The 113958-nt window shown below is 31.8% G+C and overlaps 17 protein-coding genes across 29 annotated transcripts; 9 read left to right on the top strand and 8 right to left on the bottom strand.

Annotated features, from left to right (window-relative positions):
• The first annotated feature begins 972 nt into the window (after positions 1-972).
• LOC113861017 lies at positions 973-1572 on the top strand. The gene has a single exon (XM_027493608.1). The coding sequence runs from the start codon at positions 973-975 to the stop codon at positions 1570-1572; it is 600 nt and encodes a 199-aa protein (XP_027349409.1).
• A 4678-nt stretch (positions 1573-6250) lies between these two features.
• On the bottom strand, positions 6251-6763 carry LOC113861015 (zinc finger protein 6-like). Its single transcript, XM_027493606.1, has one exon. It carries the CDS (start codon positions 6761-6763, stop codon positions 6251-6253), a length of 513 nt encoding a protein of 170 aa, XP_027349407.1.
• A 10315-nt stretch (positions 6764-17078) lies between these two features.
• On the top strand, positions 17079-17924 carry LOC113861014. The gene is made up of 2 exons (XM_027493605.1): positions 17079-17252; positions 17412-17924. The coding sequence occupies exons 1-2, from the start codon at positions 17079-17081 to the stop codon at positions 17922-17924; spliced, it is 687 nt and encodes a 228-aa protein (XP_027349406.1).
• A 1641-nt stretch (positions 17925-19565) lies between these two features.
• On the bottom strand, positions 19566-22329 carry LOC113861012 (loricrin-like). Its single transcript, XM_027493604.1, has 2 exons — positions 22294-22329; positions 19566-19940 (listed from the first exon to the last, which is right to left on the bottom strand). Exons 1-2 carry the CDS (start codon positions 22327-22329, stop codon positions 19566-19568), a joined length of 411 nt encoding a protein of 136 aa, XP_027349405.1.
• Positions 22330-25678: 3349 nt separating this feature from the next.
• LOC113863685 lies at positions 25679-26289 on the top strand. Its single transcript, XM_027497341.1, has one exon. The coding sequence runs from the start codon at positions 25762-25764 to the stop codon at positions 26185-26187; it is 426 nt and encodes a 141-aa protein (XP_027353142.1). The 5' UTR covers positions 25679-25761; the 3' UTR covers positions 26188-26289.
• A 7827-nt stretch (positions 26290-34116) lies between these two features.
• LOC113861417 (cellulose synthase-like protein D5) lies at positions 34117-42224 on the bottom strand. The gene is made up of 4 exons (XM_027494219.1): positions 41273-42224; positions 40255-41059; positions 38382-40111; positions 34117-34354 (listed from the first exon to the last, which is right to left on the bottom strand). Exons 1-4 carry the CDS (start codon positions 42196-42198, stop codon positions 34261-34263), a joined length of 3555 nt encoding a protein of 1184 aa, XP_027350020.1. The 5' UTR covers positions 42199-42224; the 3' UTR covers positions 34117-34260.
• Positions 42225-44005: 1781 nt separating this feature from the next.
• LOC113862002 (syntaxin-43-like) lies at positions 44006-49239 on the bottom strand. Of its 5 annotated transcripts, none has more exons than XM_027495147.1 (9): positions 48947-49239; positions 48548-48824; positions 48090-48143; positions 47488-47577; positions 47112-47189; positions 45759-45836; positions 45612-45677; positions 45459-45539; positions 44006-45312 (listed from the first exon to the last, which is right to left on the bottom strand). In XM_027495147.1, exons 1-9 carry the CDS (start codon positions 49138-49140, stop codon positions 45205-45207), a joined length of 1026 nt encoding a protein of 341 aa, XP_027350948.1. In that variant the 5' UTR covers positions 49141-49239; the 3' UTR covers positions 44006-45204. The 5 variants fall into 5 exon arrangements, with proteins under 5 accessions (XP_027350948.1, XP_027350952.1, XP_027350949.1 ...); XM_027495151.1 differs by having other exon boundaries at positions 49027-49158; XM_027495148.1 differs by lacking the exon at positions 48090-48143.
• Positions 49240-49949: 710 nt separating this feature from the next.
• Positions 49950-53732, top strand: LOC113862754 (protein DEHYDRATION-INDUCED 19 homolog 6-like). Its single transcript, XM_027495926.1, has 5 exons — positions 49950-50299; positions 50410-50552; positions 52040-52117; positions 52277-52536; positions 53275-53732. Exons 1-5 carry the CDS (start codon positions 50224-50226, stop codon positions 53378-53380), a joined length of 663 nt encoding a protein of 220 aa, XP_027351727.1. The 5' UTR covers positions 49950-50223; the 3' UTR covers positions 53381-53732.
• A 725-nt stretch (positions 53733-54457) lies between these two features.
• LOC113863243 (L10-interacting MYB domain-containing protein) lies at positions 54458-57797 on the bottom strand. 5 transcript variants are annotated; one of them, XM_027496750.1, is made up of 5 exons: positions 57661-57797; positions 56910-57243; positions 56733-56829; positions 56139-56644; positions 54458-55188 (listed from the first exon to the last, which is right to left on the bottom strand). In XM_027496750.1, exons 2-5 carry the CDS (start codon positions 57237-57239, stop codon positions 54631-54633), a joined length of 1491 nt encoding a protein of 496 aa, XP_027352551.1. In that variant the 5' UTR covers positions 57240-57243; positions 57661-57797; the 3' UTR covers positions 54458-54630. The 5 variants fall into 5 exon arrangements, with proteins under 5 accessions (XP_027352551.1, XP_027352554.1, XP_027352550.1 ...); XM_027496753.1 differs by lacking the exon at positions 57661-57797 and having other exon boundaries at positions 54557-55188; positions 56910-57059; positions 57143-57272; XM_027496749.1 differs by lacking the exon at positions 57661-57797 and having other exon boundaries at positions 54557-55188; positions 56910-57305.
• A 3343-nt stretch (positions 57798-61140) lies between these two features.
• On the top strand, positions 61141-65614 carry LOC113861600 (nicotinamide adenine dinucleotide transporter 1, chloroplastic). The gene is made up of 9 exons (XM_027494529.1): positions 61141-61509; positions 61586-61681; positions 61858-61964; positions 63201-63249; positions 63427-63536; positions 64144-64238; positions 64336-64424; positions 64506-64600; positions 64955-65614. Exons 1-9 carry the CDS (start codon positions 61431-61433, stop codon positions 65192-65194), a joined length of 960 nt encoding a protein of 319 aa, XP_027350330.1. The 5' UTR covers positions 61141-61430; the 3' UTR covers positions 65195-65614.
• A 7057-nt stretch (positions 65615-72671) lies between these two features.
• On the top strand, positions 72672-78550 carry LOC113861365 (kinesin-like protein KIN-14I). 2 transcript variants are annotated; one of them, XM_027494144.1, is made up of 20 exons: positions 72672-72715; positions 72886-73104; positions 73346-73512; positions 73612-73755; positions 73919-74155; positions 74256-74327; positions 74505-74573; positions 74737-74811; positions 74899-75030; positions 75118-75199; positions 75306-75401; positions 75504-75677; positions 75755-75861; positions 75957-76135; positions 76279-76440; positions 76527-76780; positions 76879-77042; positions 77111-77296; positions 77654-78141; positions 78269-78550. In XM_027494144.1, exons 2-20 carry the CDS (start codon positions 72987-72989, stop codon positions 78393-78395), a joined length of 3033 nt encoding a protein of 1010 aa, XP_027349945.1. In that variant the 5' UTR covers positions 72672-72715; positions 72886-72986; the 3' UTR covers positions 78396-78550. The 2 variants fall into 2 exon arrangements, with proteins under 2 accessions (XP_027349945.1, XP_027349944.1); XM_027494143.1 differs by lacking the exon at positions 72672-72715 and having other exon boundaries at positions 72762-73104.
• A 724-nt stretch (positions 78551-79274) lies between these two features.
• Positions 79275-80216, top strand: LOC113863712 (chaperone protein DnaJ-like). 2 transcript variants are annotated; one of them, XM_027497388.1, is made up of 5 exons: positions 79275-79357; positions 79479-79566; positions 79664-79737; positions 79826-79882; positions 79992-80216. In XM_027497388.1, exons 1-5 carry the CDS (start codon positions 79349-79351, stop codon positions 80127-80129), a joined length of 366 nt encoding a protein of 121 aa, XP_027353189.1. In that variant the 5' UTR covers positions 79275-79348; the 3' UTR covers positions 80130-80216. The 2 variants fall into 2 exon arrangements, with proteins under 2 accessions (XP_027353189.1, XP_027353188.1); XM_027497387.1 differs by having other exon boundaries at positions 79277-79357; positions 79470-79566.
• A 2423-nt stretch (positions 80217-82639) lies between these two features.
• On the bottom strand, positions 82640-89066 carry LOC113861011 (probable polygalacturonase). Its single transcript, XM_027493603.1, has 6 exons — positions 88968-89066; positions 84636-84950; positions 84129-84249; positions 83856-84030; positions 83702-83772; positions 82640-83462 (listed from the first exon to the last, which is right to left on the bottom strand). Exons 1-6 carry the CDS (start codon positions 89064-89066, stop codon positions 82762-82764), a joined length of 1482 nt encoding a protein of 493 aa, XP_027349404.1. The 3' UTR covers positions 82640-82761.
• Positions 89067-96312: 7246 nt separating this feature from the next.
• LOC113861283 (ethylene response sensor 1-like) lies at positions 96313-101298 on the top strand. 2 transcript variants are annotated; one of them, XM_027493996.1, is made up of 6 exons: positions 96313-96706; positions 96866-98175; positions 99488-99856; positions 99957-100223; positions 100490-100617; positions 100751-101266. In XM_027493996.1, the coding sequence occupies exons 2-6, from the start codon at positions 97267-97269 to the stop codon at positions 100986-100988; spliced, it is 1911 nt and encodes a 636-aa protein (XP_027349797.1). In that variant the 5' UTR covers positions 96313-96706; positions 96866-97266; the 3' UTR covers positions 100989-101266. The 2 variants fall into 2 exon arrangements, with proteins under 2 accessions (XP_027349797.1, XP_027349796.1); XM_027493995.1 differs by having other exon boundaries at positions 96354-96706; positions 97243-98175; positions 100751-101298.
• A 1691-nt stretch (positions 101299-102989) lies between these two features.
• LOC113861783 (60S ribosomal protein L19-1) lies at positions 102990-104798 on the bottom strand. 2 transcript variants are annotated; one of them, XM_027494809.1, is made up of 5 exons: positions 104620-104798; positions 104059-104181; positions 103464-103777; positions 103244-103308; positions 102990-103155 (listed from the first exon to the last, which is right to left on the bottom strand). In XM_027494809.1, exons 1-5 carry the CDS (start codon positions 104729-104731, stop codon positions 103131-103133), a joined length of 639 nt encoding a protein of 212 aa, XP_027350610.1. In that variant the 5' UTR covers positions 104732-104798; the 3' UTR covers positions 102990-103130. The 2 variants fall into 2 exon arrangements, with proteins under 2 accessions (XP_027350610.1, XP_027350611.1); XM_027494810.1 differs by having other exon boundaries at positions 102990-103156; positions 103260-103308; positions 104620-104783.
• Positions 104799-107888: 3090 nt separating this feature from the next.
• On the bottom strand, positions 107889-108837 carry LOC113863354 (ethylene-responsive transcription factor ERF071-like). The gene is made up of 2 exons (XM_027496909.1): positions 108669-108837; positions 107889-108604 (listed from the first exon to the last, which is right to left on the bottom strand). The coding sequence occupies exons 1-2, from the start codon at positions 108787-108789 to the stop codon at positions 107940-107942; spliced, it is 786 nt and encodes a 261-aa protein (XP_027352710.1). The 5' UTR covers positions 108790-108837; the 3' UTR covers positions 107889-107939.
• Positions 108838-112144: 3307 nt separating this feature from the next.
• LOC113861009 (histone-lysine N-methyltransferase SETD1B-like) lies at positions 112145-113472 on the top strand. The gene is made up of 3 exons (XM_027493601.1): positions 112145-112470; positions 112640-112670; positions 112810-113472. Exons 1-3 carry the CDS (start codon positions 112145-112147, stop codon positions 113470-113472), a joined length of 1020 nt encoding a protein of 339 aa, XP_027349402.1.
• Positions 113473-113958: the final 486 nt, after the last annotated feature.

Genomic DNA, 113958 nt, shown 5'->3' with positions numbered 1-113958 from the left:
GTAATCATTTAAAGGAATGATTTGCGAGACGAAAGCTATATACGTTCCTTTGCATATTAATTGTCTATGACTAAAAATAAATAAATAAATAAATAATATTTAAATTCAATTTAAATTCACATTCTACGATTAATTAGATGGAGCTAACTTAATTAAGAAAAGACGAATAGATTCAATAAGCAAAATACATAATTAAATTGAGCTTAAATTTTCAAATATGAGCTTTATATTTCAAAACGAATTTGAAAAAGGTTACTACATATACCTTGAATTGGAGCAGTTAATAGAAAACGAGAAGACCTGTTCAAAGAAGTCTTGTCAAAGCATATTCCTTCGTTCTTGCTAGTTCTCATCCACATTCCACGCCTCCAATTCCGCCTCCACATTCTAATATTCTCTTTGCCCTCTCTAATTCTATAACCACCCCTTTATTTCAGTTTCACTCTATTTTTTACTTGTTTCTTGTATTGCCCCTCCATTTCAACGAAGAAGTGTGTTAAATAGAGTATATTCTAACATTTTTAATATATTTTTATTATTAGTTAAAATTAATTAAAAATATAAACTTAGAATTAAGAATAAGATTCATAATTTTTAATAAAAAATATCATCTTTAAAATAATGTATATGAGGAGCACGGGATGGTTTGGTCATTAAATTTGTCAAATAATGCGTGGCATGCAAACCCATGATAGACAACCCAAAAAATCTCTAAATAAAGATTGAACAACTCGAGACCTAAACCATGCACCAATGAACTGCTGAGAGGCACCCTCTCTCTCCCCATTTATATAAAATGGCAATAGTGATTGCAGCTTATTTCTGCTATATAAACTTGTTTGTGACCTATTATTTCCTTCAATAATTTCAACTGGTTAACCTCCCCTGCTTGTTGCAGGGGGTGAGAATATCACCTTAAATTCATCCTCTCCTCTCCTCGCTTTCATCATTCTCTTCACACTTCATTAATTTATGGAACAAACCCTTGAAAGCACTATCATTATCAATAACAATATTCCAAGCAATACCAACGCTCTTCATGATGATGGCCAACACAAACATGAAACCCGAAAGAGAAAGAAGGGTGCCATGCATGTTCTTAGGGTCGCACTCTTCATATTGAGAGGACGTTCCCGAAAATCAAAAGTGCTTCAAGTAAATGATGAGTCCAAAAGCATTTGGAAGAAACTTGTTGGATCCATGAGACCCTTGCACCTTCAAAGCGACCAATCCTCGAGCTCGTTTTCTCAACCTACTATCACCCTGCCGTCAACGGGCTCCGACGGCTATGTTTCCGATATTCCGGCGTCTGAGGAGGAGCCTTATTCACCTTCTCCGACTAGCAGTCGTTACGCTTCAGCGGTAGGTTTGAACGAACTGGTGCAGGGTGATGAGGAGAATGAAAAGAAAGAGGTGATTGTGGAGGAATGTGAAGAACATGATGACGGGGATGAGATGATTGATGCCAAGGCTGAGGAGTTCATTACACATTTCTATGAACAAATTAGGTTGCAGCGTTTGGAGTCCCTGGATCGTCGCTACATAGAGTGGAATCAGAGGTCATTAGGCTGATGATCGTTGTCGCCCAAAATTTCTGCATGCATGTGTACATGGATATCCAAGATTGAAATCACTTTTCGGCGTTTGGTGCCTTTGTCTCTGTTCCGTAATTAAAAAATAACACGAGGTTAAAAAAGATATTTTCTCACCTAAAGTTTGGGTTTTTTGCTGAAATGTCAGTTTTTAATTAAGGAACAAGGAAGGAGACACCAAACGAGAATAGGTAATTTGGTTTGGGATATTCATGTCCTCTCTTAATTTAGAGTACTATACTCTTTCCGTTAATTACACCCTTGTATACGTATTATTTTTTTCTTTCTTTCTTTCAATTTGTTATTGTTGATAGAGGAAATTTGAAGGCAAAAGAGATTGTGTTTGTGTGAAGATGGAGTTCTAGGGATTAATTGCATGGAATTGTTATGATATTAGGGAGAGAAATGAAGTTAGCATGATAACTCTTAATTTGTTTGTTTTAGGTGATTCTTGATTGAAATGAACTACTTCGCGGAAGGAAATGTCACGTGTTTGTGCGCCTTTCACTTTTTTGCTTGTTTTTATTTAGTGTGGTGTATTTTTAATTTAATCTAGGGATTTAATTTGATGATATCGGTGCTCAAATAATTTCAAATATTTATAGTAGCGTGTTGTGCGTAGACAAAATGAAATTGAGTGTTAGGTTGAGTGCAATCCACTTTTTTCAATATATTTTATGGAATTTTTGTTCAAGTTAAAATACTTATAAAATTAAATAATTATAAAAAAATACACTAAAAAAAAGTATTTCATTAAAAAATTCCATATCATGTTTCGCTCCATTCTCTTTAATTTCACATGTAGTTGTTATATTAAAAATTAATATAATAAGAAATTTTTTAGACTTAATTATAAAAATCATAAACTTATTTAAAGATGTATTAGTCAATAATTTTTGTATATTTTTATTTTATTACAATATTTGTATAGTGAGACGGTCGCGTATTTTTCATACAAATAAATATAACCATTTCAACCATTTAATATTATCAATAATTTTGAAATAAATATAAATTTATAACATGTAATTATTTTTTATAGTAATCCTCGTTAATGAATTAATTATTCTATCACATTCTAGATTAGTAAGAGAGACTAATGTCTATATATGATTTTTGTCACTGTTAGGACAATTTCGAATAATAGAGGTCCTACACTATATTGTTTTATTCAAAAATGATGAAAAGGTATAATTTCTGCTCTATATTTTTTCGCCTTATTTGCAAGAAACCGGGAATTCCTTCGCAAGGGCATAGATGAAATGGATCACACGTAATGATATGTATATCACAAAACGAAAAAAGGTTTCATGAACTCAAGGCCCAAAGTGTAAGGCCCAAAAAGGTCCATATCCTCATTGCAGTAGCCCGCAAAATTGCAAATGTTTTTTTTTCTTAAATTATGAATTTAAATATTTATTATTTAAAATTATGTAATCTCGTAATTGTTTCCTTTATTAACCTCAGTGCTATGACTGATTTTAAGTAAAATTTTGTTGAAATTTGTTTATTATATAAAAAAATATAAGAAATATTTTATTTTCTTATAAAATCTTATTGTTATATGTTAAGACCCAGCCTTAAGAATTTACATTTTCTTAATTTTTTAATTCAATCATTATCAATCATGTAATATTTTCCTCTTTTAGTCAAAATATACTTAAATATCTTAATCAAGGTTAAGTATAATGAAGTATTTGCATATCATCGTTAAAAGAATAATCTACCAATAAAAGTAGTTTGAAATTTTCTCGAAGTTAAACAATTATCATATTTATATTTGTAGTAAACTATTTTTCTTAAAATATTAATAAATTTATGTTTCCTATGTTTCGGATATATTTATAAATTAATGCAATGTAGTGATATTTACTTGTTGCTATTTTCAAATCTTGAATATTATTTTCCATCAAGTCATACAAATATTACCTTCAACATTGAATAGGCTTTTTTGTACACAATGTTCTCAACACAGGTAAATAAAATGAAGAGTGATTTTTAGTGCCAAACAAACAAGAGCTTAATTTGACCAAACAAGTTAGCCTAAATATTGGATCCTTTTTTATCATTTATGTTTTCTTCCTAACCTGATAGACTTTCACTTTGACGTTGACTGTGATATGTTGGATGATCATACTTACGGTCTTGGAAAATTTAGGCGAACATGACAGCAAGAGATAACGACAATATTCTTTTCTTTATATGAGCACAATAATTTGAGAAGTTTATTACTTCCTTCAGGTGATAGGACAAAAATATGACAATAAACATCAATCACGAGTGAGAAACTCTCAATCACGAGGTTTTATATATTCAAAATTTCTTATCAGGATGAAATGAGCAGGACGATATTCTTGTCACGGCTGGTCTGCTCGGATTTACCTTAGAACAGTGACCTTCATAATTAAGCAAAAACATTGTTCACAATTTTTCTATTTTTCGTTTTCATATTTCAGCACACGAATTGACCCAATATTTGGCCCTGTTTATATTAGACATTGGAAAAAATATATCATTCTTGAACTTTTTAATGTAAACATATGATTCAAATTATACTTGAAAAACAGGACATTAACCACACATCCGTACATTGCAAGATTTAGGAATACATTTATATTTAAAAAATGTAAATGGAACTTGGTATTTGACAAGGAGCAACCTTTTACATAAAAATTTCGATTTTTTTTATAACTCTACGACGGGGCTCTAATTTGATGGAGGCCCCATGATACAGCAGCAACAAGATAATCCTGCGTTCAAGCTTACTTTTCTTTCAATCCCGAACAATTGAAAGGGGTTTAAGTAAAAGGGCAAAAAACAAAAAAGGGGGAAACGAAAAATTGAAGAAGAAAAAAGGAAAAGAACCTCTGCTTGCGGTGTGAGGAGTGAAGTCTCGTCATCAAGACATTGCCACGTCATGACATGACGTGGCAGTTGTGATTCTGAGCAGTAGAACTAATAGCCATTAGCGACCTGAGAGCACTTTTTCTTGATCCATCGGAGGCCTTTCCGGAGCGTAGCTTTAACCTTCCCCTCTACGCCGTAAACATTGTATTTCGCTATCCTCTTCTTCCTCTTTGCTTCTGGATCGCTCAATCTCCAAGGTTTTTCACTCGCCTGAGTTGGATCTGGCGACCGTGTCCCGCTCGAACCGTAGCTTTTCCCGCTCACAACCTCCATCCTCCGGTCCCCGCCGAACGGACGGTAACCCGACCCGCACCCGTCCATGTGCTCCTGCTGGGAAAGGGAAGGGAGCGTAGGCGTAGGGGGTTTTATTTTAGTATTTGAGTATATTGAGTTAGGGTTTGGAAGTTTCGAGAAGGAATTGAGTTGAAGGGGTATATTGGGAAGAAGATATAAGGAAAGGAAGCGCCGAAACGTGTGGTGTGGCGAGGAATGTGAAATGTTTTGATCTTTGAAAATCTCTGCTCGGAATCTGGAACGGTTCTTTCCGTGATGAAAGAAACAATGAACTCTCTTTTTTAAGACTTTGTTTTGGTTTATTCAAATTTCAAGTAAACAAAATGGCCACTTATGTATGCGGCAGTGTTTGATACTCGGGTTGCAGTAAAACCAGCGACTTTGTCCATTTTTGTGGCGTTTTAGCACATCTTTTTAAAAGGAAAAGTTTTTCCTGTGCAGTGCTTCAAAATCCATGTGTGATGATTCATTTTGCATACGACGTCATTTCCGGAGTCCACCGAATTTGATGTGGTCCTCAAATCCCAATGGAATGACTATTTTCCGGAAAAGATCTCACGATACTCGCAAGTCGTAAGGCACCCAACAATGACTTGAAGGAGCTCAAGCATGGTGAATAATACCAAATTATTCGGTAAACACTTGATTCCTACTTTCTTCAATGTGTGAGCTTTTTTTGTTTTTTTGTTTTCCCTTTTGGATCAAGTATCTGTCTCTATATCTTTCAGATTGGTACAAGTTTGATTTTTGAGATGGCGCACAAGAGTCATTCACTGTTTAGGCCCAAGAGTACTGGGCCATGAATCCCGTAATGAATTGGGTCCTGATATATGAACCTTTTTTTTTTTAAACGAGGCATTTGTTTTTGGCGTATATCTTATCTCAATTCTATGAACAAAAGAGAAAACATTATTGTTTTAAAATGGGTAATGCTTTTCTCACACGATTTTTGCACCACAAATTCTTAAAATTTGAGAGAAAAAGAGAAAAATGGGAAACAAGCTGCGTGTTATAATAGAAAGAAATAAAGGAATAAAATGAATTATAAAACGTGTCGTGAGAATTTGTTAATAAATTTGAAGATTACTCTCTAATTACAAAATTAGTCTAATTCACAATAGACTACGACAACGGGAAATATTTTATCGTCCTTTGCCTTTTACAGAACTTCGATTCCAGCATACGCGTTAGTTAATAGTTACATTCCTCATGCAATAAAGCAATTACTTTGGTATAAGGATCCCCTTCAGTGAAAGAACTATATCGTAAACAAGTAACTTCTCATATTTATATGCAAGTTTAGGGTGTAGTAAAATGAAATATAAGGAGTGGGGGGAATTACCAATTAGCACTACGCCTTCCCCTACTACTGATTGGATCTCAATTGGTAAAGCAAACAGAAAAAGATACGATAAGAAAGTGATGCAACAAGAAACTAACACTAATGATAATAGTAATCAATCTGACAGGGATAATTTGAGATGTACATCAACATTAACACCAACATGCGAGTCTGGAGAAAAATGAGGGACAATAGGAGGAGACTGGAGTGCAGTGGGGGAGGCATAAAGCTGAAAAGGAAAGCAAGGAGTGGTAGAACGATAGGAGGAGGAAGGAAGGAAAATGGGGCGTGATGGAAAGTGGTGGAGAGTGATAGGAAGATGAGTGGTGGGGGGTGAAGGGGGTTGTTGTTGTTGTTGTTGTTGTTGTAAGTAAATGGAGGGTAGTGTGAGGAGAGGTGTGGATCGTCTATGAGTGTGGATTTGGAAACGCCTTGCTCTTTGACGCTCTTTCTTGTGAGCGTTTTGGTGGCCCCCTAAGGCCTGGGAGTTAGCGAATACTCGCCTGCAATAGTGGCATCTGAATTTTCTGTCCTCTCCAACATCGTATTTTGTATCTGCAAATTCTTCTTGCTCTGTTAGTGGGAAACCAAACAGTTTCGGTCCTGAGGTTTGAATCTCATCAGACATCCTTCTTTTGTTCATCTCACACTCTTCCTACCCTATGCTGCCATATATACACACACACACACGTTAACTGCCAATTCTATATTATTCAAGCAACCCAAAATTCAATAAATCTTTATTCAATTCCTCAATCCACTTACTCCCTCTATTTTTAAATGTTTTTCGCTTCAACCTTTTGTATACTAGTTAAGAAAATAATATATATATTTTTTAAAAAATTAGATAACAAATTAACCATGAAATTATATTATCTCTTCTTGAAATTAGTTTTTTTTAATATTTATCTCTTAAAAGGAAAATTTTTTTAGCTTTATTTTATAAAAATCAACTCTAAATGCTTTCAAGAATGTTTAGAAAGAAAGATGAATAATAATAATAGTTATATGCTTTTTTAGTGTTAAAACGATGGAAGTATTTTGTAATGACTCATTCGTACCCAATCTCGGAGCCTTGGGAAGATTAAAATTCCATTTGGCATTAATAATGCAAATTTTAAAATCCTTTACATTGTTAGTCTAGAGGATTAAGATTTCAAAGTTAAAACTGCATCCTTCCCCTGTTATACTTGTTTTGCTTCTAAATTTGCTGCATAAAAATTTAAGTGTGTGTGGGTAATTTTTTTTTTTGTAAAATAATACTCATTTTAAAGTTTTTTAATACATTTTTTTTAGAATAAGCTAAATCCAAGAACCACGAGAATTCAAGCAAAAATTCGTATATTTTAATTTGAATGGACTGTTAAAAAAATACTATCAACAAATGACGTGTAATAATCATATTATTGAATAATACAGCTTTTTTTCCCCTTTACATTATTATGGTATTCTAGTGAAACTCTTATCAGAATATTTTAAAAATAAAAATTGACATATTTTGAATAACAAAAAGAAATCGAGCATGGGATTTTAAATTTAATCTTGTCTGAATTTTGGGAAACTGGATATGTGCCATATCTATGTCATAATTAATTACACTTCAATAATTAAAGTTAGCATTTTAAAATTTTTTAATATAAATTTAAAGTTTATATCGATATTAAATTTCCTTTACAATTTACTGTTATTAAAATAGTTATTAAAAATCCACTCTAGTATATTAGCTCCACATGAACAAAGAATATATGTACTAATGTTTGGACATTCCTATCAAAATGACGTGTGACAAAAGGCTTCAACATACAGATAATGATTTTAATTGGTGATACGATTCATGTATCAAAATAAAAGGGACCAGGAGAGCGATTTATGCAATGCAGTACTACAGGCCACAGGTCACGCCCGGCCATTGAACGTGTGAAAGTGAAAAAAAAGTTACTAGCACGATAAACACACTGAACCTCTATATGCTCTCAAGTCTTTAATTTTTTCTTTGTCATTTTCCCATTTTCCTTTCCACTCATTATTTGTATCCACTTGTCCAGATCCTCCAGTTGCCGTTGTTAAACGTACTTCAATTCATACTCATAAATGATTCCATGAAGCACAGCCGCGACATGATCGAGGATGTGAAATATGACAGACAAAGACGTAATTGTCACAGCACAGGTATACATCTCCCTTCTTAGGACCTGTTTGGACGAGGAGAAGAAAAATAAAAATTAAAAATAATTCCATATTTTTTATTTAATTAAACAAAAGAATAGTAATTATTTTTTAAAACGATCATGAACGAATTGAGACATACATGTATGTGTATTTTCCCATCAAAATCCAATGGTTTATGGCAAAACTATGTAGTCTTACTCGTTTGCATTTATCTTTGCCATTTGCTCTTTATCCAAAAATCATGGCATTGATTAAAAGGACGCAATGTACTCACTCCCATTACATCACCGCACTAAATGGAATAGGCGTGGCTTCGTAATGGCAAAATGCTTCTATCTGCTACGTGGTAAACCCGCGCTTCTCTGAATAGTTCTTGTTGATAAAAGCACTTCATGTTTAAATTGCCGTGGTTCAATGTATGCGATTATGACATATATCTTCCCTACAAGAATCATTTTGAGGGATGTTTATGAGCTATGATAAGATATATATCCAAACATCCTTCCGTCGTTTTTATAGGTTTGTGTTTTATGTGAACCTATGAGACAATCCCGCTTGTGATGTGATGGCCCTTTTGGCCGATTCATAGGGGTGGAAATGGAAAGGCAAGATAAGGATAGCATAAATAGCTTCACTTTATAATATTTTTTGCTTTTAAACGAATTAATACATTCATTATAAACTTTTTTGAGTCTCCTTACTCCTAAACTTTAAGTTAAGTAACATGAATAACATGAGTCTCCCAAATGGAGTACAAGGGGATGACAAGAATTTTAAACAATCAACATAATTAAAGGAGATTAGAAAGTTAAAGGCCAACACATGTGAGTATGTGATATGACGCTCGACGAACTAATCTTATTTTTCAGCTATTTGAATGTAAATAAGTCTTCTTAACATGTTTTTAATATATTATAAACAGTTATTAAATAAAAATGTGATATATTTAATATTCCATACAGATAAAAAAAAATTAATACATAAGTTTTGAGTAAGTTAGTAGAGATTGTTAAAAAATAATAATGTAGGATGAATTAAATTTAGTTTTGTCAATCATTACCTTCAAATGGTTTTAAATTTAGGAAGTTTTCTTTTCTCAACTAAACTGTTTTCCTTAAAATAATTTTTAAAAAAAATTTAAAAAATAAATTATTATCATGACAAATATTACTCTTATCTATAAAATTGTAGAAAATTACTTATACGTATTTATAAATTATCATTATTCCAATATTTTTTATTCTAATTTTTTAAAATTTTCTTCTTATGATACTATTATTCACGTACTACTTTTACCAAAATATTAATACATTCTTTATAATTATACTAAACACAAACTTTTAAGTAATAAAAAGTTTAATTAAAAAATAATATTTAATGCTGTAAATATTTTTAATAAAAAGATTACTTAGTAATTTTTAACTATTATCCTCAGAACAATGAAAAGCAAAATCGATTATCATTATTCACAGTAAGTAAATCATTTATTGTACTTGGCGAATCCACGGTATCCCCGAACCTCGACACGTGTTGAAGCCTTACCATGTATATATCCGAAAGATGACGAGATTGATGTCGGCCACTTCAACGCGCGTCCTATGTTCACATTCTTCACTCCTCAATTAGGATTGATCAGTGTCTCCCGTAACCCTGGCTCGATCGATTGACCTTTGCTTTGTGAAGAATCTTCACAAGTTGTATGAGAAACCCTTCAAAGTGTCGTAGGGGATCTCTTTAACGATATACTTGTTCATGAGAAGTCTATACATAGTTTTGCACTTTTGCAGCAACTTTTAACACAGCTAGCTAACCAAAAAAATTGATTAAATGGTTTATGCAAAGGGCCCGATTTTCATCATCCCCTTATTTTGAATCATTTCAGTGGACATTGTTTGTATAAATCCATGTGCTGTTTCTGTTTCTTATATGTACTTGGCTACTTTTGCTATGGAATTTTAGAATTCAGATGCATTTGAAGAAGCTAGCTAGCTAGTTCAGTCCCCCCCACCACTCCGTAATGGTGTCAAATCTTGGCTTCCCTCCATGTTTTGGATTCCCGCAGTAGACCAAATCATTGAGAATTGAGTGATGGGTACCTAGCTTGCTATTAGAGGTTATATATCATTAGGTTCAAGCTCATAACCTTTTTTTTTTGTATTGTGTAGGAAATAGGAAATTCAGATAATGATTTTAGATCCCTCCCTATTTGTATGTAAATTTTCATATTTCATTTATAAGACTTGTTAATGTAGATAATAATTGCAAGTTGATTCTTTTACTCTTAAAAGTTTGTAAAATAATATTGAAAATATAGACAGCAACGAAAATGTTTTATAACAAAATAATTGTATAAATATACAACAATAATTCAAATAGGATACCTAATTTGTATTATATTAAAAACTCCTCCATATGTGTTGTTTAGAGTTATATTTTTTTATTAAAAAATATTAAATTTAAATGTTGTTATTTTTTTTTCTTGTGTGTGTGTGTATATATATACCCTCGTCAATTAACAAAACTTTTTCCTTGAATGTGTTCAGATCACTTTGCTTTACACAGGCAATGAAATACATAATGTACAGCATCAAGTACCGCAATTGGCCCACTCCTTTTATTCCCCTCTGGTTCAGTCTACTTGTCTTACATTTTACTTTTCGACAATTTTCACAAAATCTTCGTTGTTAATCATGGGTTGTCTTCTCGCTAAAATTTGAAACAAAACCCGATAATGAATGCATTTGAGACTGACAGATCTCTTTATGCCCACTTCTACTCAGAATTAACAATCCGTAGTCAATCATTTTCAACATAAATTTGCAATCGTGGCCAGTAGTTTTTAAATCAGTTTACAAATCATTCAAATGTATAACCTCAACGTAATATTGTTTGAATCATAATAAAAAAGGAAAATGAAAAAACTGGTAGAGTCTTTAAAATGTAAACAAATTTACGCATAAGAAAATGATATATACATTTCAAGAATTTTTTTAAAGAAAATTCAGTAACGTAAAAATAATTATAAACTTTACGCATTAAAAAATATTATCTGAATAACATCATCTTAAGCATAACCCAAATATCTTTTGTAGGCAGATTTATTTTCATATTATTATTTCCCACTCTTGTACCATCTCTTACATTTACAGCGCATTATGGTTATTCGGTGCCTTGTAATGATTATACGAAGGAACATGCTATTTCATAATGGTATGTCCAGAAAGTAGAAACTAACTCAGCTCGTTCAACCATTTAAAATGCATTTCTGAATATTTATTATGATGAGATATAATTTATACCAATATAAGTTATATTTATTCTTATATTGTATGTAAAATATGATATTTATGGATTTAATTATTGAATGATAATTAGACATTATATATATTTGAGTAAAAATTTATAAATATTAAATAAAAAATTAAATTTTTTATTGTTTTATGTTTCAAATATGTGTGTACGAAACATTAAGATTAATCTAAATTAAATTTTATAAATATAATTCATATAATATGAGTTTTTAATTTAATAGTAGTTTTGAGATAATTTTTTTTTTATAAAATACTATTAAATAATAAATAAACAGAGATTTCTCCTCATTTATATACGGTTAACATCAAAATTGTTCAAATGCCTAATTACTGTAATTAAAAGGTGAAATATCGAGTAAGTTCTGCTGTCCCAATGAAATTTTGCGGAAGAAATGGGCTGTGTGAGGATGGATTGAAATTTATCCAAATCAAGTTTTGAGAGACGTAGAAGTATTGAAAAGTAAATTTCATCTGGCCTTCTAGAAGACATTCATCACTTGTTCAAAGAAGAAAGATAATAAACTCCACTTCCAATATTTTTAATAATTCCTACAATGTGCAATCTTCTTAAGAGAAAAATTATTGATGCATCTAATCAGATTTTGTGCTGCTAATGTCAGCAGTATCAACAATTTTTGGTTCACTTGTTTTTAGCATCTAAACAACTAATTATCAATGGTTTAATATGCTTTCTATGCTTGGTTTGGTTTCAAAGTGGTGGATCTACTTTTCAAGAACATTCAACACGGTGATCGATCTACTGCGAGATTAAACGTGCTTGGCTGATGCTTCGGCGTTGAGCTTCATCTGTCAGGTTAGACTAATTATGTATTCTTTAAGGGTTGAGATATCTACCCATTATATTTTTATATTTTTTGGCTTAAAAATATTCTAAACAGTTCTTTGGTTCTACATCAAAGTCTGTTTCGAACAGAGAAATGCTAGCGTATATAAACATGTGGCTGCTAATGTAGTTGGATTTGAGTAGATCAAAATAAATTCGGATCACATCAATAAGAAAAAGTGTGATCAAATCAATATATGGGGAAAACTTGTGAAGACAACATCTTTTATTTTTTTTATTCTGGGGTTATTTCTGGATGTGTCCAAAACAGTACTGCTGCGTGATGTTGGGATCAAACACAAAATGGAATTATTTAATGGAGCACATGCATCATTAAGATTACAAAATCCTGAAGATGGCCCACAGCCCAAGTCACCCCAGTTCCTTTTTAAGTTCTAAGAAGGGAAGAAATGGCCGTCATGGACACAAAAATGATGAAGCAAGACGACCTTTTAATAAACAGATAAGATTTCAATTTTTAGGTCAACTGTGCATGCTATTGGCCACTTTATATACTTCCATCTAGTTGCATTGTTAGACACAGTGATATGTCCACATTTCTGCACTATAATGATTGGATGATGCATATATTCCAAGGCCTAGATCTAATTAATTAAATAATTCCACGTGAGGAAACAATATATATGCTATTAAAACGGTTAAAAACTAGAGGTGAACTCAATAGGGGTGAAAATGGAGCAAGTTAAAGAAACATATTATTAAATCTGACACATGCTCAAGTAATAATTATTTTGAGATAGCTTTTAGAAATAGTTCATCTCAAGTGGCTGCATGTGTGCTGGGAGGAGGGGCCGAAGGTTCACAAGTGACAAGCCCAAGACAAGATTAGCTTGGCAGTGGTTTACAGTTGGAAGTGGGAGCATGGTTGCTGTACCACTTGTAGTCAAACCCAAACCGCAATTCATGTGATTTGTATCGTATAACTTAAGAAACATAGGTCCCTTGTCTATCTCTGCCTTCAACTTTCAGATTAATAATTTTAGGATCAAAGCTTTGTGTTGAGCTGAGAAAGAAAAGTAAAAAGTTCGTGTCCTATTAGCTAGTTCCTTTCTGAAAGGTCAAGCAAAAGGGTTAGGAATTTAGATGGGTCTTAAGTCTGCCAATCTTCAATGGATCCACGCCATCCCCGACAATAGGGGACCTGCACTGCTACCACACCCATAAATCAACTTCATAACACTGCTTCTACTGGGGAAGAGGAAAGCTCGGAATTTTTTTTCCCATGGTATTTTTTAGTCTTTAGATTATGTATACATCCTTTGAGAGAAATAACAAGCAGGAAAAATAAAGACAATAACCAATGTGACAGAGAATGTTTTAAGAAATGACGTGGTATTTTTAGAAAAGGACATGCAATATAAGGAATACGTGCAAAAAAGTGGAAACCCCATTTATGTCGTCATGGTATATTTAGGCTCAAATATTTGTATAATTTTTTAATGAATATTTATAAGTGAAAAAAATATTATAATTTTATTATAAATTAAAATCAACTTATGCGAATCAACTTTTTTAAGATCTAAAACTTTTCTTCTTCTTCTCCAATAAGACTGGGAAGTGATCTAAACTTACCATTAGTCGAATATTAACTGATTAACTTAATCTTTTACCTAGATGAAGCAAAAAAAAAAGGTCAAATGAAGCAAATCTTAAGGTTTATTATTTTTTTCTTGACAGACTAGGCGTACATAAGGTTCCCTATTATGTCTTTATGTGTTTTTAGCAACGATGCTTAGTAATTCGTGTGTATTGCTATATTGGTCGGAGTTTGGGCTGCCTTTCTTATTTGCCTTCGGGCTTTGTTGCTTTTCCTTTGTGTAAGAAGACTTCAACCACAGTGCAGACTTGACCAAAAATTTCATTGTTACTTAAGCCACTGCCCAAACCAACTTGTTTTTTTTGCCCCAACAACAGTACTGTCAAAATTGTTTCATTCACTATCATGACAAGTCAATTATAGTACTTTTATTTGTTGAAAAATGATGATTTAACTTATGCTTTCAATTTTTTTTGTTTGGCTTAATGGTAATTAAGTTTTGTGCTAATTCAAAAGAAAAAAAATATGAGAAAAAAATAGAAGTGTTTTATACTAAATGGACTCTTTGTTAAGAAAATATGTGATTTTAGAATTTTATTTTATTTTTCTTTAGTTATGCTTCAAATTTCAAATTTGCTACATTTGTTTAAGTATCAGCCTTTCTTCATTTACTTATTGTGCAATGCTATAATACTCTTTTTTAACATTCTTTCCTTATAAGTGCTGTTGCATATTTTTCATCTATGAACCTTGAAAAAAAAAAACACGGTTCTCAAGTAAACAGGCATTTCATATTTTGGTGCAGCAGGAGAAAAGAGGAACAAAAGCTAATTTCACAGAAGCATGCACCATCATATATATCAACAGGGGGAAGAAACTACTTTGATCTCACGGCTTTGCGGGGTGGGGATAGTTGAAAAAGCCCATTTTAGTTAACATGTCCTTATTTTACATATTAATTCGAAACAAGATTCATTTGTCCCTATTTTCTAGCTATGAAAGATGTAAATCTTAAAAAATCAATAGTCAATCCAAGTATATATGAGGTTTTTTTTTTTACTTTATCATAAATGAGTGATTTCTACATGCATGCTATCGTTCAAGTTCCATTTTGTTTCTACAATATTTTTCTTGTATTTTTCATTTATGAATAAGTAATATTCTATATGTTTTCTTTTTCATCACGTAGAAGCAATCAGCTCAAACATGAAAACTGACTAAAGAAATAGAAAGACGACCTCAAGAGGTTCATAATATAAATTTTATTGATTGTTTCGTAGCACTCCTTTGTAAAAAAAAATAAGCACGCAAAATCTAATTTTTTGTGATGATTCAAGGCAAAGAGAAATCGCAAGACACCTTTGAGAAAGTTAAAGAAGCCATTTCTGATTCCAAGCATTAAAATTTTGAGAGCAACGTGTGTTGCTATAGTGATTGTGTTGTGACATGGATGGTCAAAGTAAATGCATACTTTAAACCAAAGCACACGAGATTGCTCGGTTACTCGAAAGTCGTTTCATCGTTAGATCCTTTTATATGTAAGCTATCGATATCTACATCATTATTTTATTTGGAATGCAATTTCAAACCACTAGTTTATATGTATGAGTTATGACCTTATAGATCAGAGCAATGCAATAAGGGTCTTTGATTGCTTCATCTCCTGTGACAGTATTTCATTTTCATCTTTTGTACTCGGTTTAATTCACTTGTCTAACTTGCCATCTGTTTAACCCACTACCCGCTCAACTTGAAACACTATTTAGACGAAAGCGGCTTAGATTAGTAAGGAATCAGATTGCTTTAGTTCTAAGTTTTTGAATTCAAACTCATTTAAACTTGACCGTTGCCCACTCCTAACAAGCCTTCTTTTGTTTACATGTTTTGTAATTTGCATTTTTCCATTGCACTTGAACAAACCTATAAAAAGAATTATTATGCTTTTTGTCATAAATCTAATCCACATAAACAAGATTGGGGTCGTTTATCCTCTGTTAGTTTCCATGTTTTTTCAAAAGGGAATATGGGAAGAAATGAAAGAGAGAAGAAAAATGCGAGAAAAGAGATAGATTTTACTTGTTTCGAAGAAGGGAGAATGTGAAGAAAATCGACACAAGTCTTTAAATGTCAAATTTATCCTGCGCAAATAAAGAATAAAACAATTTATTAATATTATATATAAATATATCTTTATATCAAAGATTTTTCTCACTGTTTTATCTAATCAAACAAGTAAAATCTATTTCTATCTCTTTTCTATTATTCTCAATTCAAATATCTTAAAACCTATCTTATTTCTATTTATGTCCCTATTTTTTCCTATATCCAAATTGTGAGAATATATTTCTAAACAATAAAGTATAATATAAACACTGATTAAAAATCAGTAATTAAATTTTAATTATTTTGTAATATATATATATATATATATATATAAACTTCGATTATTTAACTAATAATTGTTATTATATTTAAGTTTCAAAGTACATTCCAACCCTTCAAGAAAGAAAATCTCTAAAAGTTGTATGTTAGTATATTTCATCTCATGATTAAATTATTACTATGTTTTTCCAATTTATGAAAAATTAATGAAATTCGATTTCTGTTTTACATAACTCAAATTTCTAATAAATTATTTTTTTCATATCCGTGTTACGCTTCTTTTTCATGTATCATATTTGAAAATAGAAGAGAAATACTGTATATACTAAATTGGTTAAGATCAAGTGTAGGATGTCAGATGAATTATTGGGTAGACTAGTTCTTTTTCATTTCTGGAGCATTCGAGAAAGCAGTGTTTAGTTCTAGAGTGGCTTTTCTTTGTAGCAGAATATGTTAATGATCTTTCTAACACGCAATATCCACGTGGCGAAGGACCATATTGCCACGTCAAAAATAAACACGTGTCGAGGAAATTCGAGAATGCTCTTGTGGTTATTTTTCTGAGCATCAATCTTAGAGGAATTAAACTCATCTCATCTCGTGCCGAGTATTACTCTCTCAAATCCAACACAGACAAAACCCATAGAATTAGAATCAGAAAGCAACAACGTACGTAAAGATGCAAGCAAGAGCAGCAGACGCAGTGAGAAGGTCATTTTGGGGCTTATCTTCAGCCTGTCGCTTTTCCCACAAACGAAGGTTTTGCTCTGCCACTCGTAGCCGCACCGCAGATCCTGCCATCCATTCTGGAGAACTAGAAGCTGGTCCCGCCGTTCACAAAGGACAACCCCAAGTAAGTAATAAGTTAATAACTTGGAATAATTCATCCTCTCAACTTCAGAAATTATTAATTAATAAAAATATATTAGAACTTTGTTATTTATTATATAATTATATAATAATTAGTCACAAGATGTGTTATGCTAGAGCCTCATGTGTATGAATAATGCAGGGTACGAGTACAAATGATAGTGGCAAGTTTGACGAAACCGATCATGTACCCAGTAAAGAAAACGGGGTTTTTACGTCTTCAAAATCTGCATGTGACCCTTCCCTGAAACTGAAGAGCGCGGGGGTGAATCAGCGATTGGACCCAAGCATTCAGCAAAAGCGGAGAAATGGGTCAAAAGCTTTTGAAGCGGCGAGTTGTGCTGGTTTTGATGGAACTCCATTGCCAGAGGATAAACGGAGAGAAGACGATAGAGATTATTATAAACATCACAAAGCGTCGCCGTTGTCGGAGTTAGAGTTTGTGGATTCCCGAAAGCCCATTTCTCGAGCTTCGGATAAGACGGCGGATTCTGGAAGAGGTGGGGATGTCATTGGGTGGCTGCCGGAGCAACTCGAGACGGCGGAGGAAACTTTGTTGAGGGCTGCTGAGATGTGGCGGCAAAAAGCCATGCGTGGTGACCCTGATGCGCCTCATTCAAGGGTTCTCAGAGCTCTTCGTGGCGAAGACTTTTGAGAATCGTTGAATGAAAAAAATGTACCACTTGTGATTTTAATCGATAATGATTACAGTGTTTTATTAAAATAAATTGACTTTGTAAATATTCAGAAACCAAAATGTTGAACAATTCACACAGCTTGTACTCAGTAGCCTTCTTCGGGATCTCAAGTTTTGAATTATCAATGGATCCTAAACCTAATTAATTTGTGACTAATGTTGTTCTTGATATGTGAACATAGGATTTTGATTATACCATCTTAGAAAAAACAATTATGTTGAATATACACAAATTATTCAATTAAAGATTATAATTATTTTAAAAGGAGAGCAAAAATATTTTAAAAATAAATTGAATTGAACTTACGATAATTGTTCAATTAAAATGAATGAAGTTTTCTTTTGTTTAATATTTTTTAAAAATTAATAAATTCGATTTTGAAAAAATTAATTTTAAATTATTATATAAAATAAGTATTAGAATTATATATTTATCTTAAAATATATTTTTATTAAAAGCGTATAATATTATTTTTTAATATTAAAATAAACAGGATTAAGAAATACCCAGTGTATTTTGATTATTTTCAGCAGTCAACAATAAATTGGCGCAGTTAACTTTATTATATTAATTACATGCATAATATATTTTCAAAGTTAAACTCATACACAACAACGTATAAGCTCACCCAACCCCACTACTGGGTAGTAGCAGAAGTCCCATCTATCCCAGCCTCTGGGCTAAAATTGAAGATCCGCTACACGACAAATGAACAGAAAGGTAAAAATACTTCTAAAGTTCTTTGCGCTTTTTCTAAGGAATGTATTTAATTATGTAAATGTATCAGCGACATTTATGACACATAGTTAGAAAGGTAGCATTATTCATTCATATATTTCATTCTTATTTCGATTCTCTCGTCATTCACGTGACTAGGAAAGCGAAATATGTGAATGCAGCCAATATATCTATCGGCATATATGCTACGACTTGATAGAATCTGCCGCTTCAAATTTGTGTATCGTCTCAGTCCGCACTAGCATTTAGCATACGTAACGCAGACAGTAATAGGGGCTGCAGTGACAACAAAATATGAATAAATTAGTAATGCCACCAAATTTTACTACTTAGATTTTAATCCGTTTGAATACTATAGGAAAGAGATTGTAGAAATACAAAACACCAAAAAACATACTTTAAAAACTGAAGTTTATACGTAGTTTATATTCTATCAAATTAAATAACTAATGATTGATGAATGATAAAGTCTTACCGACTCTGTATCTGTGGAATTGTGTTTTTATATGCTTTGGTTGCAAGATTTGATGATAAGACGATGCCGTAGAAGATAAGATAAAACACCGACAATGGTGCGGTTACCAATACATTATCCACATGCATATGACTCTCGCTCATGTAATATTTAACCAAATAACTATGCATATTTTATAAGCACTTACAATATAAACAATTATTTAATATTGTTTATCATATTATATCACTTATTACATTTTTCATTTATTTATTTTTGTCTCCGGGTAGACACTTCCACAGGTATAAACGCCTTTCACATCTATTTCTTTCGTAGACTTGCTCTTTAGTTGCACCTTGCATTTTCTCTTGCTCAGATCAAACAGTTCCCGACTAAAAATCATGGTTTATTCATTGCCTTTGATGTCTTCCTCGTTGATTCTCTTGCTTGTATCAACACTATGCGCTACTGTTTCAGCCGTCACCCAAGCCACTTCAACGGTGGCAAAAGACATAGTTCCATGCACAATGTGCGTTGAGTGCGAGAACCCATGCCAACCGTTGCCACCTCCACCTCCGCCAGTGATAGACTGTCCACCACCGCCGTCGCCGTCGCCGTCACCGTCACCGCCACCACCGCAACCATCACCTCCACCGCCATCACCAGCTGTCGTTGAATGTCCACCACCACCAAAGACACCATGTACATATAACTGTGAAGTGCCACAAGGACCACCATCCTCACCAGCATCGTACTTTCCACCAGGAACGCCATATGCATTCTATGCACCGTATAACGTGAATAATAGCGGTGGAAAGATGAAGCCACTTCAGGCGCTGTTGTTCGCGAACCCGAGTTCTTACTCACTCCACTTCATTATGCGGTCCTTCATATATGTGGCCTTTCTCTGCCTTTCATATTACTTGTTTATTTAGGTGAATTTTTTTAGTGATTATTTGTCCCTGTCTAAGTGTTTTTATTGGATTAACTCTACTGAACTCAAAAGATTTGCATTGCGAAAATGAATGCTAAAAGATAAAAAGAAATGTACTCATCATGGTGTAGGTGAAGGCACAACACTTGAGCGGAAGAGAAGAAAGAAAAAATAAAACGTGGCTAGAGCACGGTACCTTCTGCTATCCGTATTATATATGTGTTAGAGGCTGTTTTTTGTTTTTGTCATTTATCAGTGTTGAAGGTTGAAATAATTATGAAACGTTGTTTATTGATCAACTTTAGTTTGTGCACGCCTACGTTATAATTATATCTTGCAAAAACATTAGCTGTTGCATTGCTTGCTTTCAGGACACGGTTTTGCTAACTATAATTTTAAAGGTAATCGTTCAGGTGATTTGTATTCTATTCGTTTCATATATATATATATACATATTGTATGTTTCTTTAGGTAATATATTAAAAAAAATTCCATTTAAAACTAAAAAAATACTTTTTTATATATCACATTTATTATTAATATATATTTAAATAAATTTCTAACTATATTTTAAATTTTTTTAATGAGATAAATTTATATTATAATAATTTTTATTGTTTCATCTTTTCTTAAAAAATATTCTTTTAAAGACAAATGATATAAAACAAAGGAAGCATAAAGTAATTTTTCACTAGACTACATTTTATTAAGTAATGAATTGTAGTATAATTGTGAATCAGAAAATAAAAGGATTAAAATTACTATAGATGGATTGATAGTATTACATATTATATTCTATATTCATTTTTTAACTTTTATTTTTAATTATTATTCTCAAGAATTAATAAATTATCTCAAAATAATATAACTGACAAAATCTTACCAATGTCTTAAGGTCATTAGATCGAGAAAAAAAAAATTATTAAAAAAATATTTCTTACCTTAAAAACAAGCCATTCAATACTAGACTTTTTAGGTGATGTGTGTGTCCATTCTTTTAAAGGAATGTACACGTCTTATGAAAATTATAAAAGACATAACTACGATGAATTTTTTTTGTTAAACTGTCATTTATTAATATGATTATGAATCTATAGAATTGGGAGGCTCAACAGTCAGGGAATCAAAGAAAAAACATTCTCATAAAATGTTAAAGTCCTTTAGGGAAAAGTTTCTCTAGAACGAAGATAATACAGTAGAAAATTTTCAGTGTTAGGTTTATGATTGAGGAAAAACACTTTTTAGCCTAAGGATTAGACTTTTTTTATGTACAATCAAAGTGAAGGAAAAATATAATAGGATTTAAAAATTTTAAAATTAGAAAAGTTGGGGTAAGAATTAAGAAGAATGCCGACCGACTTTCACGTGGCGTTTTGTTGTTCAAACAAGAACTAGGGGTTCTATTAATAAGAAAAATTGCATGAGAAACAACAAAGTTTTAAAATATTTTACTGATTTAAGATCACCTAGTCACATTAAAAATGTGTTGGTCCTTCATTTAAACTATATATCCCATTTTTGTTGTAGGTTTTCGACACTTTTTTTTATATATATAGATGATTCCCCTTTGCTTGTAGAGTTTTGTGAGAAAGAAATCTGGAACTATTCTTATGCATTTTAGTTTAGAGTTAATTAAGTTTCAATCGATGCCATGAATGAATAGATATGTTTTTGCTATTTCAAACATTTTTTTTTTTCGTGATATGCGTAGAGTAGTCAATAACTATGGTGAGACAACCAAGAACATATATATGTAACGAAAAAAAGAGGACACGTGTCGATGGAACAAGTTGAAAATCTCATGATTAATTTGATTTAGAATTACTCAATTGTTAAGGGAGTCTCTTATGTTTAGCAAGAGGGTAAACTTTACAATTGCTATCTTTATTTTAGAGAAAAATTAAGAAAATTATCTATGCATTACATGTAATTTTTTAAGAGACAAATATCCTACTCGACAATGTTAGGTCTAAATTAGCATGAAGCACAGAAAGTTCAGCTTTGACCTTAAATTGACCCAATCTTGTTTGAAGTACTGATGTTTTAAATAATAATAATAATAATAAAACAAAAAACAAAGTATCAAGAAGGTGAGCTTACATTGAAATGACTTGGAAGTTAAAGGAAAATTCAGGTGAAAAAAACAACTAGTCCAGGAACAATTTTTCTGAAAGTGCAAGGGTCCAAGGTCCTAAAATACATAAAGTTTCTCTTTGGTTCCGGTTGATCCAGTCATCTTTGAGGTGTTGATGTCCTAAATCACACACGAATTAACTAGAAGCGTGAATTTACATTGAAGTGACTTGGTAAGTTTTGTGGCAAATATAAAATTTTAAAGAAAAGTCAAACAAGAACAATATATCATTTAAGTACAAAAGAATTGAAGGATAAACAACGAGAAATTAAAAAGATTAAATCTTTATTATTGAGTGGTAAATAGAACTGGATGAATAAATTACATCATGCTAAAAGTATATGTTCAAGAGTCATCTAACTTTTAACCGATTTACTAACAAAAGCAGGGTAGGATAATATTTTTTTATTCTATTATATTTTTATTATTTATTTAACTAATATAATATGATAAATTTATTTTATCTTATTTTTTACTATAAATTTCATTATATAAAAGGTTTGAGTTAAAAAATAAATAAGCTAAGATAATATAATATAATTAATATATCATTTTAATATATATTATTGGTAGAATACAAAAATTATTCTCCTTTTATCTAATTCTCATATCCGACTATTTTTATTTTATTATATAAACACACCAAGTCTAGTCATAATCAAAGTCTACGTTAACAAAAATAAAACGACTGCGTCCTAGTACTTGGTTTTTTTTTTTTTTTTGGGTTAGTGTAGTATATTGCTATTAGTATGCTGAGGAGAGTCTCGATCAATCTCAATAAATGGCCGCTAATGCTGGAAGTGTGTCTAATAAATTTAGTAACATAAGCTAAAAACCCACATATCTTTGCAAAATTCGTTCGTAAAATAAATAAATGAGTAATAATAAGAATTGAAAAGTATTGCTTACTCTTTTAGGAAGTACTAAATTACTATATGTTCCATATAATGAATTTTACAAATATTAATTTTAAAAAATAGTAAAATTTCTGAACGAAAAAAATTACAAATCCGGAATTTAATGAGAAACAAAAATAAAATTGCTTCTAAACAAATAAGAGTTTGCCAGAAAGAAAAATCCCTTATACGCAGTTACCCATTTGAAACGCAACTTGGCTGTTTAATTGATCTCTCCGCATAAATGCCGACCTCATTTATGCAGTCATAACATATACCTACATATGGTGGCTGACATTAAATGATGGAGAGTTGGTTTGTGCTCTTTTTTTTTTTCAAGGTTTATTTAATATTAAATTATGACAATGGAACTTTTTTCCAAATAAAATTATTTAATTTTGCTAAATAAAGAAAGAATGGGGCTTTTTAAATGTAATATAAACTACATAAAAAAATTATTATAAACATTATTCTAAAAATTTGTGGAAATGGAAGTGCACCTTAACACAAGGTATATGGGGGAAAATATGCAATTGAGATCTCATCAACTACCAGCCGAAAGAGGGAGGACGCAACACTTCCTCGTTGACTTCATTGATGACAGCTTATATTACCCTTCAAAAAAGTCAATTTTAAGCTACCCCACCAGTGCTGGCCTCCATTGCAGGGTCGGTGTTTTTGGTTTCTTTTTATCAGGAAATGCATGAATGTTTGCAGTCAAGAATTTGCGAACGAACGAGAGTTTAACTATAAATAAAATATTTAATAAATGTGTTAAATGCTGATTACATAATTTCTATCCTCTTTAAAAGGACCTTTACTTTAGCTTAAAATTTTATTCCACTAAGTGAGGTAGGTTAAAGTTTAATAACTTTAATTATTACCTTTGTATTTTAATTCATTTCAAATACTTTATCATGTTTATTAAAAACTAAGATAATAATTTTTAAACTTATTTTAACACATTCTGATAAATTATCTAGTCTTTTATTTTTTTTCCTTTTATATTAATGCTTGGTTGAAACTATTTAATAAGAATAAGTCAAGCCTAATTCAAGACTGACTCTTACAAAAATATTTTGATAAGAATTAGAAATTTTGCTATATAAAACTTGTAAGATTGAACTTGGACATTTAAAGGAAGAGAATTGTTTAAATCTTATAAGGAATATTTTTTCTATATTTTTAATTGATGTATAATATCTAAATATTGTTATTTTTTAAAATAATACTTGGGATGTGTTTTGGTAAATAATATTTTTATATAAAAATTTATGTAATAAAATTGTGAATAAACTTATTAAAATAAATTAATAAATTATACTAAATATTTTATTAAAAAAATTATAAGAATACTACATTATTTTCCCATTAATTCTTCCAAACTATCCCAAAAAAACCAAGTATAGGTAAACTTCAAGAGACTAGTCTTGATCTGTCATTTTTTTGCGTGCTTATTCATTTCCACTTTCATTTAACTTGTTAATTGGCATGTGAATATTTAATGATAAACACATTTATTATGAAACTCACTTAATTTATATTTGGACAATGTGAATTGCTGACAAGAATAGGAAGAGGAAGAAATTATAATAAAAATAATAATACATTGTTACATGCCGTTAACATTTTATAGTACATTTGAGTGAAGTTTATAATCATAAGTTGAATGAAGTTTATTTATAAAATTAATTTTATTTAAAAATAAATTTAAAGTGGCGTGTTTGTTTAAAAATTTTCTCTTAAAAAATTTATGATAAAATTTAGCATGATTTTTTTTAATTGAACGCAAAATTTATAATTTATCACATTAATTTAAATATAAATAAAAAATAAAAAATAATTATATTATAAAATTGTCAAATATATTTTATACATAAGTTTAAAGCTTATTTACTTGAAGCATCCACTTGGTAGATAAGCTTTTCCCACGAAACAAAACTGATACTAAACTATAAACGGATGGATAGTTTGGCTGCAATATCACGGATTTATGATGCTAACCCCATAAAGGAAATATATTAATCCAGCGGAGTCCTTCTGTGGCTTAAGCCTACACTCTTTCGTTATGGAAAGTGGACATGCGTGACAAAAATTAAGTGTCAAGGAATACGGATACACTCAAACTTTTAATGGGAATTTCTCTATCACTATTTTGAAGTGAACAGGGATAAAAATTCCATTTTAATTAATTATGAAATAAAAACCAAATCTTAATCTATTTAATAAATCAACATGTTTATCATATAAGAATTTCAATTTTTTTCATGTTAGAAGTAACATAATTAACAATGTTATGTTAAGAAAAAAAATATATAAACTTAAAATCAGTCAATCCTAGATGAATAAGGACAAATTCTATTGTGGTTATTTTGCATCTTTCTCTTTGGTAATATGACCAAAAGTAACATTAAAAACATAAAACAAAACATCAGCATCCTACCGAATAACGTTAATTAGGCCTTCATAAAATGGAATATTGTTCAAAGAAGCATATATATTACACGTATATAAGAGACCATCAACGTGTACCAAACTCAATTGCGTCCCTTCTCACTTTCTTACCGACCCTACCTCCTCTTCTTGTGCTTGTGTTTTGCTCCCTTTCGTTTTCACTTTCTGTGTTTCAATCGGAGCAATGGAATTGAAAGGTATCTCGGGGAGTTTGAAGAAGTACTGGATGAGAAGAAGGGTTATGGGGTACCAAAGATTACATGGATCGGATCGAAGAAGGATGAAAAGGGTGGAGGTAGGAGGCAGCCAAAGTAAGAGGAGGTGGCGAATAAAGATAGGCAAAAAGATCAAGATCCCAAAAATCTCTTCCCCTAAGAAATTAGTGTTGTGGGTCAGAGACGCTTATATGAGAATGATGTTGGGCTTTGCTAACTCCATGAGTGTCTCTGCCACCGGCTACGGCGGGAACACCACTTCCATCGCCGTGAGTGGGTTCGGGAGGGCCCCACCACCGAAGGAGTACGACGAGAAGATGATCGTACATATTTATAAGTCATTGATTATGGCACGAGACCCCAACGGTGGCACCGCAATTGTTACCACGTTTTGAGTTAAGTAGATTTAGTACCTGCCCTATGCTGCCATTCCATGCAAACATTTGCTACCTCTTCCACCTATTAAGGCCAAACCTTTCTTCTCTACTTCTTCAAAAGTGGAAATCTTAGGCTATTTTTTTATTTTTACTTTTTTTTAATTATAAAAACATTATCTTATGTTTGTTTCAGTTTTTATTTTTTTTTAAATTATATAAAAACAGTGAAAATAATGTTTTCATTATCATTGTTTTTATATATTTTTTTCATAATAGAAATATGATTGTGTTTTTATAATTAAAATGAAAACTTAAAAAAACAAAAAAGAATTATTAAATGAAGCAATCCTTAACTTCTCCACCCCCAACCCTTCTGTCCGTTTCAATTATCTTATTATGCTCTTGGGTTTTGCTTGTAATGTTCTGGATAAGTTGCATCAACGAACTACAAAGTTCTTCGCTTCAGATTATATCTAATCTCTAATTAAAGACGTCGGCTTCATCGTGATGTTACCTGTTATACGCTGTGGCTTTTAATTACAGCAGACTCGATATCATAATTCAAAGTCCGATTAATTGTTGAATCATACTATTGTTTGGTGTAGTCTAATTAGGAATGTTGATGAGTCGGACAGAATCCGACTAAGCTTGACTTAATTCGAGACAAAATAAATATATTAGTTTAAGTCATGTTCGCAATTTTAAATTGTAAAGTTTTAAAAAATTTTAAAAAAACTTTTATACTTGTTTATTGCTTTTTAGTCTTAAAATTTAAATCCTAAAATTTAAATTATATAATTTTTTTTTATATTTCAATTTAATTTTATAATAAGGTAAAAGGATTAAAAGTAATAATAATGATAAAGACAATTTATACATGATAATAAAAATTAGTTGACAGTGATAATGAAAATTACAATAGTTGTGATAATAATAATAATAATAATAATAATAATAGTAGTAGTAGTAGTGATTATGTATCCTTTAAAAGATAAAGGGTTTAATAATTTATTTTTATATTAAAAAAAAGTAAAACTACTTTTTTGCTATAAGTATTTTAGGCTTATGACAATTCTCTTCAACAGAACATGCTATTGCACCTTGCTTGATATGGTTGGAATCAAGTCATCATCTTTCTGTTTACTTTCATTAACAAAAATATTAAATTTCCAATTTTGCTATAAAAAATTTAGACCACAGATGTCATAATATTTGAGTTATAAATATCATTTTTTTAAAATCCCCTTGTATTTAAATATTAATAAGAATAAAATTTAAAATAAATATTCATATTTTTAAGAATCAATAATATGTTTTCAAAATTTATCAAAAATATTTTTATTTATGTTTAAGTTATTGATTCACCAATCCCTTGAATAATAGGTTGATAACATGCATTATCTCTTAATTTAATTAATCAACTGATGTTAATTCAAGTAAAGATAGATGATCAAGAATTAAGAAATTTTTTTACCCTTTTAGGGAATTGACTAAACTCTCACTTTAGTCCTTGAGAGAGTTTAAGTCTAGCATTTTAGCTTCTAAAATATTTAAAATATCACGTTAGTTCCTAACTTTTTTCTTTGTTATTCATTTTAGTCATTTACGTCAGACTCCGTTAAAAAACTATGATAGAAAATTGAGTTGTCTATTTAAGTACTACGTCATAATCCTACTTGGCAGAAATAAAATTCATTTTTGAAAGTTAGAGTGGCATTTTTAAATGCAAAATGGTGTCTTTCTGGTCTAAGGACCCATTTGTCAAATATTGACCATACATTTGGATAACTACTACCACCACTACTACTAGAACTTCCCTATTCCTTAATACCTCATAAACTCTGAGGATTCATCGCCATGTGAAATGCTGCAACAGAAATCTGAGATATTAGAGCTACTTGCCTGCCTAATGAACTCCTTCCCAGCCTATACTTAGGCTTCACCTCAACACGAGAAGGTGAAGCATGAATGCTCTCATCACTGATTGTTCTCTATGGGACATACATATCATCAAGGGTCTAATACACATATCATAATCAGAACAATCTGAAGTCCTCACAGTCCTACGAAATATCCAAAATCAAAAAAAGTAAAACATTACTAGGGGCTGAGACACAAATTTATCAATAAAAAATCTTCATCAAACCAATAGAAAATAAAAATCATGCACAATTAAAAGTTACAGATCTAATTTCTTTATCTTATTCGTCCCTAAAATATTACTTAGGGTTCTTTATTCCCAAAACAAAAAAATGACTCAATGAATTAAAAAAAAAAAATTCACCGAATTCTCCATCTATTAGCCTTTTTTCTATTACAATAAACTTTTATCTTTAAATATTTTACCTCTAAACATAACTACGAACAAATAGAAAAGGAACAATTAAATGTGACAATTCAGTCTTTTATCATGAATTCTTAACTAACGAAGTCTGACATCAAAAATTAAAATAAATAATAAATAAAAAAATTAAAAACTAACATAATATTTTAAATATTTTAAAGACAAAAATACTAAACTCAAACTCTCCGTGAGAGTTCAGCAGACAATTCACATTTTCTTGAAGTCATTTGAAATCCTACTTTTTCGCATTTATCCCTATGAAGAGTCCATTGACATTCGATGCTGATAATAGGATTCAAAGGTGTCACTTCCACGATTCAGATTACCGAATTAATTAAGATGACCATGATGGTTATGATGTGACTTTGGGCCTTTTTGTTTAGAAGCCCCAACAAAAACAGGCCTCAATGAAAACTTCATAAGCTTGACCATGAGAATGGTCCCCTGTTTTGATACGAAATTTAGTGTGCAAGTACAGCGTCCGACTCTATTTATAAAAAATAATTGTCAATTTTTTAATTATAACAAATAAATACTTATTTTTAAATGTATTAATTATTGAATTTTTTTTATCTAATTCATTATAAAGTTATATTAACTAAGCACTCACTTATTTTTTTATGCAAACTACTAACTTAGTTATTTAATATGATTGACATTTTTAGAATAACATTAATATTTATAGTATGCCACTATTTTTATTAATTTTTATGAATTAGTTTGTGTTTAAATTATGCTTACCGAAAAAAGCAAAAAAAAACTTCTCCATGTCATCACCAGCAACCACCCCATCGTCAACATGATTAAGTCCATTAGATATGCGTAATCTACATGCTTGGGTGGGTTTATATGGTACTGTATATGCCTCGGTGGGAGGGTCATAATAAAATGAAGGGCTTTATTAAAAAAAAACATTTGATTATTCTTAATAAATAAATATAGTTTTTTAAATATTATTAATTAATATAAATATTATTTGAAACACAAAGAAAAGTCTTTCCTTGCTTCAGAGTTAAATTCATTTACGCTGCTCAATCTTGATGCACATTCCTTACCCAAACCCCTTGAAAAAAGATTGGGTTTTAAGAAGCAGTCATATATAAATATCATATTTTAATTGATCAGAAATATAGTAGTCGAGAATGATGAAATAATATTTTCCTGCAAAGGCATAAAGTCAGCAATTGTGGTACGCACCTGTGACCTGTAAGATGGAACGTGGCTTATACCCGAACGAACCAAATAATGGGTAGGGAGTGGATGACAGGCTGGGAGGGGTAGCATACGGTCGGAAAGAAATAGAGTGAGAGCACAGTGTTGGCCGTCGTGCTTCAGCACAGAGCAAAGCATGAATCAAGATTCAAGACCACCGTACACACGCAGTGTACCCCCTCACAGTGACTTTACAATTCACATCACATTCATGCATTAAATGAGTAATTTTTCATATGTATGTGTTTATAATAATAATAATAATAATAATAATTAATTAATTTAAGCTTAAAAGCAAGCTTTAAAATGAATTTTTGTATGTGTTTATAATAATAATAATAATAATTAATTAAAACGAGTGTTTTATTGTTTATTATTGGGTCACAACTTTCTTGCTTTCACCTCAAACAAACATTTGGCCTTAAACATGTGTGTAATTAAACAAAATATTATAAATAAATAAACAAATAAATAACAAAGTTGTTGGAATTGAAGTTAAAATAATGTAAAATATCTAGCACAAAGACTTTCAAAGAAATAATAATAATAATAAATGGGTTGACAGATACTTTATGGGCTTTATTTGTTTTGCGAATAAAAAAATAAATTTCAATTTTTTATAAAAAGTTTAAAACAATTAAATTACATATATTTTAATCATATTTAAAAAATTAATATTGGTTTTATTAAAATTGATTTAATAAAATTTAAATTAAAGGGCACTTAACTTCTTTGTACAGTGACAATCTGACATTGATTGTGATTGAGGGAGTATAACGAAACTCAACCAAGTGTAATCGAAAGTCAGCAGGTATAAACCCTCCATGTTGACGCACTGTTTGAACAATGGTCAACAACCAATAGTGTTTATGTGGCAATGGTATTATTGTTCATAACCTAGTCATGGACTCATGGGTGGATGGAATTCAAGATTAGTTATGGCACTTCTGGTTCAGCTTTAGGTGATATGTGGTGTATGATGGACTAACAGGCTTTTTATACGTGGCTTTTATCGTCCATCAAGCATATTTGACAAAAAATATGTTGACTATATTAAGAGTAATTTTATAGTCACCATTATGTTTCTTTTAATTTCATTTTTAGTTACTTTATTAGAATTTATATTTTTTTTTTCTTTTCATGGATTTGTATAAATTATTTAGTTTTAAGATGTTTAAATATGTTTTATAAAGTTCAGATCTTGTCCATTTATTTGATTACCAATTTTGAAGCTTATTAATGTATAGATGTATTACTTGACTTGCAAACAAGAGAATGATAGAAAAGCTGAAACAAAGACTCAAGTGAGAAGGTTTTGAAAAATGTCATCACGCAGTGAAAATATATTAAATATATTGTAATTGTTTTTGAAAATACTAGATTCATTTTCTAAAATTGAAAATGCAAATATTTTAACAAATATATTTTTATTTTCAATGAAAATAAATTAATGGACACTGGATTTTATACGGGAGAAAGTAATTTTAAAGAAAATCTATAATTACAAATATTAAATTTTAACTGATTTTAAAATTGATTGGAATTTTATAAAGATTTTTTAAAAAGGTAAAACAATGAGAGTTCGAATATCATATGGAAGGTGAGATTAAGAGACTCTCCTCACAAACTTCTTTCTTCTTTTTATTCTTTCTCTGTCGCACAAGCTTCTCTTCAATGCTATGGTCTTTTCTGGATCTTTTGGAATTGAGCTTTCAATTAAATTTCTTTCCATTCTCACTTTGCTTATGTCAGCTTTTTTTATTCTAATTTGGCAACTAAAATATTCATGAACATAGAGATTTGATTCTCTGATATTTGTGTTATTATTTGTATGTATGTATATTTTTATTAATTGTGTTGTTATTAAGACTATAACTAGTAGCATGTAAACTAAAATGCATGTGGTGATAAAAATTTAAATGAAGTAATTTTAAATTCTCTAAACTTTCTAATTGCCTGATCCTAGCACTCGTGTTCTAATCTCTAGAGATAATTTTAAAAATGTCAACAGAAGATGGCCATTGTTGACACTTGTTGAGACGTTTAGTAATTGGGGAAAGAATGAGAATCTTGTAAAGCTCAAAGAGGAAGAATCCAAGATGGATTTTAAATGATTCTTGACTGGTTTACTTGCTAGTTATTATTATTATTTTTCTTAGGAGTGAATTGAACTACCTAGATATTGATTCGTTGTTATGAATACGACTGAGAAAGAGTTACTTGCTACTATTTTTACTTTTGATAAGTTCAAGTCAAACTTGGTTGGTTCTTAAGTTGTTATTTGTATTGTCCATTTTGCTTTAAGGTATTTGTTTTGTTGGATCTAAAATTGTGTTCATTGTGGTAAAGTCCAACTTGTGAAGTGTTTGGGAGAGGGGAAATAGAGGTTGCAAGCAAAGCATTTTTATAGCTTGCAGGAGTTGTGGCGCATAGAATGTTCGTAGAGTTTGAGGCTTATTTGAAAGTGGAATATTAGTTTCTCATAATGGCTATTATGTGGTATCAGACTAGTTATTCACGCAATTTTGCTGTTGAGTCGATTGGTTGAACTTATTTAATTCAATTTCTATTCGTTTTCCTTCTTTAGTTTGCTATTGTTGAATTGTTGTATGATTCGCATTTGATAGTATTAATCAGTGTTATTAAAATTATTGTTATACACCTATCATGATTTTTAATATACTGTTAATGATTTTTTTATTCTTTGATAAATACTGGTTGATAAGGTTCTTGATACCTGAATTATCTTAGTTACAAAATTAGTTTGGTAGGCGTCGTAAGAATGTATCATACAATTTAAAAATCATTTTTTAAAGCCAATTTCATTCATTTAATTGTTTTTGGACTCGTGAGAACTATCTTAATAATTAAACTATTCATCTACAGCTTGGTTAAAAGTACTATTGTTAAGGGGCTTTGCAAATATTAAGATTTATTTTTATTGAAAACTCAATTCAAAATATTTTTTTCTCTTCCAATTTTTTTACTCTAACAAACAAAGCGTTTGAGGGCTAAAGCAACGTTACAAGTGTATTTTACGTGACACTTAATACCTTGTAAATTGTAATAGCACCTCTATTAATGTTACTTGATGCCGATTAATGTTAGGATTAAAATAACTAACACATTTAAAATTTAAAATCTTAAGAAACAATTTTTTTTAGACTAAAATCTGAATTAACCATTCACCTCAGGTACTGTTGTTAAATCCGCCGAGGAAAAGGCACGGGGGTTGAAAATATAATATGAAACAAATGAGGGCTAGTATAGTAATTTAAGAGGAAGACACCCCCCAAATGTTGTTTGTAAGTTGCAACCTCTCAAAAAAAGGTCTTGTCATGGTGTTAGATAAAAATTTTAAAATAAAAATTTTGAATAAAACTGCGTTAAAATTGTGGAACACTGACTAATACTATTTTTTTAAAGGCATATTAATTTTATGTTTCACTCCCTATTTATGAATGAATAAATGAATACTAATTTACAGTAGTTATGATTATAAATTCGGCACTGGCGAATAATAATTGTTTTGGTTTGGAACCGTGCACTGCCAGCAGTTCAGTGGTGGAAACCGCAATCGCGAAGGTGCAAAGACAAAGAGAAGGCCTCGTTTTGTTTCAGAAGAACAGAGAATAGGAAGAGGCACCGGAGAGTAAAAGCAGGGAACCACTGCAGAGGCCAGAGGAGGAAGAAGAAGAAGATTAGAAAGCGCGAGGGTGCGTATGTTAACGCCGCCCACTCAACTCAAACGCAGCAGCGACACTGAAAAACACCCATTCCAAGCACTTTCCTTTCCCTAACACTAAGAAGGGAAAGGAACCCTAACGGAGGAGGAGGGGGCGGCGCCGAAGTCAATAAAATGTTATGGATTTTGAGTTTCTCCGCCGCAATGTTCATCGTTATTCTCTCCCCCTCCCTCCAATCCTTCCACCCGGCCGAAGCCATTCGATCCTCTCACCCATTTTCCTTCCGCAAAGCCCCTTCCTTCCGCAATGCCGATCAATGTGCTTCAACTTCAGGGGAAATAACCGTCTGCGACCCTTCCTTGGTACACGTTGCCATAACCCTCGACGTTCAATACCTGCGCGGTTCCGTTGCCGCCGTTAACTCCATCCTCCAACATTCCCTCTGTCCGGAGAACATCTTCTTCCACTTTCTCGTCTCCGAAAGCAATCTACTAGAATCCCTAATTGAATCGACGTTCCCTAAGTTGAAGTTCAAGGTGTATTACTTCGATCCCAGCCTCGTGACTCATCTGATCTCGACCTCCGTGAGGCAAGCGCTGGAGCAGCCACTCAATTACGCCAGAAACTACCTCGCGGATCTTCTGGAGAGTTGCGTGCGCAGAGTGATATACCTGGATTCCGATCTGGTAGTGGTGGATGACGTGGCCAAACTGTGGGGCGCGAGTCTTGGTTCGCGCGCAATCGGGGCGCCGGAATACTGCCACGCGAACTTCACGAAGTATTTCACGGCGGGGTTTTGGTCGGAGCAAAGATTTTCCGGGACGTTCGCGCAGCGGAAGGCGTGTTACTTCAACACGGGAGTGATGGTGATGGATCTGGGGAAGTGGAGGAAGGAAGGGTACACGAAGAGGATAGAGAGGTGGATGGAGATTCAGAAGAGCGATCGGATCTACGAGTTAGGGTCGTTGCCGCCGTTTCTGCTGGTTTTCGCGGGACACGTGGCGCCCATTGAGCATCGCTGGAACCAGCACGGTTTAGGTGGCGATAACGTCAGGGGAAGTTGCCGTGACTTGTACCCTGGCCCCGTCAGTTTGTTGCATTGGTCCGGTAGCGGTAAGCCGTGGCTCCGTCTACAATCCAAACGGCCGTGTCCTCTCGATGCTTTATGGGCTCCTTTTGACCTGTACGCTCACTCTTCCTCTTGACTAATCGCTCTCTGCATCCTACATTCATTCTTCTCTCTCTTTCCTTCGTTCCATTATTTTTCTTTTTCCTTTATTTTTCTTATCTCTCATTTTTCATCCGTTAGTTATTCGTCATATATTTCTTCTTTAGACCCTTTTCTCCGCCAAGTTGTCTGTCATTTGTATTCTATTATTTTCTGTCATTACTGATTTTAAAATTTGATGAAGGAAAAAAGAGGTCGAACTTCTGATTTCTTCCTGTATATAAGTGACGTATTATTATCAGTATACGGTGGCATTTAGGTTTGAACTAAGAACTCAACTCAACTCAACTCAACTCCACTCCCTACTAATCTAACCAATATAAACTCGTTAAATTCAATAACTGCGATGATTTTATTTTATTTTTTGCTTTAACGTGATTTATTAGTGTTCTGGCCTGATTGGAGCTTTTTAGTTTGGAATATATCCATCCTGTTAAAATGAACGTGTTGGAAAGAGGGGTTGGTAGTGGTACTTGCGAAAGGGGAAAAAGGAAAAGAAAGTGAGCCTTTTAGCTTTTATATTTATTGCATAGTAATAAACATATGCGGAAAGTGGAATACACGTCGAGAAAGAGGGTTTGAAGGTTGAGAATGAGATGCATGATGCCAAACGAGGGATGAGTGATGAGAACAATCGAACGAGGGCGTGGATTGCGTTGGCAGCTAATCTAAGTTGGCTTCGGTGGCCGCGGCGGAATATTTTCACTTTCAGCTCTCTCTTAATTTCGCGTGTCGCTCTCGCTTTGTCCTTTGCACCGCTCGCACAGCTGGCAATTCTCTCTGTTCTGTTTTCTCTTCCATCATCCTGAATCTTAACACGACAACGTTCGATACTTTATATTTTTTAAATAATATAAAAGATGGTGATGGCTATGAGTTGGAACAAATCAAGTTCAATTCTTATTTCTGATGTCGTTGGATGAGGGTCCAGATGTCGTTGTTGCTTTTAAGGGTTTACTCACTGAAGTGTTACGGACTCCAATTCTCTTTGCCCTTCGTCTCCACCTCCTGCGTTTTTTTTTAGTTTTGGGTACAATTTTTATATCTTCTTTTCTTCAAAATATATGATTGTGTAAACGACGAAGCAGCCATCGTTCAAAATACATGTGATAAGTGAGAATTGAGTCATTTAAATTTTTTTTACAACAATGGCATTTATAAATTGTCTATTACGAAATAATTTTGGCGGTGAGAATTAGACTGAATTTCAAGTTAGTCTGCTTCTATCCTTAGATTTATCATAAATTCTAGTCCGACATGCTTTGTGATTATCATATAAAAAAGACAAAAAAAGAAAAAGAACTTTGTGATTAATGTTCCAAATGTGTGCATCTGTTAGCTACGTCGTTACTAGCCTGCTAACTGTTGCTATATATTACTTTAATTACTTTGGTAGTAAATTGAAGTAGGGAATAAAGTCTCTGGTGTTGCGTTCGGATAATGTACTAATAGTATAGGGCTAGGACGTGTCTGTTGGGCGACCTAATGGTATATAGGCAAACGTGAAAGATCAGTTTTTATTATTTTTCATGACATTGACATCTTTCTAGACATGGTTATCATAATCACAAGTTAATATCGGTTTGATATCGACATGTTTTGGACGGATCTAGAATGTGGAGATAGACATAAGAGGGGGACACTAGACGGGGCCGAACACAGGGCAGCTGGCTGGCCACTCTGATCGTAACACTTTATTCCATTAATTGACCATCTACCAAATATGGATCTCTAAATGACTTTATTTGAAGGACTTATTTTCAAGTTTTATTCACACTTCTCGACTCTTGGCACTTTGCATTGGTTTCATCTGCATGAAAATAAGTGTTTATATGCTCTGAAAATAGTTTCTCACCAAATTTTCAGTGGGTAAAAGGTAGTTCATTCATGTGGATGGAATTGCAATTATTATTATTATTCTTCATGTCAGTCGATATGCAGGTATTTTCGTGGGTTTTTAGTATACGGGTTATAGGTAAATAAAACTAGCCCACCACGGGAAATTGCAAGAATTTTCACTCTGGGTGGAGGGTGAAACAAGAGATTGATCCCTATAATTTTGATCAATTGGTCGCAATCTCCCTGGGATGTATACGGCCCTGACCTTCACCCTTGTTCAGGAGTCATATAATAGGGCGATATTTAAATGGCAAAATGCCAACACAGTTTCGACCCTTGAGATTAACATTTTGTCTTGGCCAGTGACAAATAGGTCTTTGTCCCAATTCAATTAGGCGTCAACAAGACCACACCAATCATTGCATACTAAACACAAAATGAAAGATTATTACGTATACAAATTGTAGTTTGATAATCTGTCGGTGGAATTTTGTTTTTATGCGGGCTGGCTTTCTCGAAAAATAAATTTATACAAAACATTATCAATGTCTTTTCTCTTTTTGTGGCTATGATCAAATTTCTTGATGAAAATTAACAAACGACTTTCCTGAACTGTATGAGAATTAACAGTCTGATAATTAAATCACAAAAAGGAATAATAGGTTCGTTTTTTCCGGATCTCAAAAGATTAGTCTACTGCTATTAATTAGAAGATATTTTTAACACTAAAAAAATCACAAAAAGGAAGTTACTAAACCATTTATCTTTTTGTTTGTAATTATCTTTAATTTTTTCTTTTGGCTTCATCCGATCAATGGCCTCAGTATTTAGCAATTGGTCAGGGACTTATATATAAAACCATTTATAATATGATATTATGATAGGTGTGTCAGATTTAGTTTTTCGTTGGAAGAATATGTGGGTTTAGAATTTCATCTTTATTGTCCATTTTTTTTTTCAATTAAATTTTGACGCAAGATGAAAAGATTATGTTTTGCATTTCGAACTCAACAGACTACGACAAATTAAACTTTACCGATAACGAAGATTTAATCAGTTGGATTTTTTAGATCCAGCTACGAAACCGTACAATGTTGTATTTTTTGTTACTTGGCGATTTGGTTTGCAAACCCAAAGAAACCAGAAAACATGTACTCCGTCCTTCGTCCCCTCTCTCTAGACAAACCACAATATTTGGGCTCAAGTTTCATTTATTATGATTTCTTAATGGATATGGTCAGAAGCAGAAAATGCAGAAGATATATTACTATGAGCCTTTTCTAGTTAAAACATTTGATGTTGATGATATCGTACTCACACCACCCCAATAAGATGTTGAGAAAATAATGATTCCACCTTGTGCACAAGTTGTATGAGTAAAAATAGATAAATAAATTATGTTTGCTTTCTTTTATAAAAAAAAATTAGAGTATGTTAATTTTCCTTTATTTTTAAAAAGGCAGTAAATTATTTTAAAGAAGGGAAAAAACCGGATTTAACAGAATTCAAAAACAAGAGAAGCAAAGGAAGAAGAGATTGATTTCCATTTAATCAGTCCCATTTCCATCAGAGCACAAAAAAAAAGGCACGTTTCAGGTAGAATTCTTGATTGACACAAATGATTGCTCGAGCACTAAAATTTAGACGAGGAGAAGTGGGAGATATTATCTCAGTCACTTGAGATGTTAAACAACAAAATTCTGGTAGCTACAGCATGAAGTTCGCAACTTCAATATAAAATAATTCAAAACAACAGAAAGTGAGATATAATCACAAATTAAATTTAATTAGTACAACATAATAGCCATGTGATTGGCACAGTACAAGATGAAGTAGAGGAACTTCATCTTCCTCTAACTAAGGAAACTGGAAATTCATGTAATCTTGTTGTCTTCCAGAAGGAGGGTTTATGTACACCCAAAGCAAAGAGATAATAATGGAGAGCAATCCAGACCAAACATAAACTATGGTTGGAACCTTCCCTCTCCTTCCCATTAAACCCTTCGCAAACGGGTAAAGATGGCATAAGACCCAGAAGCTGAAAAACACCCCTCCTACTAGTTTGCTCCATTGTGGAAATGGGCTGTACATAGTCCTGGCTACTCCTACAGCAATAGCAATGGTGTTCACCATCATAATTGTAATTGGAGGGATCATTAGAAAGCTCCACTTTACCACATAAAGATCAGCAAACTCATCATCTCCATCTTCTGAAGTGGCTGACTTTGACGTCAAGGTGAATGATATGTCTACTCCTGCTATGACCTTCAACAACCCTTGTAAAACAGCAACAGGATGTGCACTTGTGCCACCAATCAACCAAAACTGTTCATTTCGCCACCAATCATGCAGAGTGATTCCTGACCACTTGATCTCAAGCAGTGCAAGCAAGCACAGTGTGATTGTGATGCCCAACAAGAACACTAGAAAAGTTGCACTCAGGGATTGAACTATAAACTGCCCTGAAAAAAGTGACACTGCAGGTAGAAAGCAATAGACAATCAAAAACATTGACGTGAAAGGGTACATTCCCACATTGAAATATGCCACCCTCTGCAAGAATTTCATTCTAGGACTAGCCAATAACGCATTGTTCCTCGAGAAGAAGATCTCAACAGATCCTGTTGCCCATCTAAGCACTTGGTGGAGCCTGTCTGTCAAATTGATTGGAGCTGTTCCTCTAAAAGCATCCCTCTTGGTCACACAGTACACAGATCTCCACCCTCTATTGTGCATTCTGTAACCAGTCACCACATCTTCTGTAACTGAACCATATATCCACCCAACTCTTTTGCCCCATTCAGTCTTGTCCTCGTAGAAACAAGATATGACACTAATTGCCTCAGCAACAGTGGCTGCATCTAATGGTTCTCTAGGCACAGCAAGAGAACCTGCCGGCCTTCCATGTGTTCCCTTTCCTTGCAAGTCTTGAAGCAACCTTCCCTGGTATTCTGCCACAGGAATGGATGCAGCAAGTGAAGTAGAATTCCCAAACCTTTTAGGAAGAAGCAAGGACTCAATATCTGCATCATCATCATTAGGATCACCATTTATTGGCAGAGCCACTTCATCTTCTTCCTTCTTTGACACCTTAGGCTTTCTCAAAAACAGCTTAATTTTCCTCCTTCCAAGCCAACCATGATGTTCTGTAGCTCTAGGAGGACTAAACCCATAAAGAGCTGTTCTTCTGAATATGCAGCCTGTTCCCACGTACATTGGACCCTGTAAGCCATCAAGAGCTCTCATGCTCACATCAAAGAACACTGTGTTGTGGTTTGCATATCGATCACTGGGGTCAATGCCCTCAAACCTTTGAGGGAACTGAACGTAGCATATCCTATCACCACCCCTGTCAAGCATAAAGCACATTCCTTCTCTGAGAGCCAAGGAATTGTATATATAATGATCACAATCAAGATTCAGAATGAATGGTCCATTGGACATTATGGCACTGGTCCGAACAAGAGCGTTCATGGCTCCTGCTTTCTTGTTGTGATCGTATCCCGGCCTCTTCTCACGCGACACATAAACAAGCATTGGCAACCTGATATCAACATCTGTCGTGTCAATCAAGTTCTCCCCATCAGCTTCTGCACCAAATTCAGGTTCTGCATTTGGTGGAGCCAACATTGCCTGCAGAAACAGATCAACAAATCATTGTTAGTTAACCACGACATCATAATACATATGCTTGTTACATACACACACAAACACAATATGATAAGAATCTTAGAAGGCACACCACAAAAGCTAGCCAATGTAGCTGAAGAAGTTACCTGAATTATACCAGCATGGTCCCCTCTTGAGTGGTCTTGTTCTGCTGATGCCCAAGTTCCTGGCCAATGAGAACCATCAGACATCCATGTAGCTTTAGGAACCTTAATTGGTTCAGACACATTAGAACCTGCTTCCATCTGTTTCTTCTTGGCTCGTAACTCCTCATGAGCATTGTAAGCATCGGATCTTCTCCTTATGGATTCAGGTAATGAATTTATCCTCACTTTGAATTCATCATATTCCCTCTTCACTCTTCTCCTCTCTCTCACAAAGTCCAACCGAACCTTGTTCTTGAGAAAATCACGCTTCTGCCCAAAGTATGCTTCGGGATTTCGGGGCTCTATCTGGTGTTTTCTACAGAAAGGAACCCATATTCTAGCAAAGCTAGCTGTCTCAGCAAGAGCTTCAAAAGTCAACAAAGCACCACCATCATCAGATAAGTAACACGCAACCTTCTCCACTGGATAATCAACTGCAAGGATAGATAGAATGGTATTGGCAGTGACAAGAGGAGGCTCCTTCTCTGGGTCTGCCGTGGAAACGAACACGTCAATGCCGGGTAAATCAGACCTCCCTTTTGGGTTGCGAAGGTTCGGTGACTCAAACCTCTCTTTGAGCACAGAGAGATCAGTGACTCTGTTCACAGGGCAGAGTTTAGGGAGCTGATCAAGAAGCCACGAAAATGCAAACCAAAGCTCACAAGTTATGGACATTGCCCACAGCCAAAGTGCTTCATGGTTGGGGTGTCTAATCCTCCATGTAAGAAACAAGCACAAAGCAGCAAGACGTAGCAGAATAAGCAACCTGAACAAAGACATTGAAATTACTAGAAATTCACACCAAACAATGTGTTTATGTTCATGAATTTGTATACTTTTGTCAATAAAATGATAAGGTCATGTCACATAAAAAAAAAAGAAGACAATTTTTGTAAAAAAATAATTAATGGATCTTATAATCAATTATAGAATGTCATTATTTGAAAAAAAGTGAAGGTTTGGATTTGGATTCACTGACCTATAAGGACTGAGAATAGCAGCTGAAACTCCAACCTTACGGGTCAAGGGTCTTCTTGCTTTCTCTCCAAACTCCGGAGGAGGTTCGAATCCATTAGCACCATACCCATCTTTAGGCCACACAGCATTTCCATAGCCATAGGTTCCTTTAGTTTCAAAGAGCCAGCGAGTGTGGTCAAAATCAGGAGGGTGGTTCTGTGCCTTGAAGGATTTCACAAGAGAAAGCCTTTTGTCCAATTTGAACTCTGCCATGGAAGGCAAAGGCAGTGCCTGGTCTTCAGCTTCCTCTTCTTCTTCTTGTTCATCATCATCATCGCTCATATACTTATAAGGCTCTTTGCAACCAGGACACTTGCCAGCAGTACCTCCTCCTCCTCCTCCATTTCCACCACACTCCAAGTAACAGTCCCTGCAAATCTTAAACCCACACTCGCATGGACCATTAGCCCTTGCTACTGCTTCCTCATCACAACCTTTCATTCCACAAACCAACCCAGATTTAAGGGTCTCATCGCGTTCCATTGAGCATTCTATGACGTGGCCACGTGTGACAGAGTTGAAACCCCCAGTGAAGATTGTGCCAGAGATGTAGCTGGTGTTGTTGTTCTTGCTGTTATTATCTTCGGGGATGCTTGTTTGTGATGTTGAGAGGGGTTGGCGATCAGGGGTTGGAGGAATGTGAACAGTGTATGTTACGTATTCTGAGTTCATTTCTTCCATGCCATCTCCTCCACCTGAGAGCCTCCTTACACCGAGGGAAGCTCTGTTTGATCTAGAACTCAGAGGAGAATTTTGGTTGTTGGAGACTGAAGCACGAGGAATGGGACTCGTTAGTCCCATGCTTCTGCTTCCTCCTGTTTTGCCTCCGGAGGACACTGTAATGGTCACAGGAGAGCAGGAAGAAGGGGACGACGTCGTTTTAACCATTTTGTTGTTATTACAAAAGAATAAAGAATGAGAAGGAAAAGGGAAGTTTTTTCAACGGCCCATGAGAGTGTGAAGTGAAGGATGGTAATGATATTGTTAAAGGGGTAGGAAGAAGAAGAATGGGTAGGAGCAACGGTCGAATTTGAATATGAACTAAAAGGTTCGCATTGGGATTTAAATGCAACGGTCGAATAGATCTGAACCGCCGATTTGCTTCAATTTCTGAGATGCTTTCGTTTATTCGCTTTCTAATGTAAACGGTCCGTTTCTGACAGTCAACTAAAGGAGTTTCAAACTTTGAAGTTCAAACGGTCCAATAACTTGTTGCAACCTCGTCCCCTGCGTAAAAAAAAGAAAAACTGGTCTGCTTTTTGTTTATTCTGTCTTTTGTTTTTGTTTGTTTAATGGAGTTATTGACGTATAATGTGTGAATCAATTTGAATCAAACAATGGCTCCACAAACACAGCTGCCACCACCTCTCAAAGTTGAGTTTCCCTCATGACTGATGCATCCTAATTGCTAAAGAACCAATTCAAAATTCATCCTCAGATTTTGAAGATACTTGTTTTAGTGATATACTGATAAAGATACCCGCACGTTTATATTTTTTATTAAAATATTTTATTTTAAAAAAATATATCTTAAAATATTAGAAATTGTATTTTAAAGAAAAATTATAATTTTATTATTATTTTGAAATTTCAAATTTTTAAAAAATATTTTATATTTTTTGATAGTTTAACAAAATTATTAGTCATAATAAAACCCTGAAAATAAAATAAAATATGTTAAGTAATTTATTGAAATAGAACGAGTTTGTTCATATTTTTTAAATATTTTATTTTCAGATAATCTTAAATATAAATTAATATATTTTAAAGAAAAATAAAAAATATTTTTTTAATATTTTTATGAGTTTGAAAAAAATTAATTTAAAAAACTATCATTTATATAAATACAATACAATACATATGTAATTTTTTTTATTTTTAAAGTTTCACAATCATCAAATAGTATGAAAGAATTAAATTCAATTGATTAATATTTTTTAATGGATTTTAATAATTATAAATTAATTATAATTTAGCTTTATACAAAATAATGTTATTTCAATATAAATATGTAAAACAGTAAAGGATGATTTTAGTGAATTAGACAAAGATATATAAATATAGATAGATTACTTGTTCAAAATAATTTTGTAAAAAATAAAAATATAATTATAAATATACATTTAAATATTAAAATATAATATATATTTGTTGGTTTCAAATAACTTGGTTTGACAAAATTTAAAAATTATAAATAGAAAATAAAATGTAAATATTATTTTTTTCATCAATTTATATGCAAATTGAAGAGTTATGTAAAAATTAATTATATAAGTGAAGATAAAGAGTTGTTTAATAATATATATTATTTCTTTGAATGTTTCTCATAATACTTGAATTCTAAATTTGGCCTAATTAATTTACTATATACAGATTTAATTTAATTTATTCGTCTTAATATTTATAGATCAATTACATTACAAGATAAAAGTTGTCATATTTCGTATGGTGATAATATCTCATTCATATATCTAAATTGTAACTATCAAAGACAATAAAAATAAGATTACATTCAATACATCAATCTTATTTATTTATTAACTAATAAAAAATACAAACAAATATGCAAGTCAAACCAAACTTAATATACAAATATATTAAAATATTTAGTAAATTTATTGAAATAAAGTAATTAAGGTAATTAATATATTTTTTAACATTATTTAGTTAATTTTTTTTATATATGATCAATATAAATAAATTTTATTATTTATAACATTTCATATTCATTAAATAATCAATAGGAATTAAATCCAATCAATTGTAATTGAATTTTCAATTATCTTTATGAATTTTAATAATTATGAATCAATTATAATTTAAATTTATATACAAATAAGTTATGTAATGCATTAAATGTACAAATATATTAAAATAATTAGTAAAATTATTTAAATAAAGATAATTAAGGCAATTAATACATTTTTCTTCTTTCTTTTACATTATATTATATATTCATTTTTTGATATAATTAATATGAATAAATTTTATTAAATGCAATTTATCACCAATATTTTATTTATTTATAACATTTCATATTCATTAAATAATTTGTAAGAATTAAATCCAATCAATTGTAATTAAATTTTCAGTTATCTTTATGAATTTTAATAATTATGAATCAATTATAATTTAAATTATATACAAATAAGTTATGTAATGCATTAAATATTAATTTGCAGTAAATTAATAAAATTTGAAATTTACCAACATTTAATAAAGACTAAATCAATTATGAGAAAAATATATATTGCAAGGCACATGTGGGACCAAGGATGGTGAAAGGATTGAGAAGGGCCGAAATTATGCCATGAATAGAAATCAAATCAAAACCCAGCAAACCTTACCATCGCGAGCTCAAAATAAAGCCAAATCACTCAATTTTGAAAAAAAAATTCCCCCTAAGTGGGATACAAATAGATAAAGACTGAAAAGAAGCATCTATGTGTGACTCTCGGATGGATATAATTTGCCCTTCCACTTTGTCTTATCCAGGATCTATCTTTGAATAATGAAATTTTCTATCTAGCACTACCTTTTCTAATTTTTCTAAAAAAATGGTCAAAAGATGAAATTGATGAAAACCCCTCTATACATTATTTGATAAAACTACTAACATGTACAAATTTTCTTTGCAAATCTGAAGCACCAGCAACAATCATAGGAAGATATTTGCAGGAAGCAATGCTGTACAATGCCATCCCCCAATTGCCTCCCAATAAGAAGCCAATCATGTAAACTCAAGGCACTTTCAAAAAAAAAATTCCCACAACGTGAAATGCATTATAATAGTGCCCGATGATACTGTCTTCAAACAGAAAGCAATTTGATTCACATTGAAAGGAGGAATGGGAATTAACAAGATGCTGGACGGTAAATCTATCAGTAACACAACTAAAAGATGATCTCCTTGAATATCAAGAGAACTATCATGACAACGCACATTATAACAAGCACTGTTGCACACATAACCATTCCTCCTTTTTTCTGCGTTCTCTCTGCCTGCAAGTACACAAGTTCATGTCTAAGACGATGATAACAGACAAACGTCAGATAAAAACTTCAAAAGAAAGGTGCTCAAATTTGCATATGTAAAGACCAAACAATGTCTCTATGCATGTAAGCAAGAGCACAAGAGAAAACAAAACCTTTTGTAACTGCTTGAAGCCCTCCTCAACGGATGTTGCAACGCTCTGAATGTTGTAGTCAATTCTATCCACAATAGTTCCCTGCAGGAATATAAGCTTCCTGAGCCAACTTTCATTCTATAAATCCATCTTATACAAGGGTGGGACATTCACCTGATCTATCACAAGGACCGAGAGATCCTTCATGATTTGAGCAAGTTCATGGACTGATTTAGCAACCTACAGCAAAGTTCAAATAGTCAGACAAGGTACATAAAGAGAATTTGTCTTCAAGCAATACACCAAATGCCTTCAAATTGCCTGTTCAATCTCTCTTTCCCTTTCCTCTGAGAACTGCTCACTTTTCTTTAGCTTTGTCATTTGCTCTTCACTAAAACCCTGGAGTTGATCAAATACCACATATAATTCTTCAGATAAAACTTCATCCAGGATGAAACAGAATGTAAGTAAGTATTTCATAGCATTTAATGCTCCTTTTAAACTGTCAGATTCATGGTGAGGATAGAAACATTAGGCCTAAGAGACTAATTCCATGGCAAGCACAACAATCCTAATGAATCACACTGCTCCCTCTAAAAGAACCTTGTCAGATTCAGAAGAATGGTAAACAAATCCTATATTATCATAAGTTCAAGAAAATATAGTGTTGTAAATAAGAATAAGGGATTTGTTTTTCTATTTTTTTTAGTGAAAAAAGTAAATGGTTGGTTTTATTTACAAAATCCAGTCCATATTGCAGAATCTTTAAATCTATAAGCTAAAACCCACAACAAAGCAAGAAAAATTTGTGTCACAGAAGGCAAGATATGTACGTTACAGTCCTCCACACCACACCGAGAATGTTTTGCAACTAAAGGAGTAGGACTATAAGCCAAGAAGTATAAACAGTTATAAATAATAAACGTGTTGTGTGTTGAACACAATCATGTCAGGCATTGCATGGACATTTCAAATACTTTTAGTTGCATTTTTATAAGTTCTTCACTTTTATTTTTAAAATTTTTATACCATTACAAAATGGGTCTCATTCTGAAAATATAGCAATTTTATGTTAATTTTAGAATAATATTAATGTTATATTATAGCCATTTCGTGTCCTATGATTTTTAAAATTAATTGTATCTCTATTTCCGTGATATATCATATTCATGTCACATGTCATATTTATGCTTCCTAGATTGTAAGGGATTCAAAAAGGTCAGTGCATAGTTGGACAGAAGTTTTGCAGTTTTACCATTACAGTTTTGCGTTAACAATTTCTAGGGAAGAAAGGAAATCATGAATAGTCACTTGATAAGGAAAAAGAAAGGCATCCTACCTTAAATAGCAGTGTTAGAATACATCCAATGATATATTGACTGTATCTTAGAGTAGTATCTTATTATCTATAATGATTGGTTTCTATATTTCTTTATTATCTCAAGATTTTTTTACCTTATTAAACCAGAGTTAAGCGTTTATTACATATATAAATAGGGATTAGTGTTCAGCCTAAAGCCTTTTGTAACATAACCATTACATGAATACACACTGCAAATAGTTTTTATCATCTCCTTACATCTCCATAATTTCAACACAACATAAGGTTTCTTAAAATAATATGGCTCTGAAAGAGAAATTAGTAATAACAAAAAAAAAAAAAAAGAAGCATACCACATCATCAAATCCATCATTATGTGATCCATATTTACTCCCATTGAAGTTCATCTCCAAGTCAACCCCATCATAACCCTGCACGATTACACCCGATGTAGACATTAGTGAAGTAACATAAATGCTAACGCAGGTGTAGCTCCAGGCACACCAGGCTTGCAAGTAGGACATTAGGATAGTAGTGACCAATGACCATAAATTCAACCATTTGAATACCGTGAGTTAAATATAGAAAGAAAGAAAAAAGTCAAGAAGCAATGCGTCCAGGAAAGTAGATTGATGAATTAGCAAAGAGACACAGGACCAAAAAAAATGGTGGCAGACAATATGGAAGAAATTTGTATCGAAAATTTAGCTACCCATGAAAAGTTGCAACCTCTTTTTGCTGCTGCAAACGTTTCAAGTATGCTGACTGTTTTCGCCGGAGATCCATTGACAGGTTCTGAAGGTCTGTAGCAAGGGAACGCTGCCAAAAATAGATAAAAAAAAAAACCAGTCATACCAATCTCAAGATATAAGCAAAAATTTGCATATCATAAATTGCCAAAAATTTAAAGTAGGTAACCAAGATAGAAGTAAATTCTTGTCTATTTACAAACCCTCTTTCACCAAGGAACTATTTTCAAAAGATATGATGTAAAATCAGTATAGTGATACTAAGGGTATATTTGGATGAGGAATTAGATGAAAAGAGAGGGAAGGGAAAGGCTTATGGTTAGCCATTCTCTTATGTGGGAGTAATCTAAAAAGAGGGGAAGGGAAGGAGAATTTTCATAAACCCTCCCTTGTTGCTATTTTGGTTTTCCTCAAATGAGGGGAGTTTTAGCAGGGAAAAGTATATTAAGTTGGTTATATTAGTTTAATAAAAAAATATGTGGAAGATCACAAATTTGTTATTGTTAATCCTTTTAATTTAACTAATCCTCCATTTCCTTCTCCTTGTGAATTGGTAACATCCAAACAAGAGTAAGGGTTTACCCTTAAATTTCCCTTCCTTCCCTTTCCCTCATAACTCACAAACACAAGCACATCCTTAAACAACAAATTCTAAATGAATATAATAAGTTATAAATTTATGTACAATATAATACATAAAAAACAAGGAGAAACAAGAAAAGGGGCCAAGTGAGCTTTTCAAGGATGGGGGAGCCTGAAGCTATAGTTCAACAATAAGGCCTGTTAATCACAGTTAAATTGAAGATAAACTTTCTACAATAGCTTATATATCTCTTGGACAATCACCAGAGTCCTGACTAACAGCAAACAGAACTTAGATTATCCATTACTAACCTACCTATATCTTTCTTTACAATTAAGTAACAAGATCCGATATTAAACAATAACAGTGAACCTAACTGAAGAAAAAGCTAAAGTTAGAACAAATTAAGATGCAGCACTATATTTGATGTTATATGATACCTTTACAACAACATTACCTGCACATTTTTTCTGACATTTGAATCCTCAGAAGATCCACCAGCAGCAGAAAATCTTTTAAGCCGCATTTCAGACTTTCTGAGGAGAGACGTAATTTCTTGGGTGAGAGTCTCAATATGACGCTGATCCTCTTTGCCATCACCAAACGAGGGCATTAAAGCCTTAGCATGAGCTTTGGTTAACTCAGAAATTTTAACACGAGCACGTTGTATAGTTGTAGCAATTTCCTCAGAATCATCCACCCAAGATGGAGGCAATCCCACAGTAAATGCATCCCTAACGCACCAACACACAAAAAGGTAATTGGGTGCGCCAAACCATATAGAAATAAAGGGGAAAAACATATAGAAATAGTGTTTCGATAAAAGGGGAAATAGCGGGAAGGAGAACAGAAAAACCTAGAGGTGGCTGGACCTGGATCTTCGGTGCTTAAAGGGGCATAAGAGGAGCGATTTGAACGAAGAAGCGAAGTGCTAACCATTTCAATGACGGGACCGGTGGAAGCAGATGCGGAAGAAGAGAGAGGAGCACGCACGCTCTTCACGGCGTCTCTGTGCTTTCTGAACTGTAGAGTTCGATTCCTCGTCGCCATTGAAATCAATTTCAGGTTTCCAAAGTGATGAGTTTCTCTGTCTCTGAACTTTTGCAGAACTGGAAAACCACCAACCAGAAGAATCGTAGATGTTTGTGGGTTTAGAAATCATGTAAGGGTCATATTTGTAAATTAATCTCAGCCATACCTTACTCAAGAAGAAATTGTGTCCTGCCTCCAAGCAGCATCACCATTTCTTCCCATGTTTTCTAGAATATTGTTATAATATTATTTTTTTTACTTTTATAAAATAACTATTATATATATATAAATTATCTTAAAATATAAAAAATAAAAAATATTTAACAAAGATTGAAAATTATTTTCGTCAAAAGAAAAAAGGAATATCATGGTACATTCCAGGTATAAATTATATTGTTAGCTTGAGCGCATATTTTACAATAAAGCCCTTTAAGTAAGCTTAAACCTATTTTACAAATATACTTACGGGTTTACTACATGTTGTTATAAAACGGATTAATTTTGAAAAAGAAAAAGAAATATTTATTTTTAAAATAAATTGAAACAAACGTCTCATTTTAATTTACACTATAATTCTGTTCGAACTAGAGAAGTCCACTTACAAGGAAGTAAACATTTTATTTATAATAGAAATAATTATTTTCACTACTTTTTATATAAAATAATGCATCATAAGGTACAAAATCTAGTAAACGTATGATGTGCTGAATTTTTAGTTGGATTTGGATAATGCTCAAATGAGGATTTCTTTATGAATTAGCAAATGACCAACGAGGCCTATTGAAGCCTGGATTATTTGAATGGGCATAGGCTTAGATTGATAATTGTGGTGGATGGTCCTCGAGGGTTTATTGGTAAAGAAAAATAACTAGAATTCGTGTAAGCTAAGGATCCCCACCACCCCAACGCAACAACCACGCACAGTCCGAAATCGAAAGTCCTTGGTATTTTCCTCGTCCTCTTTCCTTTGGAAGTAACAATATATATAGCATAAAACCACTACCACCCACAAGAAGAAGAACAACAATTCCCGAAACAACTCTACTGTGTAATTCCGAAACCCCTTTGTTTTTCGTTTTGCTTGTACTTTAGCAGAAGTCAATGGAAGGCGAGACACTGAGTTTTGGCCTCTCTACTGCTTCCAGAAGCTACCAATCGAGTCTTAAGTCACACTTCGGTGATTCCTTATTTTCAAACATCTTTTAGTATTGTGGAAACTGTTTGGATTTTATGGGGTGTCTTGTCTTAGCGAAATGTTTAACCTTTTTTGTTTGGTCGTTGAAGCAGAGCTCTTTATCGATTTTGACGAGATCAATGGGGATGATGAGTTGAGGACGGTTTATCCATGCCCTTTTTGCGCTGAGGATTTTGATCTTCTTGAGCTATGTTGCCATATTGACTTGGACCATCCAATAGACGCCAAGTCTGGGGTACTTTTTTTTATCTTTCAGCTTAATTTGTTTCCTTTCCCTTTCTTCATATTAATTTTTATATTTGCATAGGATTTTTTTTTCTATACGATATACCTTGCTGTTGATTCTTTATTGTTTCCTGGCTATACTCTATCAAATTTGGTGGTGTTTTTATAGAGATAAATCCATATTTCACTTCCTTAGCGAGCCTTATAGTTGTGAAGTTAACGTATTGAGATCTCCTAGTGGGTTGTTTTTCTCTTTGGCGAAGAAGTTCTTTCATAGTTATTAACTTTGTGAATGATCTGTTGATTTTATGTTCCCCCTTAAAACAAAATGCAGAAGGGGTAAACCATGTGTTTATCTTTAATCAGCAAATTCACAAAGAAGCAGGTGCTAGTGATTGCTGTTGAGATTTAATGTATCTAATAAATATAATCTATTTTATAATTTTTTTAAAAATATCTTGTAAATAATCATTGGCTAAACTTTTTATGCCTTGTAATTTGAGTCAATATCTGCCTTTGTTCCTAATCATCAGTGCAGACGAGAAATCTAATTTTCTTTTAACACCGTTAAATCAATTGAGACAGCTTTTCTAATTGACCCTTGCAATTCTGCATCCTATTGCCTATATGAAACGTTCATTATTATTTTTATCTCTCGATTAATATTTTGTTTATCTTAACTTGAGATTCACCATTTATGTGATTTTACAAAGTGAAACCTTGCTATGATTTTCTTATTGGATTTTTTATATATCTTGCATCTATGCTGAAGCCCTTAAAGATGTGGTTCCTGACAGGATATTAGCTTGTAGAACCTGAAGTGGTTACTGCAATATGAATCTAATTTAGACCTTTGTCACGTCTAGAATGAGCTCCCATGTAATGTTGATGTTGTACTTTTTTGTCGTTGGATTTTAAATATGATCAGACACAATGCACACATATCAGTTGAACTTTAGCGAGATTGCAAGTAGAACCCATGAATTTACAAATCCATCGATTGTAACCCCCTCCACCAAAAAAAAATCATAATTAGACCCTCAAACTATGAGAGATAATCCAGATCCGTCTAACAATTTCTGTTAATCATGTGATTGCTAATATGCTTGTCATTGCTAATCTTCGTTGACTTTCATACTTTAAAATATTAAAACGTTTACATGCTTTATTAATTTTTTTTATTTCAAGTGGACTATGAAAAGTGTTACAACTTACAAGTGTATTAGACAGACATTGCATGATTATCACATAATTTACAAAACTTGTTAGAAAGAGGGATAGGATGATTGATTGTGATATTTCTCCTAATTTGGGGGTTCAGTTGGCGGATTTAGAAGTTGATGATGGCTGCTTGCAATAGCCCTAAAATTCAGACGTGTGTGTACTTTTTCTTATACAATTGATGTGTGTATCTATTAACCTATAATTTGGAGTACTATCTATTCTTGTGCTTGTTGAATTACACTCAGATATATCTAACTTTGTTTGTACGTGCAGATTTGTCCTGTTTGTGCTATGTGGATAGGGACAAATATGGTTGATCATATAGCAGCACAACATGGAAACATGTTCAAGATATCCTTTCTGACCTTCATGATAGAAATGCCTTTATATATTAAAAATAAATACTCTTAGGTTTCCCTTTAGTCTCTTTTATCAAAATCTTTTACTGTTTACATGTCGTGTTGTTCTTTGTGCTTCATTCAACTATGTACTTCCTTTACTGGAGACTACAGTCAGCTGAAATCAAAATGCTACAAACATGAATCCTACCCAGCTCTTTCCTTTTCAAGAAAGTGTCAACGTGCTGGACACTGGCAGTCCTTTTCTGCTGGGTTATCTCCTGTGACATCTACCTCCAAAACAGTTTGTGATCCATGGCTGTCATTTTTAGATGGTGCATGTGCTGTCGATGAACAAGAATGTGGGCAGCCATATTCTTCAAGTGAAGTAGGCATTGAAGAAATACACTCAGATGACAAAGTGTTAAAAAGGTATGATAAAGTATAACCCTGTCAAATGTGTCATAACACATTCCTAATGTATTGCCAAACATCAACTAAGAAACCACACAACTTATGCTTGATCCTTTCACTTGGTGAAGCAATAAGCTATATAAATATTTGAAACTGGCACTTTGCCTGAAATCACTAGAAGCATCCCTCTAATACAATTGGATTTGATTGGTTTTTTAAGTAATTTTTAGAATTATTAATGCAATTGACTTGCAGTCTCTACAGTAGTGATGGTTAGTATGCTAATGAGGAGGCAATTTAAGTGTAGTCTTCTTTTTTACCACATCCTTCTACATCTAGTATCAGTGCATTGAGGCAACGATGATTTGAGCCACCAACTTAGTTGCAAATGCAAGTCCCTAAAAAGCATTGGGCTTTTTGTTCCTTTCTCGCATTTTTTTAAGGGAATTTTGCTCGTCTAAAGTGAAGAGAAGAACAGATTACCTATCACTGTTTTGAATTTAAACATTTATTATGTTTAACTAAGTTTTAAATCAAAGGTAAATAAAGGTTCACTTTACATATCCTCATATGTTAAAGGAACCAACTCCTTTTAAAGGTTAGGGTAAATTGATACTTGTAGCTTTTAACATGACCTTCATCATCTCCCCGTTGACTTACGTTCGTTTGGCATTGTATTATTTATTAAGATATTTAATTTACGCAACTACTTTCATCTTTCTCTTAGAAATTTACCTAATATTTCAATTATTGCAGAGATGTTCAGCCTTCATTATCTGACAAAGACCAAATAGAGAAAGCACGGAACAGTGAATTTGTACAGGGACTTTTGTTGTCTACTATCCTTGATGCTGACTTCTGATTGTGACAATTAAGAACAACAGTTGCTAGTTTCAATTTGATAGGTAAAAAATTATTGTAGTTTTTACTTCCAATCTTGAAACTGATTCATGGCCATAGAATTCCTATTTCTATTGTATGCAAGAGATACATCTAGTATAGAGAGCTAAGCAATATGTAGGAATTTAATGTAATGTATGTTCATGCAATGCAGTTATGAAGTTCAGAACAATTGCGTACACTTTATGGGCTATAACTGAGATTACGTGAGAAAACGTGTTTGTAACGATGGGATGTTCTGCACACTCGTGGGTCCCACCTAATTAAGATGTACTGTTGAGTTCATTGAGCAGGAATAACACCTATTATGTTATTTAAAGAAAACACCATTATGGAGTACGATATTCAAAAACAGCTTCGCAATGGAGTACGAAATTTATGGCGCCCTAATTTGAGCAAAATAATGCATAACCAATCAAATCGACGTTGAATGTAACACGAAGCATTAATATTTCATCAACAGCAGTGATTTATTTGCCGAAATTTTCGTGAGAAAATGTACTTAATATTTTTCATTTTCGATTCAAAAATATAAAATTACGGTTAAATGTGCAGAATAAATGTTAGTATCGACTACTGCGTAGCGTTGCAGGGGGCAGCGTTTAAACTTCAACGCGCGTCAAACCCCAAAAAGTAAGACCTTTCCACATCTTTGAAAGTCTGGACTAGCAAACTAGCAGTTATGGTAATGATAATAATCGTCCACGGAGAGATTGTGTCAGAGATCATATGCTGCCAAACCATGTGGGAAATATGAGTAAAGGACATGACAGAGGCTTTTGGGTTGAAAAATCTTGCTTATGGGGCAAGAAGGGTAGGAAGGAAAAGAACACAGTCAAGTAACTAGGTAAGGATGGAAGGGAGAGAAAGATAGGGGTCAAGGGAGGAAGGTGGGCAATCATTGAATGAGTTTTGGGGCCTATGAGCAGGAGGGTGCGGACTAGATTCTCATCTTTGTAACTGAGATTTATTCCTATTTCACTATAATAACCACCTAGTTCCTATTAGATTATCAATCAATTGCAGGCCGCAGATTTTTAAAAAAACTTCATTCCCATAAACTGAGTATTGTTATATATATACACTTTGTGCAGTCATTAGCTAAACATCTTGACGAATATAAAGTTTACTTTGCCTTCCAAAATACTATCCTAAAATGAACCAAAACCACTACCCAGTAAGAAAATAGAAATTGATGAAAGGGGGCACAGGCTACACCTGTGTGCGAAGTTTCCTAATCAACCATTTCTTTCTTAACTTGACATCCAATGCAAGAAATGTTTTGGCCTTCCTTTCATCCTCCAGGAAATCGCAAGCATCCAAAACCAGATCTTCATCCATATCAGGCAATGCTTGTACTGCTTCTATGACATTCTCTATTGATATTGAATTATCATCATTCTTTTTCGTAGACAGAGTTGAAACCACAGCTGCCATCTCATGGAGAGCAACAGCCATGCCTTGTTCATCATTCCTTGATTTCTTAGGACTGGTAGAATCAGAACACTTTTCTAATTGACGCTTTTGTTTCTGACCTATATGAGCTAATTCCTCAACACCATTAAAATGGTCTTCATTGGAATTGGGTGTAATTGGAGATTGACCAGTTTTGGATGTCCAAGGACTCCCAGTCTTAAAATCAACTACATTTTGATGCTTATCTTTAGGCAGAGAAGATTCTTTTTCATCAAAATTTGGATCACATATGACACACAAATCTTTATAATATGGCAAAGGTCGGGTCATATATTGTCGTGCATCAGTATGAACCTGCATGATCATATCAAATGTTTCAAACCTTTGTATAATAAGAAGACTAAGATATCATCAGAGGTATTGAAATTCCTCAAGGGCTAAGCTTGATAAGGATGAAAAAGGGAAGGTTGAAAAAGAAAATAAAATCATTCCATGCTTCCTATGTACAGCCATAAAGGAAAATGAAGCAAGTAACATTTACTTCCATTTTTATTCCAGAAAAATAAAATGAAAATGCAATGTCAGGAGTTCAAACACTATATTTTGGTGATTAAATTGTTTAGCCTGGTATGCTTCAAGCATTGTCAATAAGGATAATATGGTACTTTTGTAAAACCTTTTAGGATCTCAAAAATCTTCCGTGAGTTTGACATGTTAAGAGAGAAATAAACACAATATTCTATGCAAAATTGTGGGACTAAATACAGAGATTTGATCCCCCTACATGGGATATTTTGTCTATCTCTCTCTTCACTCAATATAATCATGAGATGACCCTAATCCTACCTTCTCATTCCTATTATTTATCTTCCATAACCAATGATCAGCAAATGAAATTTAAAACCTTCCTATTCCTACCCCTCTCTGTTTTACAGGTCTACTACCAGACGCACCTTTGAGCTTTGCAGCATTTATGAAAAATGTAGTTTTTTCTATTTCAACTTGCAGATCAAAGCTTAGCCAAATATTAAATTCATCACAAAAAAGCATGGAAATAAAAAAGGAATGAGTAGATGCAACTATTTCAGGAAAGATAAATGACTTCCAAGAACCAAAAATAAGACTTACGTCCTTGACAAATCGTTTTCCAGAACCATTCACTCCAAACTCCATAAATCATCATTAAAGGGAACTCAGATGAAAACAAACAGACAACTCTGGTTGGCGATATAACCAGTTTTATAATTCTAAGAATAGACCAAAGAGGTTCAATTTCCCAGCAGATTTCTTATATAGGTACGCACCTTAATATAATCTTGCCAGACACAATCATCTGCAGTAACCATCAGGCGTGTTTCATCCCAGGCAAACCCATCCAACTGAAGAAGATTTTTAATTAAATTGTATTGCCTTCTCATGGTTTTGTATCTATTTTTAAGAATCTCCAAACTATAGTCAAAACCAAATTTTTCATTGAATGATGAAATCATCTCTATCCATGCTTGTTTGCTGAAGACACCATCAGATTGATTCCCTTTGTGCACATGAGCAAGCATTAAGTTAATGAAGTAACGATCCATCGGTGGCTGCCAATATGTCCGAGTGCGGGTACAAAAAGAGGTTGATGTTTCCTTCGATGCCCTCTGCTCACAATCATCGGTTGCATTCTCCATGGTAGAGATTCCACAGTCTTCATCAACCTTTCCATCATGCAGAACCTCATCAGCATCCTCACCAACATCCTTAGATAGGCAGGATATGATTGGTCCATTTTCACCTGAATTAGGTGACCCTTCTTGTGCATTATCACCTGGGAATTCATACTCATTAGCATAACTTTGACCCTCATAAGTAGCAAGCATGACATGCATTAATTAGTCTTAAACAAGAAGAGCTACTTTTTCCTGCCATCGTTGCATGTCCATAAATTGCACACAAATCTTTAAAATAGGGAATGCTTTTCACTCTGCATGATCGTACACTCGCATCTACCTGCTAATATCACACGTAAGATAAATTATTGAACTCCTCTCATATGATTGACGAGATTTAAGAATAACTTCAAATTTTGATACCTTGAGATATTCATCCCAAACATGATTATCAGCAATGACCATATTTCGCTTTTTATCCCAGCTAAACCCCGGTTTGGCAAGAAGATTTTTAACTCCCCTGTACAAATTCCTTAACGTTTTGTGGCGATTCTTGAGAACATCTTTTTCAAACTGAAAATTGAACTTGGCATTGAACATTGAGGACATTTGCTTCCAAGCTCGTTTGCTAAACAAATGATCATCAAATTTACTACCTTGGCCAACCTGCTCTAACATAAGATCAATGAAATACCGATCCATCTCAGGTGTCCAAATTGTTCTGAGGCGTTCACTGCCATTTTGGAAACCCATTTAGCTAAAATATAGCACAAGATAGCATATATCAGTGTCAAGCTTGATGAATAATAGAACACTAGAATCATATTGTTCAAGGTCTGTACCAACCAACTCAATAAAACTGAACACAACAAGATAAAAAGAAGTTGAACAATTGTAATCCTGTGGAGATATATGTCTTGTGCAGTTGCGTTTATAATTAGATTGATATTAAATTACGATAATTTATCAGTTCAGTGAAAGTTCCAAAACAGAAAAAGTTGCACATATAAAGGGGTAAAGGTTATCCTAATCCCATTTAAAAAAATATATATGAATGATGAATCCGAAGAAGAGTGAGATAACAATGTCTGTCGCAATTCTTTCAACACAAACAAAGTATTGTTGATAAATAAGAGAATCGTAATTAAAAGTGAATGATAAATAGAAAAAGGACCTTGGCAGGGGTTTGCTTCGCGGGGATAGCGTTTTCCAGGACAAGGACTGATGTGGTTCGTGAAGAGGGGATACGGTTGTACCCTAACCTTATTAGGCTTATCGCTTATTCACTCCGCTGTTGCTCTGTTTGTCTCCAAGTCCAACTCTCCATCTTTTATTTTTTTACGAATTCCTTTGTTGAAAATTGATAAGAATAAGGCCTTTAACCCGGATAAAGTGAGCAGTTATGTTTGAGAAGATAGAATATGGTCGTAAATATTGATTAAATTTTTAATGGATCATATTTTGATAATTTTATTGATATTATAAGTTTACTTTATATTTATATTAAATTTTTAATTTAAAAAATATTATTTTTCATCCAATTAAATCTAAATTTAATTCAAGTCATACTATTTTACATGCACAACGATTTAAATTTAAAATTTTATTTAAATAATATCGAATCATTTGTCATTTAAATCAATTTTTATTAATAAAAATAATAATTTTAAAAACTAATAACATTTTTAAATTTTATTGAATTATCTTTATGTTATCATGTAATGAATTTAGTTCTAAATTTAAATATATCTAATTAACATTTATAGATAGTTTTTTAATATGTATTTTTAAACTATAAATTAAGCAGTTGTTTTTTAACACTTTACATATTTTGTAGTTTGTTTTATTTTTTATTTTTAAATTTAATATGTGTGTGATTTTTTTAAGCTAATAATTAGTATTATTTGTTGAAGAAACATGTAACGATCAATAATTATTCATTAAAATGATAATTATTTAATTAATAGATATATTTTTAGAAGTAAAAGAAAACGTGTAAAATATTTTTAATAACAAAATATATAAGATTTGATCACTTTTGAATTGTACAGGTAAACCTAAAAACCGAAATTAATTAATTAATAATAGAATGAAAATTTCAATTGTTAACATAAATTATATTCACTTCTATATCGTAAATAATTTTATATAAAAAACTATTTTTAATTAAACTGTTAAATTATAATTATATATTACTTATTGTTTATATTAAATTTTATTAAATTTAAATAATTATAAAATTAATTAAAATATATTTATTTTTTATATTTAAATATATATTATGTTAATTTTGATGAACATAAATAATATATCAAATAATTTTAAATTAATTTAAAAGTTTTCATATAGAATATATGTAATTGGAATCTTAAATTTAATAATTAACTTTAAAAATGAATTATCTAATAATAAATATTAAATAATATAAAAAAAAGTAACTTACATGGTGAGATTATCTTATTTATTTACCATTAGTAACTAAATTCAAAATGTTAAACAAAATACTACATCATATTGTTGACGAATTTGTGAACATGAGTTTCTCTCTCTAGTCAATATGTGATTCTGTCTTGAGTTTCGAGGATGCGTTCAGCAAGAAGTTTAAAAAAATAAGATACATTATTTTATTTTATTATATTTTTAATATTTGTTTAATTAACATAATATTGACATTTTATTCATATTTATTTTGTTCTCTTAGTATAAAATTTATTTTGTAAGATAATTATTAAAATAAATAAAATAATATCATTATTTTATTTGTTATCTTAATACATATTAAATATAAAATAAGATAAAAAAAAACAAGTCTATTTTCATTTAATTATTATATTTTATTACGTTTTACCTTTTTCATAAAAAGAGCCTTAAAAAACCATTAAAAAAAGCCTTAAAAGAATTAACGTTGACACATGCATCACCTGGTGACCCAAGCCGTTTTGACATGATCACTGTCACACATAAATAAATAAATAAATAACTTTTCTGTGTGCGCCTTCTTTAAAAGGTAAAAAAAAATGTAATAAGAAACTTACATCACTGTGCAGTTGCTTTTTTGTGCTGCAACTTTATTTCAGTTAGTAGCATTTTTTTGTTTTTGTTTATGATCGATATCAGTAGTAAAAAAAAACAATTTTTGAAAAAAAAATAGCAAGAATAGTTGTTGATGTTTTTCAATTTAAGAAAATAAAATTTCTTAATATTTAATTTCTAACAAATAAATCTCAATTAAATTTGAAATTTTATATTTTTAATCCTGATTTTTTTATAAGTAGTTACTCTAAAATATAATTTCATTATAATTAGCTCTAATTTTTTATTTACTTTCTATTTTTTTTTAAGTTAGAGCTAAATTTCTAACTTACATACCGCTTGGTTGAAGAAGAAAAAAACACAGAATAATTTTTTTATACCAAACGTAGAATGGTTTTTATTTGTATATTTAGTTTAATATTATAATGAAAAGTGAGGATAAGGTTACAAATGTCTCTTCGGTTAACTTCAGAAGGATTTGAAGGAGAGCATATTTTTAAATTTAATTAGATAAAATAATACTTATAAAACCTTTCATCTTCTTCCTTTATCTAAATTAAATAAAGCATTAAATGTACTAAATTAGTTTATGAACATCAAATTGTCTTCATTTAATTTTCCAAATCAATTTGTAGTTATTTTTGACATTTTAAAAGATTGTTTTATAAAAACAAAACTAATCAACGATTAAGATTTAAAGTGAATAAATTTTTAACTTTTTATTAGTTATATAACTCCAATTTAATACATAATGTTATTTAAAAACAATAATAATAATTAATTGAGATGAAATTAAATTTAAGATATTTTTCATGGTAAAAATAAAGTTTTAAAAAACTAAGACATAGTCTTTGTTTAGTTTGTCATTGAAAAGTAAATCTCTCACTTTTAATAAAATAAACACAAATTTTAATTACAAAGTGTGGTAAAAAAATAATTTTAATAGAAAAATTTTAATTTAAAAAAATAATTATTTTGAGTTTAAATTAAATTATTTGAAAATTTAAATTCAAGTTATTTATTAAAAATTAAAAAGATGGTATTAAAAAATCAATGTCAGTTTTATTTCTAATATAAAATGTGCAATTCTCTACTCATAAATCTAATATAAAATTATTTTACTAAATTTATTTATATTTTACATGACTTGTAATTTACATATTTGAGAAAATTGTGACTTATAGCTTTGAGTAAGTTTTTTTTAAAATTTATACTGTGTATTCAAATTTTATTTAATAAATACTATGCCTTAAATAAAACTTAATCATTAAAAATTTATGTGCTGCTTTGAGATTATATTTCTATTTCCAATTAATGAAATTTAATTAAAAATAAGTTATTATACTTTAAAAACAATAAATAAGATAAAAAAATGTTTTGACATCAATATTTTAAAAGTAACTCATATCAAGCTAAAGAAATTATTTAAAATTAGAATAAATAAAAAATGAGTTTAAACATACAAATTATTTAAATGATTTTTTAATAAAACATTTTTAAACAATAATTTATACCATATATTTAACAATGGTATTTATTAAAAAAATAATCTTATTACAAGCTTTTCATAGTTTCTTTGACACATATCCTAATTACAACTATTATTGATATTATTATAATTATAATAGGCGGGACCAGAGCGGTGTAGAGAAGATACTTGTTTTTGTGGTTTGGTGAATGGTAATGGATGGATGGAAGAATAGACAAAGCAGAAGCCATGAGGCGTTTTGACTGGCGTTGTTGGATCTGATCCAAACCCTAATCTCATCGTCTCGATCGAATTCGAACGAGACACTCTCACTCCCTTCCTCTCTCAGTCTCAGGCCATGCGACTCTGTTCCTCCGCCATCGCCCTCTCCAGAGAGGACTCCTTTTTCACTTTCCCCACTCTCTCCTTCGATTTCGCTCACCATGTCCACCGATTCCCACGCCGCTCTTAATATCAATCCCAAAGGTCTCCTCTGCAATGCTGCCGCCGGTGCAGCCGCCGGTACTTCATACTCCCCGTTCCGTCAATTCTCATATCTCAATTATTTTATTTTTAATTTTTGCTTTATTTGATGCAGGAGTTATTGCTGCTACGTTTGTGTGTCCTTTAGATGTCATCAAAACTAGGTTTCAGGTTCATGGTCTACCGCAGCTCGCCAAAGGAAATGTTAAAGGTATAACCTACTTTCTGCTGCTTTTATTTGTTTTTAAAACTTGGATAGAGACAAAATGACAATTATTAAGAGTTTCCCTTTAGGTCATTCAAAATTCTAGCTATTTGAGTGTTTGTTAGTAGAACTACTGAAACTGAATGCTACAAATTTTGTGAATTGGGTGTTTTTGTCGACAGGCAGCATAATTGTTGCTAGTTTGGAACAAATATTTCAGAAGGAGGGGTTACGTGGCATGTACCGTGGCCTTGCTCCCACTGTTCTGGCCTTACTTCCAAACTGGGCGGTGAGGCGTTGCTCCTTGTCAGTGTTCTGTTTGCATCTATTATTTTTGTGATGGAGTAAACTGAAGTGTAGAATGTTGACCAATTCGTTACCTTCCTGTCCAAGATTTGTAATCTTCTCAGTTTGGCTTTGAAATATATCTATAATCATTAATGCCTATCTCACGTTTTTGGAAGGTTGACATAACCAAAGGTTGATGTTGTGTCTCTGAAATGCTGGATTAAATCATTTATGAGCAACATTAATGCGCTGAATTGAGTTAAGAATATGAACGTTTCATGATATCTAGACAAAGATTGGATTTCAATTAAATTTTTTTCCCCTGGAAATACAGTAGAATACACCATCACTCTACCTTTGATCACGTATCAACCAACCTCCATTTTTATGGTTGGTTCAGAGTGATAAGTTATTTGGCCACACTTTCTATGCAAATGAGAAATGGAACGTGTTTGTGTTAAAATTAGAATTTTATTGGAGAAGAAACTGAAATTCCAATGGTAGAAGACAAAAAAGATCTTGAACTGTGGATTATTCTACGACATCATACCCTACATCCCTCCAAATTGTTGACATCCATGAAAATACATCATTTTGTCTCATGTATATTCTTTAGAATCTTGAGGATTTGGACTAGGTAGAGTTAAGATTTTGTTGAGCAGAAGAGTAATGGGAAGAAATATTGGGTTAGAATAATGGAAACTTTGACAGTTGTGGACATAAATGGGATCAGTCAGAAATTGGGGACCAAACTTAATGACTTAAGGTCCATGTTAAAAAACTTGCTGCTAATAAATAAAGTGCTCAAAACCAATTTATTCAAATAAGTTAGGAAATGAACCATAAATATAGCATATAGATGGAGAAGACTGAATAGTGGACTTTAAAGCATCATCTGGCTTAACTAAAATACCTCTGAAATAAAGTAACTTAGTCTTAAATTAAGTGAAACTAAGTGGTCAGTTACTAAACCTAGTAATTCTTGATAGTTACGGCACAGCAGAGCGATGGGCGTTACTATGAGGCATTTCTATTACTTTTAATGCCAAATTAGTAAGATTGCTTGATTTAAGTGTATGCCTTTGGTGTTTTCTTGTTGCCTATCAGCTTAATATTGGATAATTTATTTTATTGGGCTGTAAAAATCTATATATTTTGCCTGTCTACATTCTTTTTGTAAGCAGAGGATTGTTATATTCTGTTAGTATTCTAACTGAATCGATTTGGGAACTTGTAGGTTTATTTTACAATGTATGAGCAGCTCAAGAGCCTTCTTCATTCTGATGGTTAGTCCATTAATGATTATTTTCTATTGATCCCAATAAGGGATTATTGAAAGCATTATCTTGTTTGTGATGGCATTAATCTATTGATTGACTTTTATTTTTAAGTTGTCAGCTTGCTGTGTTTTTCCCCCTCATTATGTAGATGTATAGATTAAAATAGCTTTGTTATGTGTGCAGATGAAAGCCACCATCTTCCAATTGGAGCTAACATGATAGCTGCTTCTGGTGCTGGAGCTGCAACTACAATGTTTACAAATCCCCTTTGGGTTGTCAAGACTAGACTCCAAGTGTGTTTTTCCTGTTCATACTAAATTTATGCTGATCTATTTGACTATGTTAAGGGCCTATACTTAAATTTGGCATAATGCATGGGTCAATTAGATTATTAGTTATATATGCAACCAGTACTTTTGTGGAGGGTAAAAAGCTCATATGATTGTCGTATTTACCATTTGTATCATGGAGTTTGATATTTTACAGTTTAGTTTTCTTTTCGTTTCTTCCCTAGCATGTCTAGAATGATGTGGTAATCAAAGAAGGAAATGAAGGCACAATAAATTTGACATTGTTTTGTCTGTGTGCTTGATCTCCGTGCAAGATAGCACAACCTTTATCTAGTGAATTGGGGGAAAAAAATGTACACATAGAACAGCTAATTTAAATATGTTTGCTATGGGCAGATTGTGTTATCCATTTAAGAGCAAGGTTTTATGAATGCTGAAGCATTGATAAATATACAAACTTGCCTTATTTTAGTATGCACAAACTTTGTCTTGCATATATTTTGTTGAAACCAGAGACAATAGAATTAGAGGGCTTCTCTTATCTTATTATCACTTATAAGTGCTTATGTGTGTATTCTGCACTATATGTTTGCTGCCCTTTTTAATGCAGACCCAAGGAATGAGACCTGGTGTTGTACCATATAGGAGCACGCTATCTGCATTAAGAAGAATTGCACATGAGGAGGGCATTCGGGGGTTATACAGGTTGGTGTTGCCTAACATAAATGCAACGAGATGATCAATGTCTATAGCATTATAGTCAATAATTTAATGACATTTAGATGTTCTTTACCATTAACAGTGGCCTTGTACCTGCTCTAGCTGGTATTAGTCATGTTGCCATCCAATTTCCAACTTATGAGACAATAAAATTTTATTTGGCAAATCAAGGTAATTTCATGCATGCCTTAGCTCTTTGTGAACTCTTGAAAGTTTTGGCAGTTAATTAGTGTTTTCACCCTTTTGTATCAGATGACTCAGCAATGGATAAACTTGGAGCACGTGATGTTGCAATTGCCTCATCAGTCTCCAAAATTTTTGCTTCCACATTGACATATCCTCATGAGGTATGCTGCTTAATGATTGACTTATTTTAGTTTTGGATATTTTTGCAAATAGGTAGGTACTCACACCTCTAGTTTGCTAGTCTAGTTAATGAATTATCTTGCCCATCATTTGATGGGAAAATTATTTAGAATCCATTTTCAGTGTTCAAAGCATCCTATCTTCACTGTATTTAGCAGTTTCATGAATATTTTGAGTTCGCTTTTTTTTCATTCATTCCCAACTTTGAAACTACAAAGCCTTATATCTGTTAATTGGGGAGGGGTTCACGAATTCTGTTTCTTTTTTTGGTATTTCTGTTCTTTGGGCCGACAAGAATTAGAAAGTTACAAAATATTTTCGTATTTTGTTTACAGGTTGTACGTTCCAGACTGCAAGAACAAGGGCATCATTCAGAGAAACGGTACTCTGGTGTGATTGACTGTATTAGAAAGGTTTTTCAACAGGAAGGTGTATCAGGCTTTTACCGAGGTTGTGCCACCAACCTTCTAAGGACAACACCAGCTGCTGTCATCACATTCACGAGCTTCGAAATGATACACCGATTTCTTGTTTCACTTTTTCCTTCTGATCCACAGGGTCATATTTTGCGATGATTGACCTTCTGTCTTCTATAGCAATTAGATTCCAAAACATAATTTAGTCTAGCTGAGTAATCCTTCTCTTGGCGATGCAGATATCATTCTTTGTGATTTTTAGTTGTTTATGTATGGTAGAGCTCACACATTTCAACCACAATTGAACCCGGTTTCCCTCGTCAAACTTGTGTAAAGTCATTGTCTTTGTAGGGAGACTGAGGGATAATTACAGATTCGAGAGTGATAATGACGATAAAGATGATAAAGTGCTACGAGGATATCCTCATGCTGCTTATTTTATTTGGAAGCCGTTGAATAATCATATTCTGTAAAACATATTTAGAACAATGTGTTGCTTCAAATATCTTGCATATAGGGTCCTGGAATTTAGATTCACAAGTCAGGTACTTGCCACATCAATAATGTGAATTTACTGGTCAAATATTTTATTTTTTTTATATTTCCTAACTCATGTGGGAAAAAATGTTTTTTTAAACTAATATCAAGTTGTAAGTAATTCTTCAACTGTGAACTGAGATAGAGGAGGCCATAAATTTGAGAAACAGGAGTTTGGACCTCATAAAACTTAACCTAACTTTGCCTATATATTATTTCAGAGTAGTGGGATATTATTTCCTTTGGAAGGCAAAATAGGAAGGTAGATAATAATTTTCTAAAGAAAATTTTCGATACGCTCGCAACTAGGGATACATGTAATTAGGAATGACAGTGGATACGTCTAAATAGTTTATCATGGCAAGCATTTGTATATATGCATTTAAAAAAGAATACATTTTCAAAAACAAAAATCTTTTTTTAAAAAAAAGAAGCAGTTATCAGACGAATCCATAGTCTTTTAGGATACAAATTCTCAGGTTACTATAATCAATTTTAAAATCTCATTGGAAAAAATAGAGATGGAAAATATAATGAGAATCAGGCTCTTTAATTTTTGCTTTATTTTGCGATGCTTAAATTGAGTTCTGAGACGTTTTGGAGGGCTACTTTGCTCTCTCAAATTATATTAAACGAGTAAGAGCACTCGATGCAAACACAAGAATGAAAGTGTAGAGCTCATGAAGAAGAATACGTAGTGCTGAAGCTTTATGCAAGTTGAGTTGTCAAAATCAGAGAGACTTTGAATACCAAACAAAGCGTCCTATTAGCAGGGATGTTTATCTCTAGCGAGAGAACACGTCTCCATCAGATTCCTAATTCCTTGCGAAGCAATAAGCATGCTATCTTATATTGTTTAAAGGAGAACATGTGTTATCGCACAAAACTTTTTATTTCTTTCTTTCATGCCATAAAAAAAAAACTTTTGAAAATTTCCCCTGAACTAAATTAGAAAAATTCATGAGGATGCCAATTAACTTATGCTAATTGAGGCAATGATGAACTCATTGGTGAATATAAAGCGGGTTACTAACTTAATTACAATGAAGATTAAAGTCTAAGCATTAGCGCCACTCCTTGGCATCCAAAGTTGAAGACATCCTTGGACGGCTAGGCATGACACGTGGGATTGGATTCGTTTGTTCACTTTTATTATGTCACATCCAAAAGAAAAATGACTATGTATTGCTTTAATTTAAACTTGTATAATTTTACCTATCAACAAGATTTCTTATTATTAACAGTAAGACGGGTTGAGATAGATGAAGACAAAGAGTGTACTAGTTGACTGTGAGTGGCGTTACTACTGTCGTGAAATGAGAAACAATATGTGATCACAAGTACATTGGAGATTACAAGAAAACATGGGCGGGTATGGATGAGAACAGTGTGAGTTTCACCTTAACCTTCACAGTAGTTTGGTCGGTCCCAAAGACCTATTCCTTTCCATCTTTTAATTATTCGAGGGTGAGAAAGTGCAACTTTCTTTTTTGGACCATTTTTCTATTTCAATTTTGACCATTAATTAATTCTACAATCAACCCTTTTTTCCCTTGTGAGTTTAAACCCACCCACTCTACCGGCACATTTTGGTAACGCATCAACACCTTACACCGCCCACACAAAAAATTAAAGTAATGGTTTGGCTTCCCTTTTCCTTATAAAATTATTAGGAGTAAAATGATAGTAACACATTTTTTAATAATTTTTACAAGAAATGTGTTTAAAATAATATCATATTAAAATTCCTTAATCTATTATTATAAACAAAATTTAAACACAGTTTCTCAAGTACTTTTAATATTATTTTTAATTAAATTAAATTTTATTTCGATAATTTATAATAACATTAAATGTTTCCATTTTATTTAAATATAACTGAATTTTAATTAAAAATATAAAATACCCTATATATTCGTCTTTTTATTATATATCCATCTATCATTAACTTTTTCACTATTTTCTTTATGGGTTATATATGCTTGTAACTATGATCGCTTTGATGAATGGCTTAACTTTGTCAGGAAAAGGGGCTATGTTGATCCTTTTATCTTGTGGTATCCTTTTTTACGAAACCCGAAGTTGTCCTTCGGAAGGTCACAACTATGATGAATACAGTAAGTGACAATCTTCTTATATTTTGGGGTTGTGGATAATGTTGCTTATAATGACTCATTAAGATGCAAGTACATTACATAAAAATTATAGAGGATTATGCACATCTTGAGCAAACTCGTTTACTTAGCCTTTCATTGGTGATGATATCGTAATTTGAATTTGAATTCGAATTCAGACTCTTCTATTAAAAGGAAATGTTATAGTTTTATTATGATTTCTCGTTGGCATTGTTAGTTTGTCGTGACATTGAAATTGAGAGAGTTTCTCTTTATTTTAAAAAACTAAACAAAATACCAACCGGATTGTAATAATGTTGACACGTTTGTCTTCTTTCTATCATTTTAATTTTAAACAAACATCAAAATCATAGTCACAGTCGTGAATTAGCAACAATTTTAGATAGAAGAATACGATTTCAAACATCTCATTCTTGTTTTTATTTAAGGTAAAAATATCCGAACAAAGCAAAAGATTAACACAGGTCGGCGTACATTATATTCGAATATTGAGCATTGCTTTGTAAAAAATGAAAGTGCATGTGCTTCCGATGTATGATGTGGCTGGCCAACTTCAGAGTTGACAGCATGAAATAGCACATTTTTGCAGCAGAATGTGATGTGAACCTCTCACAAAGAGAATTCACGAATATAATCATATATATTGTGGGCAGCACTGGGCTCACTTAACATGTGAAAGTCATAAAGAAAAAGCAATAGCACATAACTTTACCCTTTCAATAATAACTGTAACTACAAGTTTTCTTAGATTTATTAGTGTTTCAGATTAATTATAATCCAAAATCAATTACCTTTAGGAGTGATCATAATGCAACAATTCTAAACAGGCCCCATATGCGTAAGATATTATGTATTTCCGCTTTGAATTTTAACAGATCTGCCCCCACCACCCCAAGAAAAAAATGAGTAGCAATCATCTGAAGCATAGTCATTAAGGTTAACGAGTTCTTCCCTAATCAGTTTAGTTATATTTTTATCTCTTTAGTTGAAATATTTGCAATACTTGCTATCTTAATTTTGTTTAGTTAATTAAGTATATTTATTTTTTAAATTATACAAATTTAGTCTCTTTATTAAATTTCTTCTACTTAAAACACTTAAATGCTCGTATTTTACTCAGAATCTTGACAAGGAAAATTAATTAGATTATTTTATTTTTCAGAATGCACCATTTTCAACATCAAATTTAAGTATTATATATTCTTCAAATCCTAATCCCACATTTGTAAAGTTTGAGAAATCTTGTCGAAATTTCAGTAAGTTTTTACTTTTAAATATTGAAAATTATTTTTTATGATAATTTTATCATAAATTTCTAAAACATTTATGTAACATTTGTGGTTAGTAATTATTATACTGCATGGCTAATGCATACGCCACGCGCTTAGGTGCCAAATGGTTGTATTAAGGGTCCGATTGAGCGGGTCACTCGCTGGTTGACGCAGTAGCACGTTGCCGGTTGAAAGTTCGCCACGTGGAAAAATATCAAGGCTCACTCCAGTTAGAAGGCCGTCCGATCTTGTCTTTCTCTCCATCAATGACCTATGACTGTCGGTAAAGTGGGTCCCTTTTGAAACGCTCTCGTGGGCCTTCCCGAACCTAATCGATTTGGTTCCGAACGACCAATTTGAATTTTTTGAACGTTAAGGGGATGCTCTTGACTCTTTCTTTGCCCAATTTACAACTATGCCCTCGCCCTTTAATGCACTTAACAGCTTTTATTTTAAATTTAATAATATTTCAATTGAAATATACTGACTGTCTTTTAATCATAAAATTATTAATTTTAAAAAATCATGTATATAGTTATTAATTTATTTGCTTCCTATAAATCACAAATGCTACAAATTATGCAAATTTTTTTCACCCTAAAATAATAATTATACATGTTTTTTATGCTTTTTTTTTACATTAAAATGATGCGTTAACCTTATCTAGAATTTTTGTCTCCAATGTGATTAATGATATTTATATATATTCTATAATATATTTATTAACATCTTAAAAATATATCGTTATGTATTCATTTTTTTTAATCTTCATAATGTTTACTTTTTTTCGTTTTTTGTTTTTATTTTTCATCATTAATTTGTTTATTTTATTTTTTGAAATTTCACTAGCTCCTTATTTATTTATGTTTAAAATTTTTAATTTTCACTTTAACTGACACGTGTAAAAAATTAGATTGGTACGGTTATTTATCTGGTCAAATTATAAAAAAGTTTTAGATATATCTAGTTGTATCCTAGTTGTTAGCTCTTTGAAATATAAATACTACATTCATAATACAATATATAAGATTTAGTTATAATACAAATTTTTTTCTCAACTAAATTTGACGTCATATATTTTTTAAAATTATAATTAGTTAAAATATACATTTAATTCATATATTCAGACATTTATAAATGAATCTATATATTTAAAATATTATATTTTAATTATTGTATAAATATTTTGTTATGTTTTTATCCATTTTATGATTAACGACGTTTGAACGACATATATTGAAATGTAATAAAAGAGTGAGTAAAATTAAAATATGTAATTTAATCTTAAAGTTATTTCCTGGAAACTTAAAACTGAGCGGAAACATAATTGGCTTAATGAGATGGGCACAAACAATTGATGCTGAGTTGTTGCACTGCGTTTTCACTATCTTGGTTTTAATTTCATCATTATCATTTGAAGGCTGGGGAGAACTGTTTTCCAACAACCATTGCACTAACTGAAAGAGAACGTTTACCAAATAGTGTGGTTGCATGCCCCATTCGTTTTCAAGTTACTGCTACATTATGGATTATTTCATTACCATAAACCTTCTCAACTTCCTCAACCCACTGTTGTTGCTACGTGGCCTTGTGCTTATAGTTCATTTGTTCTTTAGATTAATTAACAACACCACCATCTAATCCATACAAAATCATCATCATCTTATTCTTAACACTAGACAAATCATGCTTAATTATCCTCTCGAGTCAACTCAATCAGTTAAGTTAAAATGTGTTATGAGTGAGTTTTTTCAATCATATAATCCTTTTTTTTTCAATGCATTTCTCTCTCTCTCTTTATAGGGATGTTTTCAAATATTGTCAAAATACTTTTTAATTCAATAAATGAACTTATTTAATATAATTCAATTTTCAATTAAAAAAGATTATTTTAAACTTTTAACCAATCTATGAATTATTTTTGTCGAACACGCTCTTTAGTAAATATGGCGTTTTTACGATTCTTGACGAAGCAGACAAATCCAACCACCCCAACCTCTCTTTTTTGACCCCAAAAGAGGGTTTTTGTTCCGTTAAGTTAGGAACCGGCGGCACTTCATTTTTCTTTTTCTCGATTATTCTATTTTGTTTTACTTTATTTCTCACACGGTAGCACATTACATAGAATAGAATAAGCAAATGATCATCTAAGCGATTGTGATATATATTAAGAAACAGTGATCATGTCATAACTCTTAAATTATACACTTCAATTTTTTTATTAGTAAAAGGTTACGTCGACAACCAATATATCAAGACATGATCATCCCCTAAACAATTGTACGTAATACATTTTTTTCCTCAATTTTATTACTTTAATATTAGAAAATGAATACTGTATGTAACATATCTATATATATATTTTCAACTATTTTTACCTTCTTTTATACATATATATCTTAACAATATATCTCAAAATTAAAAGAAATAATTTTTTATTATCTCATATTGATGTTCAAAAATATTTTCCTCTCTTTTTTCTTAAGGCTGAAAACTTGGAATTAAATAGAAAAAAAAATAATATGGCAAGTCTTGGTGTGACTAAGTTGGTGGGGGGAAATGAGGACACAGGTTCATGAGTCTTAATGGAACAGTAAAAACGGAGCACTAATAATAATGACCTAAAATAAAAGCAGAATCATTAACGGGCTAATGGTTGGCCTAGCCACTTGACAATTACCAAAATCAAAGCATCATCTAAATTATTGATATTTTAGTGTAACTAAAATTGATTATTCCTTTAATTGGTTAAACAACATCATTAAAGATTGCTTCAGATAAATCATTGCATGCGCTTGTAGCCGAAAATATAAATCATTCGATTTCCTTTTGAGAAATTATTGTTAAAGTTTTGTAACATTAACTTTTAATATTGAAAAGCCATTTCTTTTTTTTACTAAAGAGTATATATGTTATATTAAAATTATAAAAATATAATAAGAATTTAAATTAAGTTTTAAAATTTAAAATTACTGGGCACGTTAATTAACTTATAAAATTATTTCAACTTAACTTATAATATAAAAATTGAATTATTTTTAGAATTAAATATTCAGATAAAGAATTTTTTTCATTCATTAAAATTTTAGTTGATTAAAACATAGTTAACTCTAGTGGACGATACTCGTAGTGCAAACAAGTAAAAAATAATCTGAAATTAACATTTTTTAAAAATCTTATTAATAAATATTTTTAGAGCATTATTTAAGTACTTTACACTAATTTTTTATATTGAGTTACATTAAAATTCGTATTAAGATACGATATTTTTGCTTTGAAATTACTTCTTCACTGACCTAGTACAAAGTTACTAAAACAAGCCTGAGCCTAGAAGATCCAACCCATTCTATTTGCATACGATCCTAAAATCCAACCATAATATCCCTTTTTAAGGCATACTAGTATCCAACATAAATCACCAATCCACATTCAACAGATGTTTTTTTTCCTTGGTTGGTGAGGAGAAGAAAAAGAAGAAGTGGGGTGAAGCGCACGCTCCTTGAAAGGAAGTGAGGCTTGGGAGACAAACCCAAGGGAAAACATAAATCTTAATTTTAGTGAATGGAAGAGGGAGGTGTGGGACTAGGTTCGGAGTTGAGGTGGGGGAAAGAGAAAAGAGTGGTGAGTATAAAGTGAGTTTTGATACTGAAAGAGAACTAATGAACTACCTGTAGTGCTGTTGTACGAGTACCACTTTGTATTTGTTGTAGGGAGAAAAAGAGAAAAGCTAGATAAAGGTAATGAAGAATGTGTGTGTGCGTACAACTAACAAGGAAAGAAATCTCAACAACACTCAATACCATCATCCCCCGTAATATCTCATATAAAACCATAGCACGCTTTTAAAATCTTGTTATTTTCTGTCTTCCTCATCTCAGATTCTTTGTTTTTCTCTCTGCAAATTCAGCTTTCTCGTCCTCCTTCATCTGATGGATCAGATTGTGCAATGTCGATGAGCTTGGTCTCTGGTGAGGAATATTGGTTTGGTCACTTTCTGGTGCTCCTGTTATGGCGGCAGAGGCGGCATTGTTCTTTTCTGTTGCATCGGTGGTGGAGGATGTGCTTCAACAGCACGGTCCTCCACTCAAGGATCTTGATTTGGAATCTAGGAAAGCCGAAGAAGCTGGTATTTTCCCATTATTTTTTCTGGGTTTCCATCAAAATTCAGTTTTTGAATTGCAGATAATAATAATACTAATATGTGAACATTCATCTTTTTATGTGAAACTGAAAGTTTCTATTGATCATCTCTTTTTGTCTATGGTGGTTGCTTTTACTGAAATTTGATGAGTTTCAATTCGTTCTCAAAGAAAAGCTGTCTGGATTTTGCATCAGCATCCTGAACTAGAAAATTTTTTACCATGCAGCATCGAGAAGATATGAAGCTGCAGGGTGGTTGAGAAAAATGGTTGGTGTAGTTGCAGCTAAAGATTTACCAGCTGAGCCCTCTGAGGAAGAGTTTAGGCTTGGTTTGAGAAGTGGGATTATTCTGTGTAATGTTATTAACAAAGTTCAATCCGGAGCAGTACCCAAGGTGGGCTAGATCATAGTGTAATGTAATTTACTCAGTTTTTTGTTATTATTATTATTGTTGTTGTTGTTGCTGTTGTTTACAATGTGTTCTTCTTTTAAGGTGGTTGAGAGTCCTGTTGATTCTGCATTGATCCCTGATGGAGCACCATTAACTGCATATCAGTATTTCGAAAACGTGAGGAATTTCCTTGTGGCTGTCCAAGAAATTGGACTTCCTACCTTTGAGGCATCTGATCTGGAACAAGTATGTAAATAAAGCATTATATACATATTATACTTTTTATTTAATTAATGAATTTGTATCATGGTGGATTCAATTGTTAATAACACCAGAAAATCTGTTGACACTTCAAATTTGCGGAGTCTGGAAGTTTAATAATGTATTGTACTTGGCTCCGAAATTTTAGGGAGGAAAATCATCTAGGATTGTGAATTGCGTCTTGGCTCTGAAATCCTATAGTGAATGGAAAATGACTGGGGCAAATGGTGCGTGGAAATTTGGTGGAAATCTCAAACCTACTATCGCTGCAAAGTCGTTTGTGAGAAAAAATTCGGAGCCATTTACTAATTCCTTGTCAAGGACTTCATCGGCTAATGAAAAATCTCTAACTGCTCTTAATTCTGACGTTGAATGTAATAAAATGGTAGGTAAGCTTGGTTTTTGGCATTTATACCTGCTCTGGATTTGTATAGTTGAACAGAAAGAATAACTAATGAAATTTTATATTTCTACTATACTTGCAGTCTGGTTCACATTCTTTGAGTATGCTTGTTCGTGCAATTCTATCAGATAAGAAGCCAGAGGAAGTTCCAACGGTATGGGAATATCATCACAACTTTATTAATCAAATAAGGCCTTATAGATTATAACTTGAGATTCTTTGCCTCTACTATGATAACTTTTGAAAATTATAACATTGTCATGAAAGACTACTATAATGATAGTACTAGTTGTTCTTAAGTAAATATTTTTCTTCTTCTACATTGGAACAGTTGGTTGAATCTGTTTTGAACAAAGTTGTAGAGGAGTTTGAGCATCGAATTGCTAGCCAAGGTGAACAGGTATGAAAGTTTTCACCTTCTAGTCGTAGTAATGTCATTAATTTTGGCCGGTCATATTATGAGCTATTTACCTCATTCCTAGAGAATACTTGTCCTTACTTAAGTTGATTTTGGTCATAAGCTGTTCTTATTTTTTTTTTCCCTTTACCATGTAACTTCCCAGACAAAAATAACTTCGGGTGATCCTGTTTCTCAAAGCAACGGGTCTGTATCAAAGATTTCTATTGCAGATAGAAAGGTAACATGTCTCGTGTTTAATATATTTCAGGACATTGATGATACTTGAAAATGCAGGAATTCTTATAGTCATCTAATTTGTGATTAGGTGGAGCATAAGATTTATATGGTAACAAAGAAAGAGGATTACATTCATAAAAATCGAGTTGCTGATGAGGAATCACAAAGCCAACTTATGAAGAAGCAAATGCTCTTTGACCAGCAGCAAAGAGAAATTCAAGTAGAGAACCTGAGATAATGTTTACCATGTTTCATCTTTGCAACTTTTTACCACGTTAGTTAAATTCCTTCCCTTATGTTATTGTAGGAACTAAAGCATACTCTTCACAGCACAAAAGCTGGTATGCAGTTCATGCAAGTGAAATTTCATGAGGAGTTTTCCAATCTTGGTAATTTGTGGTTAATTCATTTTAATTTTTCACTCTATTCTTCTCCTGTTCATTGTGGGGGATGAGATGCCGCATCTTATGTAACATTTTTAATTTTTCTTTGTAGGTGTGCACATTCATGGCTTAGCTCATGCTGCTTCCGGATATCATAGAGTTCTTGAAGAAAATCGCAAATTATACAATCAAGTCCAGGATCTTAAGGGTAATAAATATATCTGGTTGTTGCTTTTAGTTCAGGCCTTTATGCCTTTATATATTTTTTAATCCCAAAATTGAATTAAGGTGGGTAAATTTGCTTGAACAGGAAGTATTAGGGTGTACTGTCGAGTAAGACCCTTCTTTTCTGGACAGTCAAACCATTTGAGCACAGTGGAAAATATAGAAGATGGCACTATCACAGTTAGTATTCCTTCAAAAAATGGGAAGGGACACAGATCCTTTAATTTCAACAAAGTCTTTGGACCATCTGCAACACAAGGTTGGTTTGTTTTTGGTTTCAATTATCTCCAGGATTTATATTTTTTAGTGTGATTAAAAATTTCTCTCGTGTTGCAGCTGAGGTCTTCTTAGATATGCAGCCACTCATTAGATCTGTTCTTGATGGTTATAATGTTTGCATATTTGCATATGGCCAAACAGGATCAGGAAAAACTTACACTATGGTAGGATACATTTGAATTATTCTCTTTAAAAGGAAAAGTTAAAAATCCTTGAAATTTTAAATGAAATTTTGCTGATTTATGTTTTTTATATGCAGAGTGGACCAAAAGAGATCACAGAGAAAAGCCAAGGTGTAAATTACAGGGCTCTAAGCGACTTGTTTCTTATAGCTGACCAAAGAAAAGACATTTTCCACTATGACGTTTCTGTTCAAATGATTGAAATTTATAATGAGCAAGTCAGGGATCTATTGGTCACTGATGGAACAAACAAAAGATATCCTTTTGCCAGTTATTTTATTCTCGTTTGGAGAAGACTATATTTTAGGTCTTATATAACCTCAAAAGTTATAGAACATACATAGCACTGATAAATGAAAACAAGATTTAATCATGATGCTTGCCTTAACACATTGATACATTAGAAATTCGTAGTAGTTCTCACAAAGGGCTCAGTGTGCCAGATGCAAGCCTAGTTCCTGTATCATCAACTTGTGATGTTATTGAACTAATGAACCTTGGCCAAAGGAACCGTGCAGTTGGAGCAACAGCCCTTAATGACCGCAGTAGTAGATCTCATAGGTATGTCATATTCATTTTCCTTTTATCCAATGTTGTTTATGTGATGATATTTCTTGGACACAGTTAACCATATATCAATTTGGCAGTTGCTTGACTGTTCATGTTCAAGGAAGAGATTTGGCATCTGGAACCATTCTTCGTGGATGCATGCATTTGGTTGACTTGGCAGGAAGTGAGAGGGTAGATAAATCTGAGGCCACAGGTGATAGACTAAAAGAAGCACAGCATATTAACAAATCGCTTTCAGCTTTGGGAGATGTCATTGCTTCCCTTGCTCAGAAAAACTCTCATGTTCCTTATAGAAATAGTAAACTCACACAGTTACTCCAAGATTCACTTGGTAAGGTTTAAGAACTTGGTTTGCCAGCTATATTATTTTCTCTCATTGAGTTGTACAATTCTTTTGAATTCTGATAATGTTTGTTGGGTTTGTTTCAGGAGGACAGGCTAAGACATTGATGTTTGTTCACATAAGTCCAGAGAGTGATGCTATTGGAGAAACAATTAGTACCTTAAAGTTTGCTGAAAGAGTTGCTACAGTTGAACTTGGTGCTGCTCGAGTAAACAAAGATGGTGCAGATGTTAAAGAGCTCAAAGAACAGGTTGATAGTTAAATCTTAGTAATTTGTTTATCTTTTCAATTATATCTAACTATTGAATTGTGTTTCAGATTGCTAGCCTTAAGGCAGCTCTAACAAGAAAGGAAGGAGAATCAGAACATTCTTTATCCAGCAGCTCCGGAAAATACAGGACTAGGGCTAGTGAGCTATCACCTTATCATATAAACCAGCGTGATGCAGACACTGGTGATCAGCTTGGATGCAGGCGACCAATGGTTGATGTTGGCAACATAGCGGTATGTATTTATACTTCATTTCCTCATGGTTTTCTTATGTTGATAAAGAATTTTAATTTTTTAAAGTGATTTGGTGTATACTAAAACAGAAATACCCTTAAATTTTGTGTATTGAGAATTTATTTAGAAAATTTTGATCTGAAGCGTTGTTATGATGTTGAGCAAACACATGGTTACTGCTAATTCAATGGGATCCTCAAAATACAGTCTTGTGTACTCAACTCCTAACTTTGGTTAGGAACAAACACGTTTAACCATCAAAAGTTGTGTGCCAAGCCATGCAAATTTTGTTTGGTTATTAACTTATTACAATTCCATGTTGAAACACACATGGAATTTGAACTACACATGTTGCAGCTTCAGAGTAATACCACATTGAGGCACAAAACTGAGAGCTTTGATTTTGATGAGATATCAACAAATTCACCACCATGGCCCCCAGTGAATAGTCTTGGACAAAACTATGGAGAGGATGACAAAGAAACTGGTTCTGGAGAATGGGTTGATAAGGTCATGGTAAACAGACAAGACGTAAACAAAACCGAGAATCTCTTGGGCTGTTGGCAAGCAAGCAATGGGAACTTATCTGAGACATTTTATCAGAAATACCTCCAAGATTCTTCCAAAATGTACTCAGAACAATCCTATAATGTGTTCATGGGAAGCAACCACTTTAACATTGCTGGATCAGATGACATGGATGAGCTTGATGCTGCAACCAGTGATTCCTCGGAACCTGACTTACTTTGGCAGTTTAATCATTCCAAACTCACCAGCGTCACCAATGGAATTGGATCAAAGGCTATCAAATCCATCACAAAGGCAGCAAAAAGTCCAGAGTTGAGGTAATGAAAAGAATGTTATTCTAGTAAAATGTTTCTTTTATATAGTATACATGCTCTACTAAAGTCTATATCATTTTTTTTATCTACTTTCTATTGGATGTTAATAATTTTATCGTTAATTTTCCAGCAAGAATGGTGTTCATTCTTCTCTTGGTCCTTCACCTTCATTGAAACAATCAAATGGTGTCTCAAATCGAACAGGAAGGCATCCAGCTCCCGTTGACGTGAAACGTAAAACTGGGAGTAGAAAGTAAATGTGTAATTGAAAACGAAAAAGAGTGATTTTTTTATTTTTTTCAATTTTTTAGATTGAGGAGAGAGAACGTTTGTTATAATTTTCTATTTTCGGTTTGTAATTTTTGTAATTTGTAATCACACAGATAATGGAGCAATAATGCCTGTTGCTTGCTTTGTATCATGACATTCTTTTATTTTACTCTAGATTTTAGGGGATGTAAAAATTTGAAACACCTAACACTGCAATCATTTTTCATTTGCACAAATAAATTTTCTTTCCTCCAATAAATCCCCTCCATTTCTTTCGTTAAGCGTTTTTTGTTATTTAATAAATCTCATTTTTCTCTGTAGCACTAAATCAATTGATGCTATTCTCTCTTTTGGATCATGGAAAAATAAATAAAATGCATACCTTTTCTTTATAATGAACTAAAGTCCTAAGAAGAAAAGTTTTAATAGAATAAAAGCAGATGCTTAATTTTAAACTTTTCACATTCTAGAGAAAGATGTGGTGAAGGTTGAATTCGATTACAGATAATTAAAATCAACTTTATCGACTACGTTAATTGACACGTTTTATTAAAAGAACGACTTTCCTATTTGACCTTATCACTATGTTCAAAGTAGGCCAGTCTTTGGCATACGAAGAAAAAATATAATGGAATGATTTGTTGTATTCTATTGTTAAATTATTTTCCTGGAAATTATATATAGAAAATAAAACAGTAAAAATTTAATGTAGTTTCAGCTTTGTTTTAAATCCGTTTATGAAATGCTGTTTTTTATGGCTTTCAGACTGACAAGAGGAGAGGGACTGGTCAAAGTACTAGTATTTTTAAATATTGTGGCCCAAAATTCTATTTTTCGCCCAAATATTACAGTTTTCGCCCAAAATGCTGTTTGTTATTATTCGGTTCTTGGGATTGCCAAACATTCCACCGACGACGAAATCCGATGTGCCTATCGTAAGATGGCTCTGGTATTCCCACGTATTCCTTGGACTCAAACAAAATATACTATAATATAATTTACTATCATTATTATTATTTAGCTGAGTTCTGAAGTTTTCAATATGTGTTTGCTCCTCTTGGATTACAAAGAAGTGGCATCCTGATAGGTGGATCAAGGAACCGAAGCTTGCATTAGAAGCTAAAAAGCGGTTTCAACGCGTTCAAGAGGCTTATTCAGGTGCTTTACGTGAACAAATTAAGCTAATGTAAGTGTAATATAATTTGTTTATGATGAGGTTGGGATTGATTTTCTCTGCTTTACTTTGTAAATGTAGTTTTGTCCAATAAAGGGAAGAGAAGGATATACGACGCTGGCTTCTTTGGTCTCATTGGAGAGGACGACGATGGGGTGAGTTTCTCTGATGTTTTGGTGTATTAATTATTTATTAACTATGACATAAGATTGGGTCTCTGAATTTTGGAATTGTGAATTGTAGGAATTTGTTGATTTTATGCAAGAAATGATTTTAATGATGCAGAAAGTGAGACCCAAGGTACTGCATATCAATAATAAACTCATGAAAAGAGTTTTGCCTTGTTGATTTCATTTTCGGATATAACGGTTATAAATTATGAATATATTTTGGATATTGATTATTATAGGATGAGAAAGGCATGATGGAGGATCTTCAGGGATTGCTAATTGATATGATGATGGCAGATAATGAAGGGATGAATAACGAGTCTGGGTTAAGCTGGGGTTCTTCTCAATGTTCTCGGAAAAAGACACGAATCTTATGATTCCCGTGTTACAATTCAATTGATTATTTTGATGATGATCTTTTATCAATCTTCACTATACATAATTGACAATTATTCCCGTTGTTAAATTTCTCACCGTTCATGCGCACACCAATTGTCAATATCTCATAATTTCGTCGAATATATATGGGGTGTCTATATAGACCACTTCTTTGGAAAAATAAAAACAAAATTAAAAGTGGACGGAACCGTAAACGTGTGATAAATAATACCAATTTTATTTTTCTTTTCTGATCAAATTATGATGGAAAAAGTGCACGAACTCGTGTAATACGAAAACAAATTATTAATTGACTATCGTTGATTTTGTTAAAAAAAAAATTATTGTTTTAATATTTATCCAATAATCTATAAACACGTAGATTCGTGTCGCATTTTAAAGGATCATTTCGTGTTATAAAGCATTGCTCAATTATGATATCAATATCGGTTTCTTGATGAATATGGTAACCGCTGGAAGACAAATTTACAACTATTAGAGTTTAATGCAAGCAAATAAATGAGGCTGGCTATTAATGGCAATCGTATGACCTGTTATTTAGTAATATAAAATAAGTAGGATGTTTTTTTTTTTTTAATTAAAGTAAATTTAAATATTTATTTAGCCTCGATATTTTAATGAATTTTTATTTTTGTTTTTTAAATACTTTTTGTTTTAATTTTATATTTTAGCAACTTATTATTTTCTATATTTTACTTATCTTAGTCAACCAAAAATTAATATTTGATAAGCTTTTAGTGGGTCACATTAGTAACAAGGATTAAAAACAAAAATTTACTAAGATATAAGAACGAAAAATATATTTAAGTTATTAAAGTATAAATTAATAAATTTATTATTATTGAAATTCATCTTTAAATTGAATAAATTGATTATAATTATGAAAATTTATATATTTAAGTAAAATTATATAAATTATCATATGACTTATATTTATATAAAAATGTTTGTTGTAATTAGTTATATTTTTTACCATACTATATTATATTTTCAAAATATAGACATGAGCTTGTTATTAATTTCTTACAAACGTGACGCTTTTCCATAAACTATCAATCAATTGTAAAATAAATTGATCCTTCGTTATATTTAAACTATTTTGGTTACCGGTAAGTTTGGGGCAGACTTAATGCATGGAAAGCTTCTTCTTTGTTGAGAAACTCTAGAAGAATCCAAAAGACAGGTAGAAATTGAGAGAATAAGCGAATTTGAAATTAATAGAATGAGAAATGTGCTAAATTTAACTAATCATATAGCTAATGCCACAACCGCCTTAACTTCATAAATATCATCTTTCCATGGCGCGTGGATTATATCAATCAGCACCTTTCCTAGTTTTGGACGCTTCTGATACGTGTTCATGATTAAGACTGATGAATCTTGTAGGGACTTTATATGGGCATCTTGTGAAAATGAAAGGACAATTCATCATATCAATTGGCTTGATGTTTGCAGGCTTGAATCTGTGGGGGCCTTAGGCTTTGTCAGCTTCAATCAACCTTTCTTAGGAGTAGCAGGGTTTACAACATCGTTGAGATTTTTAAGAATGAATCATTAGCAAATCACATACATAGACTATACATTAATTAGTTGGTCTCTTTATATAACAACGCCCCGTTGTGTTTTTCTAAAAGAGCTTATTTGTATACTAACGCAATCAACATTAATAATTGTTTAAAGTAACAAGGGATTAGTTATTGCTCGACTCATAGCATATAAGGATCTCTTTTTATCCTAGAAAATCCTTACAGTTACAAGATCTTTTCAAAAGAATCATAGTACTATACATTTGTTAATGTAAATGAGGAAAGTAACGAATCGCTTGTAGATTTGATGACGATGATCACCATGTTTTGCATGCCAATTGCTGCTTAGTGGTGGTTCCATTAGATGGTACGTAAGAAAGTTGAAGTGATGTAAGTAGCAGCTTGGGGTTCCCCAGCTCCAGGTGGAGTGGGACAATGAACAACCATTGATGGAATTGGTGGCCACTCGCAATACACCAGACTAATCTAGTTAAGAATAGTTGTCTAGCAACTGGGAAAAGCACAAGAATCAAGACCACACTAAGCTAACATTTGGACAAGAACTTTTCAACCTTGCTCACCAAAAGATAGCTACTAATATTCCTGTCCTCAAATTTTAAACCAATTAGTTTAAGATTGGCTATGCATGCCATGACAAGAAAACATCATAGAATTCAAAGCTAACAAAATTTCATCACAATGCTTGCTTCTGCTATATCAAGCAAGTCAACATAAACAATCATATATTGAGAAGTAAAGAGAATACTGTCAGCTTTATCAAAACCAATACACTGTACCCCAGTGTCAATTCATTGACAAGAAATCAAGGCAGCACTCCACATCCAAAGCAAAAAGCGTCTTGGGCTGTACACCACCAACAAAAATTTTCTTACATGTATGAAGAAATTGAGGCTGTACATAAATATACTATATGGACTTGACACCCACAATGGAAGGTCGATTGAAATGATGGAGAGAAGGAAAATATTTGCATCAAGAATCTTCTTTTATTGGAAAATTTTGATGACGCTCTGGATGGAGATCGAATTTTGTATATCATGTATAGAGTGAATGAAACGAGTGACTATAATTCTTGGGGATGATGATATAAAAAGCCTGAGACATTACTGAAGTGTATATATAAGGAGGAAAAGCAAGAAAAAGAAAGCTTGGAATACGAGCTTTGGAGATCAGGACAAGGCTCAGGAAAAACCTCCTCAGAGAAACCCAATACATTAGAACAAAACCATGAAGGGGGTGGCTCAGAACTGACAGAAAAAGTCACGTTTGAAAGACAGATTGTTGTGAATGGTGATTCATCTATTCCTGAAAAATTCCCGGCAACATTAATATTTGCACCAATCACATTCTTAAAAGTAATGCTACCAACAAATGGAAGTGCACTTGTGTCATACTTGTCATCTGGATGGAGACCGGAGGATCCTGTCATGCTGATACCCAAGTAAATATTGTCCAATTCTGCATCAGAAATGAAGATGTCTTTCATATAGCCACCTCTACCCCTAGTTGTCTTCAGTTCAATGCCAATAGGTGAGTTAAGTACATGAAACTTCTCAGCAATAATATCAGATATTCCACCAGACATCTCACTCCCAAATGCCAAGCCAGCACCTGATGATGATTGTAGGTGAACATTACTGATATGGACACTCGAGGTTGGTTTTCCATAGGCAATACCGTACTGATCCCAACCACTCTTCAGCACAATTGCATCATGACCAGTGCTAATGTTGCTGTTGTCAATGCAAACATGCTGTGAAGAATCTGAAAGTTTCAAAGACTAATGAATCACAATGCCCAAGAAGATTACAAGTTTATAGAACTAAATTGCATGTTGAAAATATCAGAATAATGAGAAACACCTTTAAGAATTGAAGAAACCAAATAACAGTAAACTCTTATGGCTTGCAAAACAAAAGTTTTAGCTAACTAAACTGTTCGTGATTCAAAGGTGCGTAGCTTGTGTGCTGTGTCCCAATGAGGTAAGTGAGTTATTAATTTACCTGGAACTATACCGCTTGTATAAGGGGATTCAGCTGGTGTACGAATAGTTATGTTCTGAATTTTAATGTTACTGCATTGTCAAAAGAAGAAAGATTTAAAAAACAGATTCCTTTCAGGAATCAATCAATTAGCATCAATATGTTCTACTGGTACCTGCAATATACCGGATGGATGTCCCAAGCAGGAGAGTTTAAAAATGTCAAATTGGAAATTATGACATCAACAGAATCAACAAATTCTACAAGATTTGGTCGACTGTAATTTAAGGAATGAGAACTGAAGAGCTCCCACCAGATAGAGCCTTGCCCATCTATAGTTCCATTATCACCTGGTGCATTTATTAAATACATAAATTTAAGTAAGGCAAAACTATATTACCTATCCTATGAAAGAAAAATTTAAAAGACAAGATGGTAATGGAAGAACCTGTAATCACCACATCACTTAAATTCTGTCCATAGATCAAACTGCGATATCTCCCACCTGGAACATCAATTCCTCTACCATAAGAAGGGAGGGAATCCACTAAGTCCCAATGAGCATAATCCTGGTATGATATATAAAATTTTTCAAGAGTAAGCAGAATTAGTACTTTGACAAAATATTGTTCATTAATATATCCTTAACAACTAACATGGCTAGGCAGGGTTTAGAAAACAAAAATGGAATTCAAGATTTGATTCCACTATTTTACATATATTGTTCTCTTTATTATTAAGAAGGAAGAGACAAATAATATTTGCTTGAAAATAGAATACACTGCTAAATATGCTGACTAATTGAATTTCTCACCTTAATTGAACTTCCTTCTAAACTTAGTTTTGATGTAGAATACCAGAAACAAATCTTTTTGGTATGCATTTGAGTTTTTATTATTATGGAATGGAGAAGTTAATAGGTAAGCGAGCATTAATTCAAGCTGAAGATTTTAACCTGGGATGCAATGATGGTTGCGCCTCTCTCAAGGAACAGAGTGAGGTGGCTGGTGAGGTTAAAACTTGCAGTAAGCCATCTACCAGATGGAACATATAGCTGAGCACCACCTTTGTCCGCAAATGACTTGAGATAAAATATTGCATTTTGAAACGCAACTGTGTTCAGCGTTATCCCATCTCCAACAGCTCCAAACTCCAAGATCGACACACTGTGAGGCCTAGCATCCAATGCTTTCTGTTTACATGGGCCACCGTTTTCTTCTCCATTGCTTTCCAGAGCAGCGCTTAATGCTACAAGTAAAAGCACCGCCACCTAAAAAGAAGATAGAAAAAGAGATGCATTAAAGTGCAATTCTAACTTCATAACTGTTGAGACGGAGAAACAATACGAAAGTGCTTCTGAAACGCTATAAGTTAATTACAGCCTATTCAGTTGGATGCAATTTTTTAAAACATAATATACCAGTATTGCTAGACGAATAAAAAGCAAACTGAACATGTAAATCAATCAAGCGAACGGTTTAATAGTGAAATTCCACTTTCCAGTTAGACAATATTATGAAAAGGCCAAGACTAATAAATCATAGTACCATACTATACCATTTAACTACAAAGACAAGAAAACAATATCTCAACCAACCTACCTTAGCGTAGTCACCAATATCTAATCACTCAAATTGTCTCCACAGAATTTTTATTAAGAAGATGATGTTAACAAGATATCGACGTAATTTATGATTACTATATAGACATTATAACAATATGATATAAAGTTGGAAGTGTACTGTAAAAGCCAAACACTGGAACAAACATCAAGACCTATTGTAGGTGTTGAAGTGAGTCAAACAAAAGATTTTGCAGGCTACATGAGATTAAAAACAAACTAACCCAGCATAAAACAACAATAAAAGAACAAACTTTACTTGAAAATTTCTTCTGGTATAACAAGACAACGTACTTAGTAGCCCCTTCATGTGTCTTTGAGAAGCAACAAGTCGAAACTGCAATGGAACAAGAAACTTCTGAATCCAGTGCAGGAAGAGTTGCATGGACTTACAAGAGGTTGAAGGAAGAACATAAAAAACAGAACAAGAGAAAGAGAGAACCGTGTGAAATCGTATATAATGGTAGGGAAGTACTAGAAACAAGAAAAAGAAAAATGAAAAAAAAGAAGGGTGGTAAGAGAAAGAGACAGCTAAAAAGGGAATGCCAGCTCTGCTTTTCTATAACCTTGTACATTAACAAATTTATACGCATCCAACAAGGAAAATAGTATAAAATTAATAATAAATAATATTGTAAAGAATCTTAATTCTCATCGACATTTCGATTTGATGTACCATGGAATTATATCAAATTCAGGCCACGGGATTGCCGACACAGATGGCAATTGCAGAGGGTCAATGTAACTCTGCTTAGAGGATTCTAAGAGAATAATATCGTACCATCCTTGATTTGTTTAATTAAGGAAACTAATTAACTACGTAATTTGCACTTCACTCACGTGCACTGTGAGCAACTTACCTGTCGTAGATTTCTACCCAGAATTTATTATCAGAATGGTATCGTTATTTTATTTCGTATTTAATTTTTATTATGTGAGTAAAAAGATATATATTATCTACTCTTTATTTAATAATGTGCACCTCATTCAAAACAAATTGTTAAATGTACTAACTATTTGAGGAATAAAATTATCAACACGAAAACAAATCCGATTTCACACTTGCCTCAAATACAATCAGTTGCAATAATTATTTTACTTTTTTTAGATATATCTAAAAGGATATATGTTAAGAAGTTAAAAATATTTTTATAAACTTAGAAAAAAATATTTTTACAAAAAATGGAAATTTTATTATCTTAAAATTATAAAAAAAATTAATATATTTTTATAATAATTTAAAGTATTTAATAAAATATATTTAATATTTTTTAACTTGTACTTTTAAATGCAGGTTGAAAATTTTGTAATTATTTTGACCTTTCTTATCATAAGATAAACAAGTTGGCCGGGTCCCTGCGAGCTTTTGTTGCTCTCTCAAACGAAAGTTGCTCGTTTTAGTTTAAGTTTTTCTAAAAAATTTATTTTATAAATATGTAAAAAATAATGTTTTAGAAGTTTTGTAATAATCAAATGTTAATTTTCTTTTATTGCAGTTATATAAAAAAAAAACCTATTTTTATTTCAAAGTTAAGTATATAATTTTTTAAAAATTACTGAAACAAATTTTAAAACTAAATTTATGTTTTCAAGTTTAATTAAAAAAAAAACTTTAACAAACACACTAAATTTTTTTAAAAGCAATTATTATGTAGAAAAATTCAAAAACAAACAGATTCTTAAGATATAGTTTTCCTTTTGGAAAACAAATGTTTTCCACTTTAATGCCCATAAAATTTATGAAAGATGGTACACACAATGAATTTAATCATTGATTAAAAAATTATATGGTTGAGATTCATGATTTTCAACTTTTAAAATAGGTGTAACTTTTAAAAATGTTTAATTATAATCTATCATTTAATATACTATATTTTCGAGCATATTTAGACAAATGAATATTTGGTTCAAATTTTTTTCCTGCTTCAATAATCGGCTCAAATTTAAAAATATTATTTTTTAAAGATGAAACTTTATAATAGAACACTTGAATTTATATATTATTACATACTAATAAGAATTATCTCAAGAATTTTGAAATTACATATGCGTGCGTGGTTGAAGGGAAGAGGATAAAAGATAAGAATGAAGATGAAGTTACATACTTTTTATTTCATATTCTTTCTTTCTTTTTTATCAATAGAAGATTCATATTAAGCCTCACATGCAGGAGTAAACAACTGAATAAAGTTAAAGAATATTCATAATTTTATTAATCGAGTTGTTTTCAAGAGATATTAAATATAATATATGTAGACTAAATTACACTTCACTCACTTACAATTTTATGTTTTTCAATTTATTGCTCTACATATTTTTTTAATAAACTTATTTGTCGAAGATAAAATAATACGACAAAGTAGTACTGCATAGATGCTAAGTGACATGAAAAAATAAGTATAAAGAGATAGAATATGTTAATTTGAGTTCTTAAGACTATTTTAAGTTACGAATAATAGTAAGTATTGTTAAAAAAATATTATATTTTTATAAATATAATATAATAAACGTTTTATTTTTAAACTTTTTTATTTTTATATAGTTAAACTCAATCTTAAGATTCATATTAATATAACTCTAAAAAAGTAGTAATATAAAAATATAAAAAAAAAATAAATAAATAAATAAATAAAGTATAAAATTACACAAGAATAAGCTATAATTTACCCACATATTTATTGTACGTGATTTAAATTTTATTTTTTTCTCTACTAATGATCAAACAAATATTTTATCAATGTAAACCAAAAGACAAACTCAACGTGATAATTGTGTGGAGGTTGATAGCAGATAATCACGAAAAGTGAGTATGGCTACATATATTGCACGGCTGAGAAGGGTAGCTTGCAACTTGCAACACATTTTATTAAATTGAATTCGGTTCAGATCGGTGCACATGGAAGGGGCAGTATAATAGGTTCAATGACTAAATGTAATTCGGCCATGAGATCAGCAAGAGTATATCTATTTTTTGAAAAAAAAATTAATAAAATCACTCAAAAAATATTAAACAAAGTAAAATGTACAACAACACTGAATCATGTGACAATAGTTTGAGGACTAAATTCAAAATTGAATCAAGGCTTTATTATCAGTGAAACTACTGTTTTTTTCACAAATTTTAAGTGATATTAATTTTTTATATATAACTTTAACATTAAAGTTTCATCTCAATAGTTTATATAGTAAAAAGTGATATTATAATTTATAAATCAACATTGAATGCTAAAGTGATACTTTAATTTTTAATTGAAAAAAAAACCAAAATAGTCAACATATATATTGCAGTGTAAGTTATCTCCCTACTTTTCCAGATCTTCAGTCCACTGCTGACAATTTATTGTTCTCTTAACTTAAAAAGTAATTAAAAATGTGCATACCCTAGCCAACTGCACTTACTTACACACATGTGCGCCATTATAGATTTGGCAATACAATGCATTGGCTATGTCTTGTTGTCGCCAAGATATTAGATAATGTGCATTTTTGTCTTTTTATTTTTTCTGTCAGAGAAGGGGAATTAAGATACACAGGGATCCTAGAGATTGAATTTCTGCCATTTGAACAACTAATAACACATGCAGTAACGCGTAACACTGACACTGACGTCGTGCGCTCCTATATTCTCTTTAAAAAGGTGACAATTTTGTTATGGGCAGAGACTACTTCTTTTGGTGAAGACTTTGCAGCAATGTCAGGGTCCCATCCTTCAGCTTCAGCAGAGAAAGAAATAGAATCCGAGGGTTCTTTGCACAATGCATACATGTACTCGATTGCTCCACGCTCCAATTCAGCTGTTTTTCTAGTACTAAATTAAGGACACACCCATATATCATGATAGATAAATAACCGGGATATATTTGATTATTTAGCAAGACACAATTTCTGTTAAATATTAACCAAACTGCTCCATATATATGTGCAATTTTTTCTAGCAACAAAATATCACCTAAATATATTGAATAGGTGATATTTTGGTGAATGCTTAATCGGTGATTAACTTGTGGGTTTAGCCCAAATGAAAAATGTAAGAATCCTGCAACTGTTGTAAGGGTATAAGTTGAAAAAATTAATAAATATTTTTTTTTATTGTGACATGATAATTATGGTGAAAACTGAAAACCTTCTTTCTCATAAAATCTCTCAACTTCTCCTTCACTTTCGAATATCGTGGATTCTAACAATCATTATCAAATTCTATATCAAAGGTTTCAAAAGGATGGAAGGGAACACGGTGTAGGGTTGGGATGGATTTTTTTGCATTGAGAAACTTTGCCATTTAATAAATAATGAATAAGACTATGACAATGGCTGAGGAGTATGCATTTAACATGTCTTCAAACAAGGTTGGGGGAGACAAACAACCTTCCACCAAAGCTGCTAGTTTGATTGAAGAAGGAGTGGGTGCAATGAACATGAACACTAATGGCAAAGGATGGAGGGTGCTGAAAAACAAATACGACGAGTTAGGCAAAGGATGAAAAAGGGTCATGGAAAAATAGTGGATGAATGAGGGGTAAATGCTGGAGATAGGGTCCCATTATTTCGGTGCTATCATGGTGGGTTCTTTGATGAGTGGACATATGATGGTGCAAGAGTTTTTTTTCAAGAGGAAGAAGAAGGAAGTTTTGTTTGGTGGATTCTTTGACTTCATGGTTTACAATGCAGAGGAATTTTTTTGTGAGTAATGATTACATAATGGTGGCAGAGAAAGAAGATGATGGAGGATTCCAAGTTTTTCAGTTTCTAATGGAAGAATCAAGATTTCGATAAGAAAGCTCAAATACTGGCAAACTAACAGGGAATTTACATCGTCATAGTAAAAAGATAAATTTGATGATATACAATAAAATTAAAGAATCAAATTAAAACTTAAATTAAAATATCAAATTACTAAATTAAAACCAAAGTTATGTATGCGTGTATAATTACAGTTCATATTTAATTGGACAATTTTTTTAATTAAATTGATAACTTGATTCAATTTTTTAAAAATATTTTTATTTATTTTAGTTTTCAATTTTTTTAAAATTTAATTTTTACCGTTTACGTTAAACTGAATTGGTTTGTGAATACCTTAAACTATTATACCATGCCAATGAATACCTATAATTAGGAAAAACATCATAGACGTGATTCAACACGGTTTTGCCCTAACATATCTAGAATTGCTTTTTCACAAATAATATTCCAATATCACGTTTACACAAAATAAGCTATAAACTTTTCCCACTCTACCACAGCTACTTGTGCGAACAAATTAACTGTGAACCCAATGCCAATACAATATTTTGAGTTTATAATTGCTAAGCCTCTGTTGTTATTTATTTATTTTTTCTCTCGCATCCTCATAATCTTAAACTATTGCAAGTATTAATAGCCCAGAAGAAATGCTTTCAACCCTTACATTGGCCTTATAAACAACTTCCACGATTTCATGTTAAAATATTAAATTTGATATTAATTTCAGTATAAAAATAAGAAATCGACAAGGCTTAGCTAAATAAGAATCTGGTTCATATTTTATGTGGTAAAGGAACAAATAAAAGAAACCTAACAACAAAGGAAGGTGGCCACTGATCTGATTTGTCTGGCAGGAGAGAAGAACGGAAGGTATATGCCATTAGCAGCTTGGCTAAAAGATGAGCATAATGATTACCATCCAAATTAAGGAAAGCTTGACAGAGAAGTTCCATTAGCATTGGAAGAAGTGGGTAGCATGGTCGTTAACCAACCGGCACGCTTCTCTAAACGTTCCTATTCACATTCAATTGCTCGGAGGCCAATACAAGCTTACTGGTTAGGAATAACTTGGAATTTCCCATTGAACCCACATAGAAGCTTAATTGGGTTTTATTATCACTGAGCCGAACCAGCCCAAAAAATCTGAAAATGTTGAAGGCCCATCTCACATTTTCAGTGGACTAGAGAACATTTCATCGTCAGCGCTAATGACACAACTCACATGTGCAAAACAAAAGTATCAATTTAGTGTAATTTACTAAATTTGCCCACATAGACATGTGAATTTCACCTAGGTCAGAAACGAAACAATAAAAAAAAATTGAAAAAATAAGCAAGTTTCATTTTTTGTAATGGGCTAAACTCTCTCACCGACCGCAAAAGCTTACCCTTGACTTGGGTCATTCATGTAATCTTATTTGTATGACTATTTATTTTGTTATGGTGTGGGATTATTTGTATCTTGTAACTGTACCGTACGTAATTTTGTTTTGTTTTGTTTAATATGTAACCCATCGAACATTATTATTTGAGATAACGCTCGTTTCGTCAAATTAATGTGCACATCTTTTTACATTTGTAAGTATGATAAAGAAGGTTTTTAGGATGTCTAAGTTAACTTACAAATCTCGTTTGTCTAATTTATTTTTAATATAATAATTCATTGACGACTATTAAATAGTTGAGTAATGAATGGTGAGAAAATTTTAAAAGTTTAAAAAAATCGACAAATAATGTGATAAAAAATAGAAAATAGATAAATAAAGTTAATATCAAAATATAATAATTTTTTTTGTTGAAGGGAACAAATAGTTTAGGTCAACTCATTAAATCATTGTTTTATTTGTAAATGTCAAACCTACTAATTTGTGTCAACTCGGGTCATATCTTTAAACATTTTGAAATCGATCAATCTTATCCTGACCTAGGTGCATGACAATATCCATGTTTTTAAATAGTTTTTCTTTTCATTTTTTCAAATAATTTTTATTTTAAAATCAAAATACGTCAACCCAAACTAATTTTAATTGTTTGGTTTAGATATCCTTTACAGTAAAACAATTTTATTTGAGATCTAATGTGATTTTTTTAGTACATACATCTCAAACCTTGCTTTTAAAAAAATTATGTATATTATTTGAAACGATTACTTTTATCTTAATTTACTGGATTTTTTTTAGGAATACTTTAAAAATATTGACAAAACTCAACTCAATCTAAACAAAACAATAATTTATTTTTTTTACTTTAAATTTGACCTTATCCAATTATACCCATACCTATGTGTGTAAAATAAACTATAAATTACTTTAAAATAGAAGTATGAGTAAATATGCATGTAAATACATGTATGGTTATAAATTTTATTTCCTTTTTATGTTTATTAATTTTTTAATATAATAAATTTAAAATATTTTTTTAAATTTTTAAGATGATATATATATTATTCAATATTTATTTTAGATATTTTTAAATGTATGTTTTAATGGTACATAATTAGAACTTATTTATAGTTATATTTTATTAGAAATTGTATAGTTTAATGCATTTATAACATTAAATACTATAATTTTAAATAAAAATATCATTTATTGATTTCTTATTATGTATTATTTAATATACATATATATCTATGTATCTATATCTATATATATATCTATATGTAAAATTGATTACACTTATTTATTATATATGCATTAAATTTTGAAACGTATAAAGTTATTTTTATATATCTAACTCTATTTACTTATTACTTTATGCATTAAAATTCAGAACATATATGTAAAATTGACTACACCTATTTATTACACATACATTAAATTTTGAAACGTATAAAGTCATTTATATTTATGTAACTCTATTTACTTATTAATTTATGCATTAAAATTCAGAACTTATAAAGTTACTCTAATGTACACTCACTTAGTACTCTATGCATTCAAATTCAAAAATAAATTTTTATTTTTATTAAAAATATTTTAATAGGAACTGATATATTATAATTATGTATAACTTATTAATATAAATAATATTTTATTTATATTTTATATTATAATAATTATGATGACAAATTTAATTTTTTTAAATTAAAAAATTAACAATATTTATATTTAATGATTTTGTTGCAATATTTTTTTTATAAAATACAATAATGATGATGATAAATTCAAAATTCTCCAGTTAAAATTAATTAATTATAATAATTAAAATAAATTAAAAATTATTAAATATCATAACAATTAAAATAAATATGATTTAACTATTCTATTTTTATATTTAATAATTTTATATTATAATAAATAAATAAAGAAAATATAATATTTTGACACTGTTATATTTAATTTCTATATATATCATTTATTTTAAAATTTTATCTATATGAAGTCTAAATATTTACAACTATTGAAAGATTTTAAATCTGAGAAAGATAAAAGTTAGTGTTTAAAATGATAAAAAAAAAAATTATATTAACATATCAAATTATATTTATTTTATTATAATTTCATATTTTAACTATATGATTATTTAAAATTTTTAGATTAGAATATAAATTCTAATGTTTTTAAAATTTTTTATGTTAGCATTTAATTACAAACGTAAAGAAGAGTGCTTCATAATAAAAAAATTTAGTTATTTTATGAACTTATAATTAAAAAATATAAATTTTAAGAATATAATATAATAAATAATTAGTTCCGAAGATATAAATCAAAATAAAGATATTATACATAAAAATATGAAATCAATACAAATTTTTTATTAATATAATTATTTATTATATTATATTCTTAAAATTATATATTTTTTAATTAAAACAAATTAAATTAGATTTACTGGATGTTGACATCTTTTTGTAGAACTAAGTAACGTATAAAAGAGACAAACAAAAAATATATCCAAAAACAAGAAGTAAATCTCTAATTCACTATATTTGCGATAAAATAGTTAGAATACATTTATTTTTTCAATAGCGATATAATATTTTAATATATTTATATTAAAATTATATTTATATATCTTTAAAATAATTAGAGACCTAATAATATATATATATATTAAATTTTTTTTAGTTCAATGTTTAATTTTATATAGCATTTTAAATTTTATTTAAATTAATATTTATTTTTTTAATAAAATATTTAAAATATTATGTCATGATTAAGTTAGTTTATAAATACATTTATTTTTATTAATTATTAATTAAAATAATAAATAAACTATATTAATTTTTTAAAAAAATAAAAAACAATTATATAAGAAAAATTAATAAATTTATTATTTTAATTTTATGACCCAAATAACATAATTTTATTATACTTAATTAGTTATTAAATAAAATTAATTTATTTATAATGTCCATCAATATTGAATTATGTTATTTAAAAATATAAAATAATTTAATCATTTAAAAAACTCAATTCTATATTTTTTTAATAAAAAAGTAAACTCTTAAATTCAGTATATTTATATTATTATAAATTTTTATTTTCAATAATTTTAAATGGTGATTTTATTTATATGTAAAATATTTAATATATTTTTATTTTTAAATATTAATATATAATTTTGTATATATTGAAATTTAAAGTAAATTTTTAAAATTTCATACATTAGTTAAATAAATACTTTATTTTTGTATATATTAGTTTGATAAGTTATTTTAAAAAAAATATGATATCATATTTTAATAAATATATAATAAATTTTATTAATAATTTTAAATAAATAGTTTATTATATAAATTTAATTCAAAAAATATAAATAAATATATAAAAAATTATAAAGCTTTTTATTTATAATTTATAATTTATATTAAAAAATTTATTGTTATAATTATTTATTTAAAATTTTATAATAATAAATGATTTATGATTTCATAAAACAATATAAATTTTACTTTTACATTTTAGAAATAAGATATTTGTATGCTATTTTGTTTTATACTAAAAAAATATTAAATTATACATATTTTTAATAATAATTTATTTTAACCAGTAATTTTTTTATTATATTTATATACTTTTTGTATTTAAATTATATTTTTATATTATAAAATAAATTAATTTAATAAAAAAATAAACCATGCAATACACAGACATATTTTCTAGTTAATAATGATTACTTTATATAATGGTATAAAAATTATTAAGAGAAATTGTGGAATAATATAACAAAACTATAAATATATAAATGATAGAAAATATATTTTAAACTACCAAAAGAGACACTTAAAAGTGTTTTTTTGTTTTTTTTATAAACAAGATGTATTTTTAGAAAACGTACATAAGAAAAAATAAAACAACAATGGTGAGTTTTTAAGTTATTTAACTAATAAAATAGAATAAAATATTTCTTTATAAAGGCAAATTTATTGTTAAAAAGTCACCTTTAACCAAAAATACAAAAAAATAAAATTTTCAAACAAGGATAAAACAATGACATGAACTATCAGGACGTACAAATAAAGTGAGCTTTTAAGTTATTTAACTAAGAAAAAGGGAAAAATAAAGTTTTTGTACAAAGGGGTGTCTGGCGTTAAAATTTCTCTCTTGTTTTGTTGGCTGTTGTGAAGAAAATAGATTTCACGTGGATCTCACTTATCCTTTGTTTTCTTTTTCACCTATTTATTAAAATTATAAACAATAAAAGATACATGAAAAAATATGTTTATTTTTCTAAACTATTTGTCTTATGTTAATTTCTATCATAATCAAGAAGAAAGTGTAAATGAGACGATGATGTGATTTGTGGTGCATTGGGCGACGGTGACGGTCACTGAAATACATTGTATATGGACCAACATTCCGATATGGCAAATGAGGCAATGTATCTTCCTTTCCACTACTCGTCGCTTCAGTTTGACAAATACAAAAGTAATCATACATTGTCCTTTACATTTTTATTTTATTTTTTGTAATTTCCAAAGATTTGTTCTTCACAATATATAAATGATTTTAAGGATTATCTAAATAATAATATTTTACTTAAAAATATTTACAAGTGCAAAATTTATAAAAACAATAAAATACTTTTTTTAAGAATATATGTGTCTCAATTGTCAACGCTCCAAAGAAAAAGTTAAAACAATTCTATAATAGCCCAAATTCAAACATAGTTAATAATAGCACGGCAAGAAAAGTTACTAACAAAGAATTGAGAACATCTGAATCTGTACTGGGGCTTGATATTTTTTCTAAACAGTGAATCAAAACTTGAAATTTAGTAATTTACTAGCAATTAACCAGAAAAAGGAAGGAGGGTAGGCCCAGCACCATCCATAAATTGATACCTAGCAAATCCAGAGGAACCAATGAATTTTATTTTCTTCATAATAAAGAAAAACTTAGCCTCAAAACAGAAAGCAAATAAATGTTTATTTAACTTACGTAAATACAAATAAAAAAAATAGATATATAATGAGATGCCAGCCAATACGAAAAGGATGTGGCACGTGTGTAAAGTGAAAAGTTATATGAGAGAAGCATGGGAAAAGGGCACGGTGGAGTAGGAGTAGGAGCCTGCCATGTTTGTCCGTGAGAGAAGGGAAGGGTTCATGCTTTTAACTCTTCTTTCTCACTCCCACTCTCTCTTCTTCTTCTAACCAAATGGACTCTTCCCATCACTCCACCGCTTGATCTACTTCTCCGTTTCTTCTGCTTTTGGTAATTACTTCTTTTTCTCACTCTTTTTTCTTTTTTTTTTGGGTGCACTTTGGATCCATTGGTGAATGCTCATGGGGTTTTTTCTCTGCTGTTTTGGAAATACAATTAGCTTTTTTTTTTTTTTTTTTTTTTTTTAATTGAGCATGTTTGCTTGTGCAGATTTGTTTTGACCTTATAGATTAAAGGTGTTATTTTATTTCTAGCGGATTTTATCTCCTGATTAATGGATTTGAGCGATTGTTGGAAATAAGTAATTTATATATATGAATCGTCTCGAAGAGTATCCGGTCTTGTCTCTGAACTCATGTTTTTGGTGCCTTTGATTTCAACCCTCTTTCACAAGCGTGGATTAAGAGTTCAATTTGGGTTTATTTATATCTAAGTTACTTGTTGATGTTGTTTCTGAAGTTTGAATACAAAGCTGGGAAAGAATAGAATACATACAAAATTACTTTTGTTTTGGGGGAATGAAGGGGAGGGGTCCCTTTTAACTGTTTGGAAACCTGTGATAACAACCTCTGCTTTGGTGATGACAGATCCGTTTGCACGGGTGTTAGATTATGGAATCCTGTGATTGTATAGACACACAATATCCTCCAGATGAACTTCTTGTCAAGTATCAGTATATTTCGGATGTTCTGATTGCCCTTGCCTATTTCTCAATTCCTGTGGAACTTATCTATTTTGTTCAGAAGTCTGCTTTCTTTCCATATAGATGGGTGCTTATGCAGTTTGGCGCTTTTATTGTGCTCTGTGGAGCAACTCACTTCATAAACTTGTGGACGTTCTCTCCACACTCTAAAGCTGTTGCTGTTGTAATGACAATTGCCAAAGTGTCGTGTGCTATTGTGTCTTGTGCGACTGCTCTGATGCTTGTTCACATTATTCCTGATCTGTTGAGCGTCAAGACGCGTGAATTATTCCTTAAGAACAAGGCTGAAGAACTTGACAGGGAGATGGGACTTATTCTTACTCAAGAAGAAACCGGAAGGCATGTTAGAATGTTGACTCATGAAATCAGGAGCACACTTGACAGGCATACCATTCTGAAGACTACTCTTGTGGAGCTGGGTAGGACTTTAGGCTTGGAGGAATGTGCATTATGGATGCCGTCAAGAAGTGGCCTGAATCTGCAACTCTCCCATACTTTAACCTACCACCAAGTGCAAGTTGGGTCTACTGTGCCAACAAACCTTCCTATTGTCAATGAAGTCTTCAATAGCCCTCGAGCTATGAGGATACCGCACACCTGTCCACTGGCCAGGATCAGACCTCTCGTGGGAAGATATGTGCCACCTGAAGTTGTTGCTGTTCGGGTGCCACTTTTGCATCTGTCAAATTTCCAAATTAATGATTGGCCTGATCTTTCAGCAAAAAGCTACGCAATCATGGTTCTCATCCTCCCTACTGATAGTGCTAGAAAATGGCGAGACCATGAGTTGGAACTTGTTGATGTTGTTGCTGATCAGGTATTGAGTTCATTTGTGATTTCCTTTATCATATTGGTTGTTGTTTTCCTTATGCCATTCTTGTTTTTATATTGTATAATGTCTGTTCCTTATTTTCATTATTCTGTATTCCTTTACTCCTTGTTAATTGCTTAAACCATTATACTTGTTGTCATCGGTTGTTGGAAGTTATGTTCTAACTGTCATAGCGAATTTGTTTTGGGGTGTAGAATATTAATAGAATTAGGAAATGGCTTTCAACCATTGGTCATTTGGCCAGGCCATGCTTGACTTAAATGATAACGGTTTGGGGTTTATGGGTATTTTTCAACCACTAAGGAAGGAAGAAGGCGACAAACGATACTTGGTAGGTACGTGCGATCCAAAAGCTAGTTTAGGGAGGATGCCAAATCATGTATTTACTTGTAGTCAACACATGGTTTCCATCATATATCTCTTGTTTTTTTCTAGCTTTTGTGGTTAGAGTGATATCCTTTGGCTCCATTTGTTAAATGTTCAAAATCAATTTTAATCCCATGCACCTAGTAATTCATTTCAGAAAAAAAATTCAGCTATTTAAATAGGGGGTCAAGAGAGACCCAAAAGAACTTCTCTTTTAGACAAAGTTATTAAAAGATACATTTTAATTAATCAAATTTTTAAAAATTTGATTTTTGACCAAGTTCAATGGTGTCATGTGATTCATGTAGCTGATCTCACTTAGTGAGATAAGGCTTGGTTGTTGTATCATGACTTGGAAATTGTGCTGCAATAGCTAAAAGGAAAATCTTATCAACAGTTCAACACTCAGCTGATGTGTATCTTAAACACCTCTCGCCTCCTCCATGCACAAGCAACTAATCCACCAATAGTTTGGGATAGGCTTTGATATTATGTTAGAGTTGAGAATAGATCGGCCTACCTCAACCCTAAAAGCCAGCACAAGGGATTAGACTTGCCCAAGTCAATATAAGTTATACTTGGACAGTTTAACCACTGAGTGACCCCACCCATGTAAATGTATCAACAAGTTGTACTTTGACCGCTGATATGGGATGTTAACAAACCCCATTATGCTTTCTAGGAATTTTCTTACTAGACTTAAATGACCATATTAACTATGTTTTAAATTTGCATTTGTGACATTTGATATAATGCCAGAGTTGCCATTTCAAAATTTTGCTGATGCCTGCTGATGTTTTAGCATTTGCTTCTTTATATGACCTCAAATCAAAATGTTGGGTTATGGCTGGTTAATATATATACATTTCAAAGTATTCACTTCAGGAGACTATTCTTCTACATATTGAACTCATTTGTAGTTTCCAAACAGGTAGCAGTTGCCCTTTCACATGCTGCTATTTTGGAGGAGTCTATGCGAGCCCGTGATCAACTCATGGAGCAGAATGTTGCTTTAGACTTAGCTCGGCGAGAGGCAGAGATGGCGATTCATGCTCGCAATGATTTCCTTGCTGTCATGAATCATGAAATGAGGACACCAATGCATGCAATTATAGCATTATCATCACTTCTCTTGGAGACTGAACTGACTCCAGAGCAGAGGGTTATGATAGAGACAGTATTGAAGAGTAGTAATGTTTTGGCAACACTTATCAATGATGTTTTAGATCTTTCTCGCCTTGAAGATGGTAGCCTTGAATTAGAAATGGGAAAATTCAACCTTCATGGTGTTTTGGGAGAGGTAATTGCTGTAAGATTTTCTTCTTCATTGGGTTCTCATAGCGGTACATTATTAATCTTTACTATGAAATTGTTTTCATCTTTTTCTATCTTAAATGCAGGTCGTTGAACTGATAAAGCCTATAGCATCTGTGAAAAAATTACCTATTACTTTAATTCTGGCTCCCGATCTGCCTTCTTATGCCATTGGTGATGAAAAGCGGCTTATGCAAACTCTCTTAAATGTTGTGGGTAATGCTGTCAAATTCACCAAGGAGGGCTATGTTTCTATAAGAGCATCTGTTGCAAAACCAGAATCTTTACAGGATTGGCGCCCTCCTGAATTTTATCCAGCATCAAGTGATGGCCATTTCTACATACGAGTCCAGGTTATGACTGGGGCATCAACTATCCTAGCCTTAAATTAAATTAATTTTTGACGTATAGGTTCTAGAAAAATTCCTAATGTTTATATCCGGATAGTTATGTAATTGAATTCTTCGATGACCTAAATAATTGAATCATCTGGAACATGCACGCCTAGATGCCAAGGAATTAACCCAAAGACATCCACCGTTTGTTTGTTTTGTAGTTAATCCGAGGAATTAATTTTGATATTGCTTGTTTATTGACCCTAGCATCCTTGTTTGTTCAGGTCAAAGATTCTGGATGTGGAATTCTCCCGCAAGATATTCCACATCTCTTTACCAAGTTTGCTCAGTCTCGGAGTGGACCAGCACGACCTAGCAGTGGTGCAGGTCTTGGGCTTGCCATTTGTAAAAGGTACATCCAAAAATGCTGAGTTTGATGCTGATTACCTAGTTAGATAGCGTTATTACGTCTATTCTTAATGAATGTTAATACTATAGCTTAAATATTATTTATCGTATATTGACTCTTGACAAAATTGGTTCAGATTTGTAAATCTCATGGGTGGTCACATATGGATTGAGAGTGAGGGCCCTGACAAAGGAAGCACAGCTACATTCATCGTCAAACTTGGGATTTGCAGCAATCCAGACTCATCAGATCATCAAGCTGCAAACAGAGGCCAAGCATATAGTGGAAGTGGAGGCCTCGCTAGATTTAAACCCTTTGTCAAAGAAGATGATGACGCAGGTTTTTCCAATCGACGCAACCAAAGAAGTTTCTAAAATCCATAGAACCTAAATTGCATACCATTTGATCACAGTCGACCAAATATAGTAAACTTATTTTCATTTTGCATATTGCAAATTGTATAATTTTCAGTTTGCAGCTATAGATTAGGCTACTGCGTCAGGTATGTTTCTAACAAACAGGTCTTACCCGTAAGTCCTGTCATATTATTAACTAGCATATAATACAAAAAAACGAAGTTGAGGGATGATCCATAATTGATTTAGAGTACTATTTCTGATATTCAGTACGCAAAAGTTAGTTTTGTTTGGTGCCTATCATTTTTTGAAAAATATAAATTATTTGGTGAAAGAAACTATAGTACCTCATAATGTATAGTGATACGGTAATTAGGAGCCTAAATAAATAAACAAAATGCGTAGTCGTGCAGGTATCAAGACATTTTTTCTTTTGTTTTGAACCATAGATATGTTTTTTGAGAGATAATTTAGCAGATGCATTAAAACAAAAACTTAAATGTGTTGGAATATACATTTGATTGTTCAGCAAATACGTTAAACGCAAAAAGGAAAAAATTCCATGAGATGAACCCTATTTCATAAATATTTGGTCCCATGAACACCAACTTATATTTCCTAAATCAAATGTAATTTTTTACTTAGACGTGGATTGCTTTTACAAATCTGTACTACAGGTCTTTCTGCATACGGTTTAAAACTCAATTGCACGAATTCCAATATGGTTAAAAGCTTAGTTGAACAAACACGGTTTATTTTTTGCTTTTCGGAAAGAAATATTTAGAAGCGATAATGTCAAACCAATGAAACTCTTCTTTACTTCCTTTTAAGTGAGATATTTCAACGTTAATATTCGTCTCTTTCAACGTCATCTCAATTGTGCAAATGCTTTTCATTGACAAATTATCAATTTACAAGTAAAAAAATTTAACTCAACTTCTTATCCAACTAAAATAAGATTTTTGATGAACATATAAACAATTTTATTACGGACAAAATAGTCATTTTCAAATACCTCTTGATCAATTACAAATTAATATTGACCAAAAAATAATTATTCTTTTAAGTTTCATTTTTTTGTTGTCACGGTTGAAATGAATATCCAGATTCTTAGCGGGAACTAAATTTTAATTTTATTTTTACTTAAGCAAAAATAAAACAAAAAATTATATAAAATTTGCTTAAATAAATTAAATTAACTTTAAGCGAATTTTAAATTACGAGAAAAAGAATTAAAGATAGCTATAGGTGGAGATGAAAATGAAAAAAGAAAGAAGAGTTATTTACGGAGTAGGTGAAAAGGAATTTGGAAGATGAGAGGAGTTGAATATGAAAAGAGATTAAAGAAGACGGAGAGGGGGGAAATTAGACGTCTAATTCATTCCTGTTGGGAGAGATCCCGTATCTTCCAAATAATCAATTATGCTGAACAGTAACTATTTAATCTTCAGATTTTTTATTTTAAAAAATTGAATCTGTACTATACAGTTATAATACTTACTAAATATAATTCGTCATACAAGAATTTATTCTTGGTGATTGTGAACTTATAATTCTCTTTTAATTATAAATATCAAAATAAAACTTTACAATAAAATAAACCTTGTTCATCATCCATACGAAACAATGCCTTATTTTACACTTAGTACTTGAATTTTGCCCCAGAATTACACATTCCGGAAATACAGAAACAAATAAGTTTCACGATCAAACTACCAAATCAAAATGAAATAGGCTAACGATAAAAACCTAAATGCTTAACCTTAGTTTTCGATTTTGTTACAGTTTAGTACCTCAGCTTCATCGGATCTTTGCTTTAATGATAATCGAGGGCTTTAAATATACCATAATTGCAATAATCTCATAATTTTGAAGATTTGTTTCCGCCGTAAAATGATTTAAAGTGGGGCTACGAGAATTGAGATCAGAAGAGCAGTAACTATAAAAGGATAATAACATCAATATTTCCGCAACAATGATCATTATCCATACCAAAAACAGCGAAACACCAGCAAAAAATAACCGAATATTATAATTTCATATACTTAAAACAAAACTAAACAAGGTCTAAACCAACAAAGAAACTCGTCAAAACTACTTTAGAACAGTAACTCAGGAAGCCACCCCGAAGGATTCTACCAGCCAACCTCAAAATGTGAATCACTTCTTGGATTTCTTTGGTGCTCTGTATAAAAGATATGTATTTAGAAAACACATGAAGCATGGCAATAAGGTAAAAAAAATATAGGGCAAACATAAATTGTACTACTCACTGGGCTGGCTGTGATGCTGTAGCAGGTGAAGCACTGGGTACAGCTGATGGCTTTTCTCCAGGGCCCTAAACATTTTACAGGGAGAAATTTATCAATTTTTCATTACCAATTTCAATGACAATATTTGTTAATACAGTAAAACCCCAAAAGCAACAGCCAAGAAAATATAAATCAACTGTATGATCTTAGAAATAGATTTTCAAGACAGTATGGAACTCACTTGAGCCAAGCGCTCCTCCCTCCGAGCAATCTTCCTTTCTCTGCTGGCCTTGTTCTTGGCACGTTTGGCCTCAAACTGGTCAGACAGGGTCTTCTCTCTTGCCTTCTCAGCTTTGGACTTGTGTATGCTCTCCATCAAAACCCTCTTGTTCTTGAAAACATTACCTTTAACCTTCATGTACATGTCATGGTACATGTGCTTGTCAATCTTCTTAGATTCTCTGTACTTGCGAAGCAAGCGTCTGAGGACACGCATCCTCCTCATCCAAAGGATTTTAGTTGGAAGCCTAGCCTCCCTTGTACCCTTACGCTTACCTGGTATTATTCAGCAAGACATTATAGGTAGTAAAAATCTTTCTTTCTATGCCCACATATGAATGTTTCATATACACTGATTGATACAAATGGCGAGCAACTTGGTATAATCTTCAAAGTGTTTTGATAACTTCCTAATGAATAAATAATGAGTCTATGACGATAATTTATAAATGAGTGCAAGCTTAAATCACAAACTAACAACGATTAGATCCCCAAATCATGAGTTAGAATCAGTTTCAGTTTGACATGAAGATAATTAAGGTTGGGAATGAAAATACCATATCCAGAGTGGCGTCCCTTCCTCTTTGCTTCCTTCATTCGACGGGCCCGTGAGCGTGAGTGAATCTTGGTAGGTTTCCTGATGATAAACCCATCCTTAACCAGCTTCCTTATGTTTTGGCCTGAAAATGACAGAAGTTTTATTATTCACACAACAATTTCTACAACAAATTTCTGTCTCTTTCTATCACGTCACCTATCTTATCACCACCTTCTATCTCTCTCTAATTTGTACAAATTTGTTTCACAAGTATCATTTCTCAAAAGGAAAATCCTTGTGTTTAAAAGCAAAATTATATAGAATCTCAAAGATTGTAAATAGATTTGCCTCCATTAAAACTATACAATCATTGGAAAAACCGATAAGAGTTTATGATAACATATAAAGTGTAGTAATATCATGTTTGCAATCTACGCGCATACTATCGCTAAAGCTCAAAACAGCAAAAAATGTTCAGATCTTGTGAAAACTAGCAGAGATATTATTCTTTATTTTTTTTAAAATCGAATAGTGAAAAAGAAAAACGTTTAACAAACGACAAGGGAGAGAAAGTGCATACGGGAATTGGCCATGGAGATTTCATTGACTTCATTGGGGTCAAGCCAAACCTTTCCTCTTCCGCACTTGAGAACGCTTGCGGCCAGCCGCTTCTGAAGTTTGAGCGATACCATCTTTTGCTGTGACTCTGGTGGAAGCTAAGGCTATCGCGCTTTGCGGAAGGGAACCACTATATAACCTAGGGTTTGGAATCCACAACCATATAATAATGTTTCTTGTTGGGTTTTTCTGTTATTTTCTTAGTGGCCCAATACATTTTTTTCAAAACTTGGTGGCCCAATTCAAAAACTATATAGACACACAGCCGTTTTGCATTTTTATTTCTGAGCCCAACTTCACCTCCGCATTTTATAATTTTACCACAACTCCCAAAAACTCGTGTGCCCCAAAGCCGATTGAAACAAAGAAAATTATTTGTTGGCAAAATTTAAAAAGTTTATTTAGAAAAAAAAGTTATAAACACTAAATGAAATATACCGAATTGAGGAAAAGATCATTGCAAAGGACATTTTTTTAACTATAGGAATGATAAATTTTAAGAATCAACTATGCACTATAATAAAATGCATCTCCCAATTTTATAGAATTTGTTTTTAATTGAACTGGACCAAGTTTGGGTAAACAAAATTGCTTTTAACAATCTTGCAAAGTATGATAGTCTATATAAGCATTGGACTTATGCATTAATAATGCAGTTGGTTTAATAAATACTGAAAAAAAAAGTTTAGGAAAGTAGAGAAAAGAAATAGTGTTCGTGTTTGGTATAATTCACGAGGAGGAGTGAGAAGTAAAACAAGATCTGAAACATTTTAATTGGTATAATCTAAAATTTTTAAAATGTTATCCTTCTTTAGTTTTCCTTAAATCTTTTAATATTAGAGGAGAGAAAAAACAGAATAGAACTAGTAAACATACCTTGCAAAAATTTGCACGAGTATATTTCTATTTATTTTATTATTTAATTTAGTTTAAAAATAATAATAATTTAAGTATAAAAAATATATATAACAGTTAAACTTAATTTGTTTTAAATGTTATAAGTTATTTTATATTCATTTGTTATGAAATAAAAATATTAAGTATTGCAAATAAAATAATTATTATCAAAATTTAAAACAAATAATATTACTTGCTAGGTAAATTAGTAAGTAGTTGCCTCTAAATTACACGAGTTAGGGATGCTGTCGACATTGTGTCCAAAACCCGTTTAAGTGAATTGAAGTTAAAATTACATACAGGACATTTATCATGAAAATAGTTGTCATATGAAAAATAGAAGAATAAAAAATTTAATAATATAATTACACATAAATAATTAAATTTTAAAATTAATTATGCATATATAAATATATATTAATCTTAATTGTTCAATTTTTTTAATAATTAGCATTCACTATTTCTATTTCTCACAATAATAAAGTGAAAGTATTCTTACATTACACACAATGCTTGGTTTGTATTCAATTAGGAAAAATCACCTTTTTTCAAATGCAAAGAAAACAAGATAATTTCATTATACTTTTAGCATTATTTTCGCTAACCTACAAGCACTTGGTTGAATTACCTCTATTTCTCACCTATCACTATGGTCTGGGTGTGGTTGTGGTTATCTCGATCTCCTCGTACGTGTTTTGGAGAAACCAACGTATATATAAAATGTGAAAATAAAAAAAAATATTTCAAACGCATTTAAAATCAATTAGATACTTTTTAAAATTGGAAATCGACCAACAGAAAAAATTGTGAAAATGTTTTATTTTGGCCAAATATTAACTAAATCAAATTCATACTTTATCATCAACATTATTAACTTTCATCATAATTAAACTATTGTGATGTTCTCACTGAATATGTTCATATCCTTTGTATGTGAGGTTAATTCTCGATCTTCGGGTGCCGAGGCGGTTTTTCTTAGGAGTGTGTTTTTAAAAACTTGAATAGTAATATTGTTTATATTTTGTTAAAAATAAACTTACTGAATTTCTAAAATAGGAATTATAATTATTTTAAATTTTTGAACGATGAAATCACACTGCTACTTTGCTTTGGGTGGTCAAAAATCACGTTGCTACTTAGAAATGAGTGGTTGCTACGCTGCTTTTTCAGCCGAAACCCGTAGGCGCCCACCGAGCGCCCCGTCTGTTAATTTAATGCCAAATTCAGCGGCGTCCCTCGATTTACATCACTTTTCAGTTTCTACTTCCACTGACGATTCATTTATTTATATTTTAATGTTTTTCATATAAAAGATTGGACTATGGTTAAAAATAATATTTTAAAACAACCAATCTTATGAAACCAAGTTATTTTCAAAATAAATATAATTTTTTTTAATTTCGTACACTTCACACTTAACATTATTTTTACTTAACAAAAATGCTAATAAAGCATTCACTAATCTATAAAACAATTCTATTGACAGCAACTTCACTTATACGATGTGACCCGATTCTATTTAAAAGTAGGGTGTGTTTTGTTTTGAGATTTGTAAAGTTGTTCATGAGAAAAGTGAACTTATAAACGTGGAAATTTGTTTAAAAAATATTTTTAGTTCAACAAGTAAATATTTTTATGTTTTATTAATTTTCTTTTTATAATAAAAGGTAATTATAATTTAATTTAGCTAAACTTTTTATATAAAATATAAGTTATTTCTAATTCATTATTTTATTTTTTACACTAATTTATTTCTCGAACTCCTTTAAAAATTCACTTAAACTGAGTTCAAAATATTGAAAGTTACTTTGCCATCTAACTTATATATTTTTTTTAAATTTTATATTCACTTTTTATTGTTTAAGTATTAAAAGATTGACAAAATATTAAAATATAACAAAACAAGGGACATAACATTCTTACTTTGCAAAAAGTACAGCTAAAAACATGAAGATAAAATGTTACTTGGTAGTATAGCACAGATTCATCGTTAAAATAAGATAGTAGTTGTTATATATCTTTTCTTCTTTTTTTAACGTAACGGCATTTAGTTGTAGATTTGATAGCTTAGAAAAAACCTTTGAAAAAATTAACTGCTGTCAGAGTCATCGCAATTCCTCCATGAAGAACCGGGACACAAATTCTGCACCGTGATTTCTTATTTACGTAAACCAAATTAAGAAATTTTCATGAAGAATTAGGGAAGGAAAGTTGAAGGAGACAAAAGAAAAGGAAACTACGTTCAGTACATTAAAATTGTAATGAAAAGCAAAACACAAGTGATTTCGAGAACAGAATTGAACACTACGTAGTACAAAATGAAGAGAAAATTCCAAACACACAACAGCACACAGTTTGATAAACAATTTACAGTGCGACACCAAATCAGAGAGCTGAAGAAGAAGTAACAGCCTCAGCATCAGCATCAAAGTTCCAAAGATCCCCAACGACGTTTTCCTGAACGGTATTATTAGGCGCAGCCAACTGGGCATCATAATACGGAATCTGATAAAACCTCATGTAGTTCTCGTACGCCATCAACTCCTCCGAAAGCTTATCCACCTTGTTCTTTTCCTCTTCACTTGCAACCCCCAACACTTTCACTTCTGTTTCCTCACCCAGTAACTCCGACGTGGAGTAAGTACCTTCAGACCCCGACGCAGATCCATACCCACATCTCTCATCAACAGAAGCAAAATCTGGCCCAGCTTGGTTCAGATCATAACCGAACTCCAAGTTGAGACTTTTGCTAACGTATTCTTGTTGTTGATAGAAGGGAGGATTTTGATGGGGTGGTGGAATAACTGGAGCTTTAATGGAATATTGATCTTCATTGGGGAAATTGACTTTGGCTTTTTTGCCACGGATTATTCGGGCTTCTCTGTCGTAGGCTCTAGCAGCTTCTTCGGCAGTGTTGAAGGTGCCAAGCCAGACACGAACCCCTTTTCTTGGATCACGAATCTCTGCAGCCCATTTGCCCCATGGTCTCTGCCTTATCCCTCTGTACAGGTTTTTTCTCTGCTTCTTTGGGGGGGCTGGCCCATCCCTAACTGTTAAGTAAATTTGTTAATATAATGATAAAACGAAATGAGTAAAGCAGAGAGAGAGAGAGACCTGGTTTGAGAGGGGGTTGTTGTTGCCGTGCTTCGAATGTGTTGGGCCAGAGCTCGGAGGCTGTGAGGTGGCGAGAACGATGGCGAGGGATGAACTCAGCGATGATTGCACCGCCACACATGCTTTAAGGGAGGGTTTGTGTTTTTGTTTGCTATAATAACGAAAATGAAATGAATGAGACTCGGAGGACGTGAAAAAAAAATGGAGAGTGAGAGGGCTTTTGTAGCTGAAAATTGAGATGACGTGGCACATTCTTTGAAAATTCTGATGGCAATCACAGTAACTATAATAGTGAAACTTTGACACTACGTCGTGGGTGTTAAAAGCAGGTCGAAAGACAAAAATAAGAAAAAAGGAAAAAAATAATAAAAATAAATATATCTCCTTTCAAATCACAAGTTGCCCTCGCTTGATCTTGATCCTCAAAAATCAAATTTTGCTTTTACTGGTTGCCTAGTACCCCTCTATTATTCTATATTATAGAGTAGACCCTATGATCCGGGAAGGGAGCTTTTTTTCTAAATAAAACGTTTTTTTTTTTAAGAATAAAAGAAAAATCTCTTAATTGTGAAAATTTTAGAATGTAGAAGTTTTTTTTCATCAAACTTGAACATAATAAAGATGCATCAAACTCTAAAAATATCAACACACATACACGAGTTGGGCTCATCATTGGAAGTCAAACAACGTGATTTATCCTTAAGTGCTAGTTCTTGGTATTGTTCTTCCAAGTTCCAATTCCGCTGTGCTTTTAAAGATTTTCGTATATATTTGCTATGTTTATGTGCAAATGCAAAAATTAGAAATCTATATGTTAATAGTGTGTTATGAATAAAACCAATAAAACGTTAATATTATCTCTGTACGTGATTAATACTATATGATTTAGTACAATTAAATTGAGAATGCTGAGTTCATCCATTAATTCTTATTTCTTATAACGCTTTTGCAATCAGCAATCAAGCAATTGAGATAATCTTGTATTGAGAAGGATTAACAAATGGTCCAAATGAAAAATTATTAAAGTAAAAAAGGTCAATCGACTCAATCGTAATGATTAAGTTATTAATAATTTTTTTTTAATAAAAACACATAATTTAATGTAAATAATGTTAGATATTGTGATTTAAAAAATACATGGTTTATTTTTTTATTGTATAATTTTAAAGCATAAAAAACTTAAAATATATAAACCACCCGGCACATCGTTTACCCAACTGGTGGGCATGATCACCTATAGATTCAAGGAAATTAAACAATCCATCAACCAATCGTGACTGTGACTTTGAACAACAAAGGCTGCTGATACATATTAATTAATATAGTGAGCTTTCTGCATGTAGTTGGAGCATTATTTACATGCAATGCAAATTAGTTTGCAATGCTTTATTTTAATACTGCACTTCTCACATCTGCACGCTATATGTTTTAGAATAAAATTTCACCCTAAGTGTGAGGTTAAAGTTTAAATTCAAGTTTGGCATATTATCTCTCAGTTTTTTGTCACAATAATAATCTAAATATTATAAATATCCCTTTTCAGAGTTCACATGGTTTTCATAGGTGAATAGATATATGGTTTTATAATAAATTTCGTATAAAATAACATTTTCAATTTTGATAGGGTCAAAACATAATATTGTTTTTGTCCATGGATTCTAATGAATCCATTAATACGGTAAAGGAGCCCAACAATTTATGTTTTCTAATTTTTTTTTTAAATCATAAATACCGTTTTCTTTGTGGGTCCAAGAAAACATACATATTTTGAAGGCTTTGCTTTTTGTATTTGGTATTTTTCATTTGCACCTTTATAATATTTTTTTATAATTTTTTAAAAATATTTTTATTAAGAATTTAAGTTACTCTTTCACTTTCCTTCATATTCTAACTCTTTCATCACTTATTATACTAAAAATAAGAAAAATGTAACCAATTCAAAATATAAAATATAAATTTGAATGACAAAATATGTTAAAAAAATATATTAAATTTTTTTAAATAAAGTGACAAAATGATAAATTTGTGTGTAAAAGACATGTTATGACATTGTTATAATAACCAGCTGTATCAGTTAAATTATTAATTAATTATAGATTAGCTTAAAAAGATTTAACTCTAATATCAATAAAAGTATGACGATAAAAAATAGAAGATAAGTTAGAAATAGAAAAAAAAAAAAAGAAAAAAAAAAAGCAAACTCGATATCTTATGGGTCAAAAGGTGAATTAATGGCCCTAAGGCGCACAAGTCTAAATAGTAAATACTAAAAGGCAAGAAAATGCATAAGCCCAAAAATCACCATGCTACAAGTACACAAAGGAGACAATTTTCCCTTCACCAAAAAAATAAGAGAACCTTTAAATGGAGATATGTTGCACTTTATTCCCTTATTTTACTAATTACATATCATGTTGATATTTTGTCATTTGATAAATTTTCATTCAAATTGTGTAAAGTGGAGATAATTACGTAAAACCCAAATTTTAATAGGATTACAATTTAACACGTCACTATATGATAAAAGATTGGTTGAATTATTATTTATTTTGTCAATTAATTTGAAATATTTTTCATTTTTTGGGCATTACAAATTTAAAAGTTTCTTTGGAGCTGAGCCAGCTGCTTGTACATAATTTCCAAACATGATTGAATCTTACCTATACAAAAGTTTTAGTAAGCCAATGACAGGCTGGGTTACGCACATTTTCTTTCATAGACATATATTTTGTTGTCAAAATTATTATTTTTGTCTTCCTACGATAAAATAAGTTTCTATTTTATTCTTTAATCTTTTTTTTTTGTTTTTAAAATATTTCCAGTTTTCACTCAGTTATTTATTTTTTAATGTCTCGACATTCTTTCTCTTACATTTTATTTCCATTCACCTTTTCTTTTTATCTTTTTTTCTTCTATCGCATTTTTTATTTCTTTCTGTTTTTTCCCTTATCCCTATGTCAAAAATCATTACCCTAGATTATATAATCATTCACTCCAAATTGTAAGTTTATTCACAAAAAAAGAAAAAGGAAAAACGTGTGCAAGTTAGAAAATCCTGAAAGGGCAAGATGAGGCGCGAAAGCGGTAATCACGGATCGTGTATGACCCTCTCTATCTCTAAGTAGCTTAACTCGAATACTGAACAAGTTTTAGTCGATGGGGTTGGGGTGCCATTGATCCGAAAGTGTTATGGTAGAACTAGCAAGAATTGCGGAGGCTTAACTATAATAAATTATGGATGATAAGCAAGCACGTGTCTCGCGAGGATGAACTAACAGATTCTTCTTGACGTGTGAGAGGCCAAAGAAGATGCCAATGTCAAGCAACGAACAAAACCCGCTTCTATCTCAATTCGCTTGTTTCTCTCAGTCTCACTATTTATAAGGTAAACTTCACCCCTTGCCTTCGTGTTGTGTCGCACTTTCAAGAAACAAAGGAACAAAACAGGAGAAAGCAAAGTAACGAAGATATTATCGATGGAGGATAAAAGGATCACAATCACAAACAAGCGTGGAAAGAAGAAGATCCACCCACTAAGCAGCCTAAGCATAGGCGGCGAAGGTGGGATTGTGGGGCTTCTTGTGTTTGGTGGAGCATTGGCCATTGCAGGTTTCATGGCAGTTGCTTCTTTTGCAAGCAAAAAACGCAAGGGGAAGGGCACCCATGATCACCAACCTAAACCTAAACAGCAACATATATTGTTGGACCAAAACGGGTGTAAGAGTGAAGAAGATCATGAAATCACCCAAACTCTGACCTCTCTTCTTCAGCATTCAACAATCCATCATGAGGATGCCACATGGTATGCTATATATATATATATATATATATATATATATATATATATATATATATATACACACACACACACACATAACCTTTATTTAGTTAACTTAATTAGGAGCCTCTTCATGTTCATATAGGCTTTTGTTCAATTTCAACGCTTCTTTAACTTTTGTCAGTTGCTGCAGCTGTTGGACATCCAATAAAAGCATCGACCAAGTTAGTTCCTCGCTGTCTGCTCAACCTTTGATTCTGCTAATTAATATTGATCCCTCCATTTTTTTCAATACAGTTGTTTGAGTTTGTGTATGGCCTTTTTAACATTTTATAAACGACTTGGATGTTGAATATGGTTCAGGAGGAGAAAATCGAGCTTAAACCCAGTAGCGTAGAGGAGAGCCCAACCCACTTTAAGGATCAGCAAACGGTGTTTTCTGACAATTCGCACCCAGAAAATGCGGTGTCGTCCAACCAAAGTGGGGTTGCGGAAGAATGCTTGATGCCATTGTTACACAACTCCAGTGGCCAAGCACAAGAGGTGGAAAAAGATGAAGCTCGAGATGGGCTAACATCCTCAGAAACGGAGGATGATGATAATGAGGAAGACGTTGATGATGACGACGACGACATGATGTCCGATAATGTTTCAGAGATTGGCGAAGAAGATAGCTCAAAAGAAATAGCAACCACGTCCCTGTCCCTGAATTACAACAAGGAACAAGTTTGGCATGCGGATCGAAAATTCAAGGGAGAATACTGTGATAGTCAAGTTTGCAATGACTCTGATGAAGATGACACTGACTATGGTGGTGATGATGAGGCTGTGATAGTGGGAAAGGAAGCAAGTTTGAACGAAAAAGTGAAGTTTTCTATGGTGGCGAATAGTGAGGCTTCAATAATAAGAAGCTGGGTTTTTCCCTTGCTGTTGCTGGCGCTGGTGTTGCTCTTAGTTCTACTGACTCGACGCCCACAAGAATCATTTTATGTTCTTGATGATAGTAATTCAGTATTAGTCCCGTGATGCGAATTCAAGATCAATATGTGAGATTTTTAATTATGTTTTTATTTTTTCGCCAAATGAGTTTGGTAATGGACATTGCTTTCATACGTTTCCAGAACCATATACATTGTGGATTATGATAGCTGTGGAGATTAGAAAAATGATATTAAGATACCTTTTATTGCTGGTTTTGTGGATGTAATTAGAATTGACATGTAGAATTACAATTATAATTTTAATTTTGATAAAATTGGAATTGGATAAAAATTATAATTCTATATTTTGCATACTCAAAGAATTAGATTATAGAATTAGAATTCTTTTATATTAAAATTTTATTTAATAATTTATTAAAAATAATGTGTTAATAAAAAATATAAAATAATTATTAATTAAATTATTAAAGATGATAACGTAAATTTATTTTTTATATTTAATTTATCATTAAAATTTAATATTATATTATAAATTATCTTTCTCATAAATTAGATTAAAGTATTCAAATGC

This window comes from Abrus precatorius, unplaced genomic scaffold (assembly GCF_003935025.1).
Source record: "Abrus precatorius isolate BTA unplaced genomic scaffold, Abrus_2018 Scaffold3, whole genome shotgun sequence".
Taxonomy (NCBI): Eukaryota; Viridiplantae; Streptophyta; class Magnoliopsida; order Fabales; family Fabaceae; genus Abrus; species Abrus precatorius.
This window is presented reverse-complemented; position numbering and strand designations above follow the sequence as displayed.

Coding starts and splice junctions, on each gene's coding strand:
- LOC113863354 (XM_027496909.1), bottom strand. CDS start 108,789: ATGTGTGGCGGTGCAATCATCGCTGAGTTCATCCCTCGCCATCGTTCT. Junction 108,605..108,668: donor ACAACCCCCTCTCAAACCAG/GTCTCTCTCTCT, acceptor TTTACTTAACAG/TTAGGGATGGGCCAGCCCCC.
- LOC113863712 (XM_027497387.1), top strand. Junction 79,567..79,663: donor CGTTCAAGAGGCTTATTCAG/GTGCTTTACGTG, acceptor TTGTAAATGTAG/TTTTGTCCAATAAAGGGAAG. Junction 79,738..79,825: donor TTGGAGAGGACGACGATGGG/GTGAGTTTCTCT, acceptor TGTGAATTGTAG/GAATTTGTTGATTTTATGCA.
- LOC113861417 (XM_027494219.1), bottom strand. CDS start 42,198: ATGGTTAAAACGACGTCGTCCCCTTCTTCCTGCTCTCCTGTGACCATT. Junction 40,112..40,254: donor ACCATGCTGGTATAATTCAG/GTAACTTCTTCA, acceptor CTGTTTCTGCAG/GCAATGTTGGCTCCACCAAA. Junction 34,355..38,381: donor CTTTGGGTGTACATAAACCC/TCCTTCTGGAAG, acceptor TCGTAGATCCGA/TCGCTCTTCTGAATCTCCAT.
- LOC113862002 (XM_027495147.1), bottom strand. CDS start 49,140: ATGGCGACGAGGAATCGAACTCTACAGTTCAGAAAGCACAGAGACGCC. Junction 48,144..48,547: donor ATGTCAGAAAAAATGTGCAG/GTAATGTTGTTG, acceptor TTGTTGTTTAAG/GATGTGCTTGTGTTTGTGAG. Junction 45,678..45,758: donor GGGAAAGAGAGATTGAACAG/GCAATTTGAAGG, acceptor ACTTTGCTGTAG/GTTGCTAAATCAGTCCATGA.
- LOC113862754 (XM_027495926.1), top strand. CDS start 50,224: ATGGAAGGCGAGACACTGAGTTTTGGCCTCTCTACTGCTTCCAGAAGC. Junction 50,300..50,409: donor GAGTCTTAAGTCACACTTCG/GTGATTCCTTAT, acceptor TCGTTGAAGCAG/AGCTCTTTATCGATTTTGAC. Junction 52,537..53,274: donor GATGACAAAGTGTTAAAAAG/GTATGATAAAGT, acceptor CAATTATTGCAG/AGATGTTCAGCCTTCATTAT.
- LOC113861011 (XM_027493603.1), bottom strand. CDS start 89,066: ATGTATGCATTGTGCAAAGAACCCTCGGATTCTATTTCTTTCTCTGCT. Junction 84,031..84,128: donor AAGTGATGTGGTGATTACAG/GTTCTTCCATTA, acceptor TAAATGCACCAG/GTGATAATGGAACTATAGAT. Junction 83,773..83,855: donor ATCCATCCGGTATATTGCAG/GTACCAGTAGAA, acceptor TTGACAATGCAG/TAACATTAAAATTCAGAACA.
- LOC113861017 (XM_027493608.1), top strand. CDS start 973: ATGGAACAAACCCTTGAAAGCACTATCATTATCAATAACAATATTCCA.
- LOC113861365 (XM_027494144.1), top strand. CDS start 72,987: ATGGCGGCAGAGGCGGCATTGTTCTTTTCTGTTGCATCGGTGGTGGAG. Junction 73,513..73,611: donor AATCCGGAGCAGTACCCAAG/GTGGGCTAGATC, acceptor TCTTCTTTTAAG/GTGGTTGAGAGTCCTGTTGA. Junction 75,862..75,956: donor CAGGAAAAACTTACACTATG/GTAGGATACATT, acceptor TTTTATATGCAG/AGTGGACCAAAAGAGATCAC.
- LOC113863685 (XM_027497341.1), top strand. CDS start 25,762: ATGGAATTGAAAGGTATCTCGGGGAGTTTGAAGAAGTACTGGATGAGA.
- LOC113861012 (XM_027493604.1), bottom strand. CDS start 22,329: ATGACTGGATCAACCGGAACCAAAGAGAAACTTTAT. Junction 19,941..22,293: donor GAACCAAAGAGAAACTTTAT/GTATTTTAGGAC, acceptor TACGGTGCATAG/AATGCATATGGCGTTCCTGG.
- LOC113861015 (XM_027493606.1), bottom strand. CDS start 6,763: ATGTCTGATGAGATTCAAACCTCAGGACCGAAACTGTTTGGTTTCCCA.
- LOC113861283 (XM_027493995.1), top strand. CDS start 97,267: ATGGAATCCTGTGATTGTATAGACACACAATATCCTCCAGATGAACTT. Junction 99,857..99,956: donor TTCATGGTGTTTTGGGAGAG/GTAATTGCTGTA, acceptor TCTTAAATGCAG/GTCGTTGAACTGATAAAGCC. Junction 100,618..100,750: donor GGGCTTGCCATTTGTAAAAG/GTACATCCAAAA, acceptor AAATTGGTTCAG/ATTTGTAAATCTCATGGGTG.
- LOC113861600 (XM_027494529.1), top strand. CDS start 61,431: ATGTCCACCGATTCCCACGCCGCTCTTAATATCAATCCCAAAGGTCTC. Junction 61,510..61,585: donor TGCCGCCGGTGCAGCCGCCG/GTACTTCATACT, acceptor TATTTGATGCAG/GAGTTATTGCTGCTACGTTT. Junction 64,239..64,335: donor GGCATTCGGGGGTTATACAG/GTTGGTGTTGCC, acceptor TACCATTAACAG/TGGCCTTGTACCTGCTCTAG.
- LOC113861014 (XM_027493605.1), top strand. CDS start 17,079: ATGCAAGCAAGAGCAGCAGACGCAGTGAGAAGGTCATTTTGGGGCTTA. Junction 17,253..17,411: donor TTCACAAAGGACAACCCCAA/GTAAGTAATAAG, acceptor TGAATAATGCAG/GGTACGAGTACAAATGATAG.
- LOC113863243 (XM_027496750.1), bottom strand. CDS start 57,239: ATGGGTTTCCAAAATGGCAGTGAACGCCTCAGAACAATTTGGACACCT. Junction 56,645..56,732: donor TGCAACGATGGCAGGAAAAA/GTAGCTCTTCTT, acceptor ATGAATTCCCAG/GTGATAATGCACAAGAAGGG. Junction 55,189..56,138: donor TCTGGCAAGATTATATTAAG/GTGCGTACCTAT, acceptor ATGATCATGCAG/GTTCATACTGATGCACGACA.
- LOC113861783 (XM_027494809.1), bottom strand. CDS start 104,731: ATGGTATCGCTCAAACTTCAGAAGCGGCTGGCCGCAAGCGTTCTCAAG. Junction 103,309..103,463: donor GGGAGGAGCGCTTGGCTCAA/GTGAGTTCCATA, acceptor TAAAATGTTTAG/GGCCCTGGAGAAAAGCCATC. Junction 103,156..103,243: donor ACAGCATCACAGCCAGCCCA/GTGAGTAGTACA, acceptor TCTTTTATACAG/AGCACCAAAGAAATCCAAGA.
- LOC113861009 (XM_027493601.1), top strand. CDS start 112,145: ATGGAGGATAAAAGGATCACAATCACAAACAAGCGTGGAAAGAAGAAG. Junction 112,471..112,639: donor CATCATGAGGATGCCACATG/GTATGCTATATA, acceptor CAGTTGCTGCAG/CTGTTGGACATCCAATAAAA. Junction 112,671..112,809: donor CCAATAAAAGCATCGACCAA/GTTAGTTCCTCG, acceptor AATATGGTTCAG/GAGGAGAAAATCGAGCTTAA.